This window comes from Elephas maximus, chromosome 4 (assembly GCF_024166365.1).
Source record: "Elephas maximus indicus isolate mEleMax1 chromosome 4, mEleMax1 primary haplotype, whole genome shotgun sequence".
In the NCBI taxonomy this organism is placed as follows: domain Eukaryota; kingdom Metazoa; phylum Chordata; class Mammalia; order Proboscidea; family Elephantidae; genus Elephas; species Elephas maximus.
Window position 1 is genome coordinate 181,777,969 of NC_064822.1, and position 139,811 is coordinate 181,917,779.

The 139,811-nt window shown below is 50.8% G+C and overlaps 5 protein-coding genes across 8 annotated transcripts; 2 read left to right on the plus strand and 3 right to left on the minus strand.

The window, feature by feature from the left end:
* The first annotated feature begins 23,269 nt into the window (after nucleotides 1-23,269).
* On the plus strand, nucleotides 23,270-64,723 carry MICALL1 (MICAL like 1). 3 transcript variants are annotated; one of them, XM_049884406.1, is made up of 16 exons: nucleotides 23,272-23,744; nucleotides 28,882-28,930; nucleotides 29,377-29,518; nucleotides 33,837-33,925; nucleotides 36,172-36,314; nucleotides 37,484-37,938; nucleotides 39,694-39,751; nucleotides 40,685-41,049; nucleotides 42,536-42,921; nucleotides 45,429-45,563; nucleotides 46,339-46,465; nucleotides 46,572-46,662; nucleotides 46,819-46,892; nucleotides 52,968-53,082; nucleotides 53,315-53,361; nucleotides 62,221-64,723. In XM_049884406.1, the coding sequence occupies exons 1-16, from the start codon at nucleotides 23,599-23,601 to the stop codon at nucleotides 62,340-62,342; spliced, it is 2,544 nt and encodes an 847-aa protein (XP_049740363.1). In that variant the 5' UTR covers nucleotides 23,272-23,598; the 3' UTR covers nucleotides 62,343-64,723. The 3 variants fall into 3 exon arrangements, with proteins under 3 accessions (XP_049740364.1, XP_049740363.1, XP_049740362.1); XM_049884405.1 differs by having other exon boundaries at nucleotides 23,273-23,744; nucleotides 42,506-42,921; XM_049884407.1 differs by lacking the exons at nucleotides 52,968-53,082; nucleotides 53,315-53,361; nucleotides 62,221-64,723 and adding an exon at nucleotides 49,980-52,959 and having other exon boundaries at nucleotides 23,270-23,744; nucleotides 42,506-42,921.
* A 192-nt stretch (nucleotides 64,724-64,915) lies between these two features.
* Nucleotides 64,916-73,830, minus strand: C4H22orf23 (chromosome 4 C22orf23 homolog). Its single transcript, XM_049884410.1, has 7 exons — nucleotides 73,645-73,830; nucleotides 73,230-73,341; nucleotides 72,058-72,120; nucleotides 66,716-66,898; nucleotides 65,918-66,049; nucleotides 65,615-65,715; nucleotides 64,916-65,432 (listed from the first exon to the last, which is right to left on the minus strand). Exons 2-7 carry the CDS (start codon nucleotides 73,330-73,332, stop codon nucleotides 65,223-65,225), a joined length of 792 nt encoding a protein of 263 aa, XP_049740367.1. The 5' UTR covers nucleotides 73,333-73,341; nucleotides 73,645-73,830; the 3' UTR covers nucleotides 64,916-65,222.
* A 44-nt stretch (nucleotides 73,831-73,874) lies between these two features.
* On the plus strand, nucleotides 73,875-87,376 carry POLR2F (RNA polymerase II, I and III subunit F). Its single transcript, XM_049884411.1, has 5 exons — nucleotides 73,875-74,011; nucleotides 77,938-78,007; nucleotides 81,388-81,518; nucleotides 86,663-86,734; nucleotides 87,182-87,376. Exons 1-5 carry the CDS (start codon nucleotides 73,992-73,994, stop codon nucleotides 87,270-87,272), a joined length of 384 nt encoding a protein of 127 aa, XP_049740368.1. The 5' UTR covers nucleotides 73,875-73,991; the 3' UTR covers nucleotides 87,273-87,376.
* A 3,986-nt stretch (nucleotides 87,377-91,362) lies between these two features.
* SOX10 (SRY-box transcription factor 10) lies at nucleotides 91,363-101,647 on the minus strand. Of its 2 annotated transcripts, XM_049884409.1 has the most exons (5): nucleotides 101,425-101,647; nucleotides 101,290-101,326; nucleotides 100,450-100,955; nucleotides 95,483-95,751; nucleotides 91,363-93,224 (listed from the first exon to the last, which is right to left on the minus strand). In XM_049884409.1, the coding sequence occupies exons 3-5, from the start codon at nucleotides 100,875-100,877 to the stop codon at nucleotides 92,521-92,523; spliced, it is 1,401 nt and encodes a 466-aa protein (XP_049740366.1). In that variant the 5' UTR covers nucleotides 100,878-100,955; nucleotides 101,290-101,326; nucleotides 101,425-101,647; the 3' UTR covers nucleotides 91,363-92,520. The 2 variants fall into 2 exon arrangements, with proteins under 2 accessions (XP_049740366.1, XP_049740365.1); XM_049884408.1 differs by lacking the exon at nucleotides 101,290-101,326.
* Nucleotides 101,648-112,633: 10,986 nt separating this feature from the next.
* Nucleotides 112,634-118,849, minus strand: LOC126076489 (40S ribosomal protein S29-like). The gene is made up of 2 exons (XM_049884984.1): nucleotides 118,746-118,849; nucleotides 112,634-112,808 (listed from the first exon to the last, which is right to left on the minus strand). Exons 1-2 carry the CDS (start codon nucleotides 118,847-118,849, stop codon nucleotides 112,634-112,636), a joined length of 279 nt encoding a protein of 92 aa, XP_049740941.1.
* Between the last annotated feature and the right edge of the window lie 20,962 nt (nucleotides 118,850-139,811).

The following is a 139,811-nucleotide window of genomic DNA, read 5'->3' on the forward strand; positions in this document are numbered from 1 at the left end:
TATCAGTCTCTCATACAAAAATTTACATACACCTTGCTATACACCCCTAGTTTTTCTCCCTCTAATGAGATAGCACAGTACTTCCCTCCACACTCTCTTCGTGTCCATCTGGGTAGCTTCTGGCCACCTCTGCCCTCTCCCGTCCTGACAGGAGATGCCAACAGTCTCACACATTCATCTGGTCCAAGAAGCTCGTTCTTCGCCAGTATCATTTTCCATCCCCTATTCCAGTCCAGTCCCTGTCTGAAGAGTTGGCTTTGGGAATGATTCCTGCCCTGGGCTAACAGAAGGTCTGGGGTCCCTCCAGTCCCAGTCTGACCATTAAGTCTGATCTTTTTACGAGAATTTGGGCTCTGCGTCCCACTGCTCTGCTGCTCCCTCAGGGTTTCTCTGTTGAGTTGCCTGTCAGGGCGGTCAGTTGTGGCCGGGCACCATCTAGCTCTTCTGGTCTCAGGCTGATGCAGTCTCTGATTTATGTGGTCCTTTCTGCCTCTTAGGCTCATAATTATTTTGTGTCTTTGGTGTTCTTCATTCTTCCTTGTTCCAGGTGAGTTGAGACCAACTGATGCATCTTAGGTGGCCGCTTGGTAGAGTTTAAGACCCCAGATGCCCCAAGAGACAGTTTTTAGGGGAATTTGGTTGCTGTGAATTCTTGAGCTGGGCCTTCTGGTCACCTTGTATGGGGTTGGTTCATTTTGAGTTTTTTGGTTATGAGGGGTTTTGGGGACATGGAAAGAACCACTAAGTTGAAGGGGCGAGACTTGGGTTCAAGTTTTAATTTTCCCACTGATTTGTGACTTTGGGCTGGTAGCTGGGTCTGAAAGTGAAGATCTGTGTCCTCACAGAAGGATGAGATGATTGAGAAAATACAGTATTGTACGCTGATGTGCAGAGCACCTGGGAGGGCTGTGAGGTCTGCTGTCAGCAGAGCTGGGGCTGCTGTAGGGGCTTGTCTCATGGGGGCTTCGGGTGGCAGACAGCTGTTGGAGCTGAGCTGAATAACTTCCTCCTTGCCTGGGCGTCAGCACTAAACCAGCCACCAGTGTGGCTCTTGGCATGGAAGCTTCCACTTACAAATCATTTCACCTTCGAGGCCGATTCCTTACGTACGCAGTGAGGATGGCAGAACCTGCTTTGCTGGGTAGTTGAGAGGAATAAACGAGAAAATACTGGACTGACCAATACTGTGCCTGTCTGTAATGAATGCTCAGTTACTTACTCCTCCCTGGCACTTTGAGTTCATAGCTTTTCTGGCTCCTCTCTACTTCCATTAATTCAGTAAGTAGTATTGAGTGTGGCATATCTAGTGTATTGTACGATCTTGTACACAGTTGGATCCTTTCTCTGCAAGTGAGCCAGCAAGACACTGTAGGCAAGAGGAAAATAGAAGTGAAGAAAAATGGAATCCCTGTCCTCGTGGGACTTAAATTCTAGTTGTCGGAAACATGATAGACTACATTTATTATGTTTTGATGGCTGTATGGGCTATGGATAAAAATCAAGCAAGAATAGGTGTTAAACTATTTTGAATAGGGTAGTTGGAGAAGATCACACACTGACTGGTGCTACTTGAGCAGAGACCTAAAGGCAAACATCACAGATACCTGGGGAAAGAGCATTCCAGGCAGAGGAAACGGCAAGTGCAAAGGTCCTGAGGCCAGAGCATGTTTTGTGTACTTGAAAAACTAATGAGAAGGCTGGTGTGGCTGGAGCAGAGTGAGTAAGGGGAAAGGAGGAGGAGAGGGCCAGAGATAGGGGTTGGCATGATCAGATATAGGACCTTGCGGAAGGTCCCTGGGTGGCACAAAGGGTTTGCACTTGAATGCTAACCTAAAGGTTGGCAATTCAAACCCACTCAGTGGCACCGTGGAAGAAAGGCCTGGCGATCTGCTTATATAAATATTATAGCCAAGAAAACCCTATGAACATTTCTGCTCTAACACATGGGGTTACCATGAGTCAGAATCAACTCAGTGGCACCAGGTTTGATCTGGTTTAGATGGTAACTTTGATTCTGAGTGGTTAAGAATTTACCAAGTGAGGCGGAGCCAAGATGGCGGACTAGGCAGACGCTACCTCGGATCCCTCTTACAACAAAGACATGGAAAAACAAGTGAATCGATCACATACATAACAATCTACGAACCCTGAACAACAAACACAGATTTAGAGACGGAGAACGAACTAATACGGGGAAGCAGCGATTGTTTCCAGAGCCTGGAGCCAGCATACCAGTCAGGTACGGCACAAGCACAGAGACCTGCTCCACCCCCCTGAACTAACCCCGGGAGGGGGACTAGCCGGTTCCACGGGCGGCGTGGGACGCAGCCGTTAGGAGAAGTCCCCGGGAGGCAGTGACTGATCTTGGAGCAGAAAGAGCAGCACCCGAGCCGGGGAACCGTCCCACAGGGATATGGACTGCACGCAGGTACGCCATAAACATGGAGAGTTGCTCCACCCCCTGAACTAACCCCGGGAAGGTGACCATCCGGGTCGCGCGGGCGGCGTGGGACGCAGCCGGTAGGAGAAGTCCCCGGGAGGCAGCGACTGGTATTGGAGCGGGGAGAACAGCGTTCCAGCCGGGACACTCGGTCGCGGCACAAGCACGGGGAGCTACTCCACCCATCTGAACTAACCCCGGGAGGGGGCCCACCTGGTTCACGGGGGCGGCACGGCCACGCGGCTGGAGGGACGAGAAGTCCCCGGGAGGCAGCGACTGATTTTGGAGTCGAGAGTGCACCGTCCCAGTAGGGGAGCCTTGACGCTGGGCGTGGGGCTGGAAGCGGAGGATCTGACCGTGACTCCAGCGGGCCAGACCCCCCGGGGGCAATCTCCACACAGACAGCACACATAGGCGACGCGCCCGCGGGAATCTCAGATATAATAGTCTTTCCAAGCAAGACAAGCAACTCTGGCTATATTCTGAGGTGCTACTCTCCTATCTCTCTGTTCCCTCCCCCACCCTCCCCAGGCAGCTTCATTAACATCTGAATAGCCTGAGCCAGAGGGAGAACTCTGATAGGGATCTGACTGCAGTTTTTTTTTAGCGGATTTTCTGGAAAAACTAGTTTCCCAGTGATGGCTCGGAGACAACAATCCATATCAAACCACTTAAAGAAGCAGACCGTGACAGCTTCTCCAACTCCCCAAACAAAAGAATCAAAATCTTTCCCAAATGAAGATACAATTTTGGAATTATCAGATACAGAATATAAAAAACTAATTTACAGAATGCTTAATGATATCACAAATGAAATTAGGATATCTGCAGAAAAAGCCAAGGAACACACTGATAAAACTGTTGAAGAACTCAAAAAGATTATTCAAGAACATACTGGAAAAATTAATAAGTTGCAAGAATCCATAGAGAGACAACATGTAGAAATCCAAAAGATTAACAATAAAATAACAGAATTAGACAACACACTAGGAAGTCAGAGGAGCAGACTCGAGCAATTAGAATGCAGACTGGGACATCTGGAGGACCAGGGAATCAACACCAACATAGCTGAAAAAAAATCAGATAAAAGAATTAAAAAAAATGAAGAAACCCTAAGAATTATGTGGGACTCTATCAAGAAGGATAACCTGCGGGTGATTGGAGTCCCAGAACAGGGAGGGGGGACAGAAAACACAGAGAAAATAGTTGAAGAACTTCTGACAGAAAACTTCCCTGACATCATGAAAGACGAAAGGATATCTATCCAAGATGCTCATCGAACCCCATTTAAGATTGATCCAAAAAGAAAAACACCAAGACATATTATCATCAAACTCACCAAAACCAAAGATAAACAGAAAATTTTAAAAGTAGCCAGGGAGAAAAGAAAGGTTTCCTTCAAGGGAGAATCAATAAGAATATGTTCTGACTACTCAGCAGAAACCATGCAGGCAAGAAGGGAATGGGACGACATATACAGAACACTGAAGGAGAAGAACTGCCAACCAAGGATCATATATCCAGCAAAACTCTCTCTGAAATATGAAGGCGAAATTAAGATATTTACAGACAAACACAAGTTTAGAGAATTTGCAAAAACCAAACCAAAGCTACAAGAAATACTAAAGGATATTGTTTGGTCAGAGAACCAATAATATCAGATATCAGCACAACACAAGGTCACAAAACAGAACGTCCTGATATCAACTCAAATAGGGAAATCACAAAAACAAACAAATTAAGATTAATTAAAAAAAAAATACACATAACAGGGAATCATGGAAGTCAATAGGTAAAAGATCACAATAATCAAAAAGAGGGACTAAATACAGGAGGCATTGAACTGCCATATGGAGAGTGATACAAGGCGATATAGAACAATACAAGTTAGGTTTTTACTTAGAAAAATAGGGGTATATAATGAGGTAACCACAAAAAGGTATAACAACTCTATAACTCAAGACAAAAACCAAGAAAAACGTAACGACTCAACTAACATAAAGTCAAACACTATGAAAGTGAGGATCTCACAATTTACTAAGAAAAACGCCTCAGCACAAAAAAGTATGTGGAAAAATGAAATTGTCAACAACACACATAAAAAGGCATCAAAATGACAGCACTAAAAACTTATTTATCTATAATTACCCTGAATGTAAATGGACTAAATGCACCAATAAAGAGACAGAGAGTCACAGACTGGATAAAGAAACACGATCCATCTATATGCTGCCTACAAGAGACACACCTTAGACTTAGAGACACAAACAAACTAAAACTCAAAGGATGGAAAAAAGTATATCAAGCAAACAATAAGCAAAAAAGAAGAGGAGTAGCAATATTAATCTCTGACAAAATAGACTTTAGACTTAAATCCACCACAAAGGATAAAGAAGGACACTATATAATGATAAAAGGGACAATTGATCAGGAAGACATAACCATATTAAATATTTACGCACCCAATGACAGGGCTGCAAGATATATAAATCAAATTTTAACAGAACTGAAAAGCGAGATAGATACCTCCACAATTATAGTAGGAGACTTCAACACACCCCTTTCGGAGAAGGACAGGACATCCAGTAAGAAGCTCAACAGAGACACGGAAGATCTAATTACAACAATCAACCAACTTGACCTCATTGACTTATACAGAACTCTCCACCCAACTGCTGCAAAATATACTTTTTTTTCTAGCGCACATGGAACATTCTCTAGAATAGACCACATATTAGGTCATAAAACAAACCTTTGCAGAGTCCAAAACATCGAAATATTACAAAGCATCTTCTCAGACCACAAGGCAATAAAACTAGAGATCAATAACAGAAGAACGAGGGAAAAGAAATCAAATACTTGGAAAATGAACAATACCCTCCTGAAAAAAGACTGGGTTATAGAAGACATCAAGGAGGGAATAAGGAAATTCATAGACAGCAACGAGAATGAAAATACTTCCTATCAAAACCTCTGGGACACAGCAAAAGCAGTGCTCAGAGGTCAATTTATATCAATAAATGCACACATACAAAAAGAAGAAAGAGCCAAAATCAGAGAACTGTCCCTACAACTTGAACAAATAGAAAGTGAGCAACAAAAGAATCCATCAGGCACCAGAAGAAAACAAATAATAAAAATTAGAGCTGAACTAAATGAATTAGAGAACAGAAAAACAATTGAAAGAATTAACAAAGCCAAAAGCTGGTTCTTTGAAAAAATTAACAAAATTGATAAACCATTGGCTAGACTGACTAAAGAAATACAGGAAAGGAAACAAATAACCCGAATAAGAAATGAGAAGGACCACATCACAACAGAACCAAATGAAATTAAAAGAATCATTTCAGATTATTATGAAAAATTGTACTCTAACAAATTTGAAAACCTAGAAGAAATGGATGAATTCCTTGAAAAACACTACCTACCTAAACTAACACATTCAGAAGCAGAACAACTAAATAGACCCATAACAAAAAAAGAGATTGAAACGGTAATCAAAAAACTCCCAACAAAAAAAAGTCCTGGCCCGGACGGCTTCACTGCAGAGTTCTACCAAATTTTCAGAGAAGAGTTAACACCACTACTACTAAAGGTATTCCAAAGCATAGAAAATGACGGAATACTACCCAACTCATTCTATGAAGCCACCATCTCCCTGATACCAAAACCAGGTAAAGACATTACAAAAAAAGAAAATTATAGACCTATATCCCTCATGAACATTGATGCAAAAATCCTCAACAAAATTCTAGCCAATAGAATCCAACAACACATCAAAAAAATAATTCACCCTGATCAAGTGGGATTTATACCAGGTATGCAAGGCTGGTTTAATATCAGAAAAACCATTAATGTAATCCATCACATAAATAAAACAAAAGACAAAAACCACATGATCTTATCAATTGATGCAGAAAAGGCATTTGACAAAGTCCAACACCCATTTATGCTAAAAACTCTTACCAAAATAGGAATTGAAGGAAAATTCCTCAACATAATAAAGGGCATCTATGCAAAGCCAACAGCCAATATCACTCTAAATGGAGAGAACCTGAAAGCATTTCCCTTGAGAACGGGAACCAGACAAGGATGCCCTTTATCACCGCTCTTATTCAACATCGTGTTGGAAGTCTTAGCCAGGGCAATCAGGCTAGACAAAGAAATAAAAGGTATCCGGATTGGCAAGGAAGAAGTAAAGTTATCACTATTTGCAGATGACATGATTATATACACAGAAAACCCTAAGGAATCCTCCAGAAAACTACTGAAACTAATAGAAGAGTTTGGCAGAGTCTCAGGTTATAAAATAAACATACAAAAATCACTTGGATTCCTCTACATCAACAAAAAGAACACCGAAGAGGAAATAACCAAATCAATACCATTCACGGTAGCCCCCAAGAAGATAAGATACTTAGGAATAAATCTTACCAAGGATGTAAAAGACCTATACAAAGAAAACTACAAAGCTCTACTACAAGAAATTCAAAAGGACATACTTAAGTGGAAAAACATACCTTGCTCATGGATAGGAAGACTTAACATAGTAAAAATGTCTATTCTACCAAAAGCCATCTATACATTTAACGCACTTCCGATCCAAATTCCAATGTCATATTTTAAGGGGATAGAGAAACAAATCACCAATTTCATATGGAAGGGAAAAAAGCCCCGGATAAGCAAAGCACTACTGAAAAAGAAGAAGAAAGTGGGAGGCCTCACCTTACCTGACTTCAGAACCTATTATACAGCCACAGTAGTCAAAACAGCCTGGTATTGGTACAACAACAGACACATAGACCAATGGAACAGAATTGAGAACCCAGACATAGATCCATCCACGTATGAGCAGCTGATATTTGACAAAGGACCAGTGTCAATTAACTGGGGAAAAGACAGCCTTTTTAACAAATGGTGCTGGCATAACTGGATATCCATTTGCAAAAAAATGAAACAGGACCCATACCTCACACCATGCACAAAAACTAACTCCAAGTGGATCAAAGACCTAAACATAAAGACTAAAACGATAAAGATCATGGAAGAAAAAATTGGGACAACCCTAGGAGCCCTAATACAAGGTATAAACAGAATACAAAACATTACCAAAAATGATGAAGAGAAACCCGATAACTGGGAGCTCCTAAAAATCAAACACCTATGCTCATCTAAAGACTTCACCAAAAGAGTAAAAAGACCACCTACAGATTGGGAAAGAATTTTCAGCTATGACATCTCCGACCAGCGCCTGATCTCTAAAATCTACATGATTCTGTCAAAACTCAACCACAAAAAGACAAACAACCCAATCAAGAAGTGGGCAAAGGATATGAACACACATTTCTCTAAAGAAGATATTCAGGCAGCCAACAGATACATGAGAAAATGCTCTCGATCATTAGCCATTAGAGAAATGCAAATTAAAACTACGATGAGATTCCATCTCACACCAGCAAGGCTGGCATTAATCCAAAAAACACAAAATAATAAATGTTGGAGAGGCTGCGGAGAGATTGGAACTCTCATACACTGCTGGTGGGAATGTAAAATGGTACAACCACTTTGGAAATCTATCTGGCGTTATCTTAAACAGTTAGAAATAGAACTACCATACAACCCAGAAATCCCACTCCTCGGAATATACCCTAGAGATACAAGAGCCTTCATACAAACAGATATATGCACACCCATGTTTATTGCAGCTCTGTTTACAATAGCAAAAAGTTGGAAGCAACCAAGGTGTCCATCAACGGATGAATGGGTAAATAAATTGTGGTATATTCACACAATGGAATACTACGCATCGATAAAGAACAGTGACGAATCTCTGAAACATTTCATAACATGGAGGAACCTGGAAGGCATTATGCTGAGCGAAATGAGTCAGAGGCAAAAGGACAAATACTGTATAAGACCACTATTATAAGATCTTGAGAAATAGTAAACCTGAGAAGAACACATACTTTTGTGGTTACGAGGGGGGGAGGGAGGGAGGGTGGGAGAGGGTTTTTTTATTGATTAATCAGTAGATAAGAACTGCTTTAGGTGAAGGGAAAGACAACACTCAATACATGGAAGGTCAGCTCAATTGGACTGGACCAAAAGCAAAGAAGTTTCCGGGATAAAATGAATGCTTCAAAGCTCAGCGGAGCAAGCGCGGGGGTCTGGGGAACATGGTTTGCGGGGACTTCTAAGTCAATTGGCAAAATAATTCTATTATGAAATCATTCTGCATCCCACTTTGAAATGTGGCGTCTGGGGTCTTAAATGCTAACAAGCAGCCATCTAAGATGCAGCAATTGGTCTCAACCCACCTGGAGCAAAGGAAAATGAAGAACACCAAGCCCACATGACAACTAAGAGCCCAAGAGACAGAAAGGGCCACATGAACCAGAGACCTACATCATCCTGAGACCAGAAGAACTAGTTGGTGCCCGGCCACAATCGATGACTGCCCTGACAGGGAGCTCAGCAGAGGACCCCTGAGGGAGCAGGAGAGCAGTGGGATGCAGACCCCAAATTCTCATAAGAAGACCAAACTTAATGGTCTGACTGAGACTGGAGGAATCCCGGCGGTCATGCTCTCCAGACCTTCTGTTGACACAGGACAGGAACCATCCCTGAAGACAACTCATCAGACATGAAAGGGACTGGTCAGCGGGTGGGAGAGAGACGCTGATGAAGAGTGAGCTAATTATATCAGGTGTACACTTGAGATTGTGTTGGCAACTCTTGTCTGGAGGGGGGATGGGAGGATAGAGAGAGAGGGAAGCCGGCAAAATTGTCAAGAAAGGAGAGACTGAAAGGGCTGACTCAAGACGGGGAGAGTAAGTGGGAGTAGGGAGTGAGATGTATGTAAACTTATATGTGACAGACTGATTGGATTTGTAAACGTTCACTTGAAGCTTAATAAAAGTTATTATAAAAAAAAAAAAAAAAAAGAATTTACCAAGTGCCCACAGCTAAAGGATGGAGTTAGTGTTTGAACTCAGGTCAGTCCAGTTCTAAAGCCTGTGTTATCTGCAATGCCAGCTCCATCTGCAAAGAAGAAAAACACAAACAGCCTCTGAGGTAATAGCTGTAAGTCGACACACTTATAGAGGTCTTGGTTGCTTCCAGGAGTCTCTTCATCCATTACATAGTTGGATCCTAACAAGTGGAACAATAGAGAGCCAGCCAGGTTTCCTTACCCACCACTGCCTGTCTGCTCCCTGGTGCCCTGGCAATGGGGAGGGTGGGTTGCATTGATTCCTTCTAAAGAACAGTTTAGACCAACACCATCTCTCATGCTGAATCCACCCTGGTCCTGGGGCTTGGCAATGGTGGCTCAGCAATTCAGACCCACCATAACCCCAGAGTTAACTTGTTTTGAATTCAAGGCTAGAATTCCGTAGTTCATGTCCCAGTTCATCATGAAAATTGTGCCGGGTCAAAGTATGCTGTGTCTGACATGGGCTGTCCGCACTGTTCTTGCCTCACCGGGAGACAGCTGATTGCAGGGGCCCAAGGTCACACAAACCCAGTGAGTGTGAGGCCTGGCCCAGGGCCATCTCCCAGTGACTTGGTGCAGGTCCAGTGGCGGTGCTGGGCAGCCAGCAGCCTTGAGGGAGAGGGGCAGGCACAGCTCAACTCCGCCTGGCACTGCCCAAGGAACGCGGGGCGTTCAGCAGCTGCGGCCAGCTCGGGAGATTTTTATTCCAGCTTGCCCAGAGTGGAGGAAGCAGGTTCACAATCCTCCCATGCATAAAGGGAGCAGGGGTTTCATTCTCTGGAAACACGAGAGCTGGGTGGTGCCAGTTACCAGGAGTTCCTGCAGCAGCAGGAGGAGGCTGTTATAGCCAAGTGTGTGGGCTCGGGCTTGTTCAGACCTGGGTTTGAATCCTGGCTCTCACCAGCTCTGTGGTTGTGGGCCGAGTTACCTAACTTCTCAACGGTTCACTTTTCTCATCTGGGGATAGGAAAACGGAGATAGCATCTGCCTCAGGATCACTCTGTTGACTAAACAATAGAAAATACTTAGCACAGTGCCTGGCCATAGTGTGTAATTGAGGAATGAGAGCTGTTATTATTAGACCCATTGTTATTGGCCGAGACCTTGGGAATCACAGAAGCATAGGTTGCAGAGGCGGAAGGGTCACGTGTGCAATAGCGTGGGTCCTTCATGGTGGAGCTGGGACTGGCAGCCCTCCAGACTCCAACGAGTGCCTTCTCCGTTCTGTATCCCTCCGTGGACCAATGGGGTCCTGTGTAGAGACAAGGAGGGCACTTCACAAAGAGACGGAGGGGATGCTTTAGAGTCATGGAGTAGCGGCAGCAGGTGTGAAGAGGAGCGAGAGAATTCAAGAGAAATTTGGAAGGTTACTGTGGACAGGATCAATTGTTGCCTGGATGTTGTGTGTGTGTTTGTGTGGATGTGGGTGCTCAGTCCTCTGGCTTTTGCAGCTGATGAATAATGGAGTCATTGAGATCGGGGTAGGTGAGTGAGTAGGAGCAGGCTTGAAAGTGGAAGGGCGGGATACGCGCGGGTGGAAAGAGCAGGACTCAGACAGGAGTTTGAGAAGCTGGTGGGACATCCAGGTGGAGATGCCCAGGGTGGGACTATTTGGGCAGAGGCAGTGAAGAGCTGGGGCTGGAACCCTCGTCTTCAGACTCCCAATTTAGGGCTGGTTCCTCCACTACCAGCTTCTCAGTGTCTGTCTCTCTGACTTCCTCAGACACTGACTGGACTGGGAGCCCAGCACGGGAGTCCTCTTCCCAATAAAACAAAAAAAAAATCCCGGACCCGTTCCATCAAGTCAGTTCCGACTCATAGCGACCCTATAGGACAGAGTAGAACTACCCCATAGAGTTTCCAGGGAGTGCCCGGCAGATTTGAACTGCTGACCTTTTGGTTAGCAGCCGTAGCACCTAACCACTGTGCCACCAGGGTTTCTTCCCAGCATAGCCTTGAATTTGGGTGGCTCCTGACTGCCTCCTCATCTGCAAAATGAGGCAGTGGGGTCAGCTGCTCTCTGAGGGCTGCAGTCCTGCCTTTCTAGAATTCTGTGTGACATCTTAGGGTCTAAACAGGCCAGGAGCCTGTGAACCCTTGAGAAGAGAGAGGCAGCACTTGGGAGCAATGGCCCTTGTGACACAGAGGATGTGTTGAATGAACGAGGAAGTGAGTGAATGAGAGTTAAATGAAATGATATAAGGGTAAGAATAAGTGGGAGTTCCTGGGTGTGCAAATGGTTAACATATTGAGTTGCTAACCAGAATGTTGGAAGTTCGTGTCCACCAAAAGGCACCTCGGGAGAAAGTCCTTTTGATCTATTTCCCCCCAAAATCAGCCATTGAAAATCCTGTGGAGCACAGTTCTACTCTGACACACGTGGGGTTGCCAGGAGTCGGAGGCAACTCCGTGGCAACTGGTTTCTGAATAAGTGATCGAATGTGCCTTAAATCCTTTCTGGAGTGTGGAGGCATAGAATGAACAAATGATGAACACGTACACAATCCAGTGCAACCTTTTGTAAATGACCGTCAAGGCTTTCATGCGCTGGCCGCTGCTTACAGTGGCCTCTCCTCCCCACCGTCCGCCTGCCCCGCAGACTGGAGATGGGCTGAAGTGTGTGGCTGCTTGGAGTCACGGAGTCAGGAGAAGCCTCCAGTTCGGCAAAGGGTGTCAGGAAGAGGCCGACAGAGAAGCAACCTGAACGGCCATTTCCTGCCGATTTCTGGAAGGAAGGGAGTATGGGAAGCAGCAAATTGTCTTGGTTCCTGTGGCTCCACATTCCTGTCAAGCCTGAAGCTGAAAAGCCTGCCTTTGTCTCATTTCTGGCCCCACCCTGCCTGGATCCAACTGTTCAGTCAGGATCAAGCTACCTCCCTCCTGCCTTCACCTTCACGTCCACACACTCATACTTTTTCCTCGGGGCAGTGGAGCCTGGGAGGGCTGACTTCTCCAATCCCTGCCTCGATTCATGCTTCCACTTAAAAGCTGGAAGATTCTAGGCACGTTGCTTAACTTCCCTGAGTCTCTGCTTCCTTGTCAATCAAATGTGGAGAATAATTCTCCCCCAGCTGCCTCCTAGGGCCCTCACAAGTATCAACACACAAAACCATAAGGCTGTGCGGTATCACCTGGGACTGAGGCGCACCCTCACGAAGCTCCTCTTTAGAAGAAAAAGCTTCTGCCAGAGCAGTCTCTGTTTCTGACAGGAAGAGCTGTCTCGCTCACTGAACTGGGTGGACATTGAGGTGAGCGGGCACAAACGGTCCTTTCCCAGTGCCTTGTCAGGTGGTCCCACCTTCTGGCTAATCTCAATCTCTCCAGCCTGACGGCCCCTTTTCTGTTGTTAGTCCTCAGAAGAGAGGTGACCTTCCTGTGTCAGGAAGGCTCAGAAAGCGTTTCCCTCTCTGCCCCCCTTAGACCAGCAGAGCTGGCTAGGTTGATACTGAGGGGCAGCTGGGAGGGCTCTAGACCCCCATGATCTCTACCATAACCCTCAGTCACCCCCTAAACCTACAGTTAACTAACAGTGGGTTTGGGTTGGAGGCCCAACCCCAAGTCAGGCCTTCCAGTCTCCCTTGCCTTGCCAAACGTCTGCCCCGAGTGCCTCCTGTAGAGATATTATGGAGCAAAAGGAGCCTGACTCAGGGCATTGAATACCACACCAGTACCCGAACATCCACCCTGCTAGCCTCCTGGAAGAATCCCCAGTATTTATTGTAGTTGAAGGTGAGATGGAAAGTTCCAAGAAGGCCAGGAAGTTGCTCAAGCCTGACCTCCGAGGCAGCTAGACCTGGGGGACTTCCTGTATAAGATTGGCCTTCAGCATTTCAAGCCGGGACTCCTTGGGTTCAGGGCCTCCAGAAGCTCCGGAGCTGGGGCCCCTGGGAGGACTCTTGCTAACCAAGCTCACAGTTAGAGCCAATGAATGAGTTGACAGTGAAGAACTGGGTACACTCTCTGCTCTTGATATACCTGTGATATACCTTTCTGGTGAAGAAAGTTCTTTGTGAAGTCAGGAGGAGCTAGGCTGAGTCCTGACTGCACCCTTGACAGCTGTGAGGCCTCAACCAGGTTCTTTAACCTCTCAGAGTCTCAGTGTCCTTGAAGGTAAGTGGGGATAATGTGATAGTCCCTAGCTCATAGGATTGTTACGAGGAACCCGTGAGGCAATGGATGTTAGCAACAACAATGACACACACACACTTTCTAGCATATGGCTAGTGCTCAGTAAAGGTTAGTTAGTTATCAGTGTTATTCAGGATCTCATGGTCCAGTGGGGAGAAACACATCTGTACAATAAAAGCCACATGGTGTGGCCAAGTGTTCCAACACTGCCTCTTCCATGCAGCCTTCAGGGATGTACTCTCAGTGCCGGGGCAGAAGATGAGTGGCTCTTTCTAGTAACCCTGCAGCACTTTGCCCATCTCTCCATCACATCCCCCACCTTGTCTTCCTGGGACAGTTATTGTGACTGTTCACATACCTGTCTTTTACACTGGGCTGCTTGCCCCTCCAGGGCAAGGACATGGATTTAATTCCTCTCTGGGATCTTCGAGGATGTGCCCTCTAAGTCCCATCTAATTCTATGGGTGGGCTTCTGTGGGAAACCTGGAGTCGTGAGAAACCAGGAGAGGCCTGGCTTCTGACCGGAGGCATCAGGGCAGGCTTCAAGGAGGAGGTGATGCCTGAGCAGGGCCTTAAAGCTGGTGTAGGATTTGAAACCACAGCAACAGGAATTTCAGGGTGGCCATCTGGGAGCAAGGACAGCCTGGAGGGACAGGCCGAGACCTCCACAAGCAGCCTGTAGCACAGAGAGACTGGGGGTCACGTAGACTGGGTTCAGTCCCACCTCGCCTGTCACTGCCTCTGTGACCCTGGACAAACACCTCCTCTCTGGGCTCCAGTTTCCTATCTGAGGACACTGAGGGGGCTTTGCTAGATAATTCCCGAGGGTTGTGCCGGGTCGGATATTTCCATGGCTTCTTTGACCTGCCTTCCTTCCTGGGTCAGATGCAGATAGCAAAGTGTAAGCATTTCCTAGCTCAGAAAAAATACAACAGTTGCCATCAAGTTGATTCAGACTCATGGTGACCCCCATGTATGTATGCAAAGCAGAATTGGATTCCATAGGGTTTTCAAGGATGTGACTTTTCAAATGCAGATCACGAGGACTTTCTTCCAAGGCACCTCTGGGTGTGTTGGAACTGCCAACCTTTCAGTGAGTAGTCAAGCGTGTAACTGTTTTCGCCACCCAGGAACGCCTCAGCTTGGAAAACACCCTCCCAACTGCAGACAGCTCTTGGTCCTCTGTGTTCTGGAGGGGTTAACTGGAGGGTTGCTCAGTCTCGGAGAGAGGACGCAAGCCCCCTGGCCTAGTCCCAGGCCGATTTTCCAGAATGTTGTGTATGTGGGGGTAGGGATAGTCTGTGGAGGACGAGACTTGGGACAGCTGCCTATCCTCAGGCATTGCTGGGGTTCTGGAGGGCCCAGGCCTCATCCAGGAGGCCAGCCGGAGCGGAGCTCAGGGCCCTGTCCTGGCATGTTTAGGGTGTGTCCCTGGCCCAGTGAGGACAGAGGAGAGAGGTGAAGCAGCTGCCACTCCCACCGCAGAGCCTCCCACCAGCCTCCCCAGGCCCCAATTCTGAGGCCCACAATGCTTCTATTGTCCACAGTTCTGCCAGGCTGTCCCCTGGAGAGCAGCTCAGATCAGAGCCAAGGCTCAGGCAGGCCTCTGATTCCTGGGGCGTAGCCTGAGGGAAAAGCACAGTAGTCAGACCCACAGAAATCACCATCAGGCCTTCTTCTAACAGGGCCATGGAACGTGGAGAATCCTAGAATCCGACAGTCAGATGCTTAGAAAACATGATCCTAGAATTAGAAGGCCACAGGTACTGTGGTCCAAGACTGTCTGAACTAAGGAGGGAGCATAGCTGAGTTCACTTGGCCCCACATCCTCATTTTACTTCATTTGTTTAATTGTGTAACAAGTCCCCGGGTGGTGCAAATGGTTAAATGCTGGGCTACTAACTGAGAGGCTGGAGTTCGAGTCTACCTAGAGGTGCCTGGGAAGAAAGGCCTGGCAATCTACTTCTGAAAGATCACAGCCATTAAAAACCCTATGGAGCACAGTTCTACTCTGAAACACACGTGGTTGCCACGAGTTGGAATGGATTCCACGGCAACGGTTTTGTTTTTTTTTTTTAATTATGTGAGTTATATTTGCTAATTATTCTAAGTGAAAGAAGCCAGATACAAAAGGCCACGTGTTAGGATTCCATTTATATGAGATGTCCAGAACAGCCAAATCTACAGAGACAGAAAGTAGTTTAATGGTTGCCAGGGGCTGGCTGTTAGGCCATTGTTAGGTGCCATTTCTGACTCACAGCGACCCTATGCACAACAGAATGAAACACTGCCCGGCTCTGCACCATCCTCACAATCATCATGCTTGAGCCCATTGTTGCAGCCACTGTTGTCAGTCCCTCTAGGTGAGGGTCTTCTTCTCTTTTGCTGACCCTTTACCAAGCATGATGTCCTTCTCCAGGGACTAGTCCCTCCTGATAACCTGTCCAAAGTACATGAGACCAAGTCTCACCATCCTGGCTTCTGAGGAGCATTCTGGCTGTACTTCTTCCAAGACAGATTTATTCGTTCTTTTGGCAGTCCTTGGTATATTCAGTATTCTTCACCAACACCACAGTTCAGAGGCAGGGCTGGCGGAAGGGGAAAATGGAGGGTTACTGCTGATGGGTATGGGGTTTCTTTTTGGGGTGATGAAAAGATTCTAAAATTAGATGATAGTGATGACTGTATCACTCTATGATTATACTGAAAACCACAGAAATGCACGCTTTTTTTCTTTAAATTTTATTTTGTTGTTGTTGAGAATACGCACAGCAAAAAAAAAAAAAAAAGCCCAAAACCCAACACTTTTGAGTTTTGATTTTGACTCCTAGTGACCCTATAGGACAGGGTAGAAGTGCCCCATAGGATTTCCAAGGCTGTGATCTTTACGGAAGCAGACTGCCACATCTTGTTCCCGCAGAGCAACTGGTGGGTTCGAACTGCTAACCTTTTGGTTAGCAGCCGAGCATTTAACCACTATGCCACCAGGGCTCCATATACACAGCAAAACAAAGACCAACTCAACAGTTTCTACATGTACAATTTAGTGACACTAATTACATTCTTTGAGTTATGCAACCATTCTCACCCTCCTTTTCTGAGTTCTTCCTCCCTCATTGACATAAACTTACAGCCCCCTAAGGTTCCTATCAAATCTTTTGAGATGTTGTTGTCAATTTGACTCCATATGGATAATTCTTAAAAGAGCATAATAAGTTCAAGGCAGACCTTTTTTTTACCTGTTAAGCTAAACCATTGTTCGGTTTTAAGAAGACTTCAAAGGAGATTTTCGGTTTGAGGTTTAAACATTTTCTCAGGGCAATAGTTTCAGGGTGTAAAAATGGTGTGGCAGTGGGCATCTGTTCTCCTCTAACTTCACAAGGTGGAAGGAGAATCAAGATCAGTAGCCAAGGCTGATTCCTTTGATGTGGAGGTCAGATACGCTTCCACCCTGCAAGCCTTTTTACCAACTTCCCTCCCACGGCATTCTACTCCTCTGCTGGGTTCGATAATTCGTTGCAATGGCCACACAGGACTCACAGGCAATACTCACAGTTATGAGGTTTATTAAAGAAGTAATAGATTGCAATTCAGGTTCAAGAATGCCAAAGATACATTTATTCTATCAGGACAGCCTCTTCTCAGCTGTGCCCACAGGCACACTTCTGTCTGGCCCCTCGGCCTCTCCTCTGCTGGGGTATTTCAAAGTTCTTTTAGCTCTGCTGATGAGTGTCTAGAGGCACCCCACTCTGCCAGTAAGCCTCTGCCTGAAGGCCCTCAGCTCTAGCTCCGTGGATTGGCAAACCCAGCTCCACCAAGGCCTGGAGGGACCCTACTCCTACAGCAAGCCTCCTGCCTGAAGACACACTGTCTCCCGCAGGTCTCCTGCAGGTCACCTGCCTCTGCTGCCACCGTTTCTCTGCAGCTGCTTCTCGCCATCTTTGGGTCTCTGTCTCCTGAGTCGGTGAGGGTTTCAGTACAGGGATCCCAGGCCTAAAGGACATATCCTGCTCCTGTCTTTTCTTCTTGGTTGTAGTGAGGTCCTACAGGTCCCCGTCTGCTCTGGAATTGGCTCTTTTAAGCCTAGTGGGATGGCAAAACTGACCAAGCCCCTCGTTAGGGTTCCATACACTTTATTTACATGGTCCAGCTCCCACAAGGGTGCCATGCACCTTATTTATATCATTAGCAAGCTATCCAACCCCCTTGGTGGGCCACAAGCCCTCATTTGCGTAGTCCCCCCTAGTCATTTGGTGGGAGTTACAAAGACTACAAGGGCCATAATAAGTAATTCCCTGCACTGCACAGGGGTTCATCCGCTCTCCATAGCTCCAGAAAATCTATGGTGTGTTAGAATTTGAAATTCTGTTCTAAAATTTCCCCCTTTTGATCAGGATTCTTCTATGGACCTTTGATCAAAATGCTGAACTGCATGCTTTAAAAGAGTGAATGATATGGTATGTGAAAGATATTTCAATAAAGCTGTTGTTAAGAAAAAGTTATACTTGCAAGTTGTTGGAAATTCAAGCAATAATGGCTTGTAAAAAGCAGGTCTGCCACACCCAGCCTCATGCACTGGGGTGCATATCCTTCCTTCCTGACATTTAAAATGCCATATACATTTACGTAAGTGTTTAGGTACATAAACACATACAACATATATATTAAATTTTTGTTTTACAAAAATGGAATTCTATTATACCTGTTATTACTCAGTATGCTATTTTCACGTCTTTTGAGGATGTATTTCTACAACATTCGTTTTAACAGTGGTGTGGCTTTCTGTTGTCTGGCTGGGCAGTAACTGATTTCTCCAGACTCCTACTGATGAATATGTAGATTCTTCCCAGCGCTTTGCCATTAGCGGACAATACATATCTTTGTATATCTTGGGGCCCCTGGGACAGTATTTCAGAGGATAGAATCCTAGACACAGGCCTGCTGCATCAGAGGGTGAGCAAATTTTCAACTTTTATGGATGTTGACATGGAACCTTGGAAGGTGCCATCCTTGTCCAGGATCTTCCGGCAAGACAAAGAGAGTGGGTGGTGGGTGAAATGGAGCCATCCAAACATCTCCTCCCCCAACCAGGAACACACACACACACATGCATATTCCACGCCTTGAAGACTTCTGGCTTCTGTAAGAAGTAGCCCACAAATCTCTAAACAGGTACAGAGCTGGGCAGAGACAAAAGCCAGAGGTTCCTGGGTGGAACATTGCCAGGGCATGATGATATTCTTTTCTCCTAGGCCCTCTCTAGATCCCCTTCCTTGGACCTCACCCTTTTTATCTTTCTGAAACTTACCTTGAGATCTGTGTGGGGAAATAAATGTAAACTATGTTGTTGTTGTTGGTTGCTATCCAGGTGGCTCCTACTCGTGGCGACCTTATGTATACGAAAGTGAAGCGTTGGTGGGTCCTGCGCCATCTACACGACCATTGGTATATTTGAGTTGTGGTTACTGTGTCAATCAGTCTCATGGAGGGCTTCCCTCATTTTTGCTGACCATCTTCCAAATATGATGTTCTTTTTCAGAGACTGGAATGTAAACTCTAGGTCCTGATCATTCATTTGTTCATTTACTCACTCATTTATCCCACCAGTGCTCATTAAATGTTAGCTTCTTTCACCTCCAATGGGTTCTTTTTTTTTAGCCTGCTTTTACACCTCCCCGCACAGCATGTTGGCAAGAAGAATGTAAGCGAAGGCACAGTAGTCTGACCCCAGACTGGTCAGGGGCCTCCTCTGGACTCTTGTGGTTCCCTGAACTTTCTTGTTTCTTATGCTGGATGCAGAGTTACCTTGGAGCCTCTGTACCTCACCAGGATGTGCTCCAATTATCTTGCTAAAGCACAGAAAAGTGTGAATGATATATCTTGCAATAAATTTGAAAGGATTCGAGCTCTACCTGTAATGACATCTCTCTTACATTCAACTTGCTTTTTGGAGGATGGGTGGGGAGAAGGTATGGAGTTGCAGTTAGGGAGCAGGGCATTGCCCACGACGGAGGCCTAGTTTATTAGTGGCACTGAGGCACCACGAGCACCTGTGGAACCTCACTCGTCGCTCATGTCAAAGGAGGCTAAGAGTTGAAAAGTCCATGCAATGGACCATGGATAACTTGAGGGCAGGGGCTGCCTCTTTCATATCTGAACCTGACACAGTGCAGATGGTCAATACAGAGGAATCATTTCCCCATCCTGCAACCCTGTGCCTCGTCCCTCTCCTCCATCGCACCTAATGGCCCCCAGCATCCACCCAGTTGTTGAAGCCCAAAGCCTTGTAGCCATCTTTGACTCCTGCTTCATGCCTACATTCAATCAATCAGCGAGACCTGTGGTTCCTCACCCACAACACGTTCCCAGTCCATCCACTGCCATCCCCACTGCCCTGCCCTGGTCCAGGCCTCCATCATCTCTTGCCTTGATGACTACAGTGGCCTCCAGACTGGTGTCCCTGTGTCCACTCTTGTCCCCCTAAGGTCCATTTGCCCAAAACAACCTTTAATAAAATATTAGATTGTGTCACTCCCGTAAGACTCTACAATGACTTCCTGCTGAGCAGAGAGCAAAGCCATCTCCCAGCTCTACAAGTCCCTACATGGATTCCTCTTTGTCCACCTCTTGGACCTCACTTAGCTCCAGTCTGTTCACCTCGTTGTACTTGAAAATAGCAGACTCTTTCCCCCCTAGGGCCTTTGTCTTGGCTGTCTCCTCTCCCTGGAAGTACGGCCTCAAGATCTTTGACAGCTGGCTCCTTCTTATCCTTCAGCTCAAATGTGGCCTTCCCTGGTTGCCCTGATTGTCCCCATCATCCTCTATCACAGCATCTTGCTTTTCTTCCTAGTCACTGTCACCATCTGGAGTTATCTTTGTTGATTTGATTACTTGCTCATTGCTTCTTTTCCACTAGAATGTTAGCTGCATGACGGCAGGGGCCTTGTCCTGTTTACCCTTATGTCCCCTGGAGCCCCAGCACCTGGCCCACAATAGATGCTCAATAAACATTTGTTGAATCCATGCTCGGATGTAAATGCATGAACAAGGTCTGGAAGAATAAATTTCAAATCAACTGCCGCTACCTCTTAGAAAAAGATTGGAATTGAGGGGGAGTCAAGCAGAACATTTAGCTTTATTTTATTTTTGAATTTTGGTAAGGAGAGTGTATTCACTTCTTAATTGATAGTTTAAAAAGAAAACAAAACACCACTGAATCAGGGGCCCAAATCCCTCAGTCCTAATCCTGAAATTATGGCGTAATTTTGGGCAAGTGGCCGAGACCGCCTATTTGTCTGTGGCTTCTGTCCTCACCTGTCAACAAAGACCCACCTTCTACCTGGATTTACAGTCTGCAGGGCATTCTTAATCCATTAGCTCACTTGACTAGTCCACAAGCCCGGGACACAGGCGGGGCAGATGACTATCTCCACTTTCCAGGGTAGGAAATGGGAGTTCAGAGGGGTGAGTCATCTACCTGCGGTCATGCAGCTGTGGATACGCAGGTCCTTACCTCACAGCGTGCTGAGAGCTGACTCAGGTAATGACTGGACAAAGCCCACAGATGGGCTAATGGAGGCCTAGAGGGACATGCCAGGTAAGCTATTATTATGGCAATGGGATGGCAATCAAGGGCAGATCTGGAGCTATCTTCAGGGACCTGAAGGGAGCCCCATAGGCTGGTGGGATAGGGTTATAAGCCCACCTGAGTTTTAATGAAAAAGTCCTGGATGGTTTCCAAAGGCCAAGGTCAATGTTGGTCTCAGGATCCTGAGCCCAAGTTCCTGATTTACTGAGGGCACCTAGAACCCTGGTTTCTTGGAGCTGCTTTTCGCCAAGGGATAGGGCAGGGGGTAGTAGCTCAGGGCTGGAAAGAGGCCAAGAGGGCTGGCCAGAAAGCTCCTTCCTAGATGACCTGGGAGTCCATATTCTGGGCCAAGATGAGGGCCTTTCAACCTGAGACATGCCCAGGGGCATGAGGCTGGCCCAGGTTAACACACTGTGGTCCCCAGGCCTTGTGTCATAATTGTACGGTAGACTGGGACTCAGAGGACCTTTGAGGGATTGGGATCCCCAAGCCAGCATCTCTCCTTCATAATTCACCCACAATGGTCCAGATGACAAGATGGGTACAAACGTTTTCAATCCAATTTCCCACACGTTTACCAGGTACGTACTATATCAAGAGTTAGAACCTATAAGTGATGACCTTAATCCTTTCAGCCACCTTATCAGGCAGGAGTTAGCCCCATTTTTAAGATGTGGAAACTGAGGTCAGGGAGGCACAGGATCACAGGGCTGAGAGTGGGGATGCCAGGACTCAAGCCTGGGTCAGTCTGACGCCAAAATCCGCATTCTTTCCACTCTCTCAAGTGTTGAGGGTTGATAAAGGTGACTAAGACTCTGTTCCTCCCCTTGGGGAATGGGTAACAGCCCCATCCCAACTATTGTGCTGGTCAGAGTGATGTCACCACCATGGAAGTGAGTGGAAGGCTGATTCATCGGCCTGGAAAGTCAGGATAGGCTTCTGGTGGAGAGGTAGGGAAGGGGTGTGTGTGTGGGTGAGGGGAAAGGTTGTAGAGAATGAGGCTGGGTAGGTTCCAAGGCCAGTTTAAGGCCCCCCAGTGCCCTCCTCCACCAGACTGGGGTCTGCTTCCCATTGGTCCTGGGGGAGCCCCACCCACCACCACTCTAGTCAGGGCCTAAGGGGACCAAGGCCTCAGTGGGATGGGGGCAATTCCCTGAGGCTACACACGGTGTGAGGAGATTTCTGTACGACTTGGTGGTTGTCAGGGTCTGTGATGGCAGATGCTGAATACATCACTGAGTGGACAAGGGACTGACGCTAGGAGGGAGGGGATGGCATAGAATCTCCCTGACAGGCTACGAGGGGAGGAGACTGTGGAAGAGGAAACGACCAGGGTGTTGTGGAGTGGTGAGAAAGAATGAGGCCAACTGGCGTCCCTAGGGGGTTCTGCAGGGGAAGTACCTGAAGTGAGGGAAAATGCCTCCCCAAAGCTTCAGGCCTCAGCGGGGTGTGTGTGTGTGTGTGTGTGTGTGTGTGTGTGTGTGTGTGTGTGTGGGACGATTAGAGAAGTTAGTATGGGGAATTCGCGGGTCCTTTTAGGCCAAACAGGGAGCCCGGGTGGCACAGCGGTTACACGTTCAGCAGCGAACCAAAAGGTCAGCGGTTCAAACCCACCACCCACCAGCCGCTCCGCAGGAGGAAGATGTGGCTCTCCTAAAGATTACAGCCTTGGAAACTCTATGGGGCAGTTACGCTCTGTCCTCTAGGGTCGATTTGAGTCAGAATCGGCTGGACAGCAATGGGTTTGGTTTGAGGCCAAAGAAGAGGAAAGAGGCAGGACGGTAGAAAGAGGGAGGTGCCTCTTTCCGAGGGGAGGAGAGTTCCAGGTGGGCAGGGTGGTGGTGCAGGTGGTGTGGGTGGAGGAAGTTATGCGCGGAGAGGCTAGTTTGCGGTGGGTGAGGGGACTGGAGGGGCAGTCCCAGAGTTCTTTAAGGGAAAGGGAATGATCGAGGGGAAGGGGTGACTGGGATCCTCGAGGGAGGGGCTGTGGGTGTCATTCCCTTTGTGGGGGTCCGCGCCTAGGGGCGGAGCCACCGCTGGGTGGGGCCCAGGTCACCGCCCCCTCCGCTCCCCGGCGGCGGCGGCGGGCGGGCCTCGCGCGGGCGTGGCGGCCGGCTGGAGGGCTGCCCGCGCTGCGCCGACGGCCGGCCCACAATGAGGGGAGCGGGCGGCGGTGAGTAAGCGGCCGCCCGCGGCTGCTCGGGCAGGTCCGGGCGGGCGCACAGGGAGCGAGCCCGGGCCCCGAGCGCGGCCCCGCCTCCTCCCGCCTCTCCCACGGCCGCAGGTCGGCGCCCGGAGCTCCCAGCGTGCCGGGCAGGGCCGCGCCGAGCCGCAGCCGGAAATCGGCCCTGAGCGCCGCGCGGAGCCGCAGCCCGAGCCCGGAGCCCGGAGCCCGCGCGCGAGGCCTGAGCCCGGGGCGCCCGGAGCCGGGCCGAGCCCCGCGCAGCCATGGCGGGGCCGCGGGGCGCGCTGCTGGCCTGGTGCCGCCGCCAGTGCGAGGGCTACCGCGGCGTGGACATCCGCGACCTGAGCACCTCCTTCCGGGACGGCCTGGCCTTCTGCGCCATCCTGCACCGCCACCGGCCTGACCTGCTGTGAGTGCTCGAGGGCGGGCGGGCGGCGCGGGCCCGGGCTGGGGACCCCCGCCCCTCTCAGTGACGCGGCGCCGGGCGGTGACAGGCACCACCCCCCGGAGACGGAGACGGAGACGGAGACGCCGACCCTACCGGCCGACGCGGAACGCCCCGCGGGTCACTGAGACCCCAACCCAGGGCCCCCTCGCCGCCCCACTAAGCCTCTGACCCCGCCCGCTGGAACTCTGCACCGGAGCCCTTGCTGGTGCCCTCAGCCTAGGGGCGCTGACCCCGCCCACAGGAGACTTTCCGCCCCAGGAACGCAGCCCCCCAACTCCTTGAGCTTCTCCTCTCAAACAGGGACACGAGGCTCCCCCTAGGGCTGCTGGCCCTCCCCGGGGCATTGAGGCCTGCTCACTCTGTGGGCACCCCCTTGCTCTGTGATTACAGTGAACCCTCACGTCTGATTCCCAGGGAGATCGTTGTCTACAGGACACGAGCACGGTACTTGGCAGAGACCCTAGTTAACAATTGTTGGATGCATGAATGTACACCCCCTCCCCTCAAGTTAGGACGCAGACCCGCCTCCCCAGGTGTGTGCCTCCAACCCTTCTCAGTGAGGCAGGAAGGTGATGTGTCAGGGAAGAAAAATGGGGCTTAGTGGCCTTGGGAACAAACTGCAACCAGCTGCTTCAGACTGTGAAATTGTTCTTTCCTCCTCGAACTGCCCATTGAGGTTCTCTTGAGAAAATTTATTCAGAGCCCAGAGCAGCTGACTTGTGGCATCTATCTCAGCTCCTCTCTTGGGCCCTGGAACCTCTTCCTTTCATTCATTCATTCCTTTATAAAATTGAGTGAATGCTTGTCTGGTGCCCACCATTCCTTGGGCTTCAGGCCTCTCATCTGCAAATTGAGGCAGGAGTCATGGTCCTCGCCTCCCTTACTGACGGCGCCCCTGTCTGGAATGCCCTTCCCAGGGCTCTGAGTCTGTGTCTTTGCCTGCTAGACAGCAGCCTGGGAAGGGCTTTGATAAAGGAGGGACAGACGGGAAGGATTGCCTCAGGGATTTGATGGTGCTGGTTTTTGTTTTTGGTTGGTACAATAGCTGTGGGTGGTGTGGGTCGGGCCCTGAGGGAGGTTTTAGGGGTGTGAGTACTGGGATTGGATCCTTGGGTTGGAATGGAGTGGAGGGCTCAAGGAGGCTTTGGTTTGGCTGGGGAGCAGGCAGTGAGGCAGGAGGCAGGGGACAGGGCCAGTGTATGAAGGGACTTGGGTGTCAAGCTGAGCCATTTGGTGTACCTGAGCCTGTTGGCATCATAGTGCAGGCTGCCTGGTTGGTGTTCAGCCTCTCCATATCCCAGGTGTGTGACCTTGGGTAAATGACTGTGTCCCTCCAGGCATCAGTTTCCTCATCTGTAGAGTAGGGTTGATCACAATAAGACCTACCTCAAAGAGCTGTTGTGAGGACTCAATGAGATAATAATAAGTGTTCAGTTAGCATTAGTTATTGTTAAGTAGTAGTATTAGGCAGTAGAGGGGGTGAGTGATGAGAGTGTTTTGTTTCTTTGTTTATTCAACAACTATTTATTGTAGAGTTACTACTCTGTGCTGGACACTGAGCCTGGTAATGGAGATACCCACCAAGGTAACAAGCAGACAGAAACCCCACACAGTCTCCCACAGTCTGTGTGAGGAAGCAGGTGCATCAACAGTGATGATAATTCCATGTGATAAGTGCTGTCTCAGAGGGCCAGGCTGGGAAGGCTTCCCAAGGGAGAACAGAGTCTTCAATGATACGGCAGTGGTTAGGTGAGGGGCATTCTGGGCAGAGGGACCACCTGAGCAGAGGTGCAGAGGTGTGAGGTATGTGGAGCCTCAGGCAGTGCTGCTGGAGTGGGTTGCGCCAGGCAGGGAGGGTCAGGAGGTGCTGCTGGCCAGATTCCTCATGACATTTTTTGTTGACCAAGGAGGTGGCTATGTCCACTCACTGCAAGGGAGCCCTGTGGGTTTTAAGCAAGGGAGCGGTGTGGCCACAGGAGGCATGGAGGAAAGTGTGGCTCCCCTCCTGAGAGGAAAGCCAGAATCGTGTCCAGGCATTCATTGCAAGGCAGGGCAGCGCCTGGGCTGCCAGCTCATTGTGCAGGAGAGCCACTGAGGCCCAGGTCTCCCATAAGGCATAGGGCGGGCCTTACAGATGGGTAGGAGAGGATCTCCATGAAAGTGGGGCAAGCAAGACCCCCTCTCAAGCTCCTGGAGCTGTGGGCCCTGCACAGTTGAACCCAGTGGTAGCCTAGGCCTCTGCTGGGGAATATCCTGCTTTGGTGGTGAGGGGCTGGTCCATGTTCCTCCCCGCATATCCTGGTATCTATGTGTATGACCTTTACCAGTACCTGTTGCCAAGGAGTTGATTACGACTCCTGAGGACCCCATGTGTGTCAGAGTAGAACCGTGCTCCATAGGGTTTCCAATGGCTGATTTTTCGGAAACACATCACCAGGCCTTTATTCTGAGGCTCCTCTGAATAGACTCGAACCTCCAACCTTTCAGTTAGCAGCCAAACATGTTAACCATTTGTGCCACCCAAGGACTCCCTGTGCTCTTCCAGCTCTTTTAAAGGGAGTTTGTTGGTTTTGTTTTGTGTCTTTCATTTCCCCCAGAGCCAAAAAGAACTTCCCTCCTTTTGAAAATTCTCAAAAAATAATGTGAGCTACCAAAGGCTAGATGTTGTTTAGGGACTGAGGTCGGGGTGGGGAAGAAGTTGGAGGAAAACGAATTGTAGTTTCCCAGAGACTTATGCAGTTTTCACATGGTTTTCAACATTTATTCATTCAGCAAACACTTAGGGAGTGCCTACTAAGGAGCCCTGGTGGTGCAGTGGTTAAAGCGCTTGGCTGCTAACCAAAAGGTTGGTGGTTCAAACCTACCAGCTGCCCCACAGGAGAAAGATGTGGCAGTCTGCTTCTGTAAAGATTACAGCCTTGGAAACCCTATGGGGCAGTTCTGCTCTGTCCTCTAGGGTTGCTGTGAGTTGGAATCGACTCTCCAGCAGTGGGTTTTTGGTTTTTGTCTAAGTACCAGGAACTGTGTGGAGTGCCAGGGGCACAGGGCAAACAAAATATGACCCTGGCCGTCTAGGAGCACTGCTGGGGAGACTGGAGTAAAGGGGCAGAGATATGTTGATTTTGTCTCATTTAAGCTCAGAACCAGCCTTTGTTGGGGGCTGGGCTGGTGTTTCCTCTTCTCTTCCCCCCACATAGCTCCCCTGATCCGGAGCCTGAGGCTTGGAGAGGTTAACTAACTTGCTGTGGGTCACACTCTCAGTGGCAAAGCAGGGCTTTGAACCTAGTCAACCTGGCCCAGAGTGCATTCTAAACAGCACCTCCTTCCATGATCCTTCCTTCCCCAGGACAGCTGTGGGGGACCAGAGGTGAGAGGCGGGGTTGAAGGTAAAACAGAAATCCAGCCGGGGGTGATGGGGAATTGGGGTGGCTAGAGTCAAGGGTCCGGGCTCTTTTCACTGCTGAGGGCCAAGGCCAGCCTTGGGGTAGTCCAGGCCTAGGCTGCTCAGTGGGGAGTCAGTGAGGCAGCTGGGGGAGAAGAAAGGGGCTCGGCCAGGTATGGCAAAAAGGGGGCTGACACTCACACAGAGTTCCATCTCCTCCTGTCTCCCCAGTCCACCCAGACTTGCGGTGCCAGACTCCTTCAGAGGTTCCCAGGCTGCCCTTGCCTGCCTTTGCCCAAGGTTCATTGTACTGAGACTCGGCCTGAGAAAATGTTAGGGGTAGAGGCTGGGAGGAGGGGGTGGTGCTTGCCCCACGTCCTCATATCTGTGAGGCCTCAACTCTGTCCTCTCCACCAGTCTGGGAGGGGGTACTGGTGCCTTCCCCAGTTTACAGAGGGCTGGAAGGACCGCTGACCTCCCCAAGGTCATACCAGCCAGGAAGAGCAGGGCCTGGGCCCTGGGCCTTGGAGACACTGTCCGCTACTGCTTTGGACCCACCCATCCTAGGCAGTCGAGGCTACGATTTTAGCCGTAGAAGGCAAAGCTGTGCCGTGCACCCTGGAGGCTGCTGGGAGGGAGGCTGGGCTGCCTCTGCTGGTGTCAGCCACTCCAGTAACCTAGCGTGGGGAGGGGGAGGAGGGGGATAAATAAAGCCAGCAGGCCTGCCAGCTGTCCCATCCCCAGGGAACCCCCCTTTCCAGGCCCTGCCTCCTCTCACCTGTCCTGGCTTAGAATCCCAGAACCCCTTCCTGCTCCCCCAAGGGAAGATGTCACCGGCGGGGTCAGCCAGCCGTTCAGTGCCAGCAGTCTGGAATATGTACGAGTTCCAGTCTGGTTCAAACTTGTTCTTCTATTCCTGGCCCCATTAAAAGGAATACATTCATCTCTGGTCGGGGCTCTGTTGGGGATTTTTTGAATCGTCGCGGCTCCTCCGGGACTGTGACCTGCAGTGGAGGGCCAGAATTTCAGTTCCCAGCCTGGCTGGTTTCCCCTCCCTGGGCCTCAGTGTCCTCATCTGTAACATGGGGTAAATAGAGTTGCTGTGACAGTAAAATGAATGCAGGAGAGGAGCTCAGCAGTGCCCGATGTGAGGTCAACAATCAGATGCCCCTCTTATTACAAGCACTAGTCGTGGGCGTGGAAACCCTGGTGGCGTAGTGGTTAAGTGCCACTGCTGCTAACCAAAGGGTTGGCAGTTCGAATCTGCCAGGCGCTCCTTGGAAGCTTTTTGGGGCAGTTCTACTCTGTCGTATAGGGTCGCTATGAGTTGTAATCGACTGCACGGCACTGGGTTAGTCGTGGGCTTAGTTTTGTGTTTGCCACTGACCTAGAGCCCAGGCGCTGGCTTCCATGGAAAGGCAGCTAGAATCCTAGAGTCTAAACTTGAAAGTTTAGGCTTGAGCTCCGCCCCCTCTGCTTGAATGCCTCCAGGGGCCATGAGCTCATCCTGTTCCTGCAAGTGGCCCCAGTTTTGAGCAAGTGCTTGTTGCCTCAGTTTCTTCCTCTGCCGCCCACAGATCCCTCCCCCTGCTGAGGCTGCTGCTGGCCAGGTTGATACCACCTCTATTGTGCTCTGTCCTGACCCCACAGCCCTGCCACAGCCCCTGCTCACAGGTCCTCCTTCTGACTTATCCTTCTCTCTTTTGCCTCTTGCAGAGATTTCGATTCACTTTCCAAGGACAATGTTTTTGAGAATAACCGCTTGGTAAGTCCCCTGACAGATGGAAGCCCAAAAGCGGGTGTGTGTGTGGGGGGGGGGGGGGGGTGTGGGTGTGTGGGTGGGTGTGTGCGCACGCACGCATGTGTGTGCAAGGTGTGGGTCCTGCAGGGTAGTTGCTGAGGCAGGGGCTGCTGGACCCAGCACCCCTGGGAGCTGCCCTTGCCTGTAGGTGACCGGGCTGGGGGCTGGGAGAAAGCCCCGGCTGCCCCTCCCCCACACCTTGAGCTCCAGGCTCCTCCTTCCCCAGCCCATCTTGTTGGGCTCAGGGTGGGTGAGAGCTGAGGGAGCCCATAGTTGCCCCTGCCGCTGGTCCCCCTCATCCTTCTGGTGGGAGCTGGGCTTCAGCAGGGGGCACCCACTCACACTGCCTCCTCCTCTTCCTGCTGTGGTTGTTTCTGCCCCATCCCCATCCCTCTACCTTCTCGCACCAGGCCTTCGAGGTGGCCGAGAAGGAGCTGGGGATCCCTGCTCTTCTGGACCCCAATGACATGGTCTCCATGAGAGTCCCCGACTGCCTCAGCATCATGACCTACGTGTCGCAGTATTACAACCACTTTTCCAGCCTTGGCCAAGGTGAGGGGGTGCCTAGCCCTTCAGGGATGGAGGCTCTGGGAGGTTTGCTACTCTTTTTCTGAGCTACAAACAGGCAGCTGGGGAGGCAGCATATCAGTCATTCACTTAGCCATTGATTCAGCCATTGAGATATTTGTGGAGTGCCTGTCTTGTTCAGGGTACTGGGCTAGACCGCCGAGATACAGCTGTGACCACCATCCCTGCCCTTATGGTGCTCAGAGTCTCCCAGGGGCAGCAGATGGTAAACATGTGAGCCACACTGAGGTTATGTTAATGATGGAACGGCTTGAAAAAGGATAGTGAGAATGGTTGCCCAACTTGAAGAATGTAATCAGTGTCACTGGATTGTACACACAGAAATTGTTGAGTTGGCATATGTTTTGTTATATATATTTTCATACATACACACACACGTAAAGCAATAAATGAACAAGATAAGGTCAGAGGAGATAAAACAGGTTCAGTTCATCTGCTGTCTGTGAGTTCATCTCCCTGGCACCCACCCTTACTTCCTGTTTGCAGACACTTCCCTGGTTTTTGCCCTCCAGTGGGGAAGTGGCCCTGTAGGGCTGTCTTCCCTTAAATGTGACCTTCAAGTCTGAGAACTGTCAGGCTAGGGGATATGGGTGGGGCTCCAAAGCCACCTAGAGCTGACAGATGCAGGAACCTTTCCTGGAGGCAGCTGGGCCTCCCCCTTTCATTCTGCAGAGAGGAAAGCAAGAGAGGCCCAGAGAGAGGAAGCAAGGAGTCCAAGGTCACACAGCAGAAAAGCTCAACAGCTTGGACAAGAATCCCAGTGTCCTGACCCTCCTGGGTCTCTGCTGTCCACAGGTTCTGAGGGGGTGGGAGACTTGCCTTACTCCTGTCCCTTTTTAGCCCTACTTCCTGCCTCTACTCTCAACACCAGCCTAGCTCTTAAAAAAGGTGTTTTATGAAATCGGTCTTGTTTTCTTCCTGAGAGTAAAACATGCTTCTGCAGAAAATTTAGAACATAGGAAAAAACCATTAAAAATCACAATAACCTATTACACCCCCTTGATATAACACTAGGGATTAATATTATAATTGAACAAATAAGATTATATGTATTTTAATAGAAATTAAAAAAATGTATTTCTGGACCACAGAGTCTTGGTGGGAGAAGTCTAGGGTAGGGGTTAGGAACACGGACTCAATTTTGGCTCTGCTGTTTGCTGTTTGGGTGATCGTGGGCCAGTTACTTAACCACTCTGCCTCAGTTTCCCTATGCAATGGGGATAAGACAGGTGTCCACCTCACACGGTTGATGTGAGGAATAAACAAGGAAATGTATAAACATCTGGCCTTTATCAAGGGCCCAATGTTAGAATTATTATTACTTCTTTATGTCTTTGGAGTTAAGCTTTCTTACTTAAATCACACTTCCATCTTGCCTCCCTGAGGGTTCCTCTTGGCCAAGCCCAGATCTCTCTCTCCTAAGCTCTTCTCTGCAGGGCCACCGTTTCTGGGACCTGGGTGGTGCCTGAGCCCATCCCTGGCCCTCACTGGGTGCCCCAGGGTCAGATGGGGTAACACTAGGTGGAGCACCCCTTTGCCCTGCAGGGGTTCCAGCTTATAAAGGTACAGTTTCAGCTATTCATACAGCTTGGCCCCTAAATGCAAACCATTTTTGTTCCGTCTGCTGCTCAACCAAAGAAAACACCACGCCGTGTTTCAATCCCGGAGGAAAAGCTGGTGCCCAGATGCCCCTGTCCTGTATTTTCTGGGCGAATGGAGGGATCTCAAGAGTGACTTTGGCCAGTCTTGATTTTCACTGGCCTGAGCACCTTTAAAGGAGACCTGGTTGCATAGTGGTTAAGCACTCAGCTGCTAACTGAAAGGTTGGTGGTTCAAATTCACCAGCTGCTCCGCAGTAGAAAGATGCAACAGTCAGCTTCCATAAAGATTCCAGCCTTGGAAGCCCTGTGGGCAGTTCCTCTCGGTCCTACAGGGTTGTTGAGTCGGAATTGATTTGATGGCAATGGGAGGGGGGCGGGTAGGTACCTTTGGAACCTGATCCAGCTGAGAAGCCTGTGCTGAGTGTTCAGCTGGTACCAGACCCCATGGATGCCAGTGACCCCAGGCACATCAGGCTGATAACGTGTCGGGGAACTGGGATGAGATCAAAGGAAGCCCCTCAATTCTGGGGACTCGGAAGAAGTGTACCTGTCCCCAGAAGGTGGGAGGGCAGGTGTCATCATTCTCGTAGCTTTTAAGGACTCGGGTGGCCCCTGCTGGCTTCTCCCTCCTTAGATCAAGCCTCTTACTCCCCCAGCTGTTGTGGTTAGCTGCTGTTGAGTCTACCGCTAACTCATGGCCACCCCATGCACAGTGGAATGAAATCCCACCCGGTCCTGTGCCATCTCCCTGATCGGTTGTGGACTGGACTCTTGTGATCCACAAGGTTCTCACTGTTTGATTTTCAGATGTGGATCACCAGGCCTTTCTTCCTAGCCCCTCTTAGTCTGGAGGCTCCACTGAAACCTGTTCAGTGACAGGCCAGCCTTCACTGACAGTGGTGGCTGCCCATGAGGCGCGTTGGCTGGAAATCAGACCCCCACCACACCTGTAGTCATAATGAATCTCTTGCACTTCTTTGACTACATCACATTCCTTCACTGCTAAGCCTTTCCTCTTGCTGACCCTCCTGTCCAGAAACTTTTCTGCTCCATTCCTCACCCCCTGGCAGATTCTTCCTTTCTCATCTCTCATCTTCAGCTCACGTTTTGCCTCCTCCATGCAGCCTGCCCTGATACTCCAGGTGCTTTTGTAGCCTCCTACCCCATGGTGAACCCGTGAGACTGGTTGTAAGACCTTCATTGCTCATCTCTCTTCCTCTGTAGGCCATCTCTGACTGGTTCACAGCCATGTAGCCTCAGCCCCCAGCATTGATTCATTCACTTAAATACTTATTGAGCCCCTCCTATGTGTCAGGCTCTCTACTAGGTGCTGGGGAGACAGCTGAGAAAAGAGACTTGGTCCCTACTCTCATAGAGCTTGCATTCTAGTGGATGGGGAGGGAGAGAGATGGAAAAAGTCAGTAAGTAAGATAATTTCAGATAAGTGCAAGGAAGGAAACCAAACAGTAATGGGATAAAAAGCAATGGGGGAAGGAAGTCTACTTTAGGTGGGCGGTCAGGGAGGCCTCTTTGAGGAGCTTGAGCTGAGCCTTGACCTGGGAGAAGGAGGAAGCCAGCTGAAGATCTGAGGAGGAACGTTCCAGGCAAAGGGGCAGCAGGGGGGCCTGTGTGCTGCAGGGGAGGTAGGGGGGAATGTGGGCAGGAAAGGAGGATGAGGATGGGGGGGGGGGAGAGGATTATGCATGGACTTGATTAGGTGGCTTGGCTTCCAAAATTTTTGACCATGACTCATGGTAAGATACATTTCCCACCAAGTTCACTGCTCTAAGTTCATGCACACATACGTGACTGAAACTGTTTCAGGAAACGGTTCTTCCCCTGACAACATGTGATACATGCAGATATTTTCTCTTCTATTTCATTTTTTTGGAAACCCTGGTTGCATAGTGGTTAAGTGCTACGGCTGCTAACCAAGAGGTCAGCAGTTCAAATCCACCAGGAGCTCCTCGGAAACTCTATGGGGGAGCTCTACTCTGTCCTATAGGGTTGCTATGAGTCGGAATTGACTCGACTGCAGTAGGTTATTTCATTTTTAAAATGTGCTGGTTGCATTCCGCTAGTGTTTTTCTGGATTGTGACCTGACGTTTGGCACATGCTATTTTAGACCATGGTAAGGAATTTGGATTTTAATTTATTTTTTAAAGATGTTACTATCATATAGTAAAATTGACTTTTTTAGGTGGTATACAGTTCTTTTGAGTTTTTGGATTTTATTTTCATCACTGAGTATAGTAGGTGCTAATGACAGTTTACTAGGTTCTGTGCTATCCCTACCCACTCGGGCATAGGCAGGGCAGCTTCTTTCCACCCAGGGAACCAGCCCATTTTCCAGAACCTTTGGGTCAGCACCATGTGGTTCCACTTCTTGTCCTTCTCTTCAACCCCCATGCCCTGTGGGAGGGAGCTCCCCGTTCTGCTACTTGCTGAGTACCCTCCTGGGCCTGTCACTGTGCTGTTTCATTGCCATTCCTGTTGCCCCTGTGCAGTAAGAATTACTATCCCTGGGAGCATCCCCCTGGTCCTACTTTTGTCTCACTGCATTGGGCAGTCTGCTCAAAGGCGATGGCAATGGCTCAGATCTTACACCAGGGTGGGGAAGGGCCTCCTGGGACCCTGGGATCTCTATGTGCCTCAGGGCCCCTTTCCTATCTCTTGGCAGCTGGTGTGTCACCACCCAGAAAGGGCTTGCCACCCGCCTCCCCACCTTCTGAAGCAGCCACTCCAGTGGAACCAGGAGACAAGGCTCAGGTAGAGGCCTGGGGCGGAGGGTGGGGTGGGGGTGGATTGGGTGGGTCAGCAGACAGCTGCCATTGCCAAAACTGTTATGTGGGGAGAGAGGACCTGAGGTGTGCAGAGGTCGTTTTCTGTCCTTGCTGCATGGGGTTTGGAAATAGGGTTCTCAGGTGCCCCTGGAGATGGGGGGAATAGGTCAGACAACCCATTTCTGTGGAGCCCCATTTCTTCCTCCAGTGTTCAGGTGGGGTCAGGTGATACGAGGGCTGGGAAATGGAGAGAGGGTGAGGGTAGTTACAACCTGACTTTGCCTTATGGGATGTCAGGAGTTAAATTCTCCTCGGAAGTCTCCTTGCAGAGCTTTTAACTTCCCTGATTTTGTTTAATCCTTTCAACAGCCCTGGGAGGTCCTGATAGGCAGATGAGGAAACTGAGGTTCAAGAAGGTTTAGTCATTTGGGGTCACACCTGCTCCAAGGAGCTTAGAGGGGATGATACCAACCCTTCACATCTGGACAGCACTTTACAGTTTGTAAAGGGCTTTTCCCACCTGCTGCCATCTGCTGCTTGCTGGAGGGCTCTGGAGTGGTGGGGAGCCAGGCCCTGGGTGGGTGCCCAGTCATCATGGGTGGGGCTGAGATGGGCAGGTAGAAACAAGGCCCAGAGACAAGTAGAGAAATGGTGTAAGCCAGCCACAGCTGGAGGAGGGGAGGACAGAAGCGGCAAGTCTAAGAGGATAGTGACCTGGTGACCAGCAGAGAGGGTTCACCCTAAGGCTTAGGGGAAGGACAAGAGCAGCCCAGGGGAAGGGTGCCTTAGAAACTGGAAGTCAGTGACCTTGAGCCAGTCTCTTCTGCTCTCAGGGCCTCAGTTTCCTTGTTTACAAAACAGTGGCAATCTCCCATCCTCTGCCCCTGCCTAGAACTCCGAGGAGATACGTGTGGATTCCTCATTTGCAAATTCACCTACCGGCTGAAATTTGTTGTTGTCTGCCCTGGAATTGATTCCTCTCATAGCGGCCCTGTTGGACACAGTAGAATGGGCCCGTATGGTTTCCTAGGCTTTAATCTTTGTGGAAGCAGATCCCCAGGTCTTTTCTCCCACAGAGCCATTGTGGGTTTGAACCACCGACTTTCAGTTAGCAGCTGAGCACTTAACCATTGCGCTACTAGGCTCCTTAATTTTTTAGTAACCCCCCAAAATCAATATTTGTGAGCCTTTGTGCTCAGTCGTGGGCACGCATAGAGCGGTGAAAAATTTGAGTCATGGGGCACTTACGTTCCCAGCTGAGGTGAAATGAGGCGACGTTCTGCCTTCTTGTTTCAGCTCTGGTACTGTAAACAAGTAGTGCCACATTTTTCACGTTTTTCTTCTTTTTGTTGGTGGTTTCCCGTTTAAGATGGCCCTCAGGCCTTTTTTTTCAGGCCTAGTGCTAAAGTGCTGTCTAGTGTCCCTCTGTGCCTTACGGAGAAGATACAGGTGGTAGATAAGCTTCGTTCAGGCATCAGTTACAGTGCTTGTTCAATGTTAACGAATTCACAGTGTGTACTGAATAATCCAACCCAGCGCCTTTGTGTTGATTCTGACTCATAGTGACCCTATAGGACAGAGCAGAGCTGCCCCATAGGGTTTCCAAGGACTGTGTGGTAGATTCCAACTGCCAACTTTTTGGTTAGCAGCCATAGCTCTTAATCACTGTGCCACCAGGGCTCCATATACTGAATAAGGTATCTTTAAACAAAAACAAAGGAGCCCTGGTGGCGTAATGGTTAAGCACTCAGGTGCTAACCGAAAGGGCTGCAGTTCAAACCCACCAGCCAATTGCTCCGTGGGACAAAAGACCTGGCCATCTGCTCCCGTAAAGATCAGCCTAGGAAACCCTGTGGGGCAGTTCTACCCTGTCCTATAGTGCCGCCATGAGTTAGAATAGACTTGAGGGCAAAGAATTTTGGGTTTAAACAGAAACATATAAAGCAAGGTTACGTATTGATCGGTTAACAAAAATGTTGTGACCAGAGTCTCGCAGGAACCTAACCTTGTATCTCCACTAGGAGCGATGGGACAGTATACGCTAATTCAGTTTGTGGCAGCTTTATAGGACATAACTACTTCGAATAGTGAGAATCGACTGTCCCTTTCAGCTGTGAAGCTTTGTGCACACCTAAGGGACAGTGGTCTTTAAAGGAAGAAGACGGGGTAGTGTTCTTGAAGCCGGAGGGCTGGTGGCCGTTCCTACCCAATCTGCCTACCTATTTCCTATAGGGCGAGGAGCTTTCCTCAGACAGCCTGTCGGAGCAGGGCACCCACCAGACCCCCAGCAGCACATGCGCCACCTGCCAGCAGCACGTACACCTGGTTCAGCGGTACCTGGCGGAGGGCAAGCTGTACCACCGGCACTGCTTCCGGTGAGTGGCTAGGAGGAGCTTGGTGGGGGGGTGCAGAGGACTTGCCCTCCATCACTCCCAATGCCAGGAAATGAGCTGATATGAATTCAGCACCCACAGTGTGCCAGGCATCTATTAAACTCTTTATGCCAGGCCATCTTGCTTAGCCCCATTTTACTGATGAACAAACTGAGGCTGAGTTTGTTGAGGGCTTGCTCAGACACTCAGTTAGGGACAGAGTTGGGGATAGAGCTCAGAGATTCTGCCTCCAGTGCCCAAGCTCTTTCAGGAAGATGATCTGCTGATGAATTAAGGAGCCCTGGTGGTGCAGTGGTTAAGAGCTACGGCTGCTAACCAAGAGGTCACCAGTTCAAATCTGCTAGCTGCTCCTTGGAAACCCTTTGGAGCAGTTCTTCTCTCCCTGTATGGTCACCATCAGTAGGAATCGACTCAACAGCAATGGGTTTTTTCTTTTTGGTTGTTGTGGTGCGGTGGTTAAGTGCTCGGCTGCTAACCAAAGGGTCAGTGATTTGAACCCACCAGTGGCTCCTCAGAGAAAGATGTGGCAGTCTGCTTTCACAAAGGGTTACAGCCTTGGAAACCCTAGGGGGCAGTTCTACTGTCCTTTAGGGTCGCTACGAGTCAGAATTCTACTTGATGGCAATGAGTTTTTTTTTTTTAAATATACAGTGCTTTAAAGGAGTCCCTGGGTGGTGCAAATGGTGGAGAAAAAAAAAAATCAACAGAACTGGTTGGCTGAAAACCACTAACTAAATTGACTTCCTGAACCACGAATGGGTGGCTGTTGGCACCCTGGAAAGTACTCTTGGGGGTGAGACCCTTGCTTCCTCTTGCTGTAGAAACTGAATGCGTGTTGTATAATTTATGTTGCAGATTTTGGGTGATTATATTGTTCTACTAAGCTCCAGGCACTTCTTGGAAACTCAATGGGGCAGTTCTACTCTGTGCTATAGGGTCACTATGAGTTGGAATTGACTCGATGGCACTGGGTTTGGTTTTGGCACTATGTTTCTAACGGTTACATTTTTTTTTTTTTTTTCCTCCTCTGGGAAGTCCAGGGTGTTGATCTAGGATCCAGGCTGGCAGTTAGGAGGGAAGGAGTCTCCTTGGACAGCTGGTGGTGGGTAGCCAGCGCCTGGCTGAGCTGAGCCCCTTCTCTGTGTCTGCAGGTGTCGGCACTGCTCCAGCACCCTGCTCCCTGGGGCGTACAGGAGTGGGCCCGAGGAGGGCACCTTTGTGTGCGCAGAGCGCTGTGCCAGGCTGGGCCCAGGGGGCCGGTTGGAGACCAGGCCTGGGTCCCTCTCACAGTCAAAGACGCAGCACCAGCCGCAACTTGCAGAAGGAGCCAAGGATGTTGAGGGAGGCTGCTCTGGCCCTCGTGTGGCGGCAGTGGCTGATGCTGACGAGCCCAAGGCCGGCCCTGAGGCCCGAGCCCACATACCCACCAAACCCCGCGTTCCCAGCAAACCCCAGGAGCTGGCCAGCCCTCCGCCCAGTCGCCCCACACCTGCCCCTAGGAAGGCCTCTGAGAGCACGGCCCTGACACCCCCGACGCCCCGACCCCGGTCCAGTCTGCAGCATGAGAACATGGTGGAGCAGGGTGGCAGTGGCGGCCTCGTGAACGGTGAGCAAGGTTCAGTCAGTGTGGGCAGTGCTTGATGGGTGTGGTGTGTGAGCGTGTCTGTGTCTACATGGGTTTGCAAGTCTATGTGTATCTGAGAATTTTGGTGAGGATACTCTTTATTCCCCGGGCGGTGCACATGGTTAATGTGCTCGGCTGCTAATCCAAAGGTTGGAGGTTCAAGTCCACCCAGAGGTGCCTCGGAAGAAAGACCTGGCAGTCTACTTCTGAAGAATCAGCCCCTGAAAACCCTGTGGAGCACAGCTCTACTCTGACACACGTGGACTGTCACGAGTCACAGCTGACTCCGTGGCAACTGATGCGGCGACTGGTTTACTCCGTCTGTACCTGTGTGTGCTGTGTGTGTGCCGGGGGTTAGCCGCGTTCCTGAGGTTGTTAATTTACGCTACGGGCGCTGGCTGAGCGCCTCTCTGTGCTGTGCCCGTTCTCTTGTTAGCTGCTGTTGGATTGGCCTCCGATTCATGGCAACCCTGTTCACAGTGGCACCCAATGCCACCTGGTCCTGAGCCATCCCCATGACTGGTTCTGAATCTGACCATTGTGATCCCCAGGGTTCTCACTGGCTGATTTTTGGAAGTAGATCACCAGGCCTTTCTTCCTAGTCTGTCTTAGTCTGGAAGCTCTAGCTGAAACCTCTTCAGCTTCATAGCAACACTTAAGCTTCCACCGTCAGACGGGTATCGGCTGTGCTTAAGGTGCATTGGCCAGGCGGGAATCAAACCTGGGTCTCCCTCATGCCTGTCGTAGATGCTGGCATGCAACTAAGACAACAGTTGCAAATTCCCACCCCCAGGCTGCACCGTTCTCTGTGTGTCTGGGGTGTTTGTGGCCTCCTGTGTCCATCTCGTGTGCTTCAGTTTCAGGGTGTGTAGTGAGCATACACCCACGTGCGCCTGTGTGTCTCTGGGACTCTGTGCACACTGGTGGTTCCTTGTGTCCTGGCCGATCTGCATGCACAGTCCCGGTGACCTCCCATGCCCCAGCCCATGTGCTTCTCCTTGTCTGGCCAGAGAGAGCTTGGGCAGGGGGAGGGGATAACGTATCCCTAGTCAGGGGGCCTGAGGGCTCTCTGCAGGCTGGTCAGAACTGCAGTGGAGACCCCTGCCCTACCCTGTGGGCCTGCTCTCCCCGCCCCTTCATCTCAGGACCTTCGCAGATGACCTCCCTGATCTTCCATGAACTCATGGAGATGAAGGCGCCTTGTAACCTGAGATGTGCAGGGAAGACTTCTCATTTCTGTCAGGGAAGGCAAAGGCGTTGGAGGTCTGGGGGAGAGAGTCTCCCAGGGCCTTCCCCTGAGACCTGAACTAGAACATTCTCTTTGTTCAGTCTGTCAGCACTCCTGGAGGCCAGGCCTAGTTGTGCCCTCAGGGCATGGCCAGTCTCAAGGGGGGACAGAGACATGAGGATTTCAGTCAAATGTAGAATCTGCTAAGATGAAGGGGAAGTGTCGGAGGGGATTGGGGCCCCACTTGCCAACTGAAGTGCACAGAAGGTCTCCCATGGCCTGGCCTTGAACTTGACTGTTTTCTGTCACGGCCACCTTTGTGCTTATCTAATCTCCTCCAGTGCTAGGGGCGGGGTGTGAGGGTGAGTGGGACGTTGCCATGACCTGCCGGGTAAGAACGAAGGTGCTCCTTGGCAAGGGTGATTCTGGCTGGCTTCTTGGCTGCCCCACTCTGCTCTCCGGTGCCTGGCTGCCCATGGAGGCCTGTCTCACCCTCCTTTCCCATCTAGGAAGGCTGCACGAGCCGCCTGTCCCCAAGCCGAGAGGGACACCCAAGTTGTCTGAGAGGTACGTTGGTCTCTGGTGGTGAGAATTCGGAACCCCTGGGCCTGGGGGGAAGGCTTCCTGTGGGCAATGACCCACCAGCACGTCCCCCTGAGGATGGGGAGGCTGGGCCTGGCAGGAGGCACATCTCTGTGTGGGGCGGGACAGCTGTACCCACGCCCCTTCCCTTGGGGCTCACCCTGGGCTCCCCACAGCCACCGCCTCACCTGTCCCCAGGTCCCTGCACTTGTGGGCAGTAGAGCCTGGGGAGAAGCTGGCCTCTGGAATCACTTCACCTCTCTGAGCCTTGTTGTCTTCTGTTACATGGGAGACCTGGGCCTCCCTTGTACAGTTGTGAGGATTAGCAGTGGAGGATAGAAAGGCCCGGAACGCTCAGCTGTTATACCTGGCTCTTAGCCCCTCTACCCCTGGACCCCACTAGACAGGGAGGACAGCCATTTGCAGCTGTTCTTTGGGATCTGTGGTTCCCTTGCATGGTCACCGAGGGAGAGAAGTGGCCATAGCTGTAGTAGTAGGTGATGTTTATGAGCACAGTGCCAGGCACTGTGCCCAGTGCTTCACGGGTTCTCATTGGCTCCTTATAACAACGCTGTGAGGTGGGTGTTATTATTACCCCCATTTAATGGATGGGGAAACTGATATACAGACATGCCAGGTAACTTTTCCCAACTCACACAGGTTGTAAGTGGTACAGCCCCTTGTCAGTCCTTTCCTTGGCTAGGGTGGCTATGGCTGTGTGACTTGAAGGTTCACCTCCAAGGGGCCTGGCTGGGATATGAATGGACCAGACTGGCCCTGCTGGGCTGGTGGGGAGAGGGGCAGGGGGCAGTTTCTCAAAGGGGGTGCCCTTTGAAATAGACATAGAAGTGTCCAGAGAGAAGGAAACTGAGCCCTCACCCCTCACAGTGGTTTCTTTTTCTTCCTGCCTCCTTCCAGGCCTCCGGCTCCCAGAAAGGACCCCCCATGGATCACACTGGTGCAGGCAGAGCCAAAGAAGAAGCCAGCCCCTCCACCCCCGAGCAGCAGCCCCGAGCCTCCAGGCCGCAGGCGGGGGGAGAATGGCAACATGGAAGAGGTAGCCCCGCAGAGCCCAGTGGCCGCCCTGGAGCCCAAGCCTTATAACCCCTTTGAGGAGGAGGAGGAGGAGTCCCTGGCTGCATCCAGCCTGGCCACTGGCCCTTCCCTGGCCCACCTGGAGTCCACAGCCAAGTCCCTGCACCCCTGGTATGGCATCACCCCCACAAGTAGCCCCAAGACAAAGAAGCGCCCCGCCCCTCGAGCGCCCAGCGCGTCCCCACTCGGTGAGTATCATCCCTGGGAGTTCTCCTAACCATTGGAACCGGGGGTGTAAATGAGGGCCAGCACGGGGCTGGGGAAGGGGATGTGGTACCACAGCGCCTCTCTGGGCCAGGTGCCACATGTTTTACATGTATGTATTCTCCCCCTTAATCCTAGAACAAACCTGTGAGGCAGGTGTCATTACCCCCATTTTGCAGGTGAAGAAACAGAGGCATAGAGGGAGTAAGTAATTTGCCCAAGGCCTCCAAGTGCTTCAGTGGTGGAGGCAGGATTTGAACACAGGCAGTCTGGCTCCAGCTTCCATACGCATAGCCCTTCAGTCCCACCTCACAGGGCTGTCGTGAGAACTGAGTGCGGATCTGGTACAGTGCTTGGCAGTGTTGGGCTCAGAGAAGGCCCTGGTAGGAGATAGCTCTAATCCTGCCTAACTCTATCACTCTCACTCCAGTTGCCAGCCGACCTGGGCTCTGACCTGGCTATGTGTGACTTGAGCATGGGGATTTGGAGCAGTTCCTACCCTGAGTCTGTCCTCAGTCTCCCCATCTGTAAAATGGTGTGTTGGGTTGGCTCTAGGGTGCTGAGCCTCTGTCTGTCCTGTACCTCCTCCCTTGTCCAGGCTTGTGTGTTTTGCCTCTCACCTTCTTGCAGTCTTCGTAGGCCCTGGGCTCATCACCTTTTTCCCATGGCTGGGGTCTGGTTGCTCCAAGACCTCAGTGGGACCCCTCAGACACTGGGGCTGAGAGCATGTTAGTGATGACCAGTCACAGGTGGTCTGGGGGCCCCAACCCAACCCCTGTCTGGAGCCCTGGGACCCACTAGCTGTGGGTGCAGGGTACAGTGGACATGCATCAGCTCTGGTGTCAGACCCAACCCTTGCTGGGGTGCATTCCTTCTCTAAGTCTGCTGCCTCACCTGGAAACGCCAGTGACAGTACCTTGAAGCGTGTTGTGAGGGTTAAAGTGGCACATGGATTGCCTGGCTCCGAGCGGCCACTGCAAGGGCTACCTCTCCTTCCCCTCTGCTGCAGGGTCAGTGGCAGAGGGAGGCTGGCCTCACTTCTTTCTGGCCATCCACTGCACCATAGTCACGTCTCCCTCACCTGACAGCTTCGCCTTTTAAATTTGGCTTTACTTTGGGTGAGGCTTGGATATGGCGGAGCTGTAGGACTGTGGGGCGTGGAGGTGGCAGACGTACTGAGGAAACCCAGGACCATAAATGTGCCATGCAGTGCAGGCGGGCGCCAGGAGTGTTGGAAACACTAGGATACTGTGACCCATGTTATGACCTTGGTTGTATCATGCGTTTGCTGCTTTCTTGGCCTCAGGTTCCCCACCTGGACATGGAAGGGGTAGGGTTTCTGGGGCCACGTGCACCTCTGTTGAGGGAGGAGCATGTCAGGTGGGGCTGGAAGCCCTAACTGGGCCCCCTTACATGGTGCCCACTTTCTCGTTTGTGTAGTGCTTCACACCTCCCGCCTCTCGCACTCAGAGCCCCCCTCGTCCACCCCATCGCCTGCCCTCAGTGTGGAGAGCCTGTCATCCGAGAGCTCCAGCCAGACCACCAGCCAGGAGCTTCTGGAACCACCGCCTGTGCCTAAGAGTTCCTCGGAACCTGTGGTCCACGCCCCTGGTCCACCTGGCACCTCTGCTGCCCGCTCTGCCGACTCCTCCCTGTCCTCCTTGGGGGAGCTGGGGCAGCCCAACGCAGACCAGATGCCTCAAGCCAGTCCTGGCCTCACCACCAATACTAGGGTCAGCCCGGATCCCCAGGCAGCCAAGCCCTGTAGTGGTACTGCCCCCACCCCTCTCCTGCTGGTTGGAGACGGGAACCCTGCACCTTCCGCTGGAGCCTCATCACCCCAGCTCCAGGTAAAGGTGAGTGTCCCTTCCACCCTCAACAAAGGACAAATTGATCTCTTTCTTCTCGTTCATCTATGTATCTGTCCACCCACCTGGCCCCTCTAGCGACCCACGGGTGCATGTACTTATGAATCCAGACACCTGCTTACCTGCCTCTCCTCTGTGCACCCACCCGCTGGGATCCAGTCCTGCCCACCGTCCACCGTCCTATGTCTACCTTCTGTTCCATTATGCCAGACCCTCAGCAGAGCTGCAGTGAGACCCTGCCCTTGCCCCCTGGGGTCCCCATCTGCTGGGGCATAAATGAGCGTCCTGCAAGGCCATCTGGGCCACAAGAGGAGTCTTGGGAACAGGGGAGATGCTGACTCTCTTCTTGGGGTCATTTTTCTTCTCCTGAGACCTCAGTCTCCCCTCCAGTAAAATGGGGCAGGCAGCATTCATTGAGTAGCTCCTGCGTGCCTGGTCTGGCCCTGGGCTCCTGGGTGATACAGATGTGGTCCCTGTCCTCACGGTGCTGGCAGCCAGGTCTTCACTGCATACTGAGTTTGTTGCAGGAAGGGTGAGTCGCTAAGAAACACCTTCATTGAGCTCCTGTGCTGTGCTGTGCTCAGATGGGGGCTGTTTACAAAGGAGAGCAGATCCAGCCCTCTGCACTCCGGGGCTCCCACACCAGGCCTCACCCAGACTGTTGCTGAGCTGTATCCTGTCTGCTGTGGAGTTGGGAGTGAGAAGGGCCTGGCTGGCCTCCATCCCAGGGAGCTCTTTTTCTGTATGGTCCCTTTAGGCTGTTTGCTCACTTGTTTGTCAGCCCCGTGCCAAGAACCTGGAGGCCGCCAGGGTGGGGACAGAGTTCACAAGGTTCTTTTGCCTCCCTCTGTGCCATCTGGTTCTGTCTGTCTACTTGCCTGTACTCAGCAACCCTGGGCATGCCCCAAGGCTTGCCCCCCTCCGGCAGAGAGTGGCAGAAATGCTCACATGGGGTGGCTGTCATCATTCTCTTGGCCTGACGCTGTTGGTCCGGCTCCTACCTGTGTGCCAGGCAGTGAAGGTGTACTTTTCCAACATCATTTCATTTACCCTTTTCTGGCCCCCAGCCACAGCCACTTGTGGCTAATTTCGCCTCTGCTCCCCTGCTGGGTGGCCTTGAGAAGGCCCCCCCGCCCACCGCTCATCCTGGGCCTTGGGCTCCCAGGGAGAGTGAGGGGCTGAGAGCAGCTGCTTTGAGGGCTCCCTGGTGGTGGGAGATGGGGGTCAGCTTTGGCTCCCCACCTCACTTCAGGCAGCTCCCTGGTAAGCACCTGTTTGCTGCACTGCAGAGCCGTGAACGATTTGGTCTGAAGCAGGAGTTCTGTGGCCAAGCCAAGGCTATAAACCCTGGCGGTGGCTGAAGGCTCTTTGGCTCAGCTGGGGCCCTCTGGGGTGTGTGTGGCGAAGGGCAGAGCCCAAAGGGGGCTTCCTCCTGGGGCACCCCCATCCCCCCCGCTAACCCCAAGATTAGGAGAGTGTCCCAGAGGCAGTGGGAGCAGAAGACAGGGAGGGGCTCATTGAGAAGCTGCAGCCTTGTGGGAACAAACCCTCTGCTGTGCCTGGTCTCAGGCTTTGGCACCTTCTATGTTTCAGAAAGCCCAGGGTAGCTACCAACCTGGAAGACTCTTCCCGAGCTGGCGGGTGAGGTGAACAGCTCCCCCCGCCCCCCAGCTCTGGAGGAAGCTGGGTAAACACTCCACAGAACGCTCCACAGCCCCACCTGAGGCCTCTCTCGGGGGCCCGTTGAGGTTTCTCTATTTCCAACAAGCTGAGAAAAGTGGTTGGAAAACATTCACGTTGCCCGTGTGGCAGGCAGTGCCCTGCCATGCCCAGTGGTAGGGCTGGCCACAGAGAAGGCCAGAGTCTGCTCAGAGGGACAAGATGATGAAGGCCCGGCTCTAAGTGTGTGTGTGGTGCAGTGAGACTTCTTGTTGCAAGTTCCCAAGTCCACAGAGAGGGGGTCTTTCACAGGCAGGGAAGGACTCCCTTTCTCCTTCAGCTGCCGGCCACATGGAGGTGCGATCCTGCTTTCCCACTTCCTGGCTGAGTTACGTCCTGACCACTGCCCCCCAGTGGTAGATGGCTGCCCCAGCCCTGAAACAGACAGCTTTTCCCCTTAGCACAGGCCCTTGGGAAGGGTGACCTTGAGAGAATTATTAACCTCCCTGAACTTGAGTTTACTCAGCTACATAATGGGCATTACAATACCTACTTTGTAGGGTGGTTGTGAGAATTAAACCAGGATGTAGAAAAAGCTTCCACTGCAGCACTGGCACGTGGAATGTTCCAGAAATGTCCGCTGAATGACCAAATGCATTGGAGACTGTGTGCTGGCAGATCCTCTCTACCTGGACCCCCTCCCCAGAGGCAAGCCCTCCTCTCCCTGGGTCCAGGCTGGCTTCCCTCATTCCCACATGAGCCATCTTCTCCAGGCTGCTGAGGCCTTCAGTGCCCCCTCCCCAGGCTTATTCTCTGTCATGTCTCCTTGCCTTCAGTCTTCATGCAAGGAGAACCCTTTTAACCGAAAGGCATCACCCACGGCCTCCCCAGCGACAAGGAAGGCCACCAAGGGATCCAAGCCAGCAAGGCCGCCTGCCCCAGGACATGGCTTCCCGCTCATCAAGCGCAAGGTACCAGTCAGGAGACCCCAGGGACCAGCCGCCTGGGCTTGGCACCCTCAGGCTTCCCATGGGGTTCTTTGAGGGGATGGGCTGTCTAGGCTAGAGACGGCTGCCCTCCAGTGTCCTAAAGAGGGTCTTGGGTGCCCAACTGGAGGGTTTAATTTGCAACCAGGTGATCTAGAGTAGACCAGGCGTTTTCAACCAGAAGCAGTGGAGGTGCGTTTAGTTGTTACTGATAATAGTTCAAGTACCATAGGGGTCATACTCATTTGATATTAAAAAAAAAACAAAAAACACCCGTTGCTGTCGGTCGAGTCGATTCCAACTCATAGCGACCCTATAGGACAGAGTAGAACTGCCCCATAGAGTTTCCAAGGAGTGCCTGGTGGATTCAAACTGTTGACTTTTTGGTTAGCAGCCATATCACTTAACTACTACGCCACCAGGGTTTCCTCATATGATATACTTCCACTTAAAGATACTAGAGTGTTCTCCACTTACCTCTGTAACAGGGCCATGCATTCACACTGGGACATCCTTTCTAGAGTGATGGAGAAGAGGGAGGAGTGTCCATGAGGGAACAAGAAGTTGTGTCTCTCTCTCTGGGTGTGTCTGCCATCCCCCCACCAGCTCCTTCCCCACATATTCCCATGCTGGCCACACCTATGGTGGCCAGTAGTGGCCAGACAAAGGGACAAAGCTCCTGGCTATAGCCTGCGCCATAGGAGGGCAGGCAGGGGGAGGGGTCAGCTGTCCTTTAGGTGACTGGGGCGCTGTTATGCAGGTCCAGGCTGACCAGTACATCCCCGAGGAAGATATCCACGGAGAGATGGACACTATTGAGCGCCAACTGGATGCCCTTGAACACCGTGGCGTCCTGCTGGAGGAGAAGCTGCGTGGTGGGGCGAATGGTGAGGAGACCTGCCGTGAGGGATTGCGGGGTGGCAGGAGCCTGTGTCCCGGGGAAAGGTGGGAAGGGCTGGCGAGCCCTGGGCTCAGAGGGAGTCTGGTTTGCAGAGAGCCGCGAGGACGACATGCTGGTGGACTGGTTCAAGCTTATCCACGAGAAGCACTTGCTGGTGCGGCGGGAGTCTGAGCTGATCTATGTGTGAGTCCGCGCTCCTCCCTGGGCCCTGGGCTCCTCTTGCGGAATCCATGGAGCTTAGAATTGAGAACCTTCCTGATCTTCCTCATCACTGGCAGGGCAGGGCAGCCTCCAACTCGAGGCAGAATTGCTAATGGTCAGCTTATTCCCACCCTTTAGCTTCAAGCAGCAAAACCTGGAGCAGCGCCAGGCTGACGTGGAGTATGAGCTTCGGTGCCTTCTCAACAAGCCGGGTGAGTCCAGTCCCCATGCGTGCCAGCACTGCCCTGGGCTGGACCCTGATGACATGGAAGAGGGGCTGGGGAAGGGGATGGACAGAGATGGGCTACAGGCTCCAGGCCCAGGGTCACAGACAGAGCCAGGCTGCAGCCTCCAGGCCCAGGGTCACGGACAGAGCCAGGCTGCAGCCTTCAGGCCCAGGGTGGCTCAGATGAGTGGGCGGCAGCAGATGCCTGTTGAGGGGCAGCACTGGGCTCACAGCCAGCAGGTCAGAGCAGCGAGGGGCAGGAAGGGCAACAGGGCCCAGGGGAGAGGGCGCAGTGGGAGGATTGGATGTGGGTTCTCACAGTCTTAGATTCTGCCACCCACTTTCTGAGTGACCCTAGGCAGGTTCCTGGGCCTTACCAAGCCTCAGTGGTTTCATGTGTGAGATGGGCATGGAGATACCACCTCCTAGGGCATGCTCGGGATCAAGGAGATGGTGGATGTGGAAGGGCTCTGTGCCTCCTGAGGGGTTGGTGGTTATTATGCAGCTGAATTGGGGTCTTGTATGCCTGGGGCCATGACACCAACTGAGCTGCAGCTACAGGCAAAGCGGGACCACAGGGCTATGGCATGTCCAGGACTGGGAGCCAGGGTTTCTGACCACTCCCTGTGGCCCAGGGTGGTGCCTCCACATGGCTTCCCTTGTTTTGGCCTCATGCCAACCCTAGATGGCAGGAATCACTGTTCCTTATTTAACAGGAGGAGCTGGAGGGCCAGAGAGCTTAACAGACTTGCCACTGGTAGTGGAATTGGGCTCCTATCCAGGTCTCTGAGCTGGGCTATCTCCTGACACACGGCCCTTCCAGCTGCTGAGGTGGTGGCTCTGCCTCTCATTGACTGGGGAATTGGGGAGGCTGGATGAGGTCCAGAGGCAGGAGTGTCCCTGAGGAAGCCACGGAAGTGTCCCAGCCTCCACTGCCTTCCGTGAGTCACTCCCACATCTCCAGGAGGCTGGATTGTTGTTGCAGCCTCTCTGCAGGAACTTCAGCGACATCCTGTGGCCGGAGCGGGAATAGCACCTGTGCATCCCTGGCCAGCCTGGCCCTGGGTTTTTTGTATTGCTTCTGCAGCCCTTTCTGTGGCGGCAGCATATCCCAGGCTTGTCATCCTGCCCCAGACTTCATTCTTGGAGGGCGGGACCAGTTTATAAGGCTGCAGAGGCCTTATAAAGTCACCATTAGTGCCAAAGCTTGGAGGGGTCAGGCTGCCTGGGATCAAATACTTGTTCCACCATTGCTAGCAGTGTGACACTGGACCAGGACTTAGCCTCCTTGAGCCTCAGTTTCCCCACATGTATATCAGGGATAGTCACTGTACCAAAAAGAATTGGTCGATGTTCATTTAAGGTGGTAGCATATGATCAAGAACTGATGGTATTGAAGGAAGAAGTCCAAGCTGCACTGAAGGCAATGGCTGAAAAACAAGGCTCCAGGAATTGATGGAATATCAGTTAAGATGTTTCAACAAATGGATGCAGTGCTGGAAGCACTCACTCGTCTATACCAAGAAATTTGGAAGACAGCTACCTAGCCAACCGACTGGAAGAGATCCATATGTGTGCCCATTCCAAAGAAAGGTGATCCAAGGGAATGCAGAAATTATCCAGCAATATCATTAATATTACATGCAAGTAAAATTTTGCTGAAGATCATTCAAAAGTGGCTGTAGCGGTAGATCAACGGGGAACTGCCAGAAATTCAAGCCAGATTCAGAAGAGGATGTGGAATAAGGGATACCATGGCTGATATCAGATGGATCCTGGCTGAAAGCAGAGAATACCAGAAGGATGTTTACTTGTGTTTTATTGACTACGCAAAGGTGTTCAACTGTGTGGATCATAACAAATTATGGATAACACTGCACAGGACAGGAATTCCAGAACACTTAATTGTGCTCGTGAGAAACCTATGTGCCACGGGGCAGTTGTTCAGATAGAACAAGGGAATACTGTGTGGTTTAAAATCAGGGAAAGTATGCATCAGGGTTGTATCCTTTCACCATACTTATTCAATCTGTATGCTGAGCAAATGATCTGAGAAGCTAGACTTTGTGAAGAAGAATGCTGTGTCAGGATTGGAGGAAGACTTATTAACAACTTGTGATATGCAGATGACACAACCTGAAAACGAGGAGGATTTGAAGCACTTACTGATGAAGATCAAAGACTACAGCCTGCAGTATGGATTATAACATAGAGAAAACAAGAATCCTCACAACTGGACCAGTAAGGGACATCATGGTAAATGAAGAAAAGATTTAAGTTGTCAAGGATTTCATTTTACTTGGACCCACAGTCATTGCCCGTGGAAACACAGGCAAGAAATCAAACTATGCATTGCATTGGGCAGATCTTCTGCAAAAGACCTCTTTAAAGTGTTAAAAAGCACGGTTCCTTAAAAAGCTAGAAATAAAACCACCATACGATCCAGCAATCCCACTCCTCGGAATATATCCTAGAGAAATAAGAGCCTTTACGCAAACAGATATATGCACACCCATGTTTACTGCAGCACTCTTTACAATACCAAAAAGATGGAAGCAACCAAGGTGCCATCAACAGATGAATGGGTAAATTAATTATGGTATATTCACACAATGGAATACTACACATCGATAAAGAACAGTGAGGAATCTGTGAAACATTTCATAACATGGAGGAACCTGGAAGGCATTATGCTGAGTGAAATCGGTCAGTTGCAAAAGGACAAATATTGTATAAGACCACTATTATAAGAACTTGAGAAATAGTTTAAACTGAGAAGAAAACATTCTTTTGTGGTTACGAGAGGAGGGAGGGAGGAAGGGTGGGAGAGGGGTATTCACTAATTGGATGGTAGATCAGAACTTGGTGGAGGGAAAGACAACACACAGTACAGGAGAGGTCAGCACAACTGGACTAAACCAAAAGCAAAGAAGTTTCTGGAATAAACTGAATGCTTCAAAGTCCAGTGTAGCAGAGGGGCAGGGGGTTTGGGGACCATGATTTCACGGGACATCTAAGTCAATTGGCGTAATAAAATCTATTAAGAAAACATTTTGCATCCCACTTTGAACAGTGACGTCTGTGGTCTTAAACGCTAGCAAGCAGCCATCTAAGATGCGTCAATTGGTCCCAACTCATCTGGATCAAAGGAGAATGAAGGACACCAAGGACACAAGGTAATTATGAGCCCAAGAGACAGAAAGGGCCACATGAACCGGAGACTACATCATCCTGAGACCAGAAGAACTAGATGGTGCCCGGCTACAACGGATGACTGCCCTGACAGGGAATACAACAGAGAAACCCCTGAGGGAGCAGGACAGCAGTGGAATGCAGACCCTGAATTCTCATAAAAAGGCCAGACTTAATGGTCTGACTGAGACTAGAAGGACCCTGGTGGTCATGGCCCCCAGACCTTCTGTTGGCCCAGGACGGGAACCATTCCCAAAGCCAACTCTTCAGACATGGATTGGACTGGACAATGGGTTGGAGAGGGATGCTGGTGAGGAGTGAGCTTCTTGGATCAGGTGGACACTTGAGACTATGTTGGCATCTCCTGCCTGGATGGTAGATGAGAGGGTAGAGGGGGTTAGAAGCTGGCAAAATGGACACAAAAAGAGAGAGTGGAGGGAGAGAGTGGGCTGTCTCATTAGGGGGAAGAGTAATTGGAGTATGTAACAAGGTGTGTATAAGTTTTTATCTGAGAGACTGACTTGATTTGTAAACTTTCACTTAAAGCACAATAAAAATTATATTAAAAAAAAAGTATTAAAAAGCAAAGACGTCACCTTGAAGACTAAGGTGCACCTGACCCAAGCCATGGTATTTTTAGTTGCCTCAGATTCATATGAAAACTGGACAGTGAATAAGGAAGACAGAAGAAGCATTGATGCCTTTGAATTATGGTGTTGGCAAAGAACGTTGAATATACCATGGGCTGCCAGAAGAATAACAAATCTGTCCTGGAAGAAGTACAGCCAGAATGCTCCTTAGAAGCGAGGTTGGTGAGACTTTGTCTCACATACTTTGGACGTGTTATCAGAAGGGATCAGCCTCTGGAGAAGGACATCATGCTTGGTAAAGTAGAAGGTCAGCGAAAGAGGAAGAACCTCAGAAAGATGGATTGACACAGTGGCTGCAACAATAGGCTTACAACATTACAACAATTTTGAGGATGGTCCGGGACCAGGCAGTGTTTCGTTCTGTTGTCTATAGGGTTGTTTTGAGTCAGAACTGACTTGGCAGCACCTGACAAAAACAACATATCGGGGACAATAATTTACCCAGGTCTCAGATTTGGGAAGTGGAAGAATGGGATTTGAACTTGGGTGGATGATTCTGAAGTCTGCTGGGCCATCTGCTCCATGTTTCGGCAAGGGGTGGGGACGTAGGGAAGTGGGGGCAGTGGTCGAGAAGGCCTGGAGACAGGGAGGCCTTGGTGGAAGATGCTGTGGAGGGCAGGCTGAGAGTGGGCACCTGTCTTCGTAGTCTAGTGTTGCTATAATAGAAATACCAGAAGTGGATGGCTTTAATAAACAGAAATTTATTTTCTCACAGTTTAGGAGGGTAGAAGTCTGAATTCAGAGTGGCAGCTCTAGAGGAAGGCTTTTTCTCTGTCGGCTCTGGGGGAAGGTCCTTGTCTCCTTTCAACATCTGTGGGCCTGGTGTTCCTTGGAGACCTCTGTGTGTCTTGGCATCAATCTTCCCCTGGGTTTAGGAGGTTCTCGGCACAGGGGCCCTGGGTCCAATGGATGCACTTTGCTTTGAGCTCTTCTTGGTGGTAGTAGGTCCCTCCCTCTCTGCTTGCTTTTCTCTCCTTTTATCTCTTGTAAGATAAAAGGTGATGCAGGCCACAACCCCAGGGAAACTCCCTTTACATCAGATCAGGGCTGTAACCTGTAAAAGTGTGTTACATCCCACCCTAATCCTGCCTTGCTAACATAACAAACAACCTAATCCTCTATAACATGACCTAATTTTGCCCTATAGGATCAGCTCTGAGTTTGGTTTTTTTTTTTTTTTTTTTAATCCTGCCTCAAGAGTCCTGGTGGTGCAGTGCTTAAGAGCTGGCTGCTAACCAAAAGGTTGGCCCGAATCCACCAGCCACTCCTTGGAAACCCTATGGGGCAGTTCTACACTGTCCAATAGGGTCGCTATGAGTCAGAATTGACTCAATGGCAACAGGGTGATCCTGTGTCATTAACATAATGGACAGCTCACTCCCAAATGGGGCCATAACCACAAGCATGGAGGCTATGATTTAAATCACATCACAAAATGGAGGAAAATCTGATCACAAAATAGGAGTAACCACACAATGTTGGGAATCATGGCCTAGCCAAGCTGGCACATATTTTTTGGGGATGAAATTCAATCCAAGACAGCACCCAACTTCTAGGAGGCTGCAGGTGTTGGGGGGGAAGGCCCTGAGGATGGTCCTGTGGGATGGCCCCGGGGCCTTGAGAGGAGGGGCAGTAGGTGTATACAACATCAGGGAAGCCTGGCTGGGATCCCTGTCCCCAGCATCCCCTCTGGTCTCTTTTGGGCAGTTGGGGGCTCTTCCATGGCCTTGGACGAATGTCCCAGTATGCTTCTTGGGTCACATCACTTCTCCTGTGTGGAGCTCCCTGGGGCTCCCTGTTACCTCCCATCTCTGGCCCAGCTTTGCTGGCTAGACCACCTTTGGGGACCCTTGGTGACCTGGCACGCTTCCTGCCTCCCTGCAAAAACCACTAGCAAACATTAGTGGGATGGGCGGGTGAACACAGGGGAACCCTGAGCTCACGCTGGCCTGTGTTCTCAGATCATGTGTGGCACTGGCCCCCTAGGAGGGAGTTGTTTGGTAACAGTCTAGTATTCTTGCTCTCTTATATAAAGACCTGCATTTCCCCAAGAACTTGTTACCTCCTCCCTTGGAGCCCCTCCCTTCTGCCGTTATAATACCCAGTACGGGCCTGGCCCACAGCCTGCACTTCTCTCTTAGGTGGTGGGTCCTGGCCTCCTAGGGGAGGCAGGAGGATTTTCCCACCACTCACGCCCCCCATCTTTACTCCCTGGACAGAAAAGGACTGGACAGAGGAGGACCGGGGACGGGAGAAGGTGCTGATGCAAGAACTTGTGACCCTTATCGAGCAGCGCAATGCCATCATCAACTGCCTGGATGAGGACCGGCAAAGGTGACACGGCTGAGGGAGGGGGACCTCCAGTCAGGGGCGCTTCCCTGGGAAGGGTCAGGGTTGGGCAGCACCCAAGACGTGGTTCCCACTCAGGGCCAGGCCAGCCCTGCCGCCCCACCAACAGCCCCAGTGTGCCCTTGCTGGATTCTGGGTAGAACTGGAGGCAGGAGGGGACTTGGAAATCATCTGTTCCTTCCTCCTATGGAGGCTTAGCTTTCCTGTCTTGTTTCAGGGAGGAAGAGGAAGACAAGATGTTGGAAGCCATGATCAAGAAGAAAGGTGAGTTCTGGACCCATGGAGGCTGGATCAACCCCCGAAACTATTGCCCTGAAATAATCTTTAAACCTTAAACCAAAAATATGCCCTGAAGTCTTCCTAAAACCAACAGTAGTTTAGCTTAACTAGTACAGAATGTCTGCCTTGAGCATTGTGCTCTTTTAGGAACTATATGGGGTCAGATTGACAACAGCAACTCAAAAGATTAGATAGGAACCTTAGGAGGCAGTGAATTGATGTTAATGAGAGAGGAACATCTCAGAAAAGGAAGGTGAGAACGGTTGGACGACTTGAAGAATGTAATCAATGTCACTGAATTATACATGTAGAAACTATTTAGTGTATGTTTTTGCTGTGTATATTCTCAACATCAAAAAATAAAATAAATTATTTAAAAAAAGAAGAAGAGGTGGGGCCAAGACGGTAGAGTAGTCACATGCTTCTGGTGAACCCTCTTACAACAAAGACCTGAAAAAACAAGTGAAACGATTGTATTTATGACAAGCTAGGACCCCTGAACATCAAAGGCAAAGTTAGAAAATGGACTGAATGGCAGGGGGAGGGAGAGACAGTTCACAAGTGGAGAGGAATTGCTGGACCTGAATCACCGGGACCCCTCAGGCACCATTCCTGGGAGCGACGGCAGGCTGATGGTAGCATTTGGCTGCAGTTTCCTCAGGGAGAAACAGCCAGCTGCACAGCCTACTCACACCTCCAGAGCCAGAGAATAACGGCACTCTCAGCAAAAGCTAAGCACTTGCGTATGTTTTACTGTGCCCCCAGCCCCCGAGCTGGCTTCGGTGGTTGTTGATTTCCCTGGGTCCTGCTGAGTGCTCTGGGCCATTCTCCTGGCCTTGGAGAAGGAATAAATTCACAACTGGGGAAAAAGATAATCTGCCAGCTCCACTAACCTGGGGAGCTCAGGACAGAAGCAGCACCTGCCCAGGCATAAATGGTCTGTGGGCTATGAATACCTTTCCCCTGTGCATGGACCTGTGTGGAGAATAGGCCCTTGTTGGCAGACTGCATCTGCTTCAGCTGTGCGGTGGAGAGGTGGGTGTTTGATGTTTGACACTGCTTTGCCTATTAAACAGGGTATTCACCTGAGTGGCTCCACTCAGTCACCCAGCCAACCACGACAGGGGTCCATGGATAACTGGTACCTCCTAGTCCTTACAACTGAAAGCATTGGGTGCCCGTGGTCCGTCTACAGAACCCACCCACCTGTACGCCATAGGGAAGAGGGACACACTTTCCTCAGAGATACTCGGGGGACGATTCTCAGCCCCCTGACTTGTTCAGAGTGAGACTCCCTGCTGCAACCAGATACTGGTACCTATGCCAATCACCCCTGCCCCTCTAAGACTGTAGGACAGAGCCTGTACCACGTACTTGATGACCAACTACCTATACACCTGAGCAGAATCCATACAAGAAAAGTGAATGGACTCCTAGACTGATATACCTGATAACAGCTCTAGCTACCTGGTGACAGGACGTTAGGGCTTCAAAGGTGAAAATAATCAAGCCAGCTCACTCAAGCAACTTATTTGGGCATATCAAAACAAAACAAAGCAAGAAACTAGGATACAGTAAGCAAACATAAATTAATATAATAACTTATAGATGGCTTGGAGATAACAGTCAATATCAAATTACATAAAGAAGCAGACCATGATTGCTTCAGCAGGCTCTCAAAGAATCAAGGGATCTTCTGGATGAAGGTGTATTCCTGGAATTGTCAGATGCAGAATATAAAAGATTAATATACAGAATTCTTCAAGACATCAGGAGGGAGATCAGGCAATATGTAGAACAAGCCAAGGAACACACAGATAAAGCAGGTGAAGAAATTAAAAAGGTTATTCAAGAACATAATGAAAAATTTAATAAGCCAGAAGAATCCATAGAGAGACAACAATCAGAAATTCAGAAGATTAACAATAAAATTACAGAATTAGACAACTCAATAGAAAGAGGAGCAGAATTGAGCAAGTGGAAGGCAAAATTGGTGAGATTGAACATAAAACACTTGGCACCAATATATTTGAAGAAAAATCAGATAAAATAATTTAAAAAAATGAAGAAACCCTAAGAATCATGTGAGCCTCTATCAAGAGAAATAACCTACGAATGATTGGAGTACCAGAACAGAGAGGGATAACAGAAAACACAGAGAAAATTGTTGAAGATTTGTTGGCAGAAAAATTCCCTGATATTGTGAAAGATGAGAAAATATATATCCAAGTTGTTCATCGAACTCCACATAAGGAAGATCTTAAAAGAAAGTCACCAAGACATATTGTAATCAAACTTGCCAAAACCAAAGATAAAGAGAGAATTTTAAGAGCAGCTAGGGATAAACAAAAAGTCACCTACAAAGGAGAGCCAATAAGAATAAGCTTGGACTACTCGGCAGAAACCACGCAGGCAAGGAGACAATGGGATGACTTATATAAAGCATTGAAGGAAAAAAATTGCCAGCCAAGAATCTTATATCCAGCAAAACTGGCTCTCATATATGAAGGCAAAATTAGGACCTTTCCAGATAAACAGAAGTTTAGGGAATTTGTAAAAACCAAACCCAAACTACAAGAAATACTACAAGGAGCTCGCTGGTTAGAAAATCAATAATACCAGATATCAACCCAGGACTAGAACACTGGACAGACCAATCAGATGTCAACCCAGGTAGGGAAATCACTAAAATAAATCAACATTAAAAAAACACTCAAAACAGGGAAACAGCGATGTCATTATGTAAAAGAAGACAACATTAAAGCAATAAAGGGGGACTAAGAAATGTAGTAATAGATCTTTCATATGGAGAGGAAGACAAGGTGATATAAAGAAATAAAAGTTAGGTTTTCACCTAGAAAAATAGGGGCGAATATTAAGGTAACCACAATGGAGACTAACAATCCTACTCATCAAAATAAAATACAAGAAAAAAATACTCAGCAGAATCAAAATCAACAACAACGAATAAGAGGAAATGACAATATATAAACTACTCAGCACAAAAAATTAAGTGGGAAAAAGAAACTATCAGCAACACACAAAAAAAGACATTAAAATGACAGCACTGAACTCATACCTATCTGTAATTACGCTGAATGTAAATGGACTAAATGCACCAATAAAGAGACAGACAGTGGCAGAATGGATAAAAAAGCACGATCCATCTATATGCTGCCTACAAGAGACACACTTTAGACTTAGAGACACAAACAAACTAAAACTCAAAGGATGGAAAAAAAAATAGATCAAGCAGCAAACAAAAATCAAAAAAGAGCAGGAGTGGCCATATTAATTTCTGATAAAATACACTTGAAAGTTAAATCCACCACAAAGGATAAGGAAGGACACTATATAGTGATTTTAAGGGACAATATATCAGGAGGATATAACCATATTAAATATTTATGCATCCAGTGACAGGGCTGCAAGATACATAAAACAAACTCTTAACAGCATTGAAAAGTGAGATAGACGGCTCCACAATTATAGTAGGAGACTTCAACACACCACTTTTGATGAAGGACAGAACATCCAGAAAGAAGCTCAATAAAGACACAGAAGATCAAAATGCCACAATAAACCAACGTGACCTCATAGACATACACAGAACACTCCACCCAGCAGCAGCTAAGTATACTTTCTTTTCCAGTGCACATGGAACATTCTCTAGAATAGACCACATATTAGGTCATAAAGGAAGCCTTAGCAGAATCCAAAATATTGAAATATTACAAAGCATCTTCTCTGACCATAAGGCCATAAAAGTAGAAATCAATAACAGAAAATGCAGGGAAAAGAAATCAAACCCTTGGAAACTGAACAATACTCTGCTCAAAAACAACTGGGTTATAGAAGACGTTAAGGATGGAATAAAGAAATTCATAGAATCCAATGAGAATGAAAACAATTCCTATCAGAACCTTTGGGACACAGCGAAAGCAGTGCTCAGAGGTCAATTTATGTCAATAAATGTGCACATGCAAAAAGAAGAAAGGGCCAAAATCAAGGAATTGTCCCTACAACTTGAACAAATAAAAAGAGAGCAACAAAAGACACCCTCAGGCAGCAGAAGAAAGCAAATAATAAAAATTACAGCAGAACTAAATGAAATACAGAACAGGAAAACAATTGAAAGAGTTAACAAGACCAAAAGCTGGTTCTTTGAAAAAATTAACAAAATTGATAAACCCTTGGCCAAACTGACAAAAGAAAGACAGGAGAGGAAGCAAATAACCTGAAATAGTAATGAGATGGGTGATATTACGACAGGCCTAACTGAAATGAAAAGAATCTTATCAGATTACAATGAAAAATTGTACTCTAACAAATTTGAAAACCTAGAGAAATGGATGAATTTCTAGAAACACACTGCGTACCTAAACTAACACAAACAGAGGTGGAACAACTAAATAAACCCATAACAAAAGAAGAGATTGAAAAGGTAATCAAAAAACTCCCAACAAAAAAAAGCCCTGGCCTGGACGGCTTCACTGCATAGTTCTATAAAAGTTTCAGAGATGAGTTAACAGCACTACTACTAAAGGTATTTCAAAGCATAGAAAAGGACGGAATACTCCCAAACTCATTTTACGAAGCCAGTATATCCCTGATACCAAAATCAACAAAATTCTAGCCAGTAGAATTCAACAACATATCAAAAAAATAATTCACCCTGACCAAGTGGGATTCATACCAGGTATGCAGGGATGGTTCAACATTAGAAAAACAATTAATGTAATACATCATATAAATAAAACAAAAGACAAGAACTATATGATCTTATCAATTGATGCAGAAAAGGCATTTGAAAAAACTGAACACCCATTCATGATAAAAACTCTCAATAAAATAGGAATAGAAGGAAAATTCCTCAGCATAGTAAAGGGCCTTTATACAAAGCCAATAGCCAACATCATCCTAAATGGAGAGAGTCTGAAAGCATTCCCCTTGAGATTAGGAACTAAACGAGGATGCCCTTTATCACCACTCTTATTCAACATTGTGCTGGAAGTCCTAGCCAAAGCAATTAGGCTAGTTAAAGAAATAAAGGGCACCCAGATTGGTAAGGAAGAAGTAAAAGTATTTTTATTTGCAGATGACATGATCTTATACACAGAAAACCCTAAGGAATCCTCAAGAAAACTACTGAAGCTAATAGAAGAGTTCGGGAGAGTATCACAATACAAAATAAACATACAAAAATCAGCTGGATTCCTCTACATCAACAAAAAGAACATCGAAGAGAAAATCACCAATCAGTACCATTTACAGTAGCCCCCAAGAAGATAAAATACTTAGGAATAAATCTTACCAGAGATGTAAAAGATTTATGCAAAGAAAACTACAAAACACTTCTGCAAGAAACCAGAAGAGACCTACATAAGTGGAAAAACATAACCTTGCTCATGGATAGGAAGACAGCATTTTAAAAATGTTCTTCCGAAAGCAATCTATAGATTTAATGCAATTCCCATCCAAATTCCAATGACATTTTTTAATGAGATGGAGAAACAAATCACCAACTCCATATAGAAGGGAAAGAGACCCTGGATAAGTAAAGCATTACTGAAAAAGAACAGCAAAGTGGGAGGCCTCACATTACATGATTTTAGAACCTGTTATTCTGCCACAGTAGTGAAAACAGCCTTGTACTACATACTGTTAAAACAACAGATACATAGACCAATGGAACAGAATTGAGAATCCAGACATAAATCCATCCACATATGAGCAGCTGATATTTGACAAAGGCCCCAAGTCAGTTAAATGGAGAAAAGACAGTCTGCTTAACAAATTGTGTTGGCATAATTGGATACCCATCTGCAAAAAAAATGAAACAAGACCCATACCTCACTCCATGCACAAAAACTAACTCAAAATGGATCAAAGACCTAAATATAAAATCTAAAATGATAAAGATCATGGAAGAAAAAATAGGGACAACGCTAGGAGCCCTAACACATGGCATAAACAGTATATAAAACATTACTAACAATGCAGAAGAGAAACTAGATAACCGGGAGCTCCTAAAAATCAGACACCTATGCTTATCCAAAGACTTCACCAAAAGAGTAAAAAGATTACCTACAGACTGGGAAAAAGTTTTTAGCTATGACGTTTCCGACCAGCATCTGATCTCTAAGATCTACGTATTTCAAAAACTCAACTACAAAAAGACAAAGAACCAAATTAAAAAATGGGCAAAGGATATGAACAGACACTTCACTAAAGAAGACATTCAGGCAGCGAACAGACACATAAGGAAATGCTCACGATCATTAGCCATTAGAAAAATGGAAATCAAGCTACAGTGATTCCATCTCAGTCCAACAAGGCTGACATTAATCCAAAAAAATACAAAATATTAAGTGTTGGAGAGGTTGTGGAGAGACTAGAACACTTACACACTGCAGGTGGAAATGTAAAATGGTACAACTGCTCTGGAAATCAATTTGGCGCTTCCTTAAAAAACTAGAAATAGAGCTACCATATGATCCAGCAGTCCCACTCCTTGGAATATATCCTGAAGAAATAAGAGCCTTTACACAAACAAATATATGCACACCCATGTTCATTGCAGCAGTGTTTACAGTAGTAAAAAGATGGAAGCAATCAAGGTGCCCTTTGTTGGATGAATGGATAAATAAGTTATGGTACTTTTCACACAACGGAATACTACGCATCGATAAAGAACAATGATTACTTCGTGAAACATTTCATAACATGGAGGAATCTGGAAGGCATTATGCTCAGTGAAACTAGTTAGTTGCAAACGGACAAATATTGTATGAGAATACTATTATAAGAATTCGAGAAATAGTTTAAACAGAGAGAGGGGTTTTCACTGATTAGATGGTAGATAAGAACTATTTTAGGTGAAGGGAAAGACAACACACAATACAGGTGAGGTTAGCACAACTGGACTAAACCAAAAATGAAGTTTCCTGAATAAACCGAACACTTCGAAGGCCAGCGTAGCAGGGGCGGGGGTTTGGGGATCATGGTTTAAGCGGACGTTTAAGCCAATTGGCATAATAAAATCTATTAAGAAAACATTCTGTATCCCACTTCGGTGAGTGCCATCTGGGGTCTTAAATGCTAGCAAGTGGCCATCTGAGATGCATCAATTAGTCTCAACCCACCTGGAGCAAAGGAGGATGAAGAACACCAAAAACACAAGGTAATTATGAGCCCAAGAGACAGAAAGGGCCACATAAACCAGAGACTTCATCAACCTGAGACCAGAAAAACTAGATGGTGCCTGGCTACAACTGATGACTGCCCTGACAGGTAACATAGCAGAGAATCCCGGAGGGAGCAGGAGAGTAGTGGGATGCAGACCCCAAATTCTCATAAAAAGACCAGATTTAATGGTCTGACTGAGACTAGAAGGACACTGGAGGTCATGGCTCCCAGACCTTCTGTTAGCCCAAGACGGGAACCATTCCCAAAGCCAACTCTTCAGGCAGGGATTGGATTGGACTATGGAATAGAAAAGGATACTGGTGAAGAATGAGCTTCTTGGATCAAATAGACACATGAGACTATGTGGGCAGCTCCTGTCTGGCGGGGAGATGAGAGGGCAGAGAGGGTCAGAAGCTGGCCGAATGGACACAAAAATAGAGAGTAGGCGGAAGGAGTCTGCCGCCTCATCAGGGGAAGAGCAACCTAGGAGTATATAGCAAGATGTGTATAAATTTTTGTATGAGAAACATACTTGATTTGTAAACTTTCACTTAAAGCACAATAAAAATTAAAAATATATATATATTAAAAAAAAAAAAAGAAGAAGAAAGGTGAGGCCCCTCCTGGCGACGAGGCTGGTGCCAGGGGGCTCTGACTCACATGAACCCGTGTGTGTGCTCAGCCTGGGCGTGGAGGGTGAGGGGGCGGGTTGAACAGAGGGTTGGAGTGGGTGCTGTAGGGATGGAGGTGCCCAAGCACCTGAGCCTGTGTTTTGCTGTGGGCTGTGTGTGGGAGGCAGGCCGGCCTATAGCCAGGAAGCCTGTGGCTGGGTACCGAGGATAGGTGTGGGATGCCCTGACACCCACAGGACTGTGGGGGGACCTTTTCCAGGGTGGGTTTGCCTTAAGCTGTGCACCCCTCTTGAGCTCTGCAGCTGTCCTTGGGCTCATGCAGGGGCATGAATAGTGCCTGGGATACTGAAGAGTGTCAGGAGCCCTGGGTTTTCATCTCATCTCCACCAGTGACTCCGTGATCTTGTGGTTAAATCAGGACACTTGAGTCAGGCTGCTCCATTTCCTGTTCAGTGCTGCCACTTATGAGCTGGGTGACTTTGAGCCAGCCCCTTCCCCCCACGCCATTACCTGCAAAATGGGAATGATAACAGCCACCTGAGGTGTGCAGAGGAGCCCTGCAATCAGCTATGTAAAGTACTTAGCTGGCGCTAGTCCATCTCAAAGAACCATGTTTTTTCTGTCTATAAAATGAGAGGCTTGGACAGATGGTCCCCAGAGGTTTCTTCCAGCTCTGACAGTTGGTACTCGCTCGGCCTCAGCAACACACAGAGCTGTGAGTACCAGTCCAGGGCAGCAGGCGCCTTTTAGAGATGCACTTACTCCCTGCTTCAGAGTTCCCAGAGTGCTGTCATTTATGTTTGTCTCCTGGTTCTTGCCAAAACTCAGAATGGGGTATGGCCCCATTCTGTGGATGAAGAAACAGGCTGTGAGTGACTGGCCAAGGGCGCCTCTGAGAGGAGGTATGGAGCTGGGCTGAGCCCCTGTCATTGGTGGTTTCTCCCATGCCTTTGTCCCCAGGCCTACCTAGGAAGGACTCCCCCGCCCCCCACTCCTGTTAAGCACTCCTCTTTCTCTTTTGCAGAGTTCCAGAAGGAGGCTGAGACCGAAGGCAAGAAGAAGGGGAAGTTCAAGACCATGAAGATGCTGAAGCTGCTGGGAAACAAGCGTGATACCAAGAGCAAGTCCCCTGGGGACAAGAGCTAACAGCGTGGGAGTGGCTGGGGACAGACACCACCCTCCTGGCTCATCCCTGGCTCTGCTGTGGGAAGCAGCTGAGAGGAAAGATGAATTCTGGGGAGGGAGCCTCTGGGCGACAGCCTCCCCCTCCTCAGGGTCCTCTGGCTGGTCTGGGCCAAAGAATGTTCTTCCCTCTTCTTTGAGCCCCAGGCAGCTATGGCTCCACCCTGCCCAGTAGGTTCCGTTTACTCTGGATGCTGTGACTGATCTGAAGAGCAAGCAGGGTCCTGGGAGGGGTAATGGCTGGCCACGCCCACCCCGTACTCTGCCCAGCCCCCGCTGAGGTGGAAGAAGCGCCCCTTAGTCCCTCTTTCCTTCCATACCAGGTGGTATTCTCAGCCATCAAAATTCAGCACCGGAAGGCCCTTCCCCCAACCCTGATGCCTGCCCTCTGGTCTGGGTCTCCGCTTCTAGGGGTCTGCCCTCTTGGATGCACTGGCCGCTGGTTCCTGCCCAGCCCCAGCACTGGGCGGCCCCTATCGTGCCTCCCAGTGCAGGACTTTGGGACCCCAGCCCGAGTCTGGGTTTCTCTCACTCGGGAGCTCTATTTATGGAGTTGAGTTGGTTATGAGGATCTGTGCTGTGTCTTCACACATGAGTGGACCTGACAGGCAAATGCCTCCCTCTGTCCTCAAAGTCCTAGGAGATGCTTATCTCATCTCCTCTATCTCATGGAAACCTCACTTCTTGGGACACAGGGCTGTGATGGCCATCCTGGAGCTGGTGGGCCGTCTCTGGCTCCCCCTAGTGCTGTGGCCATCAGGGAGGGCCTCAGGGAGGAGGTCCAGTTGTAGTTCCCGGGTCATCAGCTTAGGGAGGGCGTGCTTCGAGTAGGTGCTAATTGTGGTTCTTTAACACGTTGTGGTCTGGTCCCTAATTGAGGTCCACCACCCCAGGTCTAGGATAGCGGCCCCTCCCCTTGCGTGGCCATCCTTGGCCTGTCTCCTCACACTCCTCTGTTGTCAGTTCTCTCCCCCGTCTGGGATGGCTGCAGGAGAGAAGGAGCCAATGCGGACAACCACCTTTCCCCACAGGGAACGTGCCCAGTAGCCCTTGGTAGATGCACTGTTGTCATAAGCTATCCCTGGGACACCTCTAGGGCCCCTTCCCTCAATAGGCCTCTGGGAAAAGACAGTACTGTATTAATGCACTAGGATTTTCCTCACCAACAATAAATGGAGACAGCTGCTGTTACCAGCACCCTGCCTGCGCCACGTGGTGCTTTTCCCTCGGCCAGGTCAGACTTCTTCCTGCCTTCGTATCGCTTTGCGGCTGGGCATCTCTGGTTGCCCAGGAGGGTCTGGGGCCATGTTGGGGCTGTCCACTGATAGGGCCTCAGCCCTCACTGCCTGCCACTGGGCAGGACTCCCTTCTTTGCAGGGAGAGGGGGCTCCTGCACCTCTGTAGACCCTGGTGATCTCCTTCTGAATGTGTCTATTGATCTGGAGCTGGGGTCCCAACTCAAAGGCCTTCCAGAGGCCAGGCAGGCAACATACATGAACCGGCTGGGTGTAACTGGATGGACGGTGTCCAACAGGCTGTCGCAGTGTCAGCAGACAAAACGGGTGGGGACTGGGGTGAACTGGAGTACCTTTGCTACAACCAAAGGGGTAAGTTGTTCCTGGCTTAAGTCACCTGTAGCCTACGGGAGTGTGGGCCCAGTGTTAACAGATCTTTCCACTTTTCAAAAGAAGCCAGAAATCGAGGTTTTTGTGTGTGAAATTTGTGCTAGCAACAAATTTGAAATTAAATCAAGGGCAGGATGATATGGGGTTGTCAAGGGTGGGCTGAATTTGTCCTCGGTTCTCCAGTTTGCTGTCTCTGGGCCATGTGGAGGGGTGTTCAAGGTGGAGGCCAGCTGAACCCGTCCTGTCACGCCCCCTGCCCTCAGGTTCTTGCTGGGTCTGTGGAATGTTCCTGAGACAGCCCTTGACCTGGCCCTCCCATCTGTTTGTGGCTGCCAACTAAAAGTTGGGTTAGGCTGAGTTACGGGACCCACCTGATGGGAGGCCCTCCAGGTGCAGGAGACAGTCCAGGAGGGGTGGCTGGAATTTCCAAACTCTTGGTGGTTTGGGGGACCGGAAGATGACAGAATACTGGAAGAGGTATGTGTCAGAAACTAGGACAGTCTGATCCCTTGACCCCTCTGTGTTTCTTTCTGTGGGCAGGGGGTTCAGAGGAAAGCCATGAAGCAATTTTTGATCCCAAGTAGGTCCTTGGTCATAGTGTCTTGGTGAGCTTGACTTCTCACAGGAATTTCCAGCCATGAAGCGGTTTATTGAGATAGTAAAACAAAAGTGTGTTCCACAGCCTGGCCCAGGTGCCCAGAGGTGCTTAATCATGTTGGTATTTCCACTTGATACATGCAAACGTAGCCAGAGACCATCTGTGCTTAAAAAACTCCAACTCCCTGAACAAATATGTCTTATCCCTCTGAAAACAGAGGTGTGTGTAATGACCTATGTTCAACGTGTTTTATTGGCCATTTAATCGTTGTAGTTAAACATTTGCCCGAGACTATAAGAAGTCCACTAAGTAGGTCCTACGGCAAGTAGGGAAGAAGAAGTATTTATTCCAAAGTTCAGAAGACTGATGTGCAGGATACACAGAGGCTTGGGGGTGGGAAGAGGGCCCACTGGAATGTCCTTAGACACATGGCCAGGATGGTGAAAGCTAGCCTGGCTTTCAACGTGTAGGACTCTTCTAGAAAAGACTAAATGTGTGTACGTATGTGTCTCTTGGAGGCTCCAGCAGCTGACCCAACATCCCAGTGTCAGAGGAGTCCGCTCATTCTTTTGAGATGTAGCCCATTTTCTAGGCTACTGGATATGCCCAGGGTACCCTAGGCTAGGGGAGTGCGATGCTACCATTTAATATGGCTGAAGGCCAGTTTTGGGGGCTGACTGGGGGATGAGCCTGTTCAGCCAAGGGGTGGGTTCTGGTGCTTGAGGTTGGAGTGACCCTGCTCTTGTCTCCTGAGACAGATGAAGCAGTGGTAAGAGCCTTCCTTAGCTCCTCGCTCCTCTTCTGGTCAATATCTTCCATTTCCCGTAGTTTCTGCAAAGGGTGTCAGAAAGCTGGACATCAGGGGTAGGGACTTAAGCCACTGCAGGTGTGAGCCTAAAGCATGACCTCTGAAACCTGTGGCTACTGCTGACCCTTTATTTCCACCCACCTCATCTCTGCCCCGACTTGTGGTGGGCGCATCCACTCCCCACGGCCCTGGTGGTCTCTCCTACCTGGGAAATTTCAGCAAGGATGATTCCCCGATACTGTCTGCCCTGCCCCAGGGCCTCCATGGCAGTCAGGAATGCTTTCCTCTCCTGGATTTCCTTCACCACTGGACAGAGGAGAAAGGCCACCAGTGTTCACAGGCTCCTGTGGGGGGTGGCGGGGGCAGTGGGGTCTCTCTGGGAGGGGAAGCGGCTCTGTAGTCAAATGGTGTTTCTCACTCGGTGACCCACAGAGACCTCCTGCCACCGGATTCTGGGCCCCTCCACATGCTCCCTCCACCAGCCTGTTTGTACCCCCTACAGGCTTACGTTCTTCAAACCGGTCCAGTTCAGGGGCTGGCTCCTCCTGGTGCACTGGAGGGGCCTTCCTTTTGCATTCCCCTGGCTCCTTCCCGGTGGCAAAGATATTCTGGAGTCTTCGCTTCTCCTTTTCCAGATCTCCTATAAAAAAAATAGGGCCCAGAAATGGCCTTGTTAAGGCGTGAAGCAGCCCCATTCATGGTCTGTTCCCAACTGGGCATGCTGGCTCCAGGGTGCCTGAGTAACCTGGGTAGGGCTTCTTCGGACTCAACACTTTCTACCCTGGGGCACCTGAGCTTGTCATGTCAAGATAGGAAGGGGTTGAAAGAACAGAAAAGACCCTTGTCAAAACCTCCACATGGCTTTGGTGCAGAGCAAGGCCAAGACCACTCAGGTGCGTGGGGCTTCGGCGATGCCTGTAGTGGGGGCCTGTATGTAGGGGCTGCAGAAAGTTGTTAGGGGGCTCTGGGCCAGATGTTAGGTCGGGTGCCAAGTGGGAAGCAGAGGGACAGCTCTGTGAAGTGGGCAGGAGTGCAGAGGAGCTCTGGATTCCAGGGACAACGTGCACTTGAGAGCAGTGGGCTGCAAGACCTGACGGCCGGCTGTACATCAGGGAGGTCTGGGAAAAGAGGATCGAGACCGCCCAACTGTCTCGCCTGGGCCCTGCGCACCCCAAGCTAATGTGCCAAGGCTCAAAGCACTAGTGTAAAAAGCCTGGGAATTTGATTCCATTGCTCCGCTGCTGCCCTCTCCTCTCCCCTCCAACCCAGGAGGGAGGTCGGAGAGGCTCCCCCGGCCCTCACTCACGGGTGCCTTGAGGCTTGAACTGCTCCCGAGTGTAGGCCCCATTGGCTTGGCACATGCTGGCAGGCCGGAGGTGGGGCCGGGTAGTCAGGATGGGAGGCAGGTAGATGACTGAGGTCGGCTGCTTGGTGGGGGACACTCTCCGGCTGAATGTCGGGCTGCAGTGCAGAGGCAGTGGGTCTCCTCCTGGGGAAGGCAGAGTCAGGTGGGGGGTCTGTCTGGCTTCTTTTTGTTTGTTTCAATTATAAAAACTACACCTGTGTCTTAAAATAAGTCAAACAGTACCGAAGAGTCTTCTCTGCTCTCTTGCAACCCACCTTCTCCTAGTGGCAATGGTAACAATTTGGCGGTCCCTTTCCATGCTTTTCAATGCTTATACAAACATGGTCAAAGACAGATGTGCACTATATGGTTTTTTCCCAAACACCGGATCATACTATATTATGTTCAATATTAGACCGTTTTCACTTAATTTATCAGGGACATCTTTCCAGATCAATCCATCTTTTTATTATTTTTTATAGCTATTAGTCATTAGAATGCATATATTATTTATTCAACTTGTCTCCTACTTTTAGAAATTCAGGTTGTTTCCAGGTTGTTTTTTTTTTTTTTACTACTTCAAACAATGCTGCAATAAACATCCTTGTTCATCAAGCCTTCATGCTGGTGCTTTTATTTCTACAGGATTGATTCCTGAAACCTGTTTGGTCCCAGGGCGGGGGGGACGGTTTGGATGGTGACAGACACCTGTCCCTCCTGCTGACCACCCCCACCGCTGCAGCCCCTGATGCTCCTCCTCCAGGCCAGCCAGATGTGTCACCTCAAATCTGGTTGACTGTCCCTTCCTCTCAATCGCTGTAAAGCCCAGCTCAGAGCAGCGCGATCCACTGTTTTGATCTGGCCCCTGTCTGCCTTTCCAGCCTCCTATCATCCACTCAGCACGATGGGAATGAAGTGTTAGTAAGACAAAGTCCTGCCCCTCCCTGGGGTAGGGGGCGAGGATGATAAAATAAGTACAACGTGTATGTTACAAGTATGTTAAGGAGACTTGGTGGCGCAATGGTTAAGTGCTCATCTGCTACCTGAAAGACTGGTGGTTTGGATGTACCCTGCTGCTCTACAGAGGAAGGACCTGGTGATCTGCTCCTGTAAAGATTACAGCCTGGCTGCATCACATGGGGTCGCTGAGTCGAAAATCGACTCAACAGCACCCAATAACAACATATCGTATGTTAAATGGTGACCCACCACCTATCTGTCAGTGTGTCGTACTATGGTGGCTTGTGTGTTGCTGCAATGCTGGAAGCCCTATCACCAGTATTTCAGATACTAGTAGGGTCACCCATGCTGGACAGGTTTCAGTGGCGTTTCCAGACTAAGATAGACTAGGAAGAAAGGCCTGGTGATCTACTTCCAAACATTAGCCAGTGAAAATCTTACAGATCACAACAGAACACTGCCTGACTCACTTGCTTTGGATGGGTCATCAGGAGGGAACAACCGCTGGAGGAGAACATCCTGTTTGGTGAAGCAGAGGGCCAGTGAGGGCAGGGGAGACCCTCGGTGAGATGGACCGGCACAGTGGGTGCAGCGATGGACTTGAACATGCCAATGATCGTGAGGATGATGCAGTACAGGGCAATGTTTTGTTCTGGTGTACGTAAGGTTGTCATGAGTCAGAGCTGACTTGATGGCAGCTAACTTATCTGTGTAGATGGTGACAGTGCAGGGATGGCACAGAGGGAGTGTCATAGCGGGGTTTACAAGTTTAAATGAGGTAGCCAGGGCAGGCCTCACGAAGAGTGGCATCTGTGAAAAGACCCCACAGTGGTGAGGAGGCCAGTTGTGCAGGTATCTGAGGGAAGAGCACTCTGGATGGAGGGAACAGCCAGAGCAAAAGCCTGAGGTGGGAATGGGCCTGGGGCATCTGAGGGCAGCCAGAAGGCAGGGGAGCGCAGTGGGGGCAGAGGTCAGAGGGCATGGAGGGCAACACAGTGCACGGCCCTGTAGCCTCTGGAAAGACTGGCCTTTACTGTGTGTGACTCAGGAAGCCCTTGGAGGGTTTTGCACAGGGGAGTGCTGAAACACAGTGTAGGGGGCCAAGGGCAGAGGCGGAGAGACCAGTTCTGAGGCTACTGAAGACCTGTCAGGGAGAGACGATGAGGACCTAGGCTGGGTGGTCGCAGTGAGGGTGGGGCGAGGTGGGCAGTGTCAGGATCTGGTGTGAAGGTGAAGCAGACAGGATGCTGACCAGCCAGATGCCGGGTCTGGGAGAAAGAGAGGAGTCCAGGATGGAAGGGAGTCAAGGACGGAGCTGCCATTACTTTCCTTTTCTCTCACCCTCCACCGAGGCCATGAGCGGATTTCTCTCTCTTCTCTGAAGAGATACAGTGCTTCCCAGAATGTCCCTCCCATGCCCTCGCTGTTTCTCCTGTCCAGTGCCAAATGCCACCTCTTTCTCTGGGGCTTTCAGCAAATAATTATGGCCTGAGTAACTGTGGGAGTTCAGGTGAAGGAGCGGGATTTGCGGCTTGCAACAGAATCTGAGCTAAGCCACAAAACAACCAGTAGGATTTGGTTAAGTGGAGAGATCTAGAGAGGGGATTCTAGAAGAGACCCGACTTCAACACCAAAGGTTGGAAGAAATTGTTTTCAAAGAACATATAGCCAGACACAAAAGGACAAATATTGTATAATCCCATTTATGTGAAATATCTAAAATAGACAAATGCATACAGCAAAGTAGGTTAGTAGTTACCATGGATGGGGGGATGGGGAATTACTGCTTAACGGTTACAGAGTTCCTGTTTAGGGTGATGAGAACGTTTTGGAAACAAACTGGTTATGATAGCACAACACCATGAGTGTGATTAATGCCACTGAACTGTTGTTGTTAGGTGCCTTCCAGTCAGTTCTGACTCATAGCAACCCTGCATACCACAGAATGAAACACTGCCCGGTCCTGTGCCATCCTCACAACTACTGTTATGCTTGAGCCCACTGAGCAGCCACTGTGTCAATCCATCTCATTGAGGGTCTTCTTCTTTTCCTCTGACCCTCTATTCTACCAAGCATGATGTCCTTTTCCAGGGACTGATCCCTCCTGGCAACATGTCCAAAGTATGTAAGATGCAGTCTCGCCAACCCTGCTTCTAAGGAGCATTCTGGTTGTACTTCTTCCAAGACAGGTTTGTTTGCTCTTTTTGCAGTCCATGGTATATCCAATATTGTTTGCCAACACCACAATTCAAAGGCGTCAATTCTTCTTTGGTCTTCCTTATTCATTGTCCAGCTTTGGCATGCATATGTTGCGACTGAAAATACCATGGCCTGGGTACTCTTGACAAATTTTATGTTGTGTATATTTTATTCCGATAAAAAACAGAGGGCTGAGGGGAAAGGAAAACTTTTTAAGGAGAATAAAACCAGGCAAACCAGGTACTTGGGTGTGGGGCTAACCACCAATGCAGTAAATACGGAGCACCTGTTTTAGGTGTTGAGGCTACCGTGGTGAACAGGGCAGACCCAGTCCTTAGTACTTACTTTTAGTGGAATTTCTAGCACACTCTCTCTGTAGTCATGCTACCCGCACACTGCCATGAAGTCGATTCTGACTCACAGCGACTTCAGAGGATTTTCAAGGCTGTAAATCTCTATGGAAGCAGACTGCCATGTCTTTCTCCCACGGAGCTGCTGGTGGTTTCAAACCACCAACCTTTTGGTTAGCAGTCAATCGCTTTAACCACTGCACCAGCAGGGCTCCTTTGTCATGCTAGAGTTGACACCACATTATTAGTAGATTACTGAATTATGTGGTTCAAATAAGTGATGGTACCAGGCCCTGGTGGCCCGAGATGTCCTCGTCCATGGTGAAGAAGCAGATCTGACCCCCGAACTGGCCTGATGGAGCCTCCCTCCCATAGCCAGTGCAAGGCAGACGCTGCCAGTATTTGCCTCTCTGACTCTCCCTCCCTACACTTCTGTGGTTGATCAGGTGTCCTCCCAGTAGGCACATGCCTTCCTTAGAGAAGGCAATAGCTTCCAGCAGATCTAAGTTACACCCAGTAAGCTTGGGCTTTCTGTGTTGAGGGGTGAGCTGTGGGAAGGCTTGGTGTATTCTTCCTAAGTGGGAATCAGCCAATCATCTTGGTCCTGTCCTTTGGAGAGTTCACATGGTATGTGTGTGACAGGGTGGGACAGATTACAGATATGCCTGTGTTGAGACTGAGGCACCCTAGTAGCATAATTAAGCCTAGTTTAGCACTCTCTGCTGGCTGAAAGGTCAGTAGTTCAAACCCACCAGCCACTCCGAGGAAGAAAGAGGAAACCCTATGGGGTAGTTCTATTCTGCTTTATAAGGTCACTATGACTAAAGATGACTGAAGAGAAGTCAATGCCTTCGAATTACGGTGTTGGCAAAGAATATTGAATACACCATGAACTGCCAGAAGAACGAACAAATCTGTCTTGGAAGAAGTACAGCCAGAGTGCTCCTTAGAAGCAAGGATGGTGAGACTTCATCTCATGTACTTTGGGTGTGTTATCAGGAGGGACCAGACCCTGGTCAAGTAGAGGGTCAGTGAAAAAGAGGAAGACCCTCAACAAGATGGATTGACACAGTGGCTGCAACAATAGGCTCAAACATAGCAACGATTGTGAGGATGGCACAAGACCGGGCAGTGTTTCATTCTGTTGTATGTAGGGTTGCTGTGAGTCGGAGCTGACTCGACAGCACCTAACAGCACGAAGTAAGTGAAAATCAACTTGACAGCAACTGGTTTGGGTTTGGTTGGTGCTGAGACTATTTGGCTGGTCAGAAAGTCTCCATTGGGTTCTGACCCCTTGGGAAGCTCGGCTAGAGCCAGACTTGCAGGAGATTTGTCATTTTGCCAGCATCCATGTCCAGGGAAAAGACCAAGGCCCCACAAGGTCAGTTCCACAGAAGCAAGGATCAGAGATACCATGTTAATATATATTTATATTTACATAGTCTTTGTCTTTTTAAATGAGGTCCCTCACTCCTACATACTTTGGCCATGTTATCAGGAGGGATCAGTCCCTGGAGAAGGGCATCATTCTTGGTAAAGTAGAAGGTCAGTGAAAAAGAGGAAGACCCTCAATGAGATGGACTGACACAGTGGCTGCAACAATGGACCCAAGCATAGCAACGATCATGAGGACGGCACAGGACTAGACAGTGTCTTGTTCTGTTGTACACATGATTGCTATCAGTCAAAACCAACTTGACGGCACCTAACAACGACAACCCTTAATATAGAAGAGCATATAAAATGTGGCCCCAAACCCCTCTGCCCAGGAGGTCTCTGCTGACCACCTCTTACTTTTCATGGTGTCCATGATGTGGCGCTGTTGGAAGCTGGTTAGTTTGGATTCCTTCATCATCACTGCAAGATAAAGCATCTCTATGAGGCCTACTGGGCTGCAGGCAGATGCCTTCACCCCACCTTATTTAAATTAAAATTTGTACCTCCTCCATTCTGCACCTGAACACTCTGCTCTCCCTTCCCTGTTTCATCTTTTCGGTGGCGCTTGTCACCATTTAAGCTCCAGATACTTAACTTATTGATTTGTTGTTACCCTCTTGCTAGATTAGCTACATTAGGACAAGAATTTTTGTTGTTTTTCCCCCATTTTGTTAACTGCCATATTCCCAGCGCCTAAAACAGTGTCTAAAGCACATATAAACCAAAAACAACCCAGCTGCCATCAAGTTTGTTCTGACTCATGAGCTGCAGAGGAGAACTATGCTCCAGAGGGTTTTCTAATCTGTCAGCTTTTGGAAGCAGATCGCCAGGCCTTTCTTCTGAGATACCTCTGAGTGGGTTTGAACTGCCTACCTTTTGGTTAGTAATCAAGTGCTTCACTATTTGTGCGACTCAGGGACTTCTACAGCACGCAGTACCAAACCCATTGCCGTCAAGTCAATTTCGACTCACAGCGACCCCATAGGACAGAACAGAACTGCCCCACAGGGTTTCCAAGGAGTGGCTGGTGGATTCGAACTGCCGACATTTTGGTCTCTTTAAAAAATTGTTGAGTGAATGTACGAGCAAGTATTCATTAAGCCAGGAGCTGGAGCTCCAACAGTGAGCCGAAACAGGCACGATCCCTGCCCTGATGGAGGTAATGATCTAGAGAGAGATGAACATTAATCTAACGGATACAGCTAGATATCTGACAACAGGTTGGGCTATGCACAATGAAGACAAAGGTATTTGATGATGTGAGGGCAGTAACAGGTGCTTCTGTTGTGGTGGTATTGGGGGGGGGGTTCCCTGAGGAAGTTGCAAGTGTGATCTGAAGAATGCACAGGAGTTACCTACTCAAAAATTCTTAGCTCTTTGACTTTTGGCTACCGGCTAGCTGTAGGGCAGACTTCCCATCTGTAAAATGAAAATCGCCATTACTAAGCCACAGGTCATGTAGGGGAGAACTGAGTTACAGAGGTTAACAGTTACCACCACTTGTCTCTTCGTGTCCTTCAAACACTGACCTCTGAGCAGTTCGCAGGTCCCCGGGGTGTAAGCGGCTGGCTGGGGGCAGCGCCAGAACCCCGTTCTTTTGGTTACTGCCCCCAGCCTCTCCTGGGAAGTCATGGGAGGGCCCTGAGTAGGGAAAGACACAATGAAACACATCCCCTGTCTCCTAGTCCCAGTCTCTGTTTCCTTGCCCCCAACCCCACCCAAAGTCTGGGAGAGTAGGTGGAGGATCTGGGTGGCAGGAGAATCGTGATGACTCTAGTAAATATCGCGACAGTGCCCGATCCCGACCCTGACACACACACACACACAGAGTCCTCATTGGGACCCAGCGCCTGTGGCAGGGAAGTCCCCTCGGGAGAAAGGGAGCGTTAAAATCGCCGTGGTCACGGCAGTACCCATGGGGTGATGTGCCAGTTGAAATCTCACCCTAAAGGAAGACGTGTCTGGGTGCCCCCTCCCTGCGGAGAGCGGCGGGTAAGCTCCCGGAGACGGACACCACGACTCTGCAGGAGCACCCGACGCAGAAGCCCCCCAGAAATATTTTGCGATCTCTGCGACTGGAGCCGGCACCTAGCGGCTCTGGCTACCATGGTAACGTGCGTAAGCCATTCGGCGCATGAGCATTGACTCACTGGCCAGCCTCCCGGAAGTGATTGCCTCTGGGTCACGGCGCAGGCGCAGGGTACGGGTGGCCGCGCGAGGCCGAGGCGCGCTGCTTGTGTGTTCTTGTGCGGCCGTGGAGTGCAGAGCGGGGTCTGTGCAGCGGTGACGTTATGTCAGACAACGAGGACAAGTGAGTGCAGGAGCGGAGTGGCCTTTGCGGGAACCTAGGGAGGGACGGAAGCGAAGGCATGGGTCGGAAGAGACTGAGAAGTCTGGGGGCTAGGGGCAGTGTCCGAGGGGACGGGGATACTGGGGGCCTGGGGACTAGGGGCAGTGTCTGAAGGGACGGGGATACTGGGGGCCTGAGGACTAGGGGCAGTGTCCGAGGGGATAGGGATACTGGGGCCCTGGGGGCTAGGGGCAGTGTCCGAGGGGACGGGGATACTGGGGGCCTGGGGACTAGGGGCAGTGTCCGAGGGGACGGGGATACTGGGGCCCTGGGGACTAGGGGCAGTGTCCAAGGGGACGGGGATACTGGGTCCCTGGGGACTAGGGGCAATGTCCGAGGGGATGGGGATACTGGGACCCTGGGGGCTAGGGGCAGTGTCCGAGGGGACGGGGATACTGGGTCCCTGGGGGCTAGGGGCAGTGTCCGAGGGAACGGGGATACTGGGGTCCTGGGGGCTAGGGGCAGTGTCCGAGGGGACGGGGATACTGGGGGTTAGGGGCAGTGTCCGAGGGGACGGGGATACTGGGGCCCTGGGGACTAGGGGCAGTGTCCAAGGGGACGGGGATACTGGGTCCCTGGGGGCTAGGGGCAGTGTCCGAGGGGACGGGGATACTGGGGCCCTGGGGGCTAGGGGCAGTGTCCGAGGGGATGGGGATATTGGGGTCCTGGGGGCTAGGGACAGTGTTTGAGGGGACAGGGATACTGGGGGCTTGAGTTGGAAGAGACTGAGGAGCTAGGGTCTAGGGACAGTGTCTGAGGGGACAGGGGATACTGAGGGATTGGCAGAGCTGCAGAAGGGAAGGGCCGAAAACCAGGAGCACAGACCAGGCCGGAGGGTAGACACAGAAAGGCCCAGGCTTGGGGGACCTTATTCAGTGAATAAGGTGTCTTTCAACAGACTGCCACTGAGTTGGGCTCTGTGCCTTGTACTGGGAATATGAGGTGAATTAGGCACAGTCCCTGTCTGCAGGCGACTACTTTCTAGGAGATGAAACTGGCCCATGAAGAGATAATATGGGGTAGCAGTAGAAGTATGTAGCAGGGAATAATCCGGAGGGGCGAGGCTGGTGAGACCTCACAGAGGTGGTGAAGGGCTATGAAATGTGACTAAGAATTGGCCTGGTGGACAAGGCAGAGAGCCTTGCAAGTAGAGAAAACAATGTATCCTAAAGAACAGAGACATGACAAGGTGTGATGTGGGGGGAATTTGGGAAACCAGCTTGTGTTCTGAAAGCAAAACATGTCAGGAAGGGGCAGCTGAGAGACAATAAAGACCAGATGATTGAGGGCGGTTGTGCCTTTTTAAAGACTTTATTCTTGATCCTTGAGGTGAAGGGGACATTGAGTTGTTTTAAGCAGTGGGGCGACACAGTTAGGTTTTCTTTTTAGAAGAGATACTTTGCATACATTGTGATGAGTGGATTTGGAGAGTCGGATTGGAAAAGAAAGACCAGTTAGGAAGTTGTTGCAAAATTATAAACTGGGAAAGGATGGAGACCTGAATTTAGATTATGACCATGGAATAGGGAGGAGGGTGCAGAGAGATTTTAGGAGATGGAGTTGACAGGACTTGGTGATAGGATGTGGGTGCAAAGGAGAGATGGAGGTTGAGCATTTTCTAGCTTGAGGAACTGGGGTGGTTCTTCCAGCCATGATAGAGAACCTGGAAGAAAGAGCGGATTGTTATTATCTTCTTTGGGTGTGGTAGGATGATCCCAAGATCAAGAATAGTGGTGAAGAGGGCAGATGTGAGAGACTGAGGTCACGAAGTCTGTTTTATCCATGTCATATTGAATTTGACTGAATTGGGTTATTTATTAAACAAATATTTATGTGTCAGGCTCTATTCCAGAAGCTTGGAATGAATTGGGGAAGGGGTGGGCGAAGCACGGTGGTAACAGGCTAAGTAAGTAAATGTGTGTTAGGAGGTGGAAAGTAGTATGGTAAAAATAGAGAGCTGGGGGCAGGACTGTAGGTTTCAGTTTTAAATAGGAAAGTTACTAGAGAGAAGGCTTTGTGGAGATGATGTCATTTGAACAAAGAGTTGAAGGAGGTGAAGGTGTTAGCCACTGGGCAGATGGGACAGCTAGAGCAAAGGCTCTAAGGTAGGAGTATGCCTGGAGTGTGTGCAGAACAGTCAGGAGGCCAACAGTGTGGCTCCTGCAAGGGGAGGGTGGTAGAGGATGAGGTCAGGGAAGTGATAGGAGGCCAAATTATATAAGCTTGTGGACCACTGTTAGGACTTGGCTTTAACTCTGATTGAAATGGGGAGCCATCAAAAAGTTGTGACCAGAGAAGTGATAGGATTTTAGGTTTCATAAGGATCACTCTGGCTACTGTGTTGGTAATAGACTGTAGGGAGTCAAAGATAGAAGCAGGGAGTTTAGTTGGGAAGTTATTGCAGTAATCTAGGTGAGAAAAGGTAGTAGCTTGAACTGGGGTGATAGTAGAGGTGGTGAGAAGTGGTTGGATTCTGGATGTATTTTGAAGGTAGAGCCAAGAGGATTTTATCATGGATTGAATGTGTGGGGTAGAGAAGAGGATTCTGAAGAGAAAAATATGGGAGTTGTCAGCAAATATATATGATTCAAAGCTAAGAAATAGGTGAGATCACCAGGAGGGTAGGTGTCAGGAGAGGATACAGCCAGTGACTGAGTGTTAGAGCTTTCCAAACATGAGTGCTTGGAGGAAGAGGTTGTTGTTAGGTGCCATTGAGTTGGTTCCAAATCAGCGACCCTGTGTACAACAGAACAAAACACTCCCTGGTCCTGTGCCATCCTCACATTCGTTGCTGTGTTTGAGCCCATTGTTGCAGCCACCGTGTAGGTCCATCTCATTGAGGGTCTTCCTCTTTTTCTCTGACCCTCTACTTTACCAAGCATGATGTCAGCAAATAAAGGTCCTGAAAGCTTGACTCTGTCCACATCAGCAGGGTTGACTCTACTTTGAGGAGGCTGCTCTTCCCCAGTATATTCTGAGTACTTTCCAACCTAAGGGGCCCATTTTCTGGCACTATATCAGACAATGTTCTGCTGCTATTCATAAGGTTTTCATTGGCCAGTTTTTTCAGAAGTAGACTGCCAGGTTCTTCTTCCTGGTCTGCCTTAGTCTGAAGCTCCCCTGAAACCTGTCCACCAGGGGTGACCCTGCTTATATTTGAAATACTGGTGGCAAAGCTTCTAATATCACAGCAACACACAAGCCACTACAGTACAACAAACTGAGAGATATGTGGTGAGAAGGAAGAGGAGAAACCTGCAAAGGAGAGTGAGAAGGAGTAGTCAGTGAGGTGCATGAACAAGAGAGTGAAGTGTCTTAGAGGTCAAGCGAAGAGATGTATCGATGGGGAGGGAGTGGTCTAATGGGCCAACTGACAGGTCAAGGTAAATGAGATTGAGGATTGTCCATTGGATTTAGCAACATGGAGGTCATTAATGAACTTGAAAGGAGTCCTTTTGATGGAGCTGCGGGTTGGTGTGCTGAAAGTCTTATTGGAGTGAGATTACGACAGAATGGGAAGAGAGGAATTGGAGCCACTGAGGATGAACAACTGTTTCAGGGATTTTTCTCCAAAGGGGAGCATGGAAATAGGGCCCTGCGTGGAGTGAAAAGAGTGGGAGGTTTGCTTTGTTTTTTAAGATGGGGAAATAGGCACGTGTTTACACGCTGACGGGACTGATCGCGTGGAGAGGGAAACTGATGATGAGTGCGTCCTAGCAAAATCTGGAGGCTGATGTGGGAAGATGGAGGAAGTACAATTGAACAGAAGTGTGATTGATTTATTAAGTAGACACTTACTGAGCACCTCTTAGACATTGGGTAGGACACTGATCTCTGTTGTCTTTGATTCTAGTAACTGACGCTCTAACTGGCCTCTTCCTGTACAGCTTTGATGGTGACGACTTTGACGATGTGGAGGAGGACGAAGGGCTAGATGACTTGGAGAACGCCGAGGAGGTCAGTATTTAGCACGGGCCCCCGCCTCTGTAGCTGAGGCTGCAGGTGATAGGTAGGTGCCTGAATACATCTGCCTCTTCTTCGTGGTCGGGGCCCATGCCACAAGCATCCCTAGTTAGAAGGAGCAGCGTACTGGTTCTGGGTGGTGGAGGAGCTCTGCGTGGTGGACCTGAAGGCCTTTGCCCAGCTGGTCCACAGTCCATGACTTCTGGGGCAGTTAGTTCACTGATGGGTAAAACATCACCTTCCTTCATTCAATAAAGTCTTGAATGCTCACTGTGTGCTAGGTGCTTTGTCGGGTGTGACAACAGCGGGGAGAGGTCAGCAGGGCCCACATCAGGCAGAGTTTTGGTAGCCTAAACACAATGGGAAGCCACTGACAGGGTTTGAGCTGGGAGGGGTGGCATCATCCAGTTTACATTTTAGAAAGAACCTTCTGGTTGCAGAGCGAGGAATGGCTTGGAGAGGTACAAGAGTAAAAGCAGACCAATTAGGGAACTCTGGACTTCCAGTGAGAGAACCGTGGCGTGGACTTGGGGTCTGGTGGTGAGGTGATGTGAAGAAGACAGATGAAAGAGGGATTTTGGGGGGTTGGATGTGGGCTTGAGAAGGTGGGCGATGACAAGGATGACTACCACCAGCAACTAGGTGGATGGTTTCCTAGCTCCACGAATAAAACAGGGCTTTTCCTGTGTGACTGGCAGAGGGAGAGTGCTGCTCCCTTTTGTCCACTGGGGAGCTGAAGCCCCTCCTCCTGGGTTTCTTCTCTGTGCTTGGCACTCAAATACCCATCGCTTGAGTCAGAAACATCCCCCATCCTTCCGATCCCGTTCCCATCCCTGCCCTGTTGATTCAGGCTCCTAGAGATAGCTCAGACCTGTCTCCGATTCTCCATCCCTAGGGCGCCAGGCTGGCTTAGTGCTCATTGGTTTTTGCTTGCACTACTGTAGAAAATGCGCTGCTGGTTTCCTGCCTTCGCTCTTGCTCCACTCAGCCGCCAGTCATCTTTCTAACTGCAAACATCACCAGTTACTCTGGGTTTCCTAAGTGGTCTCTCTGCTTCTGTCCTTGCCTCACAGAATGTTCTCAACAGAGCACCCAGGGTGGTCCTTTTAAGTCAAATGTATTTCTCCTGTGCTCAGAATTGCCCTCCAGTGTCTTTCCATCTCTTGTAAACGCCAAAAAACCGCGCAGGGTCTTTCATGCTCTGGTCACCGCTCCCTCTCTGACCTCTCTTCTCGCCATTCCTTGTCCACGCCAGGTGGACCCTGGCTCAGGGCTTTGGTTTATGCTGTTCCCTTAGATACCCACATATCACCTCAGTGAGGCCTTTATGACCATCCTACTTAAAAATGCAGCATTTTTTCCCTCCTCACTCCCTGCCCACCCAGGCACTCCCGTCTTTTTTCTGTTTTTATACTATATATTAATATTTAATTACTAATTTTGTTCATTGCCTATCTCGTTGCAATGTAAGCTTTGTAGGAGAAAGAAATTAAAAATATATATATAATTTATTTAATCGTAAGTTTTTAGCAATGGCTGTTGAACAGTTGGTTTGCAGAATGTTTTCAATTCCATTTTGTTTTAGGTAAAAAGTTTACAGCGCAAATTAGTTTCTCATTTAAAAATTTATAGAGAAATTGTTTTGTGACATTGGTTGCAATCCCCGCAGTGTGTCAGCACTCTCCTCCTCTTCTTTTACACCCTGAGGTCCCCGCGTCTGTTTGTCCAGGTTTCCTGTCCCTTCTGCCTTCTTGTCTTTGCTTTTGGGCAGGTGTTACCCATTAGGTCTCGGATACTTGATTGAACTAAGAAGCACATCCTTCACGTGTGTTATTGTTTATTTTATGGGCCTGTCTAATCTTTGGCTGAAAGGCGGACTTTCGGAGTGGCTTCAGTTCTGGGTTAGCAGGGTGTCCTGTGGCCATACTCTCAGGGTTTCTCTAGTCTCTGTAAGACCAGTAAGTCTGGTCTTCTTCTGTGAATTTGAATTTTGTTCTGCATTTTTCTCCCGCTCTGTCCGGAAACCTGTATTGTGATCCCTTGTCAGAGGGGTCGAAGGAAAATAATTTTTATCTGTCTTACTCACTGCTCTATTCCAAGTATTTAGAACACTAACCGACATATGGTAAACTCTCAGTAAATATTTGCTGAATTAGTTCCTTATTTATTATAGAATTTATCCTCCTGCCTACGACCCTATGTGCACCTTTTGCTCGCATCAGACCCCACATTTAGTTTTTCAAGCCGAGCGTGTTCTCTCCCTCCTCTGTGCCTTTGCATAGCTATTCAGTCTGCCTGGAATGCCTTCGCCTGCCTTGTTGGCCTGGCAGCTCCTGTTCACCTTCTAGAAGAGTTCAGGTCTCATCTCTGCACACTCTTCCTGACCTCTAGTGTGAGTTGGGTTTCCTCGCCGTTTTGTTAACTTTGCCACACACTGTGCTGCCTTTGTAGCACCTGCTCTTCTATTAAACTCTGTTTGTCTCCCCAGCTAGGCCATGAATTTTTTAAGAATGGAAGCTCTTTCCCTTTCAGCACCTATGACAGTGTCTGGCACAGGGCAGGAAAATAAAACTGTACCTAATAAATAATTTTTAAATATGTCACTACCGTACAGAAGTATTCTGCCTTCTGACTTTTCTAGCCACTTGACCTAGTGATTCAGTACCCTATCTGGAAGTTGGGGCGCATGTCCCTAGCTTCCTGCTTGGGGTGATTTGTTTTCTGTGCTCCAGGATGTCTTTTTGTAGGGCCAGCATTCTGGGACCGTCCCATCTCCGGGCCCTCTGCTTCTCTTGCTCATGGATGAGGCAGTTGGCTCTGGACTCCACCGGGCCTGGATCCTGATTGTGATTCCTGCCTTTTACTAGGTCGGAGACTTTGGCCGATTTAGCTAGCTCTCTGAGCCTCTAAAATGGGGACTGTAATCCCTGCCTCATAAGGTTATTGTGAGGCTAAATAAGATGTTAACAAGGCAGTCGCAGGGTTCCCGGCCTGTAATAAGCGTTAATAATAGTGGTAGCGATGGCTATGGTCATTGTCGTCATCACCTTCCCTTCCTTCCCCAAAACATGCACCCTGAGATTTTCCCTCTTTTCAACACTTTTTTTTTTTAAGTATCGACTATGTGCCATGTTATGGAGATAACCTCCTTTAATGTTGAGTCGATTCCAACTCGTAGCAACCCTATAAGACAGAGTAGAACTGCCCCATAGGGTTTGTAAGACTGTAGTGTTTATGGAAGCAGACTGCTGCATCTTTCTCCCACGGAGCAGCTGGTAGGTTCCAACCACTGACCTTTCAGTTAGCAGTCAAGTGCTTAATCACTGCACTACCAGGGCTACTTAATTTTCACTCTTTTCTATCTGGGTGTCTAGGAGGGCCAGGAGAATGTTGAGATCCTGCCCTCTGGGGAGCGACCGCAGGCCAACCAGAAGCGGATCACCACACCGTACATGACCAAGTACGAGCGAGCCCGCGTGCTGGGCACCCGAGCCCTCCAGATTGCGTGAGTGTCTTTTCTGTCCTCTGCTGATCCTGCCCAGCCAGGCCCTGGAAACAGACTGTCCCTGTGCTCAGATTCTAAACATGGATGTTGCTGTCCCTGTGTGCCAGGCTGTGTGCTGGACCCCTGCCCTCAGGGAGTTTAGATCTATAGGAGAAATGACACCTGGGCTTCTGAGAAGTCAAATGACAGTACAGTAAAGTCACAAAAAATACACAGAACTCCATGATTGCCTGTCAGGTTAATGAGGCAAAAGAAGAGCCCTAGCCATTGTGGGCTGGGTTAGTCAGGTGGCAGCTCCCACTGGGCTTCTGGTGTTTCTTGACTGTGGGTGGACTCTGGCCAGCCCAGAGGAGTGGGGAGGGCACGCCACATAGAGGGGATACTAGATATGGGGAAGCACAGAGCAGTGTGGGGTTCTGGGGATTCTATACAAAACCCCCGTCCTCTCCCAAGTCTGGAGCCAGTTGAAGGATAACATGATTCAGGAAATAGACCATAGACTGGTGGAAGTCCAAATGTCTGAGGCTCAGAGAATGTGGGCTTTGAACAGGAGGCATCTCACCTGGTCAGAGGCTGCGACTGCCAGGCCAGAGCCTGCCTGTGAACGTCGTGGCACAGTGGAGAACAGACCAGAAAGCACCTTCCCTGCAGGCAGGTGGCTTTGAAAAAAGCAGGGACTGAAGAGACTGGGTTACAGATGCTGGTTTTTCCTCAGGCTCACCTGGCAGGTAAAATACTCCTCCTTCCCTGGGGAGGAGTAGGTAAGGGGGCCGAGAGAGGGCAGCGGTGTTATGCTAATAGTAGGTCCTCTGTCGGAAAGCACAGGGCAGAGGAAAGGAGCCCCCACCCCAAACCTCTTATAAGCCGGGGTGGGAAATGGCAGGTATGTGGGGGACGGGTACAGACCTGAGGGGTCACGAGTGCTGGAGGAGCAGTGATGTCAAATCCTGGCAGGCATCCCATCCCTAGTTTTCAAAAAGCATCAGACTTTATCTCTTCCGGTCCTGGGGCGTACCGATGACAACTGTGTCCACCTCGGTATAGGGTTTTATGGCAGCCACAGTGTTTCTCACCCATTCTGCAGCCATAGAAGTCTGGCAGCCTCGTCGCACTCCTTGCTGTTCTGGGTGAAATTAGCAACACTCCATATGATGACATTTGGCACCACTGGGGTAAGGAGTCTCTAGGTCCGCACCGTCTTATATACCAGCTGCTAGCCACATGTGGCCACTTAAATTAAGTCAAATTGAATCAAGTTGAATATTCAGTTCCTCCGTCACACTAGCCACATTGGATAGTGCAGACATGGGGCATTTGTCATCACAGTGTTCTATTGGGCAGTGCTGGTCTAGGCTAAAAATGGCCCAGCAAGGAAAGACTCATTCATAAACGATTTTTCAAACAAATAGGCTGATTGTATTAAGTTAACAGTCATTGAACACTCTGAGTAAAACACTCTGCCGGCCCCTGTTGGGGATGTGAAGATGATTAAAGACTTAATCCCCCAGTCCTTCAGGTGTTCAGTCTGTGGGGGAGATGAGGGTCGCGCTTTATGAAAGGTATTAAAAAAAACCCCAAAACCCAGAACCCTAATTCTAGGGCCCCTGGGAAAGCCCCATGAAGGAATCAGAATTCAAGCGGGGACAGGGAAAGGGAGGTGGTTTTGAAGGTACTCCAGGTGCCAGAAACGCAGACGCAAAGGCCCAGGTGGAGGCAGCAAGTGTGGATTGTGATGAGGATGGCAGGTGGCTTGGGCTACAAGCTTGGGAAAGATGTCACTAAAGCCTTGAGTGACAAGTCCTGAAGGTCGGAGTTCACTTTGTGGTGGAGCACTTAAACGTTTTTGAGGAGAACGTTTAACCACTAATAAATAAAAGGGGGTTTCCTTTCTTTGGGGGTGAGGCTTGGTCCAAATCCTTCTGTGATATGCCCTCTGGTTAAGAGATGTAACTAGAAGGGGGAGCTGGGAGCTGTCTGGGGGCTCCCAGCCGGGCTGTAAGCTTGTGGACAGCTAGAGCCGTGTGTTACCTACCACGTGGATGGCTAGAGCCGTGTGTTACCACGTGGACATCTAGAGTCCTGTGTTAGGTACCACGTGGACATCTAGAGTCGTGTGTTACCTACCACGTGGACAGCTAGAGCCGTGTGTTACCACGTGGACGGCTAGAGCTGTGTGTTACCACGTGGACATCTAGAGCCCTGTGTTAGGTACCACGTGGACATCTAGAGCCGTGTGTTACCTACCATGTGGACAGCTAGAGCCGTGTGTTACCTACCACATGGACGGCTAGAGCCATGTGTTAGGTACCACGTGGACAGCTAGAGCCGTGTGTTACATACCACGTGGACAGCTAGAGCCGTGTGTTACCTACCACGTGGACAGGTAGAGCCGTGTGTTAGGTACCACGTGGACAGCTAGAGTCGTGTGTTACCTACCACGTGGACAGCTAGAGCCGTGTGTTACCTACCACGTGGACAGCCAGAGCCGTGTGTTAGGTACCACGTGGACGGCCAGAGCCGTGTGTTACATACCACGTGGACGGCTAGAGCCGTGTGTTACGTACCACGTGGACGGCTAGAGCCGTGTGTTACGTACCACGTGGACAGCTAGAGCCGTGTGTTAGGTACCACGTGGACGGCTAGAGCCGTGTGTTAGGTACCACGTGGACGGCTAGAGCCGTGTGTTACGTACCACGTGGATGGCTAGAGCTGTGTGTTACCTACCACGTGGACGGCTAGAGCCGTGTGTTACATACCACGTGGACGGCTAGAGCTGTGTGTTACATACCATGTGGACGGCTAGAGCCGTGTGTTACATACCACATGGATGGCTAGAACTGTGTGTTATATACCACGAGCAGCTGGCAAGTGACCCTGCACTTAGTATGCACTGAACAAGCATTTCTTGGCTTATGTTTGAAGTTTGAGTCTGGGTCATTATCACCACCTGGCGGCTGATGTTTATCAGCCCACTCGTTGACAACGTAAAATAAAAAAAAAATTTTTTATTTGTGCAGGCCCAGGTAATCGACAGATTACTTAAGGGTTTTGTTGGGGACATGAGCATGATTAGAGACTTAACCCCCCAGCCCCCACGTGTTTACAGTCTGGTGGAGGAGGTGGTCCTGGTCACGGAGACCCAGAACACATTGCGTGCACACAGGTGCTGAGTGAGTGGGTGCTCCTCAGGTTACTCATGGTCTGTGCAGATCAGGAGAGCATCTTACCCCATTCTTTGAAGGTTTATATTTTGGGGCTGTTTTAAGTGGTTATTGAGGAAGAATGTAGGGAAAGTTAAATACTTGGTCTCTGCCTTTTGAAAATTTTCAAGCTTTTGGTAGTAACAGAAATCAAAATATTTGATAATAAAATTAATGAATTATTTGGTGTAAACTAGCGCCTCTCAGACTAGACTGGCTTATCAGAATCACCTGGGGAGCTTTGCAGATGCAGGTTCTCAGGCCCCTTCACCTGTATTTTTAGCATACATGCCTAGTAATTCTGATGACTAGCCAGGTTTGGGTTCCATTAGTGTGAACTTGAGCTGGAAAAATCAAGATGGCCTAGAATCGCCATCTCCTTGCTTGTTTCTGGAGCCTCTGCTTTGGGCTAAGCAGGGGTTTACGGGCTGGGCCTAGCCTTAAGCCACATGTGGTCTGCTGTGGAAAACTTCAAGAAGCTAGGTAGTGTGCAGTGAGACTGGTGCCAGGAGATGCATCTGCAGAGTGAGTCGGGACGCTGAGGACCAGCATGTGGCTTCCAAAATGGAGACACTGGAGCCTGTCCCAGGCTTGTGGAGAGGAGGAGTCTGTAAGAAGACACGTAGGGAAATGGCATGACGTGGCCGGGGAACTATGTAGTTTGGTGAGGCTGGAACATGGGGTAGGAGCAGCGGAGAAGCATGAGAAGATGCTAGGAAGGCAAGCAGGGAGCAGGTTGGGCTGTGGCCTGGTGGCCACCGGCGTTGTGGAAGGATCATAAGCAGGTGTGCCCCATGGTCACAGGCGCTCTGGGGAGGCTGGGGAGGGGGCCAGGCTGGGAGTGCGAGACCACCAAGGGGGTTGTTCCGATGAGCTAGGAGAGAAATGAGAGCTGGACACCGAGGCCTGGCTCCTGGGCTTGGATTCAAGTGGTCAGAATGGCGTGCCTTTGCACATGCTGTCCCTTCTGCCTGGCATGCTCTGCCTTGGGCTCTGGGCTCTGGGCTCTGGAGCCTGTGATAGGCCCTGGGGAAGGGCCTTGGCAGGAGAGCTGACATGATGGATGTCATGTGGCATAGTGATGATAGCAGACATTTGTCACTTTCATAATATGTTTCTCCTTAATGGGAGGAGTTAAAGCAAAAGTGGTTAGGAGTGCATGAGGGTCAGATCTTGGCTTTTCCACTTACTGACTGTGGCCCTGACTGTGTGACCACTTACTGACTGTGATACTGACTGTGTGACCACTTACTGACTGTGTGACCACTTACTGACTGTGTCACCACTTACTGACTGTGGCCCTGACTGTGTGACCACTTACTGACTGTGTGACCACTTACTGACTGTGTCACCACTTACTGACTGTGTGACCACTTACTGACTGACCACTTACTGACTGTGTGACCACTTACTGACTGTGGCACTGACTGTGTGACCACTTACTGACTGTGGCACTGACTGTGTGACCACTTACTGACTGTGACACTGACTGTGTGACCACTTACTGACTGTGACCTTGAGCAAGTTGCTAACCTGTCTGTGCCTTAGAAATAAAAATAGTACCTTCCTCAAATGAGAAAGTATGTACTTAGAACACCTAGTTAGCACTTGCTTGTTAGCTATGATTATTTTAGCATCACTACTGAGTCAGCAAGGCAGGGATTGTTTCCTCCATTTTCAAATGAGGGTGCTGAGATTGAGAGAGAAATTAAATGACTTGAAAGTGAAAATTGAGTTCTGTCCCCCACCCTTGTGCCCTCACTGGGGCTGGTCTGTGACAGTGCCTCTCTGCCCTTCCCCACCATGCCTGCCTTCCTAGGCAATGACCTTTCCAGGTGACAACTGGGATGCCCACCCTATTAGTGAAGTTTCTCCAGCCTTGCTTCCTCCTGAGCCTTCTCCCAGTGTTTGCAGTCTCCCCAACAACTGTCTCTGTACCCACAGGATGTGTGCCCCTGTGATGGTGGAGCTGGAGGGGGAGACAGACCCCTTGCTCATCGCCATGAAAGAACTCAAGTAAGTCGCCCAGTGGTAGTTCACTGCTCCAGAGCCCTGGGAGGCGTCTCGGGGTTCCCTGCATGCCCTCCGTGTCCTGGCCAGGGAGGGAAGCGTGGTGCTCATTCCATGGATCCTGAGCTCATTCAGCATCAGCCAACGGGGCAGGGAGGGAGAAGGGGCAGGCAAAGGGGCGGTGCTGCTGAGACACATCCTCCCCTGGCTGTCAGATGTACCTGTTCCCTGCTGCGGGGGCGCTGACCAATGGCTCCCTCTTCCAGCTGGCATCGGATGGCAGTCCTCCATCCCAGACTCACTGTCCCACACTTGTGGGTGCAGGAGCTTCCTTTGTATTGCAATTCCACGTCGCTCCTTAGACTTCTCTTCTCTCCCATTCCCCATGTGACCTGTCTTCTGCTGCGGAGCTGGGGTCACAGCCTCATGCACTGTGACTTCCCCCCGCCACAGGGCCCGGAAGATCCCCATCATCATTCGCCGCTACCTGCCAGATGGGAGCTATGAAGACTGGGGGGTGGACGAACTCATCATCACCGACTGAGCCCGGTCGCCTCCCTGCCCCTGCTCCGTCCTCAGTTTCTACTCGCCTGTCTTTTTCTACATGTAAATAATAAAGTCTTCAGCCTTTCAGCCCTTTCACGTCCAGCTGTCTGTGACCCCTTCTTTCCTGTCATTGCCTAGAGCACACACCTATCCTAGTGGCCCCGTACTGTCAGCTCCTTAAGAACCACTTGGGGCCCTTATCCCCGTACCCCATCCTTCCCACCATCTCCGTGGTTCACCAGAGCAAAGGCTGCTGCAGGGGAGACACCTCAGCTGCCTTCCCAGCAGACAGACGAGCCTTTGTGCCCAGGGAGCTGGTTGCCACGGAAACCCCCAATTTCCTTTCCAGTGGGGACTGGCTGCAGGGGCTTCTCCCTTCTCAGGAGTATCACAGAGCAGGTCTCATCAAGCCACCCATTGTTTCCTAAGGACCTGCCTCGAGCCTCTTATCATGGGCTCGGATCCCCTTTCAGGAGCAGAGCCCCAGCAGGAAGCTTGGGGACGAAGCTATCTCCTGCCTCCCCAGGCAGAGCCCTCCTGGGCAATTCCACAGCTGGAGCAGGGCCGGAGCACCTGCCTGCCCCCTCTGTCCCCACTCCTGCTCAGGCCACTGCCCACATACCGTCCTCTGGGCCCACCTCTCTGGTTGGCCACACCCACACCCTCTCCTCCCAGCCTTTCCCCCAGTCCTCTGAGGCCTTGACTGGGATGGGTGCCAGGATGACAGTGGGCAGGGAAGGGCTCCAGGGGTCACGGTCTACATTAAATCAGCTGGAGCTCTCCCTCCTTCTACTGTTGAGGTGCTAATGGGTCCTGTTTTTTATTCCCTTTACCCTACCTGAGTTAAGACAGATCACATTGGCTCCTCCCTCCCTCCCTCAGAGGGACAGGGAGAGCACAGACACTAGCACCAACAGCTAGAAGGGAGAGCGGGCTCCCTGAAGAGTCTAGCCTGGGCCTCCACGGTCAGCTTCCCTTCCAGGGCTTGCGTAGCCTCTGCCCGAGGCAGGGCTTGGTGATGGTGTGCCCTGGACAGGGTGGGGGCAAGAAGTACCCACAGGGAGGAGCAGCTGGGGTGCTTGTTGGTCTGGAGAAGGGTTAATTCAGGGAGCAGTGGACTTGCACCCCTTCCACCCCCCTCCAAGCCTGTGGAATCCTTTAATCAAGTTGGGTGCTGAAATTTCAGTTCTGAAATGCTGCCTTTGTGCCGGCATCCAGGCAGCCGCCCCAGAGTGCGGGGGTCATTTTCTCGGCCCCATTTCTCTAAATGGTCTCTTTGTTTCCTGCTGGGCCGCTCAGTATCAGATGTGATTAAAGGGAGATGGGGTTTGGGCAGGGGAGGAGAGAGGGAGAGAGGGAATGGGGTTAACCCTTAGGGCTAGGGTGGAGGGGAGACAGAGAAAAGGGGTGTTTTCCTCTCACCTCCCACTTGCCATTCTGCTCTTTTTCAGGGAGCCCCTCACACTTAGCTGACCAGGCCTGGGTTTTGACTTCTCTTGAGGGAACAATCACCTGCAACCACCACTGGTTCTGTATCTTAGGGTGTGGGCATAGTCTCTTCGATCCTTTCCAGAAACACCTGGCCCCTTCTCGCCTTACGAGAGGAGGCTACGTTACTGTGGCCTCTGCACATGCGGGACCTTTGGTCTCAGTGATGAGTGCAACCCAGATCTTCTGACTGTCCTGGGGCCATTGGTACCCTCCTCCAACACCCCCAGTGATCTCTGTGTCAGTCACAGGCTGCAGGGTCCTGGCAGGCAGTGCCTTCTTGATGCACCCCCTCCCCCCACTTGCTGCCAGTGCCACCTCCACAGTCCTGCCGAGACCAGGAGCAGTGAACAGGCTGGAATGGACAGATGCCCTGCTTTTCAGTAAAATGGAAAGGGTGGCGTGTAAAAATCAGGAATATGTCAGGTTACTACTGATTGATCTCTAGCAAAATTCTAGAATAGGCTGTTACACATTTGGAAGCACTTAGATCTAAAGAGGAGACCCCTGGGAGCTAGCAAGGGTTTCTAAGAAACAATAGCACCAAATAAACTGAATTTCCTTTTTTTGGTGGCTACTGGTCTTGTAGATCAGGGGAATGTCACAGATACAGTGTATCTTGATTTTAGCAAGACATTGGGTCATCTTTCCACATGGCTGTGATGGAGAAACGTGCACTATGTGGTGATATAATTAGGTGGATTCAGAACTAATCACACAAGTCTTCCCTAAGAGTGGTGATAATAGAAATGGTGATGGAGAGAGGTACTTAGTGGTGCACACAGATCCCTCTTCATTTCAATCTAATAAGTTGGGTCCAGAATTCCTAAAGATCTAATATAGGTGGGAAAATGGGTCAAATCTGACAAGATGACATTTGTTAAAGACCAACAGAAGATCCTGCATTTCGCTGCAGAGCGATTGACAGCTTTATATGGTTCGAGGTGGTCTGACTTGGCAGCAGATATTTTTTGTGTGAAAGGACAGGGGTCTGCAGTTATCACCAAGCTTGACAGGAGCCAGCAGGTTTGGGGAGGTTGTCCAAAGAGCTCTTGTGGTCCAGTTTCCAGAGCAAGGCAGTTTGGCCACCCTGGGAGGACTGAACTAGCTCTTGGTGGCCCCTGTGTCCTGAATAGGCAGTGAGGGGCTGGAGACCATGGGTGGGAGAAACAGTAAGAGGCTAGGGAAGCATCCGCTCTGATGCCGTGAAAGAAGCCCTGGTCCAGGTTAAAAGCAGAAGTAAAAAAACAGTTGCCATCAAACGGATTCCGACTCCTGGCGACCCCATGTGTGTCAGAGTAGAACTGCACTCCATAGGGTTTTCAATGGCTGGTATTTCAGAAGTAGATCACTGGGCCTTTCTACCGAGGTGCCTCTGGGTGGTCTCAGACTAACCCAAAGGTTAGCAGCTGAGTGTGTTAACTGCATCACCCAGGGACTCCAAAAGTAGAAGTAGGGCCCACAAATGATTGGCAGGGGGAAGACATGATAGGTAAGAACACAAGTCAGTCAGCCAGGTTCCGATTGTGGCACCAGCAGTCCTTAGCATTGAGCTCTCAAAGCTCCAGTTTCCCTACCTGGAAAATGGCAACAAATGATCGGGCCCATGCCGTCGTAGGCCTAAATGACATAAAGCACTTGGCAAACCGCTTGCCTGGGGCGCACTCAGTAAATGGTACTTACAACTGTTAGGAGCAAACAGATACTGGCTGGGTGTAAGGAAGAACTTCCAAGCAGCAGGGTTGTCTATCAGTGGAGCAAGATGCTGACGGGACTTCCCCTGTCCCTGGGGCTGTGTGCTTGTGAGGCGGAGTGGCAGATTGGAAAGAGCTGAGGAAAGCGCTCTTGGGGAGTAAGCACTTAAGAGTAGATTGTGTGTCTGATCTGACATCCTTGGTTTAGACATGGGCAGTGTTTCAGGACTCAGCTAGACCCTGAATGGAATGATATGTGAGGGAGGCAGCCAGTGGAGGAGTATAGCAAGAAAAGACCAGGCCTGCTGGCTCCAGACAAGATGGCAGACTTGACCCACCTCCTCTCTTTACATTTTTTTCCCAGTTGCTGTCGAGTCAGTTCTGGCTCGAGTCAGAGTAGAACTGTGCTCCAGAGTTTTTCAGAAGTAGGTCACCAGGCTTTTCTTCCGAGGCACCTCTGGGCGGACTCGAACCTCTACCCTTTCAGTTAGCAATTGAGTTTGTTAACCGTTTGCACCACCCCGGGGCTTCCTCTTCCAATACCTGCCCCTTGAATTCTCTTCCAGCTCCTCTCTGCTGGGTGAGCAGTGGGGCTGCTTGGAGGGTGCTCGCACTGAGTTCCAGTTTGAGCCAGTGAGGAGTGGAGCGGCCATGTGCAGAGCTGATGCAACTGGGCAGGGGAAAGGCACCCATCTGCGACTTCAGTCCCTGAGAACAGACTGACCCCGCTTGTCCTAACCCACTCCACTGCCCCCACCTTCTTAGGGGAGAAAAGGAGACCTTCAGATCGCCTATCCTTTGCCTCCCGCCCCTAGCTCCTTCCAGAAAGTGTTTGAGGAAACACAGGTGCAGGGATAAGAGACCAAGAGACAGGCCAGGCCAGGCCCACCAAGCAGGTAACTGGAACCTTTACTTTTATTATGTGGAATTCTTAATGCGGAGTTAATAGGGGCTGGAGTAGCTGGAAGAGGGGAGGGGGCTACTGAGATAAATAAGAGGGGGACAGTAATGTGTTACATGTGGATCATGGGGGCTGCAGAACAGGAAAGTAGGGGCAGATATAGCTACATGTTTTATTCAAATACCACTGGGAGGCAAAGGGCAAAAGGCGAGGGCAGAAAGTACATGTCAGGATTTTAGCATCTTCAGCCTGCTGCCGGCCACCTGGGTGCTGGGGCCTGTGCCTCCTCCCGGAGCCCAGAGTTTGGGCCTGAGCAGCTAGAACTCTTGGGGAGCCCAGGGAGTTGGGGCTGACAGAGCAGGGGCCAGAGAGCCTGGCAAAGGGAAGAAGGGCGTTGGACAGGAGCCCGGGGAGGAAGCTCCATGAATTGTCTCTGAATGCTTTCCCGGAGCCCCTGCCTCACCTCCTGGGATGTGCCCCAAGGCCTGGGAGGCTGGCCTCGGGGAGGGCTGGGGCTCTCATTCTCCATTAGGCAAAGAGTGAGGTTATTGGCACAGAATTAGATCTGGGGGGCCTCTGTGCCAATTCCTTCCTGTGTTCAGGAGGGGAGGGGCATTGAGGGGACACGGAGAACCCCCACTGGGCCCTCAGCCCCCCAACACCCCATGAGGCTGTTCCGAGCTGTCCTTGGCCCCCGAGTGGCAGACAGAGCCGGCTGAAGGCACTGATGTGGTCTCTGGTTGGCCTGACCCTTAGGCACTGTGGCATGGGGTCCTGTCAAGCCCCTCACTCACAGAGCCTCCAATTCTCGTCCAACCCTGCATGCCCCTTCTCTCTGCAGAGGGTGAGTGGGTCCTTCTCAGGTCCTGGGGTCAACAGTCATTCTTGGGGGAAGGCACAGCCCTTCGTCTTTCAGTCTAGGGACACCAGTCAACCTCTTCCTCCTCAGCCCAGCCTAGCACCCCAGGGCTTTGCCCAGGCTGGAGCCCGGATGGGCAGGGCGGGGTCATCGAGGGCCAGCCTTCTGTCGGCAGTCAGCCTCCGCAGCCTCCTCCACAGCCACTACCAGGTCCCAGATGGGCAAGGAACAGAGCGCAAAGATTGGGGAAGGGATGTGGTACCCAGGAGGGGCCTGGCAGGGGGTGGTAGTGACAGGGTCCCCTTTAAGGCCGGGACAGCGTCGTGTATACTGGCTGCTCCCAGTGTGTGGGGCTGTGGGACTGGGGCCCTGAGGGGCTGGGGTCAGAGATGGCTGTGTAGAGGGGCCGTTGCGAGGGCCCCATGTAAGAGAAGGCCGAGTAGAGGCCAGAGGCCTGGCCTGAGTGGCCATAATAGGGTCCTGAGGGCTGATGGTCAGAATAGTCGAACTGGGGGCGGGAGATGGAGGGGAAGGCGGAGCCGTAGTGGGGCAGGCTGAGGGAGGTGTAGGCAATCTGAGAAGTGGATGGCTGGTCGGTGTAGTGCGGGGGTGCCTGGGGCCCCGCGGTCTCCGTCTTCACCTGGGCTTTGGCATCCACTCCAGGTGGTGAGACTGTGGGCAGAGCCACACCTGGTGGCTTGGAGATCCAGGCAGAGTGTCCGCTGGCCACAGCCAGGGCGCTGCCCAGCCCATAGCCAGCTGCCGAGTAGCTGCCCACGTGGCCTGGGTGCCCATTGGGCGGCAGGTACTGGTCCAACTCAGCCACATCAAAGGTCTCCATGTTAGACATTACCTCGTGGCTGATCTCACCAATGTCCACATTGCCGAAGTCGATGTGAGGCTTCCCACCCTCCCCCAGGGAGCGCCCATCCCGCTTGGAGTCTGCCTTGCCCGACTGCAGCTCTGTCTTTGGGGTGGTTGGAGGGGTCGGTGGGCCGTGGCTCTGGCCTGGGTGGAAGAGAGGGAAAGGAGAGAGAGAGAGAGAAGGGGGGGTACAGGTCAGAAGGCACGTGGCACAAATGGATTCCGATGGCTCACCTTCAGGTTGGGTCACCACGTTGTAAGTGTTTATGGCTGCATGAGTTGGCATTTGTTTATAGAATCGTCTTGGAGTGGTCCTAGTTGCTTACAAAACCCCCTATCTCAGGAACGGGTCCCTCCTCCCACTCAGCGCTGGAATCCCTTCTGTCACGCATCTCCCGGAGAGGCCTGCTGCTTTTTCGAAGAGCCTTTCCGGTTGGGAAGTTCTTCCGCACATCCCCTAAGCCGGCTTCCCTCCCTGTCCTCCCTAGCTGCCGAAGCCCCGCCCTGCCGCTCTCTCTCCAGCCTCTGCCTGCTGCGTCCTCGCTGAGCCTCTCCCACCCTCCTTATTCTGGCCGCCTGTTTCACTGTTGCCGGCTTGCCTGGGTCTACTCCCCAGGCTGGCCCCAAACAGTGCCATGCCCATCAGCCCTGGTCCTCCTCCCCAGGCTTGGCTCCGGCGCCCCCCTCGCTCCAGCCCCACTGATTGTTTCCATCTCCGTAACTGCTGTGTGGCCCCCACAGGGAAGCACTTAGGTAAGCGATGCCTTCCACCCATGTGCCTTCATCACTCAGGTTCTCATTCACTTATTCATTCAGCAAACACGCAGGGGCGCTGCTAAACGCCAGGCACTGTGCCAGGTGCTGGGGATATAAGGATAAATAATGCGGATCCCTGTCTTCAAAAGCTTCTGGTTTATGGGGTGACCTAGACAGCCACATGACTGAAGTGTGGCATCGAAAGGGCTGTGACGACGGCTCTACAAGGACTCGGGGACAGAGGAGGTGACACCCATTCTGCCTTGGGGGTTTGGGGAAGGTCTTGTAGGTGAGGGGTGTGTGAACTGGGCCTTGAGGGTGAGAAAAAGCCTAGGCCTCCAGTTTTGTTCTGAGGTGGTGGTTTTGTACATACATGGCCTTCTGGTGTGTGCCTATCCCTGGATCTCTGAAGCTATGGGGGCAGGATGACTGGACTGCGTATCCCTTCACGGAGACCACATGCGCATGGTCTTAGGACACCAGGAGCTTCTTGAGGGCAGGCCTACACCTCCTCCATCAGACCAGAGGCAGTGCCGAGTCCTGCATTGGTCAAGGCCTTGGACTCAGAGACCTGCCAGGGTTTGAATCCCAGCTCTGTCACTTCTGTGGCACCCTGGGCAAATCCCTGTCTTCTCTTAACCAGTTTCCTTATAGATCAAACAGAAACAATACCAACTAGCCATGGCTTCCTTCTGGAAGCCCTCCTTGACCAGAGTTTGGCAGGCAACTGGATATTTCTGGAGAGCCTGACTGGGTGGATGGACAGATGGTCATGTCACCTCGGGATCTCGCCCTGGACCTTGTGCACTTGTTACTTCCTGTCTACTACAGTTCACTTGTTTCATTCCTGCTTTTCCCTCTAGACTGTGGGCTCCTTGAGGGAGGGACCATGGCGTCCCTAGTTTATATTTCTAGTGTCTCCTCCAGGGCCTGGCCCTCAGCAGGTGCCCAGACGTGTCCTCTGAAGGCATGGAGCCCTGTGGGCCAGGCCCCGTGCTCAGCACTCTCTCTGGCGCCAAGCAAAGGTACCGGAGCCAAACTGCCTGGGCTCAGAGCTCAGTTGTGTGGGGAGTTACTCTGAGTCTCCTCATCTGTAAAATGAGGCAGCAGCTCCCTCATCATCACACATTTTGTTAGGATTGCATGCATTCATACCCATATGGCCACTGGTACAGTGCCCGGCACCCAGCAGGGCTCAGCTGTGTCAGCTGTCACTATGATTAATGAGAATTAAACAAGATAGCCTGTCTGCCCACCCACGGCATGTGCTCGACATCGTATGTCTCGTCTCCCCCATCGGACTGGGTGGTGAACCAGAGGCAATGAGCCCTTCTCCCCATTTCTCAAATCATCCTGTCCCCCCTCTCCTTGTTGTGACCGCCCCAGTCCCTTCCCACCCCAGGGCCCCATAGCCCCTTATATGGCCCTCTTCACCCAGCAGTAGCACCCTGGCCAGAGCCATCTTACTGACTGCCTCCCCCAGGACCTGAGAGCCTACTAAGCTCCCAGGGGCCCCACAACCCTGCTGGGGCCCTGCCGGCACTGGTGAGCTCTCCCCAGGACCCAGAGTAGTGGCGGTGAAGCATCCAGCCATGCACCCCCTCCTCCCTCCAGGGCCCTGTCACCAGCCCCCGTGCCATGCTTACCTGAGGGGTGCTCAGGGTTCCCATCTGACATTGGGGAGCCCTCTCCCGGGTGCCGGTGGTCCAGGTGGGCACTCTTGTAGTGGGCCTGGATGGTGGCCGCCCCACCCTGCTCGGCCTCCCCGCCTGGGCACTCTGCCTCCCCCTGAGCCGCCTTCCCATTCTTCCGCCGCCGGGGCTGATACTTGTAGTCCGGGTGGTCCTTCTTGTGCTGCATGCGGAGTCGCTCAGCCTCCTCAATGAAGGGGCGCTTATCGCTCTCATTCAGCAACCTGGGGGGGACAACCGAGGAGCCCGGCATGAGTGCCAGAGCCCCCAGGGTGAGCCCTCTGGTGTATGGACTGGAAGATCTGAGGCTCCCCACATCTGCCCCACATCTGTTGTGGGCTGGAGTTAGAGAGAGGTTGGCCTGCTGGTCCTGGCAGCCCCAGGGGATGGAATTAGAAATAAGAATGGTGGTTGCGAGGAGATGGGCGTAAGCTCAAGGAAAGGAAAAACTAATCATTAAAGTCTGAAGGTGGAATGAACTGCCTTGTTATTGAGTGAGCTCCCTGATGGTTGGAGGTGTGCAAACAGAGGCAGCATGGTGTCGGGGGAAAAGCCTGGGCTTTAGAAAGGACTGGGTTTGAACCCAGGCTCTGCTATTTCCCGGCTGTGAGGCCTTGGGCAAGTTACTTCTCTGAGCCTTAGTTCCTTCATCTAGGAAAGAAGGATGGTAATACCCACTCCACTGGTGGGAGGAGCGGCTGAGATTATGGGTGTGAAGTTCCTTGCACGAGGCCTAGGGCCTGGCTGCCCCCCCCACCTTTAAAAATAGGTGCTATTCTAATGGCGCAGTGGTTAAGAGCTTGGCTGCTAACCAAAAGGTTGGTAGTTCAAATCCACCAGCTGCTTCTTGGAAACCCTATGTGGCAGCTCTGCTCTGTCCTGTAGGGTTGCTCTCAGTTGTAATTACTAGACAGGCAAGGGATATTGTATTGAGGGTATCCTAATGTTGCTTGGGTTGGGGATTGGACAGGAGGACCTAGGGGTGGGTCCGTAAACCCTAGGATACTGATTTTGTTAATTCCAGTGTGCTGGGGGTCCACGGGAACAGGGCCTGAGTCTCCTTCCTGTGAGGCAGCCACAGCTTCCTGAGGGAGATTTTGTATCCTTGTTCAAGAGCTGACGAAGGTAGAGGAAGCTGGGAGGTGGGCAGACAGACCCTCTCCCCGCCCCAAGACGAGCCCATGGAGGGCAGCCCTGAAGGCAGTGGCCTTGCCCACAACTCTAGCCTCAGGAGAGGTGGAGGGGGTGCTCAAGGCTTGGCCACTCCAGGGTAAGAAGGCAGGAAGGTGCACCTTGCAGAGGGGGCTAAGGGGAGTGGGACGGCCCTGTCCCTCTCTGAAAGGACATAGACTCATAGGATTCTAGATGCAAGGGACAGACAGATGTCTGTCTGTCTGCCCAGAGGGCCTCTCCCCAGCTGCCCTCCCACTCCTCACCCCACAGTGGGTGCTGTCTTCCCCTAGGCAGAAGGCTGAGCCCTCCTGCCGCAAGATGGGAGGGGGTGGTCACACCAGGCACCTCCGAGCTGCAGCAGCATTCCTGTGCAGCTTAGCCTCCCCCGCCATCCCCTCCAGAACAAGCCCAGAGCCCCAGCTTTCTCCCAGGCTCCCTTTCACCCAGACCATTCAGTGGATACACTGAGGACAGGATGGGGACCCAGATCAGGCCCCCCGAGTCAGAGTGGGATGCAGGATGTGTGCTCCCTCACCCCCAGCCAGGCCTCTGTGAGGGCTGGGCCCTGGGCTGGGAGAGCAGGCCCCGAGGGTGTCGTGGGATTGCTGCCCAGGGAAGGCAGAGCAGACTCCCTCCTGGGATGGCTGGAGGCCCTGAGCTCACTGCTATCCCCCGTCAGGCCTCTCCACCCAACGCTCTCTGTGCCCTCTGCCCAGCTGGCAGCTGAATACAAATCAAAAGAAAACGGCAAGAAAAGAGGGAAGATTCTGACACTAGGATCCCACTGTTGTCTCCCTGCAGTCCCCTAACCCTAATAGAAACCCAGTGCCAGGGCCACCACCACCCATGACCGTAGCCCAACCTTATAATCGGCTCATGCAGCCTCAGCCCCTCACCTCCAACCTCAACCCCTGCCTCGCCCAGATCTCCAGCCTCAGCTCTCTTCAGGCTTCTCCCAGCCCCAAACCCCAGGGTTCCACCACTTAGACCCAATTTTAGATCTGACCTTGACTCCAGCTCCATCCCTCACTCAACATTGCCAAGACCTGCTCCCCGACATGTAACCTACAGCTCTAATTCTAAACCCCATCCTCACTGGTACCTCTGCCTCAGCCCTCTCCCTTGCTGGTCTCCAAGGTTTGGGATAAGGCCGGGAGAGGGTAGACTGGTCCCCAACCCAAACTGGAAAACCCCAACTGAGGGCTCCCCAGGTGGAGGACCAGGTGCTGCATCTGTTCCTCCTCTCAGGCCAAGGGCACAAGAAGGCTTTCCCTGGGGGAGGGGCCTGTGGGGCTGGGGACCGGAAGAGGCCAGGTGAGAGGCTCCAGCCCGTGACACCCTTTCCAGTGTCCTGGAGCCAAGTCTTCTCTTCACCCACTGCCATGTGACCAGCACCTCACTCTCCTTTCCCAGATGGGCATCAATGGTTAATGTGACTGTCAAGGCTCACACAGCCATGGAGGAGCCAGGAGCTGGATGCAGGGCTGTCTGACTCCAGACCGCTCCCAGCACACCACGCACTTGTCTGTATGTCTGTCCAGTTGTAGGACCCCTGCTTTCTAGTTTTGCCTACCTAAGCCTCCCCTTCCTGATGTCCTGGGAGTGGTGAGTCTGGGGGCAATTTCAGGAGCAGCCCCTGGGGCAGATGGAGCTGTTGGTCAGCCCACCCACATCCAGGTGCTTCCGAGCCCCTACCCGGGGTCCAGGGAGCCTACGCTCTGCGGGCATAGCCTTTGATCCTTGCTATTGTCCTGGCATCCACTGCCTTGCCTCCATTCCTGATTGCCCCAACCCAGGTGGGCTCCAGGGGCAGCCAGGCCCTTGGGCTCACAGCTTGAGTGTGGTGGCCAGGAACAAGGCTTCTGGGCTGGGAGAAGGATGATGGGAGGGCCAATCACAAATCCATGGCGATGGGAGGTGGTGAGAGACATGGGGTCCACTGTTGCTTTGACTCTCTCCTCGGACTCTTATTATGGTCTGCTCCTCACAGTCCCCAGCCTGCTTTGTCTGTCTGTCTTTCTCTCCTGGTTGTCTCACCTGCTTTTCTCAGTCCCACGGCACCAAAGGTACTGGTCTGGGGCGAGCCCCACCGGGTCTGGATGGACCTGGGGCAGAGGAGCTTGCTGCGACCTTTGCTTCTGGGCAGAGCTGGACTCTCCGGGTCCATGCAGCAGACTAGCCACTGAGCCTGGGGCCAGGGCCCCCTGGATCAGGCAGAGCGCGGACAGCTGAGAGGGACAGGAGGAAGGGGCAGCGGGCCTCCAGCAAATCCCATGGCAAGGAACAGGGCCAGGTGGCTGTTGTGAATCCCTCCTGGTCTCTTGGGGCCCTCTTGCTGCTTCTACCACTCTAAGCCCTGGGTCTTCTAGACCCAGCCTGTACTGTGCTAGGGGCCCGCGAAGGGGAAGGCAGCAGCAGAAGAGAGACCAGCTTCTCCGACAAAGCCCCAACTTCCTGAAACCCGGGCTTGCCACCCCACTGCTCTCCTCTGCCCCCACCCCCCTGACCATGTCTTAGAGCAAGGTGGTGACCCACCGCTGTCACCAATGGCAGTGTGGGGGAAGACCACTCAGGAAGTCTGGGTTCTGGCCCTGGCTCTGCCACCGACTTGCTCCGTGACCTTTGTGGCTCCTTTGCTCTTTCTGGGTCTGACTCTTGGGCAGTCTAGTGGGCTGGGTCAGTGACCTCCCAGGGCTGCATCTCCTGGCACCCTGGGGCTCCTGAGGGGTGTTCCCTGCTTCACATATCCCCAAGGATGAGCCCCACGCTGAGGTGAGGATCGTTCCTGGGGGGTGCTTCCGGAGGCTTGGGCTAGTGCCAGGGAGCCCAGGATTCTGAGGGACCCTGGGTAGGCACGTGGCCAAGGTTTCTTCCTGGCCAGGGTGCTCAGCTGCAGCTCCCAGGCTTTTGGGGTAAGGAGGTTACTCAACCCTGGGTGGGGCCCTGGGAGGGAAGATGGCGCCCATCCGGTAGAGGGAGGAGGGAGAGAGGCCAGCTTGGTGGCTCTGGGACAGGGTGTGGGGGGAGGCCTTTTCTGTGTGACCCTCCACCAGGGAATGAAGAAGCCTCCAACTTGGGAGAGGCTGGGGGTCAGGGAGGCACAGGGAAGGCAGATGGGACAGGATGGGGCCCTGCAGCGGCAGACATTTGCCCCTCTGCACTTCTCCATCCCTCACCCCTTCAAAGACTCCTATGAATTCCTCCTTTTCCTTGAACTTCCCCCAGTTTTCTGTCTGGCTGCCTCAGTTTCCCTGCATCTCCGGCCAGACCAGGCCAGGCCAGGCTGTCACCCCTTTCCCAAGCGTTTCTGCTGCATCCTCCCCACCACTGGACCTGGGTGGCAGTGGCACCCTTAAACGTCTGTGTTGGGGAGTTAATGAAGGCCCATAGTATGGACTCCTCATCCCATCCTTCCCTCTCCCTTCCCTCCCGTCTTGGCTCCCCCTAGAAGAAACCCAGGCACGCAAGCCTATCATGGACAGAATTCCAACCACAAGGGGGCGCTGTCCAGCCTACTGCCCCGGGTGGGGAGACCCCACCTAGGTCGCTGGGGTTCTGAGCTCCAGCTCAGGTGGGAGCAAGCGCAACCCCAAGAGGGTACTCCTGAGCACGGTCCCCACATTTGGTCATCCTGCCCCATCCAAGGAGGCAGCAACCCCAGGCGAAAGGCCAGGCAGTCCCCTCTGTGGGGTGAGGGCTCTATCCTGGCTCCAGGCCGTGGGGGCCCCGACGGAGGAGAGCGTGCTCACCTCCAGAGCTTGCCCAGCGTCTTGCTAAGCTCGGCGTTGTGCAGGTGCGGGTACTGATCGGCCAGCTTCCTGCGCGCCGCCTGAGCCCACACCATGAAGGCGTTCATGGGCCGCTTGACGTGAGGCTTGCTCTTGCTGGCGCCGTTGACGCGCACGGGCATGGGCACCAGCGTCCAGTCGTAGCCGCTGAGCACCTGGCTGACGGCCTCGCGGATGCACACGGGGAACTTGTCGTCGTCTGCCTCGCCGTCCTGCTGCTCCTTCTTGACCTTACCCAGCTCTCCGGGCCCCGGGCTGGCCCGCAGGCCCGAGCCGCCGCCGCCGCCGTCGGGCCCCAGCGAGGGCGCGCTCCCTGGGGACAGGCAGCGGGGCTCCTCGGAGCCCACGGGGCTCAGCTCCACCTCGGACAGGTCCTGTTCCTCCGCCATGTCGCCCCCGGCCACCTCCGCCTCGGCCGCCTCCCCCGGGCCCGCCGCCGGGGTCCTCGCGAAGAGTCCAACGCCCACCTGGACGAGAGGAGGGCGCGGTGGGCGGCCGTGCGCGCAGCCCGAGGGTGGCGTGGCCATGCCGGCCCGGGGCAGGCTCAGCCCCGAGGTGGCGGCCCTGCCTGCTCCCTGAGCCCGCTCCAGCCCCAGGCCCCGGGCACATGCCAGCCCCCAAGTCGGCGCGTCCCGCCTCCGCCTCTCCCTGCCACCTGGTCCCAACCGTCTCTTGGTGTGGGTGGGTTTGGGTTTTTTTAAACCTCCTTTTGGGTGGAGGTTTGTTGATGGAAAGGAAGAAAAACGGACTCTTTATTCTGCTCTAATCCCCGCTCCTGGAATTTCCCACCTTTTCGCTCACCTTCCCTCTTCCCTCTCCTGCCCCTGCCTGACTGGGCCTAGAAGAGATGGGTGGGGGGCGGGTGGGGTGTCAGTTTCTTTTCACCTCACCGTGGGCTCCTAGGCGCGGGGTCGGGAGAGCAGGGTTCACACTCACCTCCTCGGACTTTTCCTCCAGTCTGGGGCTTGTCCTCAGGAAGTGGAAAACCGTGTCCCAAGGTGTGCGGTCCAGCTCGGGGCTGGGGGGTGACGCTGGCTGGGCTAGGAGGGAGGGGCTGGGGCCCTGAGCCTCAGGCCAAGGCCTCGCTTGGACGGAGCCTGAATCCTCACCACCAACCACCCCGGCTGGACAACCCGAGACTGACTGAGCACTGAGCGCTCTGAGGGCTGGGGAAGGAAGGAGGGGGAGCGAGGAGGGGGAGCGGGAGGGAAGGGCAGAAGGTGGAGCCTCCAGCGCTCGCCTTCATCCCCAACACTGAGGGCTCCTCCGCCAGCGCCCCAGCCTCCTCCCCACCCCCCAGCCCCCTGCACTGGCCGCCCTAGGCCCACCTCGCTTGGTCTTAGCTTGGGATTAGTCAGGGAGGGTGAGAATGGGGGTGGTTAGGCCAGGAGAGTGAAGACATGGGGGTGAGGGTCGGACCTGTTGTTTGGGGGAAAATTGGGCCCAATGGGGACCTGGAAACTCTGCCTCAGGTAGAGGGATGAGCAGTCTACAAAGGATAGGGGAGCTATGGGCAGAAGGGAGGGAAAAGGTCTATGGATATGTGGGCCGAGGGTGGCCAGCCTGCATGGCTTCATTTAGCAAATCTTACTGAGTGCCTCCTGGGTGCCAGGCCCTGTTTTCCAGCCAGGGAGCCCTCCCTGTCTTGACTTACAGGGCAAGAGAGAGAGAGCTCAGATCCTTCCCAGTGCACATGGCTCAGCTACACTCTTGGTCCCTTCCCTCCAGTCAGCCATCCCTCCTAAGACCTGGCCTGGCTCAAGGTAGAGACAGGACTAAAGTTCCCAGGAGGCCAGGCGTGAGGCTGGGGGTCCTTTCCAGATGGTCTGAGAGGCATTCTGGGTTCCTCCTTCCTGGGACCCAACTCGCTCCACATTGTGCTCACCCTCTCCTGGGCGAAGGTGGGTTCGAGAGTCCAGCGTTGCTTGTCCTGAAGTTCTACTCCTCCACCTCAGGGAAGGGTCAGGAGGTACCCTGCCTCCCTCCCCTGCCTCCCTGCCCATCTCTCCCCTCAGGACCCCTCCCCTAGCTGAGTGACCCCCTCTGGTTTTGCTTCCCTGCCCATCATCTGATGGTCCCTTTCTCTCCTCTTTTCTAGGTCTCTCCTCCAAAGGTTACACCCCTTTCGTTTCCCAACCAAGGGTGGTGAGGCAGAGGTGGGGTGGGCATGGAGGGACAGATGAGGCTGAACTGTGTTGGCAGCCTGGTTCGGAGCTCCTCAGCTTTGGGGCCAGGCCCCAGGCCCACCCCAAGGGGGTCCTGTCTGGAGTAGGGCTGGAAAGGGGGTCTGGGGAGGCCTAGCCTCATGCTTGGGAAAGACTGGGGGTGGGGGTGGGTAATGGGACACAATGAGGTAGTCACACGAGGCAGAGGCATGTTGGGGGTGGGGGGAGTGGACACTGGAACACACACACACACATGCTCACACACACAACCAGCCAGACAATCAGGCCAGTGTGTCTGGGGCCCTGGAGCCCAGTGAATTAGGAGTTTGATAAGGGTTTTCTCTTTCTCTCACTTGCTGGCCTTGGACAATCTCCCCCCAGTTTTCCTCGACGCCACCCCCGGCGCTGCCAACCCTCCTCCCCCCGCCTCCCTTCTCTTCCCTGTGCCCAGACTCTTGTTCGGGGCCTTGAAACAGTGAGCTGTCTTTGTTCGAAATACAGGTGAACGGCAATCATGTGATTAACACACACACACATAAAAAGCTTTTTAACAGCGCCCGCCCGGCCTCAGAACCACCCGGAGAGGAGCCGCCCTGGATGGACAGAGGGACGGAGGGACGTGCATCCAGCCGGTCCTGTCCCTGCAGCAGCCTCGGACAACCACTGCTGCCAGCCCGCTGCCGCTGCCACTGGCATCTCTCTTGCGGTGGGTCCCCATTCATCCTTCCACTCCTGGTTCCTCCTCTCACAGGGAAGGACCTCCCTTTTCCCCACAGTCCCTTAGACTCAGGCCTGAGCCCCCCGGCAGGGGAGGGGTGGTATGGAGAGAGGCCCCAGGCTAGGAAGCCCGGGTGGGGGTCGCATAGCCGCCCCTTCTCCAGCTCCTTGCCTCCTCCTGCCCTCTTGGCCCAGCTGTGCCAGGGTGGGGGCTCTCGGTCTGCAGAGAGGCCGCACCAGACGGGGTGGGGGTGGGGGCCTCTCTCTCGTCTCCTCTCCTCCCTCCCTCCTCCTTGCTTTGCTTGGGCTTGCTGGGAGATGCGGGATGAGGCAGGTGGGCCTGGGTGGCTGGGTCGGGGGCAGAGCTGTCAGATGACCAGGGCTGTAAGGGGGACCCTTGCTGTGAACACAGCCCTGCCCATCACGATGGCAACTGTGATCCCCCAGCAGGGGAGGGTGAAGGCCCCTGTATTCATCCCTGGAGGGCAGGGATTTGGAGGGGGCAAGGGGTCCTGTGTGAACACACCTGGTTGGCCAGTGCCAGTGTCTGCCTCGTTCCCTGCTTAGGAGTCCCTTCACCCCTCACTCCTGACCCTTCCCAAAGGATGCTGGTGACCCACTTACCCACCCCCCAGTCAAATCTGTGCGAAGGAGGGTTTGTCCTCCCATGGTGAGGTTTAGGGAACAGGGGCTCTGGCCCTCCCTCTCTCCTTGCACTCATTCCACACAGAGAGGGGCCCGAAGTGAGTGCGTCCTGGAGGCAGTCAGGCTTCTGTCCATTGAGGGAGCCCTGTCAGGAGCAGCGGGGTTTCCTGGGACCCAGCCTGGACTCTGCTAAGGCTGGTCCCAGACTGACTCAAAGATAGGCCCTGAGGGGAGCAGAGGAAGTGATACTCTGTAGCTTAACACTGCCCCAAGAGCGGCTTTGGGTCAGCAGTAACCCTTAACCCCTTAGGGCCCAGAGTTCTGGGAAGGCTCAGCCATATCCCCCCCGCCACCCACCCTGACCCCAGGTTCCTCACCTGGGTGGGGGTGATGGTCGCGCTCCTCCCCCCTGCCTCCCAGGACACACTGACATGAGGACTGGGAAACCAGACAGAGTGAGGAATGTTCTGGTCAAGCGGAGCCTATGCCCCAGCCTCAGTTTCCCCAAGTGTGAAGTGGGTGTGAGACTCTTCCTGACACCCTCAGAGGACAGAGGAGGGTCATAGGGAAAGGACTCCACCACCTCTGAGCATTGCGTGGATGTGAGCTGGGGGTGCTGGCTGTCCTCCCACTCAGCCCTCCCAGTACTTTTAACCCACACCAGCCCCCTCCAGCGGAGGGCCTTGTTCACCACCCACCGGCCTGTGGAGCGGGGTTGGGCCAGAGCAGTGCCTCTCAGACAAAAGGGTGCACACATGAGGTTCCATACTTCTAGCAAGCTCCAAGCAAGAGCCTAGAGCCTGGGCTCTAACCCATGCTGCGCTTTAGAATCACTTTTGAAAGAAATACTGAAGCCCAGGTCCCACCGAGACCAGTTAAATCTGGATTTCTGGCCCTGATGTCTTTATCTTCTAAAAGCTCCCTAGGAGGCCTCAGTGTTCCCTACCAGGGTTCCTGAGCCTTGAGGCTGTGACGGACCCCCTGCAGGGGCCGAAACTTCCAGGGGCAGGGAAGGGGGCTGAGCTCTGGGCCCAGAGGTGCCAGTTACACTAGGGTACACGGGAAGTTGTGGGGTGTTGCAGGAGAGGGGCTGGGCACTGGGGAGGTGGAGGGCCGAGGGGCACGGGTCAGGGTCAAGGATACGGTAGTGAACAAGTCAGCTTTCACGGAGCTTCCAGCTTAGTGGGAGGGGGGCAGTGTGTGCGTGTGTGACGGGGCATCCTTGCACATTTTCTAGACCACCCCCACCTCTGGACGAGGCTGTGTTATTGTCAGTTTGTGGTGTAGTGCACAGAGCACTGGACTTGGAGTCAAGAACCCTGCCACTTAGTAGCTTGAGTGGCCTTGTGCAAATTACTTAACCTCTCAGGACTTGGTGTTCTCATGTGTAAGATGTTGGTAATTTAATATCAAATTATCAACATTTAACGCAGACACCACACACACACACACACACACTCACATAACCTAGCTGAATGTTTGGCACGTGGTAAGTACTCACTAAATGGTAACTAGAAAAACCAAATCTAGGAAGTAGGCCAGTACCAGGAGGGAGAGAGGGGTGCTCACCACAGTGCGAGTTGCACAAGCGTTTACCGAGCAGTCACTGTGAACTTCCCCTCAGGAGTTTAGGACCTGGCCTTGGAAGCCCACCTTCAGACCACGGTTGGGGCCCCCGGCCTTCTCCCCCTTACCAGGGAAGGCAACATGGTGGAGCCTCACTGTGGCCCCTGCTCTGAGGCTCCTGTCATGCATCTCTCAACAACCCAATGAACAGGTGCTGTTGTTCTCATTCTAGAGAGGAAACTGAGACACCAAGAGGTTCAATGATGGCCTAGCAAAAGATGATGGTTTGAGGGTTGGGATCTGAGCCCTGCCTCTCACCACCGTGCTTCGCTGCCGCTAGGTCTCATGCTCAGTGACACAGGATAGGTTCCTTACTGGGCCTTGGTCAGCCTGCATGCTTGCCCTGCCCACCTCTGAGGCCACTCCTCCTGCTCCCCTGCCTTGTGCCCAGCTCACAGGCCCTTTTCTCAGGGACACGCTCGGGTGCTTGGTGGAGGTTCTCTTTAGTTCTTTCCTGTTGAGGAGGAGATATCCTTGTACCTGCCACTTCTCCTTACTGCACAATCCAAGTCCCACTTCCTACTGGGAGCCCCTGAGGGCAGGGCCATGTCTTCCTCATTTGCCTTGACTCTGCAGGGCCCAGCACGACCTCAGGGAGTCTTCCCTGAGCTGAGTTGCTGTCTGAGTTCCAAGGAGGAAAAGATGGGGGAGGCTGGAACAGGCAGGAGTGGCTTCCTGGAGGTGGTGGGCCTGAGTTCTTGGGAGGAGGACAGCATTCCAGGGCCTGTCCCAACAGGCGATCTCACCCTCCCTGTTTCTGGTCCAAGCTTAGGGTCCCGGAGCTGGGCCAGGAAGGCAGCTCCCTGGGCCTGAGTCTTCCCTCCCCTCCCAACCCCCCCCTCTCCGGGAACAAGGAAGCTGGGGCTAGTGCCCAGGACTGCCTCGGGGCAGCTGGCCTCTGCCCTCTTCGCAGAAACCTTCAGAGAAGGAGACAGCTCGTTCCTGTGATCCAAACCCCAGCTGCCAGAAGGTCCTTCCTGGTGTCTGCCCCGAATCCCTCCTGCTGCTGTGACCATGTATAAATGAATGCCCTCTCTGTGCAGGGCACTGGGCCAAGATGGTGATGGAGACCAGACCTGGCCATGGGGAACTCAGAGTTTGGTGGGAAAGACCAGAGAGAACCAGAGCCCTGGCACAGTTGAGATCCGGCACAGCTGAGGCCTAGCCCAGCCAGAACGGGTGATTACAGCTGGGACACGAGGGACTGTCGGTGGTGCCCTTGACTGCAAACTGAGGCCTGTCGGGAGCTAGGCTCTGCCTTCGGCTCCAGGCAGTGCAGCAAGAGAGAAGGTGCTCCAGGCTGGGAGCTTTAAGGGCTGGGTTAAGTCCTAACTGTGCTGTTGAGGCCATGTGTTGCCTTGGTAACCTTCTTCCTTCTTTACTGAGTTCCCACTGCTGTAAAGGAGGGCTACCCAAACCCAAACCCAAACTAAACCTGTTGCTGTCAAGTTGAGTCTGACTACCTCTGAGGGCAGTTCCAGATTTCATAACCCCTGGATTAGATTTCAAAACAAGGGCCAGTGCCTGACCCAACGTTCCGAACACAGTGGCTCAGAGCACTGTGTTCTTCGGGACTTTGACGGGCATCTCTGGAAAAGAGTCTTGTGGGCAAATAAGGCTGGGAAGCATTGCTTTCTAATTCCTCTTTTTAGAGCTGCGGGGCCTGTTAGCATGTTGAAAGCTCTAAATTCTGCAGTTTGTTGTTGTTAGGTGCCGTTGAGTAGGTAGTGACCCTGTGTACAACAGAATGAAACGCTGCCGGGTCCTACTCCGTCCTCACAATCGTTGTTATGCTTGAGCCCATTGTTGCAGCCACTGTGTCAATCCATCTCATTGAGGGTCTTCCTGTTTTTACTCACCCTCTACTTTGCCAAGCATGATGTCCTTCTCCAGGGACTGATCCCTCCCTCCCGATACCACGTCTAAATTACGTGAGACAAAGTCTCGCCATCCTCACTTCTAAGAAGCTTCCTGGCTGTACTTCTTCTAAGACGGATTTGTTCGTACTTCTGGCAGTCCATGGTATATTCAGTATTCTTCACCAACACCATAATTCAAGGCATCAATTCTTTGGTCTTCCTTATTGGTTGTCCAGCTTTCACATGCATGTGAAGCCATTGAAAAAATACCATGGCATGGGTCAGGTGCACCTTAGTCCTCCAACTGACATCTTTGCTTTTTAACACTTTAAAGAGGTATTTGAAATACTGGTGGCATGGCTTCCAGCATCATAGCAATATGCAAGCCACCACAGTAAGACAAACTGGACAAACTAATAGACAAGTGGTAGGAATTCTGCAGTAAAGAATCCACTTACCTTTGTTTAAAATACCCATCTCCCTACGGCTTCCTTTTCTCCCTCTCCTCCCTCATCTCCTTCCCCCTCCTCCTTTTCCTCTTCCTTCTTTGTTGCTATTGTTGTTGTTAGGTGCCATTGAATGGATTCTGACTCATAGTGACCCTATGCACGACGGAAGGAAACCCTGCCAGGCCTGCACCTTCCTCACAATCCTTATACTTGAACCCATTGTTGCAGCCACTGTGTCAGTCCATCTCATTGAGGGTCTTCCTCTTTTTCGCTGACCGTCTACTTTACCAAGCCGAATGTCCTTCTCCAGGGACTGGTCCTACCTGATAACATGTCCAAAGTATGCGAGATGTAGTCTTGCCATTCTTGCTTCTAAGGCACATTCTGGTTGTACTTCCAAGAGAGATTTGTTCGTTCTTTTGGGAGTCCGTGGTGAATTCAATATTCTTCGCCAACACCACAATTCAAAGACGTAAATTTTTCTTCGGTCTTCCTTATTTATTGTCCATCTTTCCCATCCGTATGAGGCAACCAAAAACACCATGGCTTGGGTCAGGTGCACCTTAGTCCTCGAGGTGATATCTTTGGTTTTGAACACTTTGCCAGAGGTCTTTTGCAGCCGATTTGCCCAATGCAATGCATCTTTTGATTTCTTGACTCTTGCTTCCATGGGTGTTGATTATGGATCCAAGTAAAATGAAATCCTTGACAATTTCAGTCTTTTCTCCATTTGTGATGATGTTGCTTATTGGTCCAGTTGTGAGGACTTTTGTTTCCTTTATGTTGAGGTGCAATCCATACTGAAGGCTGTGGTCTTTGATCTTCATTAGTAAGTGCTTCAAGTCCTCTTCACTTTCAGCAAGCAAGGTTGTGTCACCTGCATCACGCAGGTTGGTAAGGAGTTTTCCTCCAACCCTGATGCCCGTTCTTCTTCATTTAGTCCAGCTTCTTGGATTATTTGCTCAGCATTCAGATTGAATAGGTATGGTGAAAGGACACAACCTTGACACACATCTTTCCTAACTTTAAACCGTGCAGTATCCTGTTGTTCTTTTCGAATGACCACCTCTTGATCCATGTACAGATTCCTCATGAGCAGAATTAAGTGTTCTGGAATTCCCATTCTTTGCAATGTTATCCATAATTTGTTATGATCCACACAGTCAAATGCCTTAGCATAGTCAATAAAACACAGGTAAACACCTTTCTGGTATTCTCTGCTTTCAGCCAGGATCCATCTGACATCAGCAATGATATCCCTGGTTCCACGTCCTCCTCTAAATCTGGCCTGAATTTCTGGCAGTTCCCTGTCGCTACACTGCTGCAGCTGCTTTTGAATGATCTTCAGCAAAATTTTGCTTGCGTGTGATGTAATGATATTGTTAGATAATTTCCACATTTGGTTGGATCACCTTTCTTGGAAATAGACATAAATACGGATCTCCTCCAGTTAGCTGGCCAGGTAGCTGTTTTCCAAATTTCTTGGCATAGATGAGTGAGCGCTTCCAGCGCTGCATCCGTTTGTTGAAACATCTCAATTGGTATCCTGTCAATTCCCGGAGCCTCATTTTTCGTTAATGCCTTCAGTGCAGCTTCAGCTTCTTCCATCAGTACCGTCGGTTCCTGATCATATGTTACCTCCTGACTTGGTTGGACATTGACCAATTTTTTTTTGGTATAATAACTCTGTGTATTCCTTCCATCTTCTTGGGATGCTTCCTGTGTTGTTTAATATTTTCCCTGTAGAATCCTTCAGTGTTGCAACTGGAGTCTTGAATTTTTTCTTCAGTTCTTTCAGCTTGGGAAATGCCGAGCGTGTTCTTCCCTTCTGCTTTTCTATCTCCAGCTCTTTGCACATGTCATCATAATACTTTGTCTTCTCGAGCTGCCCTTTGAATCTTCTGTTCAGCTCTTTTGCGTCATCGTTTTTCCTTTTGCTTTAGCTACTCGATGTTCAAGAGCAAGTTTCAGAGTCTCTTCTGTCATCCATTTAGGTCTTGTCTTTCTCTCCTGTCTTTTTAATGACCTCCTACTTTTTTCATGTATAATGTCCTTGATGTCATTCCTCAAGTCGTCTGGTCTTAGGTCATTAGTGTTCAACGCATCAAATCTATTCTTGAGATGGTCTCTAAATTCAGGTGGGATATACTCAAGGTCATATTTTGGCTCTCATGGACTCGCCCTGATTTTCTTCGGTTTCAACTTGAACTTGCATATGAGCAATTGATGGTCTGTTCCACAGTCGGCCTCTGGCCTTGTTCTGACTGATGATACTGAGCTTTTCCATTGTCTCTTCCCACAGATGTGGTTGATTTGATTTCTGTGTGTTCCATCTGGTGAGGACTACGTGTATAGTTGCTGTTTATGTTAGTGAAAAAAGGTATTTGCAATGAAGAAGTCATCGGTCTCACAAAATTCAATCATGCAATCTTCAACATCGTTTCTATCACCAAGGCCGTATTTTCCAGTTAACAATCCTTCTTCTTTGTTTCCATCTTCTGCTTTCCAATCTCCAGTAATTATCAATGCATCCGGATTGCATGTTTGATCAATTTCAGACTGCCAAATTCGGTGAAAATCTCCAATTTCTTCATCTTTGGCCTTAGTGGTTGGAGTGTAAATTTGAATGATAGTCGTATTAACTGGTCTTCCTTGTAGGCGTATGGATATTATCCTATCACTGACAGCATCGTGCTTGGGGGATAGATCTTGAAATGTTCTTTTTGACGATGAATGCAGTGCCCTTCCTCTTCAAGTTGTCATTCCTGGCGTAGTGGACCATATGATTGTCCAATTCAAAATGACCAATACCAGTCTATTTCAGCTCACTAATGCCTAGGATATCAATGTTTATGCGTTTGATTTCACTTTTGATGATTTCCAATTTTCCTAGATTCATACTTTGTATATTCCAAATTTTGGTTATTAATGGATGTTTGCAGCTGTTTCTTCTCATTATGAGTCACATCCCATCAGCAAATGAAGGTTGTGAAAGCTTGACTCCACCATGTCATTAAGGTCTACTCTGCTTTGAGGAGGCAGCTCTTCCCCAGTCGTCTTTTGAGTGACTTCCAACCTGGGGGGGCTCATCTTCCGGCACTATATCAAACAATGTTCTGCTGCTATTTGTAAGGTTTTCACTGGCTAATTCTTTTCAGAAGTAGACCGCTGGATCTTTCTTCCTAGTCTGTCTTAGTCTGGAAGCTCAGCTGAAACCTGTCTGCCATGGGTGACCCTGCTGGTATTTGAATACTGGTGACATAGCTTCAGCATCACAGCAACATGCAAGCTCCCTCAGCAGGACAAACTGACAGATGGGGGCCTCCTTCTTTACTACTTTTGAATCTTGTAGAGCTTTCCATGGAGTACGATTTTATCCTCTTCTGGAGAGGAAATAGTTGGTAACGGTGGAATCTGCGTGAGACGCAGACTTCCCCAGACATGTGGAGCCACCCTTGGTTTCCAACTCTGTTTGGCCCAATTTGACATTTACAGGGTGACAACTAGATGTCGGCCCTGGGTTGAATAAAATATGGCCCCTGCCCTACAGTCACTATGTCCCTATGTCCTGAAGGTATGAAGGTCTCATACTTTCAGGGTCTTCATCTTCCTACACATGTTTTTTCCATTCTCTTCATCCTCTCCAACTTCTGTCCTCCACTCTGAGGCCCTCCTGATCCTTTTCTCTCCCTCTTCCTTACTACCAAGAGTCAAGGGGGAGGGCAGATGCTCCCTGGAGAGCTCTGGGAGGGCCTGGGCATTCCTTGGGCACTGTCCTTGATGCTTCCACTGCCCACAATCCCAGCATAGAGATTCACAGCCCCCACGACCTGCCTTGCCCTCCCCTCCCTTGACCTGACTGTGGCCACATTCTCTCTACCCCCACTGTGTGGCCTGAGCCTCAGTAATTCCAGGTCTGCCCACAGGACACCTTGCCTCTTGGCCAAAGCCTCGTGTCTCCCCCACCTCCTGCCTCACTAATTTTTCCAGGAGGATGTTGTTCCTGCAGGGGACTGTGTGCCCCATAGCTGGGTCTTTCTCACCCTCCTTCATGACTGACACACAGTAGGTGCCCAGTACTTGAGTGAACGATGTACATGTAGGTGAACATATCTGGGCAGTGAAGTGTGGTAGAATGAGCCAGACAGCCCTGAGTTTGAATCCTGGCTCCCTCAACTATTAGCTGTACATCCTTGGGCAAAGGACTTAACGTCTCTGAGCCTCAGTTTCCTTCCAGGTTGTAGAGAGGATTAAATCAGAGAATGCATGGAGAGCACGCCAGACAGTGCCTGGCACACAATAGGGCTCAGTGAGTGGCAGGTACTCTTACTAGCATCTCAGGGATCTGCCTGCAAAGGGTGGCTGCCAGTTGACCTTGGGCATGATATCAATCATTGCTTCTTATCCTGTCTAAGTGCTGTCCTCTAATGTTCTTGTCTATGCTCCTGGTAACCCTGGGAGCTGAGAGAGCAAGGGTGGATCATCGTCCCATTGAACAAAAGCAGAAGCAGGTAAACTGAGACCCAAGAAGGGAAATGATTATTTGGCGTCTGAGCTGGAACTTGGCATCTTGGCCCTTAATTTTTTTTTTTTTAATTGAAGATTTTTTATTTTATGTACAAAGAGTTTGCAGTGTTTCTGTTGTTGGGTAGATGTCTTGGATAATACATTCAGAGGAGATCCCTTAGTCCCACTTGATGAAGACTATATCGTTTGTGTACTGATGGGAACACTCTTGGCACATATTGAGGCTGTATTTCCCGATCGGACTGTGCTGGTTTGAGCACACACAGCAATAGCGGGAACCCTGGCAGAGTTGTCGCAGATGGCTCCGGTAGAGCTGCTGGTGACCCCCGTTGCTTTGAGGGATGAGCCAAGGCGAAAGGGGCTTGGCCCTGACTTTTTCTCCCTGCATTTCCTGAGGACCCACCTGAGGCCAGACTCTCTCTGATCGTGTGTAAGAGGGGCAAGTCTTCACTGTGTCTCATTGACCAGCTTGGAGTTTGTTCATTCATTCATTCATCATAACTTCCTGGATACACAGTAGGGGACATAGCAAAGACATGTGTGAGGATTGGGAGTGGTGAAGAAGGAGGAGGAGGAGGAGCTCTGGTGGTGCAGTGGTTAAGCACTCGGCTGCTAACTGGAAGGTTGGTGGTTTGAACCCACCAGCTGCTCTGTGGGAGAAAGATGTGGTAGTCTGCTTCTGTAAAGATTACAGCCTTGGAAACCCTATGGGGCAGTTCTATTCTGTCTTATAGTGTTGCTATGAGTTGGAATTGACTCAATGGCAACAGGGTTTTTGGAGGAGGAGGAAAGAGAGGAAGCGTGGGGAACGGCCAAAGATGGCCCTTGGTCCTGCCCCTCGAGGAACTGGAAACCCAAAAAAATAAAAACCCAAACCTATTGTTGCCAAGTCGATTCTGACCCATAGTGACCCTGGAGGGGCTGGAGCTGCCTTTAATTACGGTCTGAGCAGGGTGAGCTTCATGTGGCTAACAGAGGCTTTTGGCCTTCCACCAGTGGCAGGTGACTGAGAAGTTGGGTGGTGGTGGGGTGGCTTGTCAAGGTTGCCCAGCTGAGGAGATGATGGAGGGGGGACTGGACCCCGCATCTTCTCATTCCATATCCCCTTTGTTTCACTGAGTCATCCAGGGTGCTGCCCAGGACCAGAGCAGGGGACTGGGGTCCCCAATGGCCATGGGAGTTGGCATTGTGAACGTATTCTGGTTCTCAGATGGCTTGCCTCTATCCCCAAAAGGTGACGATGGAATGATCCAGTGGGATTGTAGTGTTTGTGTGAGCTCCAGGGGCCCTCCTGGAATAAAGTTTCCTTATTCTTTGATGATGTCACTTTATAGTGAAATAGAAAGCTGAGTGATGACAATCTTAGATGTGGAACTGGACAGGTCAGGGTTCAGATCCAGTGCTTGCTCCACTCAACAGCTGTGGGATTTGGCCAAGTTACTTAATCTTCCCGTGCCTCAATTTCCTCATCTGTAAATGATAAGGTAGGAAACCTGCCTCATAGGAAGGTTTCCAAGAATAAAAGAAATAAGGAATGTCAAGTGCTTAGCACAGAGCCTGGGGCAGAGTAGATGTGTTAACTGCCTTGTCTCAGTCATCTCAACTGCTAATTCCTGTCCAACATTGCCCTGATGGGATGGCTAATGTACTGGGCATAATATCAGTACACCAGTTGTCATTGAGTTGATTCTGACCCATTGCAACCCCACGTGTGTCAGAGTAGAACTGTGCTTCATGAAGATATGGCTGATTTTTTTGGGAAGAGATCGCCAGGCCTCTCTTCTGAGGTACCTCTAAGTAGACTCAAACCTCCAACCTTTCAGTTAGCCTGTTTGCACCATTGCACCGCCCATAGACTCCTATTGAGGGTAATAACGTCTTGGATATAGTAAAAACCAAGGATGGCGAGTGCATTGGGGAGAATAATGTTCTGGGTATAATGAAGCCCAAGAAAATCCCTCCCCTTTCTAGGGCAAAGAGTTGAATTTACGGAGATAAAAGCAAGATATTCGGGCACAGCTCTGGGGGTCTGTTCACACATCAAGGTGCTACGTGAGTTTATGCAGAAAGTAAAATATCTGTGAGGCTGCAGGGCTTTGCAGGCACCCATTCCAGCTGCCTCTCTCCCTGCCCTTGTCGCCTCCAGGCAGCGCGCAGGCTTCACTGCTCTCCGGCATTTTGTATTTGTCTCGCCTCCCTACCAGGGAGCAAGTTGGGAAATAAGAAAGCTTGAATGTCTCTTGTTTTGGGCTTTGAAGCTTGAGTTCAGTCTTGGTGACCCGGCCTCAGCAGACGCACATGGAAGGAGCTAGATGCGAAGGTGGGAGGTATGTGTCCTGACTCTTGCTGTTTGACCTTGGGGAAGGCAGTCCCCTTCTCTGGGCTTGTTCCTTCCTCTGTACAACAAAGGAGTTGGCCTCTGTGATGTCCGGGAGTTCTTTCAGATTTACTAGCAGGGTTTAGCGTTCTCTAGAAAAGGTCCACATCTGGTTTTGTCAAGGTTGCCCAGCTCAGGAGAGGATAGAGTGGGGTATGGAACCCAAGTCTTCCCACTCCGTATCCCCTGTTGTTTCACTGGGTAATCCAGGGCCCTACCCAAGAGCAGGGCTGTGGATGCCCAAGGGCAGGGAACTGGGCTGGGGTGAACCGACCGAGGGTGCCCTATAGGCCCATCTCCAAGATAACTAATAAGGGTTCAAGTGGGCACACAACAGGTACTCAATAAGTGCTTGGTGAGCTGCGTTGACTGGGGAGATAACCCACAGAGAGATCTGGCCCACTTCTCTCCCCAGAGGGCCTATCCCCTGGCCCAGGTCCTATCAGCCCTGGTAGCCCTCTGGGGACAGGCCTCTGCTCCCCACCTCTCACAGTCGGCCATGTGCTAAACACACAGCTGCAGAGAGAGGCATATGGGAAAATAGAGGCTGCAAATCGCAGGCAGAGCCAATAAATGCTTCCTTCTCTGGCTTCTCTGGTAAGAACCCCAGTCTTCAGCCCACCCGGCCTGATCTGGCCCATCCCCACTCCCTATCTATGTCTCCTCAAACTCTGGAAGCGCTTTCCCACCTTGGAGCCTCCACAAAGGCAGTTCCCTCTGCCCCAGCACTCTTCCACCCACCACCAGGTTGACTCCTCCTTTGGGCTCAGCCTAAAGGTCACTTCTGTAGAGACCCTTCCCCTGATATACTCCAGTCTCAGTTAGTTTCCCTGTTATTCTCTCTGCCAGCACCCAGACTTTTCCCTTATAACACCCATTGCAGTTTACAATTACATATTTATTGCGAGATTAGGTTTTCATTCCCTGTCTTCCGCACAAGGATGTCAATTTCATAAATCCTCGGTGATCGGCTGAGTGCCTGGCACACTGGAGATGTCCAATGAATGAATGAATGAAAGCAGCTGCAGGTGGAGGATGCACGGGGAGGGGGAGGCCCGTGGGAGACTGGCAAGGTGGTGAGAGCAGAGTAGGGGGCTGGGGGTTAGAGAGGTGAGACTCTGAGGTCTCAGGGATGGAGCTTCTGACTCCCAGTCCAGTGCTCTTCCTGCCTCTGGCACTGGAGACTTCCTGGAGGCCTGAGGCAGGGGAAGGAGCTGGGGCATTCGAGTCAGCTTCAAGGAGCTCCACCCCTTCCTCCAGGCCCAAAGGGCAGGGCAGATCTGTCAGCTGCAGAAGCCACCGCCCTGGGGGACGGAGCCCTGAGCCCAGGGAGGCTGCAGGAAAGACAGGGGACAGGAAGCTCCTGGGTCTTCCCCTCCTCCCTCCTGCCCCACCCTATGCCTCCATCTCTGGCGAGAGCTCCTAGCCCCAGGCCTTGGCATGAGGGGCACAGGGTGGGGAAATGGGGACAGAAAGCCCATTTTGGCCAGGTGCCTTCCTCCCACCATTTGATGTCTCGGCCTCAGCATGGCAGCTGCCTGGCAGCCCCTGGAGAGTTGGGGCCCTGCCTTGGGGCCAGAGGGACAGAAAGAAAGGAGAGGGTACCACCCCACTAAGCCCTTCCTGAGTGCCAGTGTGGCAAGGCTGCCCCAGACCACCTGGGAGCCCCACCCTAGGGGAGAAGGAGCCCTGGCTGGAACTTGGGAGGTGTTACAGGTCAGCCTGGAACTGTTGTGTGACACCAGGTGGGGCATGGTCCCTCTCTGGGCACCAGTGTCCTGCTCATCTACCAGTGTGGCCAACGCCTGGCACCATAGCAAGCTCTCTGGGGGAGGGCTTCTTGTAAATGCTGATTCCTAGGTCCCATTCTAAGAGTTCGGTGGCGCCTGGGAATCGGTATTTTTTAACTCTCCCCAGTGGTTATGATGCATGGAGTGGGGGAACGATTGGAACAGATGCTCTCAAGGGCCCCCTCCTCAGCCTCAAAACTTCCATCATGCGGAGGGGCTGAGGCCGTGGCAGGCCACCCCTCTGGGCCCTGTGGTGCCGTCTTCATTGGCCAGAATGTGTAGCCTGGCTCTCTCTAAAGGCAAGGGCACAGGTGTGGCCATGGCCTCAGCAGGTGTCGGAGCACAGGCCGGACACAGGGCAGGAAGTGTGAGCCTGGGGCCGGGTTTGGGCTGCATGGGGCCTCGGAGGGACAGGACCGGGCTGGGCCCTGGGCAGGCCTGCCTCCTTGCCGGCTCTTCCTCTCCCTCCTCCTCCGCTCCTTCTCCTCCTCTCTCCCTCTTGCTCCCTCTCCTCCTCCCCCCTCTCCCCTCCTTAGAAGGCCTCTTCCTCCTGACCTTTGCTTTCTCCCTCCTTTTTCCTTCTGCCCCTGCCTCCTGTCCACGTCCTTGTTTTACTCTCTCCGCCTTGATTTCTTCCTGTGCTTCCCCTTTCTTCCTTTGTATCCATACCCTCCTTTCAGGAAGCGGCTTCATTTTGACTCATTGCTTCTGTCTCTGCCCCTGGCTCACCGTTGGTGCCCTCCCCCCGCCCCGCCCCGCCCCGTTCTCTAGATCACCATCTCTGTCTGTCTCTCTCCCTGTTTTTCTCTCTCCCTCTCTCTCCCTACGTATTTCTCTGTCTCTGCCCTGCGTCCATTTACCTGGAAATATGGGGAGGCTGCCTGGGAGTGGGGGGCCCTGGGAAAATGAGAGAGATGTGAAGAGGGGACAACTTAGAGAAATCCAGATTTGGGCAAATGATCGTGAAGCAGCTCTGCGGGCACGGCACCCCCTGTACTGATCTTCAGGGCCCTCCCACCCGGCTCTAGCCGTGTTTCCTGCTTGCTTTTCCTCAGGCCACCTTGCCTGGTCCACCTGCATGCCCTGGGTCGCCCTCTTCCTCCCTGTTGCCTGTGCCCTGCACCCCAGCTCCCTCGTTGTTTTTCCAGTATCACCACCCTGCCTCTGAGCCCTCTCCGGCTCCCCAGGAGCTCACCCCGGTGCCCCCAGGGCCTGTATCTGTGCGTGGGGTACAGGTGAGAAATGAGGCTGGGCAGCAGGCTCCAGCCCCCTGGACCATTGACGTCTGGGTCAGAGCGTTTGTTTGTACCTTATCCTGGGGCAAGGGGCAAAGGTGGCAAATTTTGACGGCTGAGCAGGAGTTTTCGCACTCACTTTATGCATGAGCTTTCCAGGCCCTGAGAGGCAAGCTGATTTGCTCAAGGTCACACAGCTTGACCTGGGACAGAGCCAGGGACCAGGGAAGGGGAGTGGAGGAGCCTGGGGAAGGAGAAAGCATCTTGGTCCGGAAGCCAGGGACCCCAGTACTGGGAGGTGCTGTGGACTTGCAGAGGGACCGAGATCGTGCTTTCCCCGCTCCGTCCTCAGTTTCTCGGTCTGCTCTGTGAGGGGTGGGCCTAGATGGCTTCTGCAGCTCTTCTCACTCTGTCTAAGCTGCCCTTCCTTCCTACCCCTGCCGGGGCTGGGGGATGATGGCTTTGACTCAACAGCCCAGTTCTTCCTTGTCCTCCAGGCTCAGAGGATCAGAAGAGGCCAGGCACCTCATCTGTCCTCAGCTACGTGCCCTGACAGGTGGTATCCTACCTCCAGCCTGTGTTAACCCTCTCGGGGCCAGAGGAGACCCAGTGCATGACCCTCCCAGCTGCCCCCCAAAAGGGCCTCCCTGGGGGACAGAGACATCAGGATGGTCTTGGGGGGCTGTAGACCCCCGGCCTCCCACACTCCAGTTGAGCAGCCTTCGGACCGCCAGGGCCTGACTGAGAACCAAGTGAGGAGCTGGGTCAGACCCCCAGGGATGAGGTGGTCCTGTCCTCCCATCCTGGGGACTTCATCCAGGGAACTCTGGGCCAGAAGGAGCCCCTGTAGCTCCCAGGTTCCCTTACTGTATAGCTCTTGCCAGCTGGGGCCCTGGGTGTGGGCTGCGCAGAAAAGCAGCCAGGAGAAGGGTTAAGTCAGGAACTCTGGGGATGGCTTTGGCCACGGCCATTTCTCCGGGAGCAGAGGGACGGAGAACAAGGGGCCCATTCTGTGTGTGGGAATTAATAGCAAGAGTCATCTGGGGTGTCATTCAAGCCCTGATCAGCTCCCAGAGGAATGCAGGAGAGAGAAAGGGCGGGGGGAGGGAGGCCCAAGGCAGATGTCAAAGGAAGGGCATTGGGGTCCAGTGGGCGGGCCTGTGCCCTAAGATGGGAATCCTGCTTCTCATCACAAGTGTACCCCTGCCCACACTCGGGAAGCATCCACTCGCCATTCCCTCCTCAAGGGTCTCCCGCTCCTTTCTTCCCTCTTTCTTCCCCAGGATGGCTGTCCCCCCCACCTATGTTACTGTCTGCCCTGAGGCTTGGAGCTTGGCCCAAGCTGTGGACCTGTCAGGGATGCTGACGGCCTGCTCTCCTGAGTGCCCCCAGCCCCTCATCTTTGCATTGGGGTCCCTGGTGTTCCCTTTGGGAATATCCCTGAGGCTGGTGCTGTGGAGTGCGAGGGGGTCCCCGTGTTGTACCCTGTGCCTCCAAGATCCAGTGGCTTGACTCCAGGGCGACTTGGAAATGTCCCTGAGAGGTGTCCATCTGCGCCTTTAGCTGCCTACACTTGGGGGCAGGGGCAAACTTCAGCCATCACCGGGGGGATGCGGGGAGAGCTCACAGCCCACTTGTCAAAGCTCCCACCTTCAGGGCCTTCCCTTTAGCCTTCTGCCTTAGCTCAGGTCCTCGGTTCAGCCTCAGCGGTGGCCTCTGGAGACTTCTCAAATGTCATGGCCTAAGGGCAGGCCTTGGAGAAGCGCTCCAGGCCGTGCTCCTGGTTTTGTAGGGGTGCAGCTGAGGCCGGGAGGGGGCTGGTTGTAGGGCTGAGCTGAAATCAGCCGGTGGTTGGCCCCTCAGTCCAGTGTCCTGTCTCTACCTCACCAAGGCCCTCACAGACCGTGGTGGGGGCTGGGGCCTCAATAAGGCCTCAGAGTAGAAATGTGACGACTGTGTGGGGCCCTTCCAGGTGGAGTGCAAAGGACAGGGTTTTGGGGTGGCCCTGCTGTGTAACCAGGGTAGAGCCTCTCAGTCTGTCCCAGCCCTGGGGGTCTCATCTGTAAAATGGGTTCATAGACCACTCTCCTGGCACCTTTGAGAAGTGGAAGAATGTAACAAGTGCAAAGTGCCTGACAAAATAGGGAACCACTGTGGGCTGTTGTTGTTTGCGTTGTGATGATGCTGATTGTTATTATTGGAGCCCCAGCAGCTTCCACTGCCCTTGAGCTAAAAGGCGCCCGTGCACACCCTCTGAATGTCTGGATTTGCACCTGACAGCCGTGCCCACCCCCTGGCTTCTCCTTGGCTGTGGTTTCTGTGGGGGTGTGTTTCCTGGCCCCCGAGGACTCCGTGCCAGCATCATTTCCACATGTGGTGACTCACCCTTCTGGTCCTGCGGGAACTTGATGTCTCTCTCTCTCTCTGACACACGGTGAGGGACTGAGCCAGAGCCTCAGGCCTCGGGCCACCCTGGAAGTCTGGAAAGCTCTCAGCCTCAGTTTCCTCCTCTTTATAATGGCCAGGCTTCTTTACTGTCATAGACACGGGCATGTTGAAGCCTGAAGGGATCTTAGAGGTTTTCCAGTCCTGCCCCCTTACTGTATAGGTGGGGAACTGAGTCAGGAGGAGAGAGGGGCCCATGTGGGGTACTGACAATGAACAGAGATCACAGGCCCTTCCACCTTGGCTGGGAGTCTGGACTCCTTGGTCCCAGCCAAGACTCTGCCTCTAGGAGCTGAGAGACCTTGGACAATTCCTTACCCATGGTAAAGTGAAGAAAAGAAGGTAGAGCCTTTTGCAAACTGTTCTGCACGTATGGGAGTTATTAGGAGCATTACTTTTGGACCCCTGGTGAAGGTGCTGGGCCTCCAGCCTGGAGACCCAAGAGGCAGATGGCAGGTGGGCTGGGCCTGTCCCCTTGCTCTTCAACAAGCCCTACATAAGGGAGTAGGGTGGCTAGTTCCCTCAGCCCAGACTCTGCTAAATGTAAGCCTCACTGAAGAGATAGACCCAAAGTAGGTGGGGGAATTAGGCAGCCCAGGGTTCCATGCCCAGCTTTACAGGTGTGGTGGGTGTTTGAATATGACGTGCTCCAACATCCTCAAAGTGGAGCCAGCTTCCTTTGGGAACATACAGAAGTCACTCTCCAGTGGGCTGACGAGGTCCCACTGTCTCTCTGCTCTGGGCTCTGTCGTCTCTGCCCTTGGGACCTTGGCATTCATTATTTTAGCCCTTATTCTTAGTGCAGTGCTCAGCACATAGTAGGCACCCAGAAAATATTTATGGACTTGAATGGGGTGCCAGTGTTGAGGCCATCTGCTGCTGGCAAGATGAAGAGATGGGTGGACGTGAGGTCATGTCTTGCTGGGAGCAGAAGCATGGCTGAGGGGCCAGAGAGGACCGATGGCTGCCAGTGGGCACAGGGCTGGTGAGAAAGGGATGCTGAGAGATCAGAGAAGCACTAGACCTGTCTCCTCCATGGGACCACAGGACCTCAAGGGCAAGGGCAGTGTCTAAGTCTTCCCTGTGTTGGTCCTCAGTTCACTTTCTCACTCTGTGGCCTCTTACCTGCAAGCTAGTTCCCTGCTCTGAGCCTCAGTTTCATTATCTGTAAAATAGGGACGTTGTTAGTTGCTTTCGAGTCTGCCCCCAACTCACGGAGACCCCATGTACGATGGAATGACATGCTGGTCCCATCCTGGATCATGGCGCTGTCCCCATGATTGGTTTTGAATCAGACCATTGTGATCTATAGGGTTTTCACTGGTTGATTTTCAGAAGTAGATCACTAGTCCTTTCTTCCTAGTCCATCTTTTTCTGGGAGCTCCGCTGAAACCCGTTCAGCATCATAGCGACACGCGAGCCTCCACTATAGATGGGTGGTGGCTGCGTGTGAGGTGCATTGGCCAGGAATCGAACCGGGGTCTTTCACATGGAAGGGGAGAATTCTACCACTGAACCACCACTGCGCCTGTAAAACAGGGATAATAGAATCTATTTCATAGAGTTGTCATGAGCGTGAGAGAGGTCACACATAGCAGGCCCTCGACTGCATCAGGCTGGACGCTCAAATGGTGCATCGTGGACAGAAACTAGATCTTTAGAGAAAGGAGATATAAATTGTAGAAATATTTTACAGAGACCCAATTGACAGATGTAGAAATGAATATGAGCTGCACCGTATCCAGTTCCTAGAGATGAGGCTAGATACAGGGGACTCTAGTTATTCATTCCACAGATGTTGAGCGAGCACCTGCTCTGTGCTGGCTGTGTCCTAGGCTCCAGTGACACAGAGAGGATGCAGGCACTGCCCCTGTCCTTCAGCTCCCGCGGTCCCATGGAGCAGACAGGCGGATAAACACCCATTCACTGCATCACTGTATCAAGATGGAGGCAGCACCAGCAGGACTTTTTTTTTTTAATTTATTTTTAGTAGTTCTTGAGAATATACACAGCAGAGCATACACCAATTCAACAGTTTCTACATGTGTAATTCAGTGATTACATTCCTCAAGTTGTGCAACCATTCACACCCTGCTTTCCTGACTTGCTCCTCCTCCATTAATATAAACTCACTGCCTCCCTAAGTTTCCTGTCTAACCTTTCGAGTTGCTGTTGTCAGTTTGATCACATCTAGATAGTTCTTAAAAGAGTACAGTGCTCATGTCAGAGATTCTTTACTAATTAAGCTAAAGTATTATTTAGCTAGAAGGCTTCAGGGCATATTTTTGGTTTAAGGCGTAAAGATTATCTCAGAGCAATAATTTTGGGGATTCATGGCTCCATGAAGTCTGAATTCCATGAGAACTTGAAATTCTGTTCTGAATTTTGCCTCCTTTTGGTCAGGATTCTTCTACAGAATCTTTGATCAAAACATTCAGTAATGGTAGCCAGACGCCACCCAGTTCTTCTGGTCTCATGGCAAAGGAGGCAGTTGTTCATGGAACCACACATTCCGTTTCTTCCTGCTATTCCTGGCAGTGGGATTTTCTTAACCTTTGGGCAAGGGAGGCTCAAAACTCAGGGCCCATAGGTTTTTTACTGGGCTACAAAAATGTTTGAGACCTAAAGAAATAAAGTTGTTGTTAGGTGACATTGAGTTGGCCCAACTCATAGCAACCCTATGTACAACAGAAGGAAACACCGCCCAGTCCTGCACCATCCTTACAATCATTGTTATGTTTGAGCTCATTGTTGCAGCCACTGTGTCAATCCATCTCATTGAGGGTTTTCCTCTTTTTCACCGACCCTCTACTTTGCCAGTCATGATGTCCTTCCCCAGGGACTGGTCCCTCCTGACAACATGTCCAAAGTACGTGAGACAAAGTCTTGCCATCCTCACTTCTAAGGAGCATTCCAGTTGTACTTCTGTTGAACAAGACAGATTTGTTCATTCTTCTGGTAGTCCATGGTATATTCAATATTCTTCACCAACACCATAATTCAAAGGCATCGATTCTTCTTCAGCCTTCTTTCGGATACATATGAGGTGACTGAAAATACCATGGCTTGGGTCAGGTGCACTTTAGTCCTCAAGGCGACACTTTTGCTTTTTAACACTTTGAAGAAGTTTTTGCAGCAGATTTGCCTAACGCAATACGTCATTTGATTTCTTGACTGCTGCTTCCATGGGCGTTGATTGTGGATCCAAGTAAAATGAAATCCTTGATGTCAATATTTTCTCCATTTATCATGATGTTGCTTATTGGTCCAGTTGTGAGGATTTTTGTTTTCTTTCCATTGAAGTGTAATCCATATGAAGGCTGTAGTCTTTGATCTTCATCAGTAAGTGCTTCAAGTCCTCTTCACTTTCAGCAAGCAAGGTTGTGCCATCTGCATAAAGCAGGTTGTTAATGAGTCTTCCTCCAGTCCTATAGTTCGGCTTCCAGATTGTTTGTCCAACATACAGATTTGAATAAGCATGGTGAAAGGATACAACCCTAAAACACACCTTTCCTGATTTTAAACTATGCAGTACCCCCTTGTTCTGTTCAAACAACTGCCTCTTGGTCTGTGTGCAAGTTTCTCATGGGCATAATTAAGTGTTCTGGAATCCCAATTCTTCACAATGTTAGCCATAATTTGTTAAGATCCGCGCAGACAAATGCCTTTGCATAGTCAATAAAACACAGGTAAACTATCTTTCTGGTATTCTCTGCTTTCAGCCAGGATGCATCTGACATCAGCAGTGATATCCTTCGTTCCAAGTCCTCTTCTGAATCTGGCTTGAATTTCTGGCAGTCCCCTGTGATGTACTGCTGCTTTTGAATGATATTCAGCAAAATTTTACTTGTGTGTAATATTAATGATATTGTTTGATAATTTCCACATTCTGTTGAATCACCTTTCTTTGGAATGGGCACAAATATGGATCTCTTCCAGTCGGTTGGCCAGATATCTGTCTTCCAAATTTCTTGACCTAGATGAGTGAGCGCTTCCAGTGCTGCATTTGTTTGTTGGAACATCTCAGTTGGTATTCTATCAATTCCTGGAGCCTGTTTTTCCGCCAATGCCTTCAGTGCAGCTTGGACTTCTTCTTTCAATACCATCGGTTCTTGATCATATGCTACCTCCTGAAATGGCTGAACGTCTCCCAATTCTTTTTGGCACAGTGACTTTGTGTATTTCTTCCATCTTCTTTTGATGCTTCCTGCATTGTTCAATATTATGTCCGTAGAATCCTTCAATGTTGCTACTCAAGGCTTGAATTTTTTTTCTTCAGTTCTGGCAGCTTGAGAAATGCCAAGTGCGTTCCACCCTTTTGATTTTCTAACTCCAGGCCTTTGCACATTTCATTATAATACTTTGTATACAAATACTTATATATAAATACATTAGAATACTTCATCTTCTTGAGCTGCCCTTTGATATTTTCTGTTCAGCCCTTTTACTTCATCATTTCTTACATTTGCTTTAGCTACTCCACGTTCAAGAGCAAGTTTCGGAGTCCCTTCTGAAATCCATTTTAGTCTTTCTTTCTTGTCTTTTTAATGAGCTTTGGCTTTCTTCATGTGTGATGTCCTTGATAGCATCTCACAGCTCTTACGGTCTTCAGTCACTACTGTTCAATGCGTCAAATCTATTTTTAAGATGGTCTCTAAATTCAGGTGGTATATACTCAAGGTTGTACTTCGGCTCTCGTGAACTTGTTCTCATTTCCTACAGCTTTTTCAACTTAATCTCGTACGTGAGCAACTGATGGTCAGGCCTTCCTTGTAGGCATATGGATGTTATTCTATCACTGACAGCGTTGTACTTCAGGATAGATCTTGAAATATTCTTTTTGGTGGTGAATTTGAAGCCATTCCTCCTCAATTTGTCATTCTTGTCATACTAGGCCATATGATTGTCTGATTCAAAACGGCAATACCGGTCCATTCCAGCTCACTAATGCCTACGGTATTGATCTTTATGCATCCCATTTCATTTTTGATGAAAGAAAAAAAAAAATACCAGCTTCAAAAAACATGAAGAAAACAGTAAAATGGAAAGCAGTAAAAATTTCAAAAGAAGCATTATAAAAATCCTTTAAGCTTTTGTTGTAACCAAACATTTATATTCAGTATGTGACATGGATAATTTTAATATGGTTAATATGCTCAACCTGGGATGAACAACGGTTTTCTCAAGTGCCCCTGTGCTCCTGGAACTGAGGGCTCCCAGCAAAGAGAATTGTGCCTGGGGCAATCAAGGAGGGCTTCGCAAGGGAGGTGGTATTTGGGTCAAACCTTAAAGAGGTAGTAGGGGCTAGACAGAGGGAAAAGTGGCCTAATGGTGATCAAGGTAGAAGGAAATGCATGAGCAAAAGTATAGCGAAAGTAAAGCACATGGAGACTTTGGGAGAAATGTAAGCTATTTGGAATGACTTAGGGTGTGGAGAAGATCAGGGGAGGGGCCAGGGTGACACTGGAAAGGTTGGCAGGACCTAATGTCCCAGTTAAAGAGACCTAGACTTTATCCTAAAAACAATGAGGAGCCATGGAGAAGTTTTAAGAAGGGGTCGGCAGGTGGGGTGGTGGTGGTGGACATGGTCAGCTTAGTTTTTGTTCTTTTCTCTTTTAAGAAGTTTACTCTCAAAGTTTATGGGCAATGCATGGGGCTGAGGGAGAGATGTTCTGAAGAGACCAGAGGCTGGGAGGTCAGCTAGGAGGCTGGGGTGTTAATCCTGGCTAAAGTGTGCTGGGACGGGTCCGGGTCCTCGGTGGGGAGGGAAGGGGAGAGACTGCGAACTAATCAGGCAATGGCTGGAGTTAAGGACGGACGGAAACCGAGTGCTCCCTGCGGACCTGACACTTTCTATGCGCCAGGCAGGCATAGCTCCTTGTGAATCCTCCCAACCACCTGAGAGGAGACAGAGGCTGGAGACAGGCGTCACTAAGCTGAAATCTAAGTTGCATGAACCTGGAACTAATCAGGATCCTTTCCCTGCACTTAGAAAACAATGTCAAAAAACAAATGCATGATATACATTTGTGGTAGACCAATTAGAAAATCTAGAGAAACAAAAAGAAGAAAGTAAAACTTGCGCCTTATCCCATTGCCCAGAGAATTAAGGGCAGTTTTGTGTAAATGTTTCCAAACTTGTATCCCTGTGTGTGTGTGCAGCTGTGTGTACACTGGGGTGTGTCTATGTGTCTGTCTGAGGAGTTAAATGCATCTTAGATGGACTTGTCTCTGACTGGAGGACTGGGTAGATGTTTGAAGTGCATCTGAGTACATGTGTACATCTGAGTCTTTGGGCTTACATCAGCTTCATTGTCTGCAAGTTGTTCTAGACTCTTCTTTTTTGTTCACTTGATCTGTCATGGACAGAGAGAGGTGAATTAAAGTTTCCTTTTCCTAATGTGCTTCAAAGCAGTACAGCCAGAATGCCTTAGAAGCAAAGATGGTGAGACTATGTACTTTGGACAGGTTATCAGGAGGGATCTGTCCCTGGAGAAGGACATCATGCTTGGATAAATAGAGGGTCATTGAAAAAGAGGAAGAGCCTCAACAAGAGGGATTGACACAGTGGCTGCAACAATGGGCTCAAGCATAGCAATGATTGTGAGGATGGCGCAGGACCGGGCAGTGTTTCCCTCTGTTGTGTATGTGGTCACTGTGACGGCACCTAACAACAACAACAACAACGTGCTTCAACTTTCTCTTGACTCTCCTCTTGTGGTTAGCTGCCACTGAGTCGACTCTGACTCATGGCAACCTTATGTACATCAGAACGAAACATTGCCCAATTCTGCATCATCCTTACAATCATTGGTACGTTCAAGTTCATTGTTGTGAAGCTATTGTGCCAATCCATCTCACCAAGGGTCTCCCACTGCCTCGCTGGCCCTCTATTTTACCAGACACGATGTCTTCCTCTAGCAATTGATCCTTCTTGATGATGTGTCCAAACATGCAACTCAGACGGTGTTCTGTCATGATCCATAAGGTTTTTATTGGCTGCTTTTTGGAAGTAGAATGCCAGGCCTTTCTTCCTAGTCTGTCTTAGTCCAGAAGCTCTACTGAAACCTGAACACCATGGGTGACACCGGTGGTACTTGAAATACTGGTGGTATAGCTTCCTACATCACAGCAACATGCAAGCCACACAGTATGACAAACTGACAGGCAGGTGGGGGTGACTCTCTCTCCTATAGTTCCTGCTTTATGGGTGTTGATGCTATGTTATCTGATGCATAAATATTCAATTTTTTTATCTTTATTGAATAGCTTTTAGCTTTATAAGGTCCACTTTCTCAGAATTTTTAATGTGCTTCAGCCTAGATTTAACCTTGTCACGTCATAGGATCACAACCCCTGACTGATCTGAGTTTGCTCGGTGTGACTTTACCTTCGGCAAACGTTTATAGGCACAGTGTAGATATTTAAGAGTTTGGACTCCAGAGGCGCAGAGAAATGAGTCGGAATTCTGATTCTGACACTCCACTGGTTGTTTGGCTTTGGGTGAATCTCCTAAAGTTTCAAATTTCCATTTTCTACAAAAGAGGAGGAAACCCTGGTGGCATAGTGGTTAAGAGCTACAGCTGCTAACCAAAAAGTTGTCAGTTCGCATCCACCAGGCGCTCCCCAGAAGCTGTATGGGGCAGTTCTACTCTGTCCTATAGGGTCGCTATGAGTCGGAATGGACTCGACAGCAGTGGGTTTGGTTTTGGTCCTGACAGAAGATAATAACTACCTCATAGCGTTGTTGTGGTTAAATGGGCAAAGTCTTGCATTAAAAATACGATATTGCTAGGAGTGAGTGCCCACTGTGTGCAGGGCCCTGTGCTGTGCAAAAGCCGAGGGTGTGTGAGCAGCAGCTTATAGGCCCCAAGCCGGGGGTGCGGGGGGAGGGGGCTCATTATCTGCAGCACTTGCTGCAGTGCCAGGTGGGACCCCCAACTGCTACACAGCTGGAGCTTGGTGGATGCAGGCAAGATGCCCTGGGGTCTTCAGGAAAGACTTCTAGGGGAGGGGAGTCCAGCTGGGACAGAGATCATAGGGAGGACCTAGCTGGCTGCAGAGGAATCGGCACCGGGGTTATTCCCCGCAGAGGACAATTCAGGTTCATGGCGTACTTGTAGACAGTGAATGCGGTGGTCGGTGTGGATCCCAGGTTTGGAGGGAGGATGTGGGACAGATGAGGCTGGTGAGTCTGCAAGGATGGGCTATGGAAGGCCTCGAATGCCAGGTTCCAGAGTTTGAAGCTCCAGCAGGAGCCACGGAGGACTTCAGCTCAGGGGCAATAGGTGCACTAGAGAGCATCATCAGCGAGCTTGCCCTGGCCCCGGTGGGGGCAAGGGGCAAGAGTGAGGGTGGGAGAACAGGGTCCCGGCCTAGGGCTGGAGAGGAAGGGTCCCACCAGAGAGCCTTCAGAATGGAAGGAGACCGATGACCAGTTGGTCTTGGTGGGTGGTGGAGTGGGAGTTGTCATGCAAAGTGGGGATGGGAGGGGTGGTAATATCACCTGAAATGAAGAAATCTAGAGCAGTGTCCCCCTGGTGAGGTTGGGGATTGTGCTGCCCCTGATCTGTTTGTTCCCCGACCACAGTGAGGTAAGAGATAAATACAGAACTCTAGGGCGAGGGCTTACAGACCCTTATAACAACTGGACATGGTTGCAATTTCTAAGTGCACGGTCATTTTCTAGTACCGTAACTCATTTTTACTGCATTTTACAAAATCTTGGCCCACAAAGGATTGGTAATTTAAAAATTAAGTTTGTCTTTCACCACAGTGTTGGTCTAGTGGACAGTTGGTGTCCAATGAGGGTCAGAGAGGCCAGTGAGGGCGTGTGGGCACTGTGTACGGCCCGTGAGGCCCTGGGCTTATTGGTGAGGTCAGAATGATTGTGGGTAGCTGACCACAGCCGCCCATCCCACAGTGAGGGCCTCCTCCAGCTGTTCACTCAGCAAATATTCATACTATGTGCCAGGCCAGGCACTGTAGCACTGGTTGGAGACACAGAGGAGAGTGAGCCAGACCCGTCCTTTCCCTCCTGGAGCTGACACCCTCTCACTGCCATGCCGGGGAGTCACAAAAGGGGGGGGCGGTGTTCAACTCAACTCTAACGGGAGGGGGTGAAGGGGGAACAAAGGACAGTTTTCTATCCTATTGACCGCCGTATACCATTCATATAGAGCCACTAGGAAGGGCCTGGCTCAGGGCGGAGGCAATGGAAGGCAGGAGACAGGATGCGGGTCCACAGCCATGGTCTGTGTCCCAGCTCTGTCACTTCTGTTTAGGCTGTGGCCCTGGGAGGTCCCTCACCTCCCTGAGCCCTGACTCCCTGATCTGCATGCCGGGAACCCTGGGTCCTTGGTCCTCACCTGGCAGAACTGGGTTGAAAATGAGGCCTGGATTAGAAAGAGCTTAGGAGAGGGCGTGGGCTGACTGTGATCACTGCTCAAGCTCCTGCGGTGCCGGCCTGCTCCTGTCTTCATCTAGAGCTTCTGGAAGCCACAGGCTCACACAGCCTGGAGGGAACTTACAGTTCATCGGGTACAATCCTCGCATTTTCCAGTGAATAAAACTGAGAGGCCCAAAAGAGAAGGAACTACCTGAGGTCCCAGTGGTGAGCTGCAGAGTGGGGACTTGAACTGGGTTCCGGGTTCCAAGTGTAGCACACGGAAGCCTGGCACCCTGGAAGCCTGCAGGGTGGCACTCTCCAAGAGCAGGGCAAGCCCTGGTTGGCAGGATCTGTGTCTCTGGCAGCTCCACTGCCCCTTTCTCACTAGGTCTCCTGACAGCATCCACCCAAGTCTGCATCTGGGTGGGGGGCACCTCCTGAGAGGATAGTGGGCAGAGGGGCAGCAGGTTCGGCAACAGGGAAGACCCCAAGGTGCTCACAGGGCATGAGGTGACCAGGAAGGCAGCAGTGGGGGTGGCTGGCACACAGAAGTAGGGACTACAGGGACCAATGTTCAGGGACATGACTCCTGACCCTGGGATGATGAGCCAAGAAAGAAGGTCCAGGCTCAGAGGAGCTTGGGAGAGGGGCAGGAGCCGTGCTAGATGGGACCCTGGATGTATAGAAGGCAGAAGGGACCTGGAGAACCTCAGGATGAACAGAGCGGGGTCAGGTTGGGCTTGAACCTGGAGCAGCCTCCATGCCACCAAGACCCTTCTTCCTCATCTGCCTCTTGGGGTTCTGCTGGAGGGCACACAGTAGGGTAGACTGGCACGGCTTCAGGGTCCCAAGAAGGCTGGATGGGGGCTCTACTACTAGTGAATCCCTGAAGCCTGGTGGGGGCCTGGTGTTCAGGAGGCCCCCTGTAAACACTTGTTGAAGACATGCAGCCTGGTGAGCTGTGGCTGGTTCCCATTCTGGGGACACCACCAAGCATAGCTCTGTCTGAGTTTCCCAGTGACCGCGTCAGGGGGCTGGGACCCCCACAGGGCGAGTGTGTAACTCCCTGGGGTCTACGTGTTGCCCCATCCCGCTTCCATTTAGAGCAATTCCGTACCCCCATAATTAAGTCATTTATATTTTATCTTCTTTCTCCCTCTTGGACCAAGGCAGGGAGAATGCCTGCCCAAAGGGAAAACAGAAAGGGTTATTATTCCTATTGTCATTATCAAATGGGAACTCAAATCCTGGAATTAGGGTAGGGGGTGGGGGCTTGAACGCCAGCAGCTGGTGGAATCTGGTTGGTAGATTCAAGTGTGGCCAGAAGCTGTGACCAGGTGGCCTAAGCCTGGCCCTGAGGGAGGTGGCAGAGTGTTCTGGCTAAGAGGACAAGCTCCGGAGCCAGGTGACCCAGGCTGAGTAACTTTGGGCATGCTTGAAAAAAAAAAAAAAACTCTCCCTGCCTCAGTTTCCCCAACTGTACAATGGGGGAACTTACAGCATCTTCTTCAGGGGGGTTATTGTGATCTATGGAAAGCACTTAGAACAGGGTCTGGTCCATGAACCATCCCTTCAACAATATTTATTGAACACCTACTATGTGCTCTGCATTCCCTTGGGCACTCAGGATTCATCAGTGAACTCTAATAGAAGAACAAATCTGGTTGTGGGAAACAAACAAAAAGCAAAATAAATGAATTTTATAGAATGGTGGGGGCGGGGAGTAGAGCAAGGGAAGGGTTCTCAGGAGCAGAGAGAAGGGTGGCTCGCAGTTTAGAACGTGGCGAGCAAGGCAGGCCTCACTGAGAACAGGACATTTGAGTCAAGACCTGAAGTTGCTGAGGGAGTTGGGCATCTGGGTACCTGGCAGAAGAACACTCCAGGCAGAGGGAACAGTCTGAGGTGTTCCAGGGACAGCCCAGAGGCCAGTGGGTAGCAGAGTGGGCGAGGAGGGCGTAGTGGGAGAGGAGGTCTGAGAAACCACCAGAAGGTGGACAAGCTTGATGGCCACTGTGAGGACTCGGGCTTTTACCCAGAGTGTAGTGGGCCGTGGAGGGTTTAAAGCGGGGCAGGGACACGACCTGCCCTGTGTTTTGACAGGATCACGCTGGTTACTCTGTTGAGAATAGACGGAAGGGCTAGGACAGGGGCTGGGAGACCAGTGGGCAGCTGCTGAAGCGGTTCAGAGGGGGATGGCGGTTCTGGCCAGAGTGGTGAAGTGGACAGATGCCTGGATGTGTTTATTTTTTTTCCTTTTTAAAAATTATTTTAATAGCTTTATTAATGTATAATTGACAAATAATAAATGTCTATATTTAAATTGTGCACTTTGATGAGTTTTAACACATGTAGACACATGTGGGAAACCCTGGTGGCGTAGTGGTTAAGTGCTACGGCTGCTAACCAAAGGGTCGGCAGTTTGAATCTGCCAGGCACTCCTTGGAAACTCTGTGGGGCAGTTCTACTCCGTCCTGTAGGGTCGCTATGAGTCGGAATCGACTCAACGGCAGTGGGTTTTTTTTTTAGACACATGTGAAACCATAATCAGGAAGACGAACTTATCCATCACTCCCAAAATTTTCTCGTGCACCTTTGTCAGCCCTCCCTGGGGCCTACCACTCTGTCCCTAGGCAACCAATGATCTGCTTTCAGTTAGATTAATTTTTTTAATTGTACTTTAGATGAAGGTTTACAGAGCAAATTAGTTTCTCATTAAACAATTAATACACATACTGTTTTGTGACGTTGGTTGCCAACCCAGGACAGGTCGACACTCTCCCCTTCTCGACAGTCAGATTAGTTTGCATCGTAGAGTTTTACATAAATGGAATCATGCCATATATTTCTTCTTGGTCTGGATTCTTTCACTCAGCGTGACTGTTTTAAGATTTATTCATGTTGTTGTATGCATCGCTAGTTCGTCCTTTTTATTATTGAATAGTATTCCATTGTATGGATAGCCCACAATTTGCTTATCCATTCACCTGTTGATAGAAATTTGAATTGTTTCAAGTTTTTGGCTATTACAAGTAAAGCTGTGGTGGACTTACGCTTTCATTTCTTTTAAGTTAATACCTAGGAGTGAAATGGCTGGGTCATATGGTATATTTAACCGAAGAAATTGCCCACGTGTTTTCCGAAGTGGCTGTACTATTTTACATTGCCACCAGCAGTGTATAAGAGGCCCAGTTCCTCCACAATACCAGCAATACTTGGTATGGTCAGTCTTTTGAATATTAGCCATTCTAACGTGTATCTTGTGGTTTTAATTTCCATTTTCCTAATGACAAATTAAGGTGCCCCAGTGGCACAACAGATTGGCTGCTAATTGAAAGATTAACAGTTTGAACCCACTCAGTGTCTCCACGGGAGAAGATCTGGCAATCTGCTCCCGTAAGGATTACGGCCTAGAAAACCGCATGGGGCAGTTCTACTCTGTCACATGGGGTCACTATGAATCGAAATCGACTCCACGGCACCTAACAACAACAAGGATAAATTATTCTGAGCATATTTTCATGTGCTTATTTGCCAACCGTATCTCTTCTTTGGTGAAGTGTCTTTCAAATATTTTGTCCATTTTTTAATTGAGTTGTTCTTTTTCTTATTACTGAATTTTGGGGATTCTTTATAGATTCTGGATACAGTCCTTTATCAAATATATCATTTGCAAATATGTTTTTTCTCAGTCTGTGACTTGTCTTTTCAGTTCTCTTAATGATGTCTTTCAAAGAGAAAAAAGGTTTTTTTATGTTTATTATGACTTTTTTAAAATTGTGATTCAGGTGCGAGTTTACAGAGCAATTAGTTCCTCGTTGAACAGTTAACGTACAAATTGTTTTGTGATGTTGGTTTCCAACGAGAAAAAAGGTTTTGATTTTGACGATGAAGCCTAATTCATCGAAAAATTTTTTAATGTATTGTGTACTTGGTGTTGTATTTAGGAAATTCTCTGTCTAACCAAGGTCACCAAGATTTTCTTCTAGAAGCTTTATAGTTTTAGATTTTACATTTAGGTTTATGATTTGTTTTGAGTTAATTTTTTTGTATACGGTATAAGATAAGTGTTGTTTCATTTTTTTTTTACACGTTTACCCAAAATTGTTTGAGTACTATTTATTGAGAAGACTATGCTTTCTCCATTGACTTGTCTTTGCACCTTTGTTGAAAGTCAATTGATAATATATGTGTGGGTCTGTTCTTGGGCTGTCTATTTTTCCATTGATCTATACATCTTTCTTTACGCCAATACACACTGCCTTATTATAGCTTTTTAAGTCTTGAGATCAGGTCTACAAGTCCTCCAACTTTGTTCTTCTTGTCAAAATTGCTTTGACTATTCTAGATACTTTCCATTTTACTATATACTTTAGAAGCAGTTCATCAAATTCTACAAAAAAGTCTCCTGGGATTTTTGTTGAAATTTGAACAATTTGGGGAGAATTGATATTTTATAATATTGAGTCTTTTGATCCATGAACGTGGTATATCTCTCCATTTATTTATGTCTTCTTTAATTTCTCTCAGCAATAGATTTCAGTGTATAGGTCTTTTACATCTTTAGTCAAATTTATCCCTAAGAATTTCATATTTTGATAGGGTCTTTAAATTTTTTTAATTTTGGAATAATTTTAGACTGACAGAAGAGTTGTAAAGATAGTTCAAAGAGTTCCCATAAATTCTTCCCCTAGTGTTACCATCTTATATAACCATGGTATAATGATCAAAACTAAGAAAAGAATATTTGTACAATGCTATTAATATAACTACAGACTTTTTTTGGCTTTCCTTGGTTTTCCCACTAATATTCTTTATGCTGTTGTTGTTTGTTCCAGGATCCAAGCCAGGAGGCCATATTACATTTACTTGTCATGTCTCCTTAGTCTCTTCTGATCTGTGACAGTGTCTCAGTAAGTCTGTCTTTGTTTTTCATGATTTTGACCCTTTTGAAGGGTATTGGTCAGACATTTGTCGAATGTCTCTCCGTTTGTGTTTGTCTGATGTTTTCTCATTATTAGACTGAAGTTAAGGATTTGGGGGTGAAGTAACTTTCTTATTTCATCCTCTCCAGGGTTCATAATGCCAATATGTCTTATTAATGTTGATATTAATGTTGACCACTTGGATAAGGTGGTGTCCGCCAGGTTTCCCCATCACAAAGACACTTTTTTTGCCTTTCCAGACTCTGTTAGAAGCATGTCACTAAGTCCAGCCCACACTCAAGGAGAGGGAAATTAAGCTCCACCTCCAGCATCATAGGGATCATTCTAGAATCCCATTGGTTATTTGTAACTCCTTTCTCTGACAGTGAAAAACCTGGCCCTCATTGTCTCTAGCATGTTTACCTGTTTGTTCAAACTTAGTGTACATGTAAAGTAGTCTCAGAATTGCTAGCCCGTACCCTTTTGAGAGACAAATTTGACAACTAGAGCATAGCGTTTGTATACAGTTCTTTTTGCCTGTAGCCTTACAGTATCTAGTCAAAACACCATTTTACAAAGTTATTTAGGTCAGCTCCTTTCTTCCTTATACTCTTCAGTGTCACTATGTCATATATTTGTAATACAAATTTATCCCTAAGTATTTCATATTTTGTAATGCTGTTTCAAATATTAAAAATTTTAATTCGTGATTGTTTGCTGCCAGTAATAGAAATTTAATTGTACACTATGTATCTTATAACCTTGCTAACCTCACTTACTAGTTATAGTAGTTTTTTTGTAGATTTCTTAGAATTTTTTTATATAGATGATAATGTTGTTTGTGAATAAAGACAGTGTTACTTCCTCCTTTCCAATCTGTATGCCTTTTATTTCATTTTCTTACCTTATTGCACTGGCTAGGATTTCTGGTACAATGTTGAGTGGGAGTGAGATTGGACATTCTGAATGTGTTTTCAAGGTAGAGCTGACAGGATTTCCTGAAGGATGGGAGCTTAGTGATTATTATGAATGCTCACCTTCCCTTGTTAGAGAAAACTTTGGTGTCCATGGAAGGGGTCTGGGGTCCCTGTGGAGGGGGTGGGGGTGGTTTGTGGGGGGCAGAGACATGGCCAGGTTGTTGTCAGGAGACCCCTGCCTAGCAGAAGTGAGAGGTATGGGTGAACTGGAGACTTTTCTATGCATCTTCCTTCTTTGTTCCCGTTGGGCTCAAACGTCAAGAATCTAAGAAGAATCTGTGTTATCTTTTAGGAAGGAAGACAAGCTGAAGCCTGTTTAGGGATCAGCCCCCAAATAGGTTGTTCAGCACTCTTCTCTCCCTCAATCTCAGATTCTTCGTTTCAGGTCCCCATCCAGAGGCAGCTGGGGTGGGCAGGAAAGATTCCTGGATTTAGAGTTAGGTGCCCTCGGTTGGAATCCTAGATCTGTAAATGCCAGCTGTGTGACCCAAGAGGAGTCCCAGCCGAGTTGCCCATCTACGGGGACCATGATATGAAGCACACAGGGTGGCTGTAAGAAGCCACAACAGTAACAGCAACAATAATAATGGCCGCACTTTTTGAAGCTTACCATGTGCCAGGCTCTGTCCTAAGCATCCTATTGGTATTCACTGGCTTAATCTTCCCAAGCTTCCTGTGAGATAGGTATTATTCCTATTATCCTCATTTTACTAATGAGGAGGCTGCGATGAAGAAGGGAGTTGGATTCCCAGCCTCTGCTGGCACTACAGGAAACTGCCAAGCTATTGCTTGTGCTGCCCCCTCTGCCTGGAATGCCATCCACTGTCTCCTCACCTGGCTCACTCTTGCTACTCCTCAGCTCCAGCATCTTCCGGAATCTCCCCTGACCTCATTACTACCTGCCCAGCTCTGCCAGTGTCAGCCCACTTCCCTGGCCTCCCCCAGATTTGGGATGACATCCTACTCCTCCTCCCACACCTAGCGAGTATCATCTAATGAAGGACTCAACACCCAGTAGGGCATCAGCGAATGCCTACAATTCACAGCTTGGGAGCAGCGGGGGCGCCATCTTGTAAACCCAGTTATGGACTCTGCCACATCCCTAGGGGTCACTGCGGACAAAGCCCCTGGCCCGAAGGCATCTTAGAACCGCTCCACCCTCTGCGCCCCCGCCAGTTGTCCCCAGGCCGCTCCAGGAAGTGCTGTGCATGGCACCCGCCCCCACCGCCACCTCCCAGAGAAGGGACCATTGTGTCCGAAGGGTTAACGAGGGATGCGAGGAAGGGGCCCTTTAGCCATGATGCCCTCTGACCTTTCATAAATCAGAGGGGCTGGGGGGCGAGGGGGTTGCTTGGCAGGGCTTCGTCGGGTGGGGGGCTTGAAGCAGCTGCGCGCGACGTTGACATTGTTCCCACCATTCTAAGCGCAACAAATCCCTCTATTGTGTTCCTGGTTTATCTGGTTGCTCTTGTTTATTAGCCGGACTCCTTTGGCAGCGCTTCCAGCCCTGGGCGGGTGGAAAGAGTGCTGGCACGCACCGCGGGGGGAGGGGGCCGGGGGCTGTCAATGCCCGCATTGTCCCCGCGCTTTTTGTTTCTACTGTAATGACATGTTGGAAGAGAGAGAGAGAGAGAGAGAGAAAAAGATGTGACGGGGGGGGGGGGGAGGGGGGAGAACAGGAGGGCAGAAAGAAAGAGCCGAGCAAGGGCCCTGGTGTGGATTGATGTCTGAGCCTGGGCGGATGTGCCGGCAGCTGGGCCAGCCGGGCTGCATGGAGCCAGGCTGGGGTGCCTGGGGGGCGGCGGCATGAGGGGCCACCCAGCCCCTGCCCCCAGCCTCTGCCGCCTGGCACCAGGTCCCCCCACCATCCTCCAGACCTCCTGAGGCAGCTGTGTGGCTGAGCCAGAGCAGGGCAGGTGCCAGGGTCTGGGGTCTGATTCTGATGTGCCCCTGCCTGGCTGTGCCACTTGAGGCCAGCCACTTAGCTTTTCTGGGTCTTGGTGTTCAAGGTCTGCAAAATGGGGGCGCTGGGGGAGAAAAGCTGGGCTGACATTTTGGAAACAGTGGCGGGTCCTCCCCCACCCCTTTTTGTCCCTGATCTGTCTGTCCCAAGGGGTGGAGTGGGAACCCACGCTGGGAGCCCAGCACTGTCCCCAGAGTGACAGTGCCCAATGCCAGCTTGGCCCTGTGGGCCTCGTCCGCCATATGGGCCTGCTCCAGATTTGAAAGGGGGATGAGAGGAACCCGAACTGGGAAGGGTGGAGCCCTGGTCTCACCTGGCTCAACCAAGGGCTTCCATGTTGCTCCCCATCTCTGGGCTTGGTTTCTCCCTTGTCACATGGGCAGGGGAGTTCTAGGGCCCTCCCTGATCTGGTAGTCTGGACTGCATCTAGGGGGCTGCCAGCGTCGGGGGAAGACCTTGGGGCACTTGAGTAGTAAAGCCCCTCTCTCTCTCTCTCCCCATCCCCCGCCCAGGGCATCTCAGGGCTGCCAGGGACTTCTGAGGCCATGGTACTGCCACTTCCTGTAGGCCTCTCTCTGTAGTACTAGCCAAGAAGTCATCCACCCCTGCTGGCACAGTGCCACTGAAATGGAGCTCACCACTCCTCACGTGGCTCCTCTGTCCTGGCCCAGCCCAGGCTTTGAGGAAGCTCTTTTCGAAATCTATCTCCCTATACCGTCTACCTTTTGGTTCCAGTTCTATTCATTAGAACCACATAGAACAAGTTAAGCCTCCCAGAGAATCAGTTTCCTCACCTGTAAAATGGGAATGATAGTCCTTGCTCTCCTGCCACATAGCAAAGGTTGTCCTGTGGATCTGTGGAAACTTCTTCAGATCCTCCTAGGCTTCAGCTAGATGTTTGCTGTCCTCGGAAAAGGGATGAAGACCATCTCTCCTGTGAATATGGTAAAAGTAGGGTGAGGGCTCAGGCTGTAGCCAGGGTGAGGGCTCAGTCTGGGGTCAGGATCGGAGCTCAGGCTACAACCAAGATCAGGGCTCAGTCTGGGGTCAGGATCAGGGCTCAGACTGGGATCAGGATCAGGGCTCAGGCTACAACCAGGATCAGGGCTCAGTCTGGGGTCAGGATCAGAGCTCAGACTGGGGTCAGGATCAGGGCTCAGTCTGGGGTCAGGATCAGAGCTCAAGCTGTGGCCAAGATCAGGGCTCAGGCTATGGCTGGGGTCAGGGCTTATTCTGTAGACAGGGTAAAAATTCATTCTGAAAGAAGTTTAGGGTTCAATGGGGGTCAGGATCGGGGTTATCTAGGGTTTGGAACAGGGCTCTGTTTATAGACAATGTCAGAGATAGAATAAGGGTTTATTCTAGAGTTAGGGTAATGACTCATTCTGGGGTCAGGACTCAGCCTGGGACTGGGCTGTGTTCGTTTTTTGGGTCAGGATCAGGGTCCAGTCTGTGATCAAGGTCATGACTCAGTAAGTGTTCATTTTGAGGTTAAAAGGTCAGGCTGCAGGCTGAGGTCAGACTCAGGTCCAGGCCTCAGGTTCAGGCTGGGGTCAAGGCTTGGGCTATCACCCAGGTTTGGTGGACAATCTCTAACTAGTGTCAAGGTTTCATCTGGGGCTGGGCTGGGATCAGGGCTCAGCTGTGATGTGGAGCAGGACTCAGTTTGGGTCTACGTCTTCGACTTTCAGGTGACCCAGGTTGGGATGAAACTCCTGAACGTGCATTTTGGCAACTCACTCCCTAGTGGCTCAGCCTACCAAGATTTTCTATGGCAGATCCCAGTCTCCAGAGGTTATCGCCAGAGCCGGCAGCACCGGGGTGCACAGGGTAGCCCAGCAGGGAGAGGTGACGCCAGAGCCCAGGAAGGTGCAGTGGTGTGGTGTATGAGGGGAGCAGGCTGGGGGGTCAGATATGGGGTAGGGGTCTGCCCTAGAGGGCCAAGATGGTGTGGACCGGTGAAATCCTGCCTCTCCAGAGGGTGTGGGCACCAGGCCGCTGGCCTAAGTATTCCCCTAAAACTTCTTGGGGGTGGTCTGGGGTTGATAAAACATGGCTACCGTGGAGTAGAATAGGCCAGATGGGCTGAGATGGAAGAGATTGAAACAAGAGAGAACAAGAGACCTCAGGGGGTCTCTCCCTCTTGGGCACAGGCACAGGTATTCCTTTCTGGTGGTATGTGTGCATGTGTGTGTGCACACTCATGTGCACATGCTGGGAAGATGCACCTGAGGCCAT

Coding starts and splice junctions, on each gene's coding strand:
- C4H22orf23 (XM_049884410.1), bottom strand. CDS start 73,332: ATGACTTCCCAGGAGAGGCTGGGGGCAGTAACCAAAAGAACGGGGTTC. Junction 72,121..73,229: donor GACCTGCGAACTGCTCAGAG/GTCAGTGTTTGA, acceptor TTTATCTTGCAG/TGATGATGAAGGAATCCAAA. Junction 65,433..65,614: donor TCCTTGCTGAAATTTCCCAG/GTAGGAGAGACC, acceptor CACCCTTTGCAG/AAACTACGGGAAATGGAAGA.
- LOC126076489 (XM_049884984.1), bottom strand. CDS start 118,849: ATGGCCGTGGCCAAAGCCATCCCCAGAGTTCCTGACTTAACCCTTCTC. Junction 112,809..118,745: donor CAGCTGGCAAGAGCTATACA/GTAAGGGAACCT, acceptor CATCCCTCAAAG/CAACGGGGGTCACCAGCAGC.
- POLR2F (XM_049884411.1), top strand. CDS start 73,992: ATGTCAGACAACGAGGACAA. Junction 78,008..81,387: donor ACTTGGAGAACGCCGAGGAG/GTCAGTATTTAG, acceptor CTGGGTGTCTAG/GAGGGCCAGGAGAATGTTGA. Junction 86,735..87,181: donor ATCGCCATGAAAGAACTCAA/GTAAGTCGCCCA, acceptor CCCCCGCCACAG/GGCCCGGAAGATCCCCATCA.
- MICALL1 (XM_049884405.1), top strand. CDS start 23,599: ATGGCGGGGCCGCGGGGCGCGCTGCTGGCCTGGTGCCGCCGCCAGTGC. Junction 39,752..40,684: donor ACACCCAAGTTGTCTGAGAG/GTACGTTGGTCT, acceptor GCCTCCTTCCAG/GCCTCCGGCTCCCAGAAAGG. Junction 46,663..46,818: donor GAGTCTGAGCTGATCTATGT/GTGAGTCCGCGC, acceptor CCCACCCTTTAG/CTTCAAGCAGCAAAACCTGG.
- SOX10 (XM_049884408.1), bottom strand. CDS start 100,877: ATGGCGGAGGAACAGGACCTGTCCGAGGTGGAGCTGAGCCCCGTGGGC. Junction 95,752..100,449: donor ACGCTGGGCAAGCTCTGGAG/GTGAGCACGCTC, acceptor TGTCCCCCCCAG/GTTGCTGAATGAGAGCGATA. Junction 93,225..95,482: donor GAACCCTGAGCACCCCTCAG/GTAAGCATGGCA, acceptor TCTTCCACCCAG/GCCAGAGCCACGGCCCACCG.